The 119,682-nt window shown below is 40.7% G+C and overlaps 2 protein-coding genes across 3 annotated transcripts; one reads left to right on the top strand and one right to left on the bottom strand.

The window, feature by feature from the left end:
* Nucleotides 1–62,964: 62,964 nt before the first annotated feature.
* Nucleotides 62,965–92,659, top strand: LRRC31 (leucine rich repeat containing 31). Of its 2 annotated transcripts, XM_047786196.1 has the most exons (10): nt 62,965–63,076; nt 69,619–69,824; nt 70,857–70,982; nt 72,691–72,858; nt 75,626–75,793; nt 76,005–76,172; nt 76,952–77,116; nt 80,197–80,364; nt 86,539–86,706; nt 91,597–92,659. In XM_047786196.1, the coding sequence occupies exons 3-10, from the start codon at nt 70,859–70,861 to the stop codon at nt 91,926–91,928; spliced, it is 1,461 nt and encodes a 486-aa protein (XP_047642152.1). In that variant the 5' UTR covers nt 62,965–63,076; nt 69,619–69,824; nt 70,857–70,858; the 3' UTR covers nt 91,929–92,659. The 2 variants fall into 2 exon arrangements, with proteins under 2 accessions (XP_047642152.1, XP_047642141.1); XM_047786185.1 differs by lacking the exon at nt 69,619–69,824.
* A 1,494-nt stretch (nt 92,660–94,153) lies between these two features.
* Nucleotides 94,154–111,863, bottom strand: LRRIQ4 (leucine rich repeats and IQ motif containing 4). Its single transcript, XM_047752555.1, has 5 exons — nt 110,841–111,863; nt 102,333–102,506; nt 100,610–100,748; nt 99,386–99,582; nt 94,154–94,306 (listed from the first exon to the last, which is right to left on the bottom strand). The coding sequence occupies exons 1-5, from the start codon at nt 111,861–111,863 to the stop codon at nt 94,154–94,156; spliced, it is 1,686 nt and encodes a 561-aa protein (XP_047608511.1).
* Nucleotides 111,864–119,682: the final 7,819 nt, after the last annotated feature.

Genomic DNA, 119,682 nt, shown 5'->3' with positions numbered 1-119,682 from the left:
CCTACAGTAATTTTTAATGGCCATAAAATGCCAAGAACTGTGAGAATTGTATGCTGATTTTATGCTTAAATATGGTTCTTGTTTACTTATAATCTATACATATTTTTTTCTTAAAAAGATACTTGTTTCTGCTACATGAGTCCCCTGTTCCTTCCTCTTTACTACTGATATAGCACAAGAATAAGCACTAAACGTAATTGACAAGCTAATTGGAAAAATTAGACTAGGAAACAAAAAGAAATGACATTTTATCTTCAAAAAGGATAATTAATTTAAGAGGAAGTTAATTTTAAAGGATCATTAAATCAATTGCACTTGCTGCAGGAGAGATTACATTCTCCAGGACAGACTACATCTTGGGCCACAAATCATGCCTCAGTAAATTTAAGAAAACTGAATTCATATCAAGCATTTTTTTTTTTACTGCAACACTATGAGACTAAACATCAACTGTAAGAAAACAATCACACACACACACACACAAAAAAAAAACATATGGAGGCTAAATAATGTGTTACTAAACAACCATGTCACTAAAGAAATAAAAAAGGAAGTTTAAAAAAAATAACTAGAGACAAATGACAATGAAGATATCACCTGTGGGATGCAGTAAGAGCAGTTCTGAGAGGGAAGTTTATAGCAAAACAATCTCACCTCAGAAAACAAGAAAAGTCCAAAATAAACAACCTAATCTTATACCTGAAGTAACTAGAGAAAAAAGAACAAATGAAACCCAAAGTTAGTAGAAGGAAAGAAATCATAAAGATCAGAGCAGAAATAAGTGAGATAGAGATGAAGAAGATAATAGAAAAGATCAATTAAACTAAAATCTGGGGTTCTTTGGAAAACTAAACAAAATTGATAAACCTCTAGCCAGACTCGTCAAGAAAAAAGGGAGAGGGCATAAGACAATAATACTAAAAGTTAAATAGGGGAAATTACAACTGACACCACAGAAATATATATATATATATTTTGTCTTTTGTCTTTATAGGGCCACACCCACCACATATGGAGGTTCCCAGGCTAGGGATCTAATTGGAGCTGTAGCCACCAGCTTATGCCAGAGCCACAGCAATGCCAGATCCGAGCTGCATCTGTGAACTACACCACAGCTCATGGCAACACTGGATCCTTAACCCACTGATCAAGGCCAGGGATCGAACCCACAACTTCATGGTTCCTAGTTGGATTTGTTTCCCCTGCGCCACAACAGGAACTCCGATACCATAGAAATATGAAGGATCATAAGAGACTACTACAAGAAACCATATGCCAATAAAATGGACAACGTAGAAGAAACAGACAAATTCTTACAAAGATTTAAACTTCCAGGACTGAACCAGGAAGAAAGAGAAAATATGAATATCCCAGTCACAAGTACGGAAATTGAAAATGTGATTTAAAAACTTCCAAAAGAACATGGTGTTCCCATTGTGGCTCAATAGGTTAAGGACCCAATGTAGTCTCTGTGAGGATTCAGGGGTCAAACGCTGGCCTTGCTCAGTGAGTTAAGTATCCTGCATTGTGGCAAGCTGTAGTATGGGTCACAGATGCAGCTCAGATCTGGTGTTGCAATGGCTGTGGCATAGGCTGACTGCTATAGCTCCAATTCGACACCTAGCCCAGGAACTTCCATATGCCACAGGTGTGGCCTTTAAAAAAAATTAGAAAAAAAAAAAACCTTCCAAAACAAAAGTCCAAGACCTGATTGCTTCATAGGCAAATTCTATCAAACATTTAGAGAAGAGTTAACACCTATACTTCTGAAATTTTTCCAAAAAACTGAAGAGGAAAGAACACTCTCAAGAATATTCTATGCAGCCACCATCACCCTGATACCAATACCAGACAAAGATAACACAAAAAAAGAAAACTATGGGCCAATATGATTGATGTACATAGATACAAAAATCCTCAACAAAGCATTAGCAAACTGAATAAAATAGTACATTAAAAGGATCATATACCATGATCAAGTGGGATTTATCCCAGGGATGCAAGGATTTTTCAATATATGTAAACCAATCAATGTCATACACTACATCAACAAACTGAAGAATAAAAACCTTATATCTCAATAGATGCTAAAAAATTTTTGACAAAGTTCAATATATATTTATGATAAAAACTCTTCAGAAAGTGTGTACAGAGGGAACTTACCTCAGCATAATAAAGGCCATATATGACAAACCCACAGATAACATCATTTTCAGCAGTGAAAAGCTGAAAGAATTTCCTCTAAGATAAGGGACACAACAAGGATGTCCACTCTCACCACTTTCATTCAACATAGTTTTGGAAGTCTAGCCATGGCAGTCAGAGATAAAAAAGAAATTAAAGGAATCCAAATTATAATTGAAAAAGGGAAATTGTCACTATTTACAGATGACATGATACTATATATAGAAAATCCTAAAGATGCTACCAGAAAACTGTTAGAGCTTATTAATGATTTTGGTAAAGTTGCAGGCTACAAAATTAATACACAGAAATCTCTTACAGTCTTATATACTAACAACAAAAAATCAGAAAGAGTAATTAAGGAAATAATCCCACTTACCATCACATCAAAAAGAATAAAATCCCTAGAAATAAGCTTACCTAAGGAGGCAAAAGACCTGTACTCTGAAAACTGTAAGACACTGTTGGAAGAAATTGAAGATGACACAAACAAACGGAAAGTTACACCATGCTTTTGGATTGGAAGATTCAACATGTCAAAATGACTCTAATGCCCAAGGCAATCTACAGATCCAATGCAATCCCTATTAAGTTATGAATGGCATTTTTTCACAGAACTAGAGTAACTTTTTAAAAAATTTTTATGGATCACAAAAAACCTCAAATAGCCAAAGCAATCTTGACAAAGAAAAACAGAGCTGGAGGAAACAGGCACCAGGACCTCAGACTATACTTTAAAGCTACAGTCATCCAAACAGTATGGTACTGGCACAAAATGAGAAATATAGATCAGTGGAACAGGATGGAAAGCCTAGAAATAAACCCATGTACTATGGTCAATTACTCTATGACAAAGGAGGCAAGAATATACAGTGGAGAAAAGATAATCTCTTCAAAAAGCGGTGATGGGAAAACTACATGGATACATGTAAAAGAATGAAATTAGAACACTCTCTAACACCATACACAAAAATAAATTCAAAATAGATTTGACCTAAATGTTAGACCAGATATTTAAAATGCTTAGAGAGGAGTTCCTGTCGTGGCACAGTGGTTAACGAATCTGACTAGGAACCATGAGGTTGCAGGTTCAGTCCCTGCCCTTGCTCAGTGGGTTAACGATCCGGTGTTGCCATGAGCTGTGGTGTTGTGGTGTAGGTTGCAGACGCGGCTCGGATCCTGCGTTGCTGTGGCTCTGGCGTAGGCCAGTGGCTACAGCTCCGATTAGACCCCTAGCCTGGGAACCTCCATATGCCGTGGGAGCGGCCCAAAGAAATAGCAAAAAGACAAAAAAAAAATGCTTAGAGAAGAACATAGGCAGAGCATGCTGTAACTTAAACAGCAGCAATATCTTCTCAGATCCGCCTCCTAGAGTAATGAAAATTAAAACAAAAATAAACAAATGGGACCTAATTTAGCTTAAAAGCTTTTTCAGGAGTTCCTGCTGTGCGTCAGCAAGTTAAGAACCCAACCAGTATCCATAAGAATGAGGGTTCAATCCCTGGCCTCACTCAGTGGGTTAATGCTCTGGTGCTGCCATGAGCTGTGGTGTAGTTCACAGATGAGGCTCTGATCTGGCACTGCTGTGGCTGTGCAGTAGGCCAGCAGTTGCAGCTCCTATTCGACTCCTAGCCCAGAACTTCCATATACCACGGTGCAGCCCTAAAAAGAAAGAAAAAAAAAGCTTTTGCACAACAAAGGAAACCATTAACAAAACAAAAAGACAACCCACAGAATGGGAAAAAATCTTTGCAGACAAAGCAACCAACAAGGGATTAATCTCCAAAATATACAAACATCTCATATAGCTTTATATAAGAAAAAAATCAACCCAATTAAAAAATGGTCAGAAGATCTAAACAGATATTTCTCCAAAGAAGCCAGCCAGCCAAAAAGTACAAGAAAACATGCTCAACATCACTGATTATTACAGACATGCAAATCAAAACTATAATGACATATTACCTCATACTACTCAGAATGGCCATCATCAAAAAGTCTACAAACAATAGATGCTGGAGAGGGTGTGGAGAAAAGGGAACAACCCTGCTACACTGTTGGTGGGAATGTAAGCTGGGACAACCACTATGGAGAATAGTATGGAGGTTTTTTTTTTTTTTTTCCCACTGTACAGCAAGGGGGTCAGGTTATCCTTACATGTATACATTACAATTACATTTTTCCCCCAGCCTTTCTTCTGTTGCAACATGAGTATCTAGACAAAGTTCTCAATGCCATTCAGCAGGATCTCCTTATAGATCTATACTAAGTTGTGTCTGATAAGCCCAAGCTCCTGATCCCTCCCACTCCCTCCCCCTCCCATCAGGCAGCCACAAGTCTCTTCTCCAAGTCCATGATTTTCTTTTCTGAGGAGATGTTCATTTGTGCTGGATATCAGATTCCAGTTATAAGTGATATCATATGGTATTTGTCTTTGTCTTTCTGGCTCATTTCACTCAGTATGAGATTCTCTAGCTCCATCCATGTTGCTGCAAATGGCATTATGTCATTCTTTTTTATGGCTGAGTAGTATTCCATTGTGTATATATACCACCTCTTCCGAATCCAATCCTCTGTTGATGGACATTTGGGTTGTTTCCATGTCCTGGCTATTGTGAATAGTGCTACAATGAACATGCGGGTGCACGTGTCTCTTTTAAGTAGAGTTTTGTCCGGATAGATGCCCAAGAGTGGGATTGCGGGGTCATATGGAAGTTCTATGGATAGATTTCTAAGGTATCTCCAAACTGTTCTCCATAGTGGCTGTACCAGTTTACATTCCCACCAGCAGTGCAGGAGGGTTCCCTTTTCTCCACAGCCCCTCCAGCACTTGTTATTTGTGGATTTATTAATGATGGCCATTCTGACTGGTGTGAGGTGATATCTCATGGTAGTTTTGATTTGCATTTCTCTTATAATCAGCAATGCTAAGCATTTCTTCATGTGTTTGTTGGCCATCTGTATATCTTCTTTGGAGAAATGTCTATTCAGGTCTTTTGCCCATTTTTCCATTGATTGATTGGCTTTTTTGCTGTTGGGTTGTATAAGTTGTTTATATATTCTAGAGATTAAGCCCTTGTCCACTGCATCATTTGAAACTATTTTCTCCCCATTCTGTAAGTTGTCTTTTTGTTTTCTTTTGGGTTTCCTTTGCTGTGCAAAAGCTTTTCAGTTTGATGAGGTCCCATGGGTTTATTTTTGCTCTAATTCCTATTGCTTTGGGAGACTGACCTGAGAAAATATTCATGATGTTGATGTCAGAGAGTGTTTTGCCTATGTTTTCTTCTAGGAGTTTGATGGTGTCCTGTCGTATATTTAAGTCTTTCAGCCATTTGGAGTTTATTTTTGTGCATGGTGTGAGGGTGTGTTCCAGTTTCATTGCTTTGCATGCAGCTGTCCAGGTTTCCCAGCAATGCTTGCTGAATAGACTTTCTTTTTCCCATTTGATGTTCTTGCCTCCCTTGTCAAAGATTAATTGACCATAGGTGTCAGGGTTTATTTCCGGGTTCTCTATTCTGTTCCATTGGTCTGTCTGTCTGTTTTGATACCAGCACCACACTGTTTTGATGACTGTGGCTTTGTAGTATTTCTTGAAGTCTGGGAGAGTGATGCCTCCTGCTTGGTTTTTGTTTCTCAGGATTGCTTTGGCGATTCTGGGTCTTTTGTGGTTCCATAGAAATGTTTGGATTGTTTGTTCTAGTTCTGTGAAAAATGTCCTGGGTAATTTGATAGGGATTGCATTGAATCTGCAGATTGCTTTGGGTAGTATGGCCATTTTTACAATATTGATTTTCCCAGTCCAGGAACATGGACTATCTTTCCATTTCTTTACATCTTCTTTGATTTCTTTGATTAAAGTTTTATAGTTCTCGGCATATAGGTCCTTTACCTCCTTGGTCAGGTGTATTCCGAGGTATTTGATTTTGTGAGGTGCAATTTTAAAAGGTATGGTATTTTTGTATTCCTTTTCTAATATTTCATTGCTGGTATACAGAAATGCAACTGACTTCTGAATGTTAATCTTATATCCTGCTACTTTGCTGAATTTATGAATCAGTTCAAGGAGTTTTGGGGTTGAGTCCTTAGGGTTTTCTATGTATAGTATCATGTCATCTGCATACAGTGACAGTTTGATCTCTTCTCTTCCTATATGGATGCCTTTTATTTCTTTTGTTTGTCTAATTGCTGTGGCTAGGACTTCCAAAACTATGTTGAATAGCAGTGGTGAGAGTGGGCATCCCTGTCTTGTTCCAGATTGGAGTGAGAAGGCTTTCAGTTTTTCCCCATTGAGGATTATATTTGCTGTGGGTTTATCACAAATGGCTTTGATTATGTTCAGGAATGTTCCCTCTATACCCACTTTGGCGAGGGTCTTGATCATGAATGGATGTTGGACTTTGTCAAATGCTTTTTCTGCGTCTATTGAGATGATCATATGATTTTTGACTTTTTTTTTTTGTTAATGTGGTTTATGATGCTGATTGATTTGCGTATGTTGAACCATCCTTGTGAACCTGGGATGAACCCAACCTGGTCATTGTGTATAATTTTTTTGATATGTTGTTGGATTCGGTTGGCTAAGATTTTGTTGAGAATTTTTGCATCTCTATTCATCAATGATATTGGGCGATAGTTTTCTTTTTTGGTGGTATCTCTGTCTGGTTTTGGAATGAGGGTGATGGTGGCATCATAGAATGTCTTTGGGAGTGTTCCTTCTTCTTCCACCTTTTGAAAGAGTTTAAGGAGGATGGGCACCCGATCCTCTTTACATGTTTGATAGAATTCGCCTGTGAAGCCATCTGGTCCTGGACTTTTATTTGTAGGGAGTGATTTTATGACCTCTTCAATTTCATTTCTAGTGATCAGTCTGTTCAGTTGGTCTGTTTCTACTTGATTCAGTTTTGGCAGGCTGTAAGATTCTAGAAAATTGTCCATTTCTTCCAGATTGTCAAACGTGTTGCCATATAGTTGTTCATAGTATTCTCTTATGGTTTTTTGTATTTCTGCTGTATCCGTTGTGATTTCTCCTTTTTCATTTCTAATTTTGGTTATTTGGGTTCTTTCTCTCCTCTTTTTAGTGAGTCTGGCCAGGGGGTTGTCAATTTTGTTCACCTTTTCAAAGAACCAGCTCTTGGTTTTATTAATTTTCTCTATTGTTTTTTGAGTCTCTATTTTATTGATTTCTTCTTTGATCTTTATAATTTCCTTCCTTCTGCTAACTTTAGGCCTTTTTTGTTCTTCTTTTTCTAATTCCTTTAGGTGGAAGGTTAAGTTGTCAATTTGGGATCTTTCTTCTTTTTTGAGAAAGGCCTGTATTGCTATAAATTTCCCTCTGAGCACTGCTTTCGCAGCATCCCATCGATTTTGAGCGGTTGTGTCTTCATTATCATTTGTTTCAAGGTAGTTTTTAATTTCCTTCTTGATTTCCTCATTGACCCATTGGTTTTTTAGTAGCATGTTGTTTAGTCTCCATGCAGTCGGTTTTTTCTCTTTCCTTTTCCCATGGTTGATTTCTAATTTCATGGCATTGTGGTCAGAGAAGATACTTGAGATTATTTCTATGCTCCTAAATTTATAGAGATTAGCTTTGTGTCCCAATATGTGGTCGATTCTTGAGAATGTTCCATGAGCATTTGAGAAGAATGTGTATTCTGCTTTTTTTGGTTGTAGTGTCCTGAAGATATCAATGAAGTCTAACTTTTCTATGGTTTCCTTTAGGATCTCTGTTGCTTTATTGGTTTTCTGTCTAGAGGATCTGTCCATTGATGTGAGGGGGGTATTAAGGTCTCCTACTATGATTGTATTCTCATCAATCTCTCCCTTTATGTCTGTTAATATTTGTTGTATGTATCTGGGTGCTCCTGTATTTGGGGCATATATGTTGACGATAGTAACATCCTCTCCTTGGATGGATCCCTTAATCATTAAGTAGTGTCCTTTGTCTTTCTTTATGTCTTTTGTTTTAAAGTCTATTTTGTCTGATATGAGCGTTGCGACACCTGCTTTTCTGTCATGTCTATTGGCGTGAAATATTTTTCCCCACCCTTTCACTTTCAATCTATATGTATCCTTTGTCCTAAGGTGAGTTTCTTGTAGGCAGCATATTGAAGGTTTTTGCCTTTTTATCCACTCAGCCACTCTGTGTCTTTTGATTGGGGCATTCAGTCCATTGACATTTAAGGTGATAATTGATAGATGATTATTTATTGCCATTTTGAACCTCGTGTTCCAGTTGATTCTATGGTTCTCCATTCTCCCTTTTTTTTTTTTTTTTGTTTTTAGTTGGATGGTCTCCTGTTATTATCTGCTTGAGTGTATTTTTTTTCATTTTTTGCGAATGCAATATTTGGTTTTGGCTTGTGGTTGCCCTGTTTTTTAAGTATGCTAACCCCTTCCTATGATTGTGTGTTTTAGCCTGATGGTCCTGTAAGTTCAAACCCTTCATTACTATATTAAAATTAAGAAGAGAAACATACAAACAAACAAACAAAAAGGGTTATTTATTTCCTAACATCTCTTGCCACATTTTATGGTTTTGATGACTCTTTTTTATTTTTTTCTTTTTAATTTTATTTTGTTTGAAGCCTGTTCATGATTAAATCTGTATGCTGGCTTATTTGAGTGACTGCTCTCTGATTGCGGTTTCCTCAGTCCTAGTTCTTCCTCTTCTTCTTCTTCTTTTTTTTTTTTTCTTTTTTCTTCCCTTTCCTTCCTTTCTTTTTGGTTTAGAGAAGCCCTTTCAATATTTCCTTTAACCTGGGTTTTGTGTTGCAGTATTCTTTAAGTTTTTGTTTGTTGGAAAAAAATTTTATTTCCTCTTCTATTTTAAATGATATTCTTGCTGGATAGAGTATTCTAGGTTGCATATTTTTTCCTTTTAGCTCTTTAAATATCTCTTGCCCTTCCCTCCTGGCCTGTAGTGCTTCTGTAGAGAAGTCAGCTGATATTCTTATGGGGGTTCCCTTGTAGGTAACATTCTGTTTTTCTCTTGCTGCCTTTAGGATCCTCTCTTTATCACTAACTTTTGCCATTTTTATTATGATGTGTCTTGCTGTGGGTCTATTTGGGTTCAGTTTGTTTGGGGCCCTCTGTACTTCTTGTATCTTGAACCCAGTATCCTTTAGATTTGGGAAGTTTCCATCGATAATTTCTTCCAATATATTTTCCATCCCCTTATCTTTTTCTACTCCTTCTGGAATTCCTATTATGTGTAGATTGGCCCGCTTTATATTATCCCATAGGTCTCTTATATTGCTTTCCAGTTTTTTGATTCGGTTTTGTGTCTGTTGACCAGATTGAGTGATTTCCATTATTCTATCTTAGTATGGAGGTTTTTTAAGAAAATAAATATAGAACTAGAATTATCATATGACCCAACAATCCCACTACCGAGCATATATCCAGAAGAAGCCATAATTTGAAAGATACATGCACCCCAATGTTCACTGCAACATTATTGACAATAGTCAAGATAGGCAAGCAACCAAAAAGTCCATCATCAAGGGAATAGATAAAGAAGATGTGGTACATGTGCACAATGGAATACTACCCAGCCATAAACAAGAACAAAATAATACTATTTGCAGCAACATGGATGGACCTAGAATTTATCATACTAAGTGAAGTAAGTCAGAGAGAGACAAATACATAAAATCACTAATATGTGGAATCTAATAAAATTATACAAAAGAACTTATTCACAAGAGAGAAACAGACTCAAAGATTTTGTTACCAAATTTATGGTTACCAAAGAGGAAACATGGGGGTGGGGAGGGATAAATTAGGAGTTTGGGATTAACATATACACACTACTATATATAAAATAGATAAGTAACAAGGACCTACTGTATAGCAGAGGGAAATCTACTTAATACTGTGCAATAACCTGTTTAGGAAAAGAATCTGAAAAGGAATGGATATGTGTTTATGTATAATTGAATCACTTTGCTGTACACCTAAGCAAACACAACACTGTAAGTCAGCTATACTCCAATAAAATTTAATTTAAAAAATTTATTAAAACAAACAAAAACACTTTTTGCACTTTTTCACTCATGGTGATATTTTCTCTGGTACCAAGATCACAGGATACAAATTCCTCCAGGGAATTTGAATCTAGACTGCTTGGCTATATCACAAATACTTCTGGTATTGAACACATTTTTGTTATGTGGGTATTCATTGCAATGGAATTTGACCCCCTGATAATTATTTGCATTTCTTTAAATAATAAAAGTATTCCTGACAAAAAAAATGACCATGGAAAATGAGAACTACAGTTACCATGCTCTTATGTGCTATAAAACATTGAGCTCTTTGCTGAGTGTCACTGTGATTCATAGGTAATATGTTTTTACTGCCATTAGAACACTTGCAAGATTAAGCTAGAATTACCTCCATGGACTGCTATTAGCCAAAGCTCCAGGATCTGGTGTCAAAAATAAATCCTTGTAATGATAGACTTCAACAGTTGCACAAAGCAGGCTTTTAAAGATTGGTTTCTAGAAACTAAATATTACTTGCTGGGACAAAGGGCCTATCATTAATACATATCTAGCACAGAACAGTTATAAATGGACAGATTCTTTTTAAGAATGTAATACTGTTTACAGAATTTGCGTAATAACACTGATGATACTTTTCTCTTTTTTACTTAAAATCTTCTTTTTGGTAAAGAGCCTCTGTAGTTTTATAAATATTATTCCATTCATACCTAAAACATCTAGTTTTTTTAAGAAGGCACTAAGAAGCATATGATCAAATTCTCAAAAGGTGCAATAACCGTGCTCCACATATGGTGGATCGTTGATGAGACAATGTGGCCTAGTTCCCTGACTCCTCCAGAGCGTAGTGCTCTTACTCGATGTGAGCAGTATCATATTTCAAAGCAATCTCAAATATCAATATATTATGCCTAAATAATGATCACTTTTATGAATGCTACATGGCATGAAATATCTTTTTTTGAATTGTGCTTTAAGACACATAACATAAAATCTACCATCTTAATCATTTTTAGTGTCCAGTTCAGTAGCAAGTGTTGTGTAACCACTTTCCAGAACTCTTCATCTTGCAAGACTGGAAGTCTATACACCCATTAAACAACAACTCTCCATTCCCCACTTCCTCAACTGCTGGCAGTCACCATTCTACTTTCCATTTCCCTGATTTTGACCATCCTGGGTGCCTCATATAAGTGGAATCATATAGTATTTATTCTTTTGTGTCTGGCTTATTTAATTTAGCATAACATCCTCATGGTTCATCCATGTGTGGCATGGGCCAGAATTTCTTTCCTCTTTTAAGGTTGAATAAAATTCCATTGCATGTATATACCACCTCTTGTTTATTCATTCATCCACTGAGGGACATTTGGGTTGCCTTTATCCTTTGGCTATTGAGAATAATGCAGCTATGAAAATTGGTTTGCAAATATCTCTTCCATACCCTGCTTTCAATTCTTTGGGTATATACCTAGAAGTGGAATTTCTGGACCTTGTGGTTATTCCATTTTTACTTTTTTGGAGGAACTTCCATACTGTTTCTATAGTAGTTGAACAATTTTAGATTCCTACCAGTAGTGCACAAGGGTTCCAATATCTCCACATCTGTGCCAACACTTGTTATTTCTCTTTTGTTTTTGTTGATAATATCGGTTTCTCCAATTGTGAGGTAGTGTCTTATTATGGTTTTGATTTGCATTTCTCTAATGATTAGTGATGTTGAGCATCTTTTCATATGCTTATTGGCCATTTGTTTATCTTTGGAGAAATGTCTATTCAGGTCCATTGCCTGATTTTTAATTGGGTTTTCTTTTTTGTGGTAGAGTTGTAGGAGTTCTTTATCTATTCTGGATAGTAACCTTGTATCAGATATATATGATTTGCAAATATTTTCTCCATACTGCATAATATCATTTACATGTAGAATCTTTTTTTTTTGTCTTTTTTTTTTTTAGGGCCACACTCGTGGCATATGGAGGTTCCCAGGCTAGGGGTCTAATTGGAGCAGTAGGCCCCGGCCTATGCCACAGCCACAGCCATGACAGATCCAAGCTGCGTCTGCGACCTACACCACAGCTCATGGTAACAGCAACACTGGATCCTTAACCCACTGAGCGAGGCCAGGGATCAAACCCACAACCTCATGGTTCCTAGTTGGATTCACTTCCGCTGTGCCACGATGGGAACTCCTAGAGTCTTTTTTTTTTTTTTTTGTCTTTCTGCTATTTCTAGGGCTGCTCCTGTGGCATGTGGAGGTTCCCAGGCTAGGGGTCAAATTGGAGCTGTAGCCGCCGGCCTACGCCAGAGCCACAGCAACGCGGGATCTGAGCCATGTCTGCAACCTACCCCACAGCTCACGGCAACGCCGGATCCTTAACCCACTGAGCAAGGCCAGGAACCAAACCCGCAACCTTATGGTTCCTTGTTGGATTCGTTAACCACTGCACCATAACGGGAACTCCGGGAACTCCTAGAATCTTTTAAATAAAGTCAAACTTATGGAGAGAGAGAGTAGAAAAGAGGTTGCCAAGGGCTGGGAGGTGGGGGAAATAGGGAGAAATGGATAAAAAGGTACAAACTTTCCACTCTAAGATGAAAGGTCTGAGGATCTAATATAAAACGTGACTGGCTGATTACACTGCATTGTATAATTGAAATGTACTAAGAGAGTAAAACAAAATTTTTTTAAAAAGGTAAATATGTGAGTGCATATGTAATTAATTTGATGGGGGAATACTTTCACAATGTATATCTATGTCGAATCATCATGTTGTACACTTTAAATACCTTATGATTTTGTCAATTTTACCTCAATAAAGTTGAAAAATATTTATGCATACTGGAAGAATATTTCCTCAATTTTGTATGCTAGTCTCCAAGTCACGGCTTAGAGACATGACACACTTTTAAAGTTTTCATCTGGATTGTTAACATTTTGTCAATCACCTTCTTAAGTCTACAATCAATAAAACAATATATGAAGCACTGAACCATAGCACTTTCTGATTCCATGGTGTCCATACTTTCACTCCAAGTGATTTCAAGTCACCACCATCCCTGAAGAGACACACAGCCTTATACGTTCCTTCAACCATTCGGATAAGTAGATGTGAGAAAACTCAAAAGCACTGAAAATCATAAAATATGGTAAAATAATCACCAAGTGATAAATTGTGAGAATATATGACTTTTATTTTAATAAATTTGATTCAATCACATATGTATATAACTTGATTTTTTTTTTTTGAGTGGCTGGGTTTAACAATCAACTTGCAGAATTCCTACAAATTTAATGATCACTCTTGTACTGGAGTTGGTACAAGCTCGCTCCAGCACATCACTATTTAGACCACTTGTGCTCTCAGCCATGAAGCGTCCTCTCATCTTCCAACAATGTTAGCATTTTGCTTGGGTTTCTAAACTAGTGTATAACTTTGGCCTTTCCTCAAAATCTTTCAAATAAGTCTCAACTAATTAGTATTCAAAGTCCTTCTAAATCTGGGCTCTGCACCCCTAATGAACGATCCCATCCTTTGTTAATGTGAAACTTGCTGCCCTTCCCGCAGAGCTGGGCGCCTCCCAGCCCTGCTCCTCACACAGTCCTTGCACATTCTTGACTCTGGGCCCTGCATCCTCTCAGTTTCCCTGGAAAGCCTTCCCCTTGTCTCATCCAAGTTTCAACCCCTCCTTCAGTGCCCAGGTCCAATTCCATTGACTCTGCAGAACCTTCTCCTGGGTACCTCAGTAATTTCTTTCATTACTTTGCTTTACTTACAGCTTCTGTCATAAGATGCACCCCTTAATGAAGTATTATTTGGAGCTGATCTTTTATTGTTGTCGTATGTTCTTCTTAATTTCCCAATTAGAATGTATCAGATATGAATGACATCTTCAATTAGAATGTAAGGAAAAGACTTGACTATCCTCTCTACATGTATTCATACATACACTCAGAAATATTTATTGAGGAGTTCCCGTCGTGGCACAGTGGTTAACGAATCCGACTAGGAACCATGAGGTTGTGGGTTCGGTCCCTGCCCTTGCTCAGTGGGTTAACGATCCGGCGTTGCCGTGAGCTGTGGTGTAGGTTGCAGACGCGGCTCGGATCCTGCGTTGCTGTGGCTCTGGCGTAGGCCGGTGGCTACAGCTCCGATTCAACCCCTAGCCTGGGAACCTCCATAAGCCGCGGGAGCGGCCCAAGAAATAGCAACAACAACAACAACAACAAAGACAAAAGACAAAAAAAAAGAAATATTTATTGAGCATCTACTATGTATCGGGGCTATGCTAGGCATGTATTTTTTAAAGTTTATGTAAAAAAAAATTAAGGCATACATTTATCTTTGCTACCTCATTGCAAGGCACACATGAGGTGTTAAAAATAAATTAGATTAAGTTTGGGGTAAAGTATATAAACAGAACCACCCAATTTCTGAGCTAGCAGGAATCTCGGACTGGGGATTCTTGCTAGGGTCAACAGTGCCTCCTTAGGGGCTATTTGGAAACTGTAAAGGGTTTTGAGTTGTTAGGTTATATAGAGAATATTATGAGATTTATGAGTGGTTCTAGGGATGGCAACGCCCTGCAGTGTGTGGACAGTTCTGCTCAAAAAAGAATTACGGGAGTTCCCGTCGTGGCGCAGTAGTTAACGAATCCGACTAGGAACCATGAGGACAAAAAAGTTAATAATCAAATTATTATTTTTTTCTTTTGTCTTTTTAGGGCCGCACCCTTGGCTTATGGAGGTTCCCAGGCTAGGGGTCCAATCGGAGCTGTAGCCACTGGCCTGTGCCACAGCCATAGCAACGTGGGATCTGAGACACATCTGCGACCTACACCACAGCTCACTGCAAAGCCCAATCCTTAACCCACTGAGTGAGACCAGGGATGGAACATATGTCCTCATGGATGCTAGTCAGATTCGTTTCCGCTGAGCCATGACAGGAACTTCCCCAATATTTAACTAAACAAAATCACCATGGACATAACAGGAATAAATCCTGATCAAAGATAAATGCTTCATGCCACACCCTGGGGTCATAAACCCAGGTTCTCTTGATCGGAAGAAGAAATACACTTCAGGGGAAAACAAGTTTCAGCTGGTCACCATGTTTTAACCATGGAGCATGATTTCCTCCAGTCCGCCCATGTGGGGAGCGCCCAGAGTAGACTCTGGGCAATCCAGGAACAGCCAGAAAGCCAAAACCAGTCAGTCAAGAAGAAGAGAAGTCAACTGTAAATATAAGCAACCGCCAGTATGCCAAGTGGGGGATGACTTATGAGTTCTCTACATATAATAGAAAAATAAGTAACTTTGAAATTTTGTCCTCAGGATTAATGCATCAATTTTTCTCATCACTAATTTTTCCTACTTTCTATTCTCTGGCTGTTGCCCTTCTAGAGACACACTATGAGAAGCAAGGGTGAGATCTTATCTTTTCCATCTGTTAGTGCAAAACAGTATAGAAATACCATACTCTGTACTCTACTCTTGCCTCAGAAACCATGCCAACAGCCTTCGTACCTGGAAGTTAGAGTTTCACCCTTGTCACTCAGGATAAAAAGGCTGCCTCTGTCACTGTTCTCATTTAGAGAAAGCTCCTTGGGATTCAAGGAGCCATGATTTGGGGACATAATTTGAGACATGCATTTTGGGACATAACTCCAACTGCGTGGATGTTTTATTTGGTGAGGTTGATAAGCTGGCCATATTCCATTGAATTGTTGAAGGTGTAGAGGGTGACTGTGAAATGTAACATTGGTGAATGTACCTCCATCTTACAAAATGCCAAAGAAATTTGGCAGTTCTGCCTTGGTGTTTGTTTTTCAATAAAACATGTTTTTCAGAGGTGTTTTTACCTCAAGGTACTAATTTGAGTTTTGAGAGAGGGAATTCTTTGTCCATAAATGCAGGCAGGGAGGGGAAGCACAGAGCCTTAGGACATGAGGGCACCTTGGACTTGACACAATAAAGATGATGATCGCTAACATATATTGAGTGCTTATGCTGTATTAAGCCCTATGCCATGCTCTTCTTACATGATATCTCATATACCCACCACAACAGATCTGTGAGGCAAGTACTATTATTACTTTCATTTTACAGATGAAGATGCTGAGGCAACGACACAGTTAGGCTCCCATTGCTAGTAAGAGACAGAACTGGATTTGAACACAAGTCTGTCTGTCTTCACAAGCTTCTCACCCTCACACACAGCCAAAAGTGGGAGATGAGTGGCCTAAAGCAGAACTCACCCCCTTCTACTCTCTATCCTTGCCCCTAAGTTTGAGCCTTTGGAATTTCTGGGCCTTTTCTTTGTTCTCCAGTTCCTGGTCCTTTCTCAGGTTACTCATTTTTTTCATGCAGTTGTGGTCTCAGCATGCAGTTTTACTATTGTGTGATGACCTGGAGTATAATTGTCTGTTCACAGAAAACACAGGGTGAACATAAGTTTCTTGAAGTTTTATGTTAACATCGCTTGGCACTCTTTGGCTATGGGAATATGAGTCCACAGCTGTCATCTTTCTAGCTTTAATTTTGGAAGAACTGTAATTAAGAGTGCAGCCAATCAAAATCCTGCTCAGCCATTAAGAAAAAAAAAAAAGCCATTTGCAGCAACATGGACTCAAATAGAGATTCTCATACTAAGGAAGTAAGTTAGAAAGAGAAAGACAGATACCATATGATCACTTATATGTGGAATCTTTTCTACCCAATATTTTGTGATAATCTATATGGGAAAAGAATCTGAAAAAGAACAGATATGTGTATATGTGTAACTGAATCACTTTGCTATACAGCAGAAATGATCGCATTGTAAATCAACTATATTACAACAAAACTTTTAAAGACAGAATAAAATACTGCACAAATGAACCTATCTACAAAACAGAAACTGACTCACAGACATGGAGAACAAACTTGTGGTTGCCAAGATAGGGGAGGGAGTGGGATATTCCTGGAGTTTGGGGTTAGTAGATGCAAACTATATCATTTAGAATAGATAAGTTAGAGTTCCCATTGTGGTGCAACGGAAATGAATCTGACTAGGATCCATGAGGATGCAGGTTCAATCCCTGGTCTTACTTAGTGGGTTAAGGATCCAGCGTTGCTGTGAGCTATGGTGTAGGTCACAGATTCAGTTTGGATCTGGCATTGCTGTGACTGTGGTGCAGGCCTGCAGCTGTAGTTCTGCTTGGACCCCTAGCCTGGGAACCTCCATATGCTGTGGGTGTGGCCCTAAAAAAAGCAAAAACAAAAAAAAAGAAGAAGAAGAATAGATAAGCAATGAGATCCTACTGTATACAACAGGGAATTAACTATATACAATTGAACATAATGGAAGATAATATTAAAAAAGGAATGTAAATCAACTATAATAGAAAAAAATATTAAAAAAAAGAAAAGGAATGTATTTATACGTGTAACTGGGCCACTTTCCTGTGCAGCAGAAATTGGCACAACACTGTAAATCCATGATAATTTAAAAATGTAAAAAAAAAAAAGAATGCTGCTAATCTAACTGAAACTCTACATTACATATCTGAAAGGGTAAGGCTTTCCTTTGTTTGCTTGCTCTTGGCACAGATTCCAAACAGCAGGAATGATGATTATGTGAAGATGTTCTTCATGTTAAGAGCTTGATGGATGCACGGTTTGCACATTGGCCATAGGAAATCCTGAATATCCCAGCAGGTTACTTAGGACTCCCATGCATGACACCCTCCTAGAGCATCAAGAGGAATCTCAAACAAAGATGTGATGAAGGCTTCCCTTGACTTATGGGGACTGGGGTACCCTGAAAAACAGAGAATGCCCTGTGTCTTGAATGAAAAAGGGAAAAGCAATCCCTGGGAAAGAGTTCAAGAGCAATAGTGTAGAAGTACTCTATGATTTGCTCATATTTCTCTAGATCTGGGAAATATATCCCAAGTCCCCCAAAGAACAGCAGGCTCCCTTTTCAAGGGGACTCAAAGAATGTAACAGCCAGTGTAAGACTAGGCCACTGGAAGTTAGGTTAAAAAAGCTGTGTTTACTGGCAGGGGAGACACTCTTCTATAGTTGTCAGGATTACTTCAATGAAAGGAAAGAGCTGAAAATCATATTCCGGCAATAGGGGAGGTGTAGCCACAATGCCAGGCCACCAAGAGCCAGAACAGGCAACATGAACCACAGCTTCATGGGTGGAGAAAGCTCCCGAAGCAAGACTGGGAGGGCTGCCTTGGAGCCAAGAGCAAAAGGAGGAGAGCTTGCGGCCTTGGAACCCAGTGGCTTCCTTGGAAAACTCAGAATCCCAGGCAGTGCAGTCATTCCCAAGGACAGAGAGCCTGGGGAAATAAGGCTTACTGTGTGATATCCATTGAAATGTGTACCTCTAAAATTTATATATTGAAGGTCTAACCCCCTCAAAATGTAACATTACTGGAGAAAGGGCCTAGGAATCAAGTCAAGATGAGGTCGTTAGGATGGGCCTTAATCCAAAGACCTAGGTCTTGTAAAAAGGGAATTGGGGACACTGACATTCACACAAGGAGAATAGCATGTGAACATGAAGACAGAAATCAGAGTGATGCTCCTACAGCCAAAATACAATAAAGGTTGTTAGCTCACCACCATAGGTAGGGGAGAGGCATGGAACAAATTTGTCTTCACAGGCCTCAGAAGGAACCAGGCCTGGGAGTTCCCGTCATAGCTCAGTGGTTAACGAACCTGTCTAATGTCAATGAGGATGTTGGTTCAATTCCTGGCCTCACTCAGTAGGTTAAGGATCTGGCGTTGCCGTGAGCTATGGTGTAGGTCACAGAAGAGGCTCGGATCTGGCATTGTTGTGGCTGTAGTGCAGGCAGGCAGCTGTAGCTCCGATTTGACCCCTAGCCTGGGAAAATCCATATGCCATGGGTGCGGCCCTAAAAAGATGGAGGAAAAAAAAAAAAGAAGGAACCAAGCCTTGACCTTGGAATCAAGACTCCAGAACTGAGTTAATAAATTTCCTGGGGATTAAGATGGCGGAATAGAAGGACTGGAGCTCAACTTCTTTCCTAAAAACAACAAAATTTACAACGAAATGCTGAGCAATTTTCAACCAAAAGGACCAGAAACTATCAAAAAGATATCCTACTCCAGAAGACAAAGAGGAGGCCACATCAAGAGGTAGGGGGGTGATTACACGATATAAGCAACCTCATACCTCCCAGATGGGAAGCTCCACAGACTGGAAAGTAACTATCACAGAGACTCACCTACAGGAGTGAGAGTTCTGAGCGCCACATCAAACTCCAACCCGTGGAGATCTGAAACTGGGAGAAAGAGCCCCTGGAGTGTCTGGCATTGAAGGCCAGTGGGGCTTGTGCGCAGGAGCTCCATGGGACTAGGGGAAATGGAAACCACGTTCTTAAAAGGCACACACAGACTTTCACATGCACTGGGTCCCAGGTCAAAGCAAAGGCTCCATAGGATTCTGGGTTAGATCTGACTGCAGTTCTTAGAGGACCTCCTGGGAAAACAGGGGTGAATGTGGCTTGTTGTGAGGGAAGGACACTGGAAGCAAAGCTCTTGGGAATATTCAGCAGCTGCCTTTCTCTGGAGGTGGCCATTTTGGGAAAATCTGGCCCCACCCATCAGCACTGAGAAGCCCCAGGCCAAACAACAATCCAGGTGGGATCACAGCCCCACCCCTCAATAAAAAGGCTGCCTAAAGACTCCTCATGTACACAGCCACCTCTAATCTCACCCAGAGACAAAGACCCACCCACCAGAGGGATAGGAATCAGCTCCACCTACCAGTGGGCAGACATCAGTCCCTCCCACCAGGAAGCCTACAGCAAGCCCCCCATACCGACTTCAGCCACAAGGCAGGCAGACACTAGAAGTAACAGAGGCTACAACCCTATTATCTGTAAAAAGGTCACCACACCAAAAACCTATCAAAATGAAAAGACAGAGAACTATAACTCAGATGAGGGAGGAAGAAAAACCCCAGAAAATAAGCTAAGTGATCAGGAGATTCTCAGCCTCCAGGAAAAAGACTTTAGAGTGTCGATGCTGAAGATGATGCAAGACATTGGCAATAACCTGGAGGCAAAGATGGATAACTTACAGGAAACACTGAGCAAAGAGATACAGGACATCAAACTTAAGCAAGAAGAGATGCACAATACAATAACCAAAATAAAAAATTCACTAGAAGCAGCCAACAGCAGAATACAGGAGGCAGAAGAACGAATAAGTGAGGTGGAGGAGAGATCAGTGGAAATCACGGATGTGGAACAGAAAAGAGGGAAAAGATTGAAGACGAAGAGAGTCTCAGAGAACTCTGGGACAATGTTAAGTGCACCAACATCCGTCTTCTAGGGGGTGCCAGAAGGAGGAGAGAGAGAGAGAAAGGGACAGAAAAACTATTCCAAGAGATAAGAGCCAAAAACTTCCCTAACATGGGAAAGGAACCACTCACTCAAATCCAGGAAGTGCAATGAGTACCATATAAAATAAACCTGAGGAGGAACACCCCGAGACACATATTACTCAAATGGACCAGCATTAAAGACAAAGAGAAAATCTTGAAAGCAGCTAGGGAAAAGAAACAAATAACATCCAAGGGAATCCTGATAAGGTTATCAACAGATTTTTCAGCAGAAACTCTGCAGGCCAGAGGGAGTGGCATGATATATTTTTTAACGCAATGAAAGGAAAAACCCTCCAGCCAAGATTACTTTACCCAGCAAGGCTCTCATTCAGATTTGAAGGAGAAATCAAAAGCTTCACAGAGAAGCAAAAGCTAAGAGAATTCAACAACATGAAACAAGCTTTACAACAAGTACTAAAGGAACTTCTCTAGGCAGAAAAGAAAAGGCCACAACTAGAAACATAACTATCACAAATGACAAGGCTCACCAGTATAGGTATAGATACAGTAAAGATACGAAATCATCCATGCACAGTCATGCCACCAAAATCAGAAATCGTGAGAAGACGAGGATACAAACACAGGACACTGGCAATGCACTTGCAATTAAGAGACCAACAACTCAAAATAATCTCATATATATATATATATATATATATATATATATATACAGAGAGAGAGAGAGAGAGAGAGAGACTCTTTATTTTTTATATATTTTTTATATATAGGCTCTTATATCAAAACTTCAGAATACCTACAAACCAAAAGTCTACAACGGATAAACAAACAAATGAGAAAAATCAACTCAAATACAACACTAAAGATAGTCATCAAACCACAAGAGGAGAGAACAAGAGAAGAAGGGAAGGAAAAAGAGCATCAAAACCAAATCCAAAGCATTAGTAAAATGGCAATAAGAACATACATATCAATAATTACCTGAAATGTGAATGGACTAAACGCCCCAACCAAAAGACATAGACTGGCTGAATGGATACAAAAACAAGACCCATATAGACGCTGACTTCAAGAGACGCATTTCACTTCTAGGGACACATACAAATTGAAAGTGAGAGGATGGAAGAAAATAGTCCATGCAAATGGGAATCAGAAGAAAGCTGGAGTAGCAATACTCATTTCAGACAAAACAGACTTTAAAGTGAAGAATATTCTAAGGGACAAGGAAGGTTGCTACATAATAATCAAAAGATCAATCCAAGAAGAAGACATAACAATTTTAAATGTCTATGCACCCAACCTAGGTTCACCACAATATATAAGGCAACTGCTAACAACCTTAAAAGGACAAATCAACAATAACACAATAGTAGTGGGGGATGTTAACACCCCACTTACAGCAATGGACAGAACCTCCAGACAGAAAATCAATAAGGAAACACAGGCCCTGAATGAAGCATTAAACCAGATGGACTTAATAGATATTCATAGGACATTCCATCCAAAAGCAAAGGAATAGACATTCTTCTCAAGTGCACATGGAACATTCTCTAAGATTGATCACATCCTGGGCTACAAATCAAACCTCAGTAAATTTAAGAACAATGAAATCATATCAAGCATCTTTTCTGACCACAACACTGTATGACTGGAAATCCACAACAAGAAGAAAACTGCAAAAAATATAAACACATGGGAACTAAACAACATGCTAGTAAACAACCAATGGATCACTGAAGAAATCAAAGAGGAAATTTAAAAATACCTAGAAGCAAATGACAACAAAGATATGACACTCCAAAACCTATGGGTTTGTTCCAAGAGGAAAGTTTATAGCAATACAAGCCCACCTCGGGAAATAAGAAAAAAAGCTCAACTAAACAAGTTAACTTTACATTGAAAGTGGCTTGAGAGAGAAGAACAGACAAGACCTAAAGTTAGTAGAAGGAAAGAAATCATAAAGATCAGAGCAGAAATCAATGAAATAGAAATGAAGAAAACCATAGAAAAGATCAATGAAACGAAAAGCTGGTTCTTTGAAAACATCAACAAAATTGATAAACCCTTAGCCAGACTTAGGAAGAAAAAAAGAGAGAGGACTCAAATCGATAAAATTAGAAATGAAAAAGGAGAAGTAACAACGGACATCACAGAAATACAAAGGATCATAAGAGACTACTATATGCAACTATACGCCAATAAAATGGAAAACCTAGAAGAAATGGACAAATTCTTAGAAATTCCAAGACTAAACCAAGATGAAATAGAAAAGATAAATGGACCAGTCACAAGTACTGAAATTGAAGCGGTGATTAAAGAACTTCCAACAGGAGTTCCCGTCGTGGTGCAGTGGTTAACGAATCTGACTGGGAACCATGAGGTTGTAGGTTCGGTCCCTGGCCTTGTTCAGTGGCCTAAGGATCCAGCGTTGCTGTGAGCTTTGGTGTGGGTTGCAGACAAGGCTCGGATCCCGCGTTGCTGTTGCTCTGGCGTAGGCCAGTGGCTACAGCTCCGATTAGACCCCTAGCCAAGGAACCTCCATATGCTGCGGGAGCGGCCCAAGAAAAGGCGAAAGACAAAAAGTAAAAAAAAAAAATAAAAATAAAAAACTTCCAACAAACAAAAGTCCAGGACCAGATGGCTTCACAGGCAAATTCCATCAAACATTTACAGAATGTAACTATCCTTATGAAACTATTCCAAAAAATTGCAGAGAAAGGGACACTCCCAAACTCATTCTTTGAGGCCACCATCACCCTGATACCAAAACCAGACAAAGATATCTAAATTTGTGAAATTTTAGAAAAGGATTATAAAAATAGGATAGTTTTTAAAATCACACCCCCCAAAAAAATACTAGGAATAAGCCTGACCAAGGAGGTGAAAGACTTACATGCTGAGAACTATATAAATAATTAATCAAGGAAATTAAAGAGGACTGAAAGAAATGGAAAGACATGGAATGCTCCTGGATTGGAAGAATGAATATCATTAAAATGGCCCTACTACCCAAAGCAATCTACAGTTTCGATGCATTCCCTACAAAGTTACCCATGATGTTTTTCACAGAACTAGGAAAAAACAATCCAAAAATTAATATGGAATATAAATTAAAAGACCCAGTGTTGCTAAAGGGCCCAGAATTGATAAAGGAATGCTGAGGAACAAAACCCAAGCAGGAGGCATAAGTCTCCCAGACTTCAGACAGTATTACTAATTCACAGTAATCAAGACAGTGTCATACTGGTACAAAAACAGACACACAGACCAATGCAACAAAATGGAGGATCCAGAAATAAATTCAGACACCTATGGTCAACGAATCTTCAACAAAGGAAGCAAGAATGTAAAATGAGAAAGAGACAGTCTCTTCAGCAAGTGGTGCTGGGAAAACTGGACAGCTGGAGGTAAATCAGTGAACCTACAACATACCCTCACACCATGCACAAAAATAAACTTGAAATAGCTTAAAGACTTAAATATAAGAGAAGACACCATAAAACTCCTAGAGGAGAACATAGGTAAAAAATCCTCTGACATCAATCATACAAATGTGTTCTTAGATCAGTCCCCCAAGGCAATAGAAATAAAAACAAAAGTAAACCAATGGGACCTCATCAAACCTACAAGATTTTGCACAGCAAAGGAAACCATAAAAAAGAAGACATCCTACCAAATGTGAGAAAATATTTTCAAACCATGCAATCAACACGGGCTTAATCGCCGAAATACACAAACAACTCATACAATTCAGTGGCAAAAAAACCAATCAAATGGATAAATTGGCAGAAGACCTCAATAGGCATTTGTCCAAAGAAGACATATGGATGGCCACAGGCACGTGAAAAAAATGCTCAACATCACTAATTATTAGAGAAATGCAGATCAAAACCACGATAAAGTACCACCTCACCCCTGTCAGAAAGGATATCATTAAAAAGACTACGAATAACAAATGTTCAAGAGGGTGTGGAGAAAAGGGAACCCTCCTGTACTGTTGGTGGGAATGTAAATTTGTACAATCACTATGGAAAACAGTATGGAGGTTCCTCAGAAAACTCAGTATAGAACTACCACATGATCCAGCAATCCTACTCCTGGGTATATATCCCAACAAAACTTTCATTCAAAAAGATACACGCACCCTTATGTTCACTGCAATTTACAACTGCCAAACCTAGAAACCACCTAAATGTCCATTTCCAGAGGAATGGATTAAGAATATCTGGTGTGTATACACGTGGAATACTACTTAGCCATAAAAAAACCAAATAATGCCATTTGCAGTAACATGGATGGAACTAGAGATTCTCATACTAAGTCAGTCAGAAAGAGAAAGGCAAATACCGTATGATATCACTTATATCAGGAATCTAGTGTATACAGAAATGAACTTATCTACAGAATAAAAACAAACTCATGGACATAGAGAACAGACTTGTGGTTGCCGGGGGGAGGGGGAGGGAGTGGGGTCAACTGGGAGTTTGGGATTAGTAGTTGCAAACTATTGCATTTGGAGTGGATAAGTTATGAGGTCCTGTTGCTTAGCACAGGAAACTATATAATCCATTGTAATGGAATATGATGGAGAATATTGTGAGAAACAGAATATATGTATATATATATAACTGGGTCACTTTGCTGTGCAGCAGAAATTAGCAGGACATTGTAGATCAACTATAATAAAAAATTGAAAAAGAAGGAAAAAACTCAAACATACTTCTGAAAAAGATTAAAAATTAAAAAAAATGACTTAAAACATTTAAAAAAATTTCCTTTGTTTGAGCTACCCAGTTTATGAGTCTTTGTTATGGCAGCTCTAGGAAATTAATAGACCCAGTTAAGCCCTCAGAGCACCACGTATTGGAACATTTTAGCTGTAATATCAAGGCACCAAACGGACAGTAGTTCTTACTATCACAATGAGGTTATTAAATTGTATTAAATTGTGTTCTCCATCTAGGCTATGTTCTGGTGAATAACTAGAATGTCCCCTCCCCTGAAGAACAAGTTTAGATCATATAAAACACTATATGCACAAATATTCACTCAATGAACACTTACAGGCAATTACTATATGCCCAACAACCATGAAGAAAGGGAAATCCCATATGGAACAATGATCAAGATAACCATAGCCTCTTTTATTTGGCTTTTCTCCAGTCTCCAAGAGGTGAGACTGGAGCAGACATTTACAGGTCCTTTTCATGTGATTTTGTGGATTTCACTAGAGACTTTGAAATTCTTGTTTTTGAGGAACATTTTCTCTGGTATGCAGTTTGGGAATAGAAAGGAGGAGAATGGTTGGACATAAGCCCTTAAAAAGTCTTTTTATCATAGATAATTTCAAACATACACTAAAGGAGACAGACTAGAGCAATGACCCTGAGTGTGTCAATATGTCACTACAACAATTGCAAAACCGTGTCCACTCGTTTCAGTGATGCTGTCCTCTTCTCCTTCCCCACCCTGGGTTATATCGAAGCAAGTGCCAGCTCTGATATCATTCCATCCACAAATATTTCAGTCAAAGATCTTCCAAAAATTACCATGAACCCATAACCACGCCTAAAACATTACCATCTCTAAGTGGCATCTATTTTCCAGTCAACATTCAAGGTTCCCCAATGTCTCATCATCATATTTTGAAAAGTTGGTTGGAATGAGCATCCAAAAAATATCTACCTGTTACATTCAGTTTACATGACTTGAGTTTAAATTATAGGTTCTCCTCCCCCTTCTTTTCCCTTGAAATATATTTGTCTAAGGAAGCAAGTCATTTCTCCTGTTGAGTCTCCCACTGCCTGCTTTTGCTTATTGCATTACCCTGGTGTTGTGAATATGATCCACAGGCCTCTGTATTTCCTAAAACTTTGTCATGAGATTTTGATGCTTGATCCAATTCTGGTTTGATACTGTCAGGATCGCTTTATACAAAGATGGTGTTGAATTTCCCATCAGTAGATACATCATGTTCAGCTCTCTCTTCTTGTGAGGTTGGTGGCTGTTGATAAGTGGCCTAGATCTTATTTCATGTGAGAAATGCCAAATGATGATAGTCTAAGTCTACTATTCCTTGAGTGTGTGGATATAGTTCACACAGGAAAGGCAGGTTCAAGCTTGATTCTTTTCCAAATAATTAGTTGGTTCACTGACATCCTCCAAAGGTGACTATTGGCTTTTTTGAGGGCTGCACCTACAACATACGGAAGTTCCCAGGCTAGGGGTCAAATTGGAGCTGTAATTGCCGGCCTACACCACAGCCACAGCAACACTGGATCCAAGCTGTGTCTACGACCTACACCACAGCTAAACGCTGGATCCTTAACCCAACGAGTGAGGCCATGGATTGAACCCACTTCCTCATGGGATTCTAGTTGGATTCATTTCCGCTGCACCACTTTGGGAACTCTGAGATTTTTAACTCCTTTTGCGAAAAGGGCATTTTTTTTCCTTTTTTTAAAATTAAAGTATAGTTAATTTACAATGTTGTGCCAATTTCTATCATACCAGCAAAGTAACTCATTTATATTCATTTTTATATTATTTTCCATCATGGTCTATCCCAGGTGATTGTACATAGTTTCCTGTGCTATGCAGTAGTACCTTGTTATTTATCTATCCTAAATGTAATAGTTTGCATCTGTGAACCTGAAACTCCCAGTCCATCCCACTCCTTCCCCACCCCCCACCCCCACTTGGCAACCACAAGTCTGTTGTCCTTGTCTGTGAGTCTGTTTCTGTTTTGTGGATAGCTTCATTTGTGGCATATTTTCGATTCCACATATAAGTGATATCATATGGTATTTGCCTTTCTCTTTCTGATTTACTTCACTCAGTGTGATAATCTTTAGCTGCATCCATGTTGCTGCAATGGCATTGTTCTGTTTTTTTTTATGGCTAGGTAGCATTCCATTGTATTATGCAGCACATCTTCTTAATCCTGTCAGTGTATGCTTGGGTTGTTTCCATGTCTTGCCTATTGCGATTATTGCTGCTATGAACATATGGGTGCATATATCTTTTCAAATTACAGTTTTATCTGGATATATGCCCAGGAGTGGGATTGCTGGATCATATGGTAGTTCCATTTTTACTTTTCTGAGGAATCTCCATATTGTTTTCCATATTGGTTGCACCAGTTTACATTCCTGCTAACAGTATAGGAGACTTCCCTTCTCGCTACATTTTCTCTAGCATTTGCTATTTGTAGACTTATTAATTATGGCTGTTCTGGCTGGTGTAAGGTGGTACCTCATAATAGTTTTGATTAGCACTTCTCTAATAATTAGTGATGTGGAGCATCTTTTCATGTGCTTTTTGGCTATCTTTATGTCTTCTTTGGAGAAATGTCTATTTAGGTCTTCGGCCCAATTTTCAATTTGGTCATTTGTTTTCGTTGTTGTTGAATTGTATGAGGTGTTTGTATATTTTGAAGATTAAACATATAAATATGTTTATTTATAAATTATATGTATGTACTATTATTTAATGTACTATGTGCATAATAAATCAGAAATAGAAAGTTTAAATGATGAGATAAAGTTGAAATAAATAATGTTTTAAAAATGATGTGAGTTCCCGTCATGGCTCAGTGGAAATGAATCTGACTAGCATCCATGAGGATGCAGGCAGTTTTGATCCCTGGCTTTGCCCAGTGGATCAAGGATCTGGCATTGCTGTGGTATAGGTCACAGAGGCAGCTTGGATCCCCATTGCTGTGGCTGTGGTGTAGGCCAGCATCTACAGCTTTGATTTGACCCCTAGCCTGGGAACCTCCATATGCCTCAGGGGCGGCCCTTAAAAAAAAAAAAGATGGCCACCTAGGAGGTCACTGGATATAGCTCTCTTAGCCAACACAACAGCTCTGGGTAGGGAAGAACCTTGGCGATGGCAGAGAGCTCCACCTTTCCCTGGTGAGAAGCCAGGCTGCTGGCCTCCAATACTGGGGCCTGGAAAGCTCATCCCAGTTTCCTGCCAAGAGTTTGGCCATGAGCTTAGATTCCTAAAGTGTCCTGGCACCTCACCAGCCTCTGACAACGTCCAACAATCTGGTGAGCAGGCCTGAGCTAGGTAAATATTCAGAAGAGGAGACACACAGGCTGGCTTCTTAGATGTGGAAACAGAACCATATCCATCTCTCTGAAAAGGTAAAATTTGAAGTTAGAAAAGTGTGAGGTCCGTTAAGAAGGGAATAAGCTCTGATTGGAAAGAACTGATAAAGCAAATTACTGTAAAAGTACTTTTTCATTGCTTTCCTATGCTGATAAATAATCAAAAGCTAAATAAATATTTATGACTCAGGCTGTTAAACAAAGGACTTATTTAAGTAATCTGGTCAAGATAAACTCTCAAAGACACAAAGATTTTGCTCCATCACAAGCAGCATATTTCTTTGGTTGTGCTTTTATGGTATTCAGTGTATAAGGACTCCTTACTGCCAAATTGTTTTGCTATCCCTCTAAATTGCAAACTTTCATGCTTGTCAATAACTCTGCAATATCTTAGAAATTATGGAACATTGGAAAATAGGGTCGATGGTGGAAGTAACGGTAGTTTATGCAAGGAAACTGGTATATCGTCAGTGTAGCTGAACGTAAAATCAATTCTGTTATTTCCAACAGAAAAACAATCTTCTGTTCTCCAAAACAATTAAAAAAGTCAGAACAGCATCTGGCTTTTCACATGGTGGCCACATTCCCTGCCTCTCTTTTGTAAAATTTAAAAGTGAGTTTGGATAAAATAAAAATTTCTCCTCTGACAATGTCTAAATTTAAACATGGAATTTACTCTTAATTTGCAACTGTGGCAAAGAAAGTTAAGAGCTGGAAGGAGTTTAGAGAGTAAGATCATCTTTAAGAGGAAGCAGAAACTTCTAAATGGTTCATCATCTGAAATTTTACTCTAAGTAGTTCATTCCTATGAGTTAAATGTTGCCGACCCTAGAAGAATGTAAATATGCCTAGGAAGCAGAATATCATGTTGCTAACATTTTGTGTGAATCAGTCAGTTTTCCAACTGATGGGAGAGACCCAGGCAGAGATATTTTGCAAATTTTGTGTGACAATCTCTTCAAATAATGGGAAACTTCTCATCTACTAATTTTTTTTCTAACACAAAGCCCTGTTTTTGTAATGCCAACCAATCTTAATGAAAAATAAAATGTGATAAATTTTAGCATCTATGCTAGAGATTTATCCTGAATGTTCAGTTCTCAAAATTGGAGACAAAAGGTTTTTTTATTCGTCACGACCTTTTTTTTCTTTTTGGTCCAGTCTTCTTCACCATTAGGAAGGCTGCCTCTCTCTTCAGTTATGTGCTAGTAACTCAATACCCTTACTGCTTCATTTGTAAAATACCTAAATGGTTTTTCTGCAAATGCTCAGTATCACCTATTTATCCAAAAATGAGACAAATAGATTACATCATCATGGAAAAATCTTCCATTCTGTGTGATTTCTCAACTGGATTAAGTTCTTAGAGGCCCTAGCCAGGCAGGCAGGCATTGAAAAGACAACTGTGCTCTATTATATAAACAAGTAAAAAACAATTCCAACTGTAAAATACTTGTAGGAAATCCAGCAAAGCATTTGTATTTCCCATGGTGACTACTTCAATTTTTTTTTTCAAAAATAAAAGAGCAATTTTTTATTAAAAGTAGTTTTCAGTGCTTCTCTTTTTGCCGATCAGCATGTTCCTGATCTTCTTCACCTTGGCTGACTCAGCCCCACATGTTTTCATCACAAAAGACAACTTGCTACCCAAAGTTGGATTCGTGTCAGGATTTCTTGTGACCAGGCTTACCAGTTAATAAACAAGTCTTTATTAAGCATTTGCTAATGCCCTGTACTGTGCTGACTACTGCAGGGAACTTCAAGACTTAGAAGTATGAAGGTGGTATGTCATTCAAAGTATTTATAGTCTGGTAGAGAAAGACGAGTTACATGAAAAGTGAGGGCACAACCAAACATCAGTTGTTAAGCAACATGGATCTAGAATTGAGGATCTGGCAGGCACTTTGGAAAGAAGTTGGACCTGTGGGTTATTTTTTTGTTACTTAAATTTTATTTTATATTTTGAGTAAAAAAGTTCAAAATTTCAAAGTTCGAAATTCCAAAGATCTTCCTGTCTCCCCCTATGCTTCAACTCCAAGTTCCCTCCTCAAAGATAATCAATGTTACTGTCTGTTTATTTGCTCCGAGATATTTTATGCATATATAAATAAATATGAGTAGCTATTTTCTCCACCTTTAGAGTTACAACTGGTAGCTATGCCTTAAAACAGTGTGGTACAATGGTACGCCTAATAAAAGCTGAGGCTCTGGGTTGGGGGGAATGAGAGAAATGGATGAGGAGGTTTAGGGGTACAAACTTCCACCTATAAAATAAATGAGTCATGTGAATGAAATGTAGAGTGGGGAATAAAGTTAGTAATAAAGTAATATCTTTGTATAATGACAAATGGTAACTAGACTTATTGTGGTGATCATTTGGTAATGTATAGAAATACTGAATCACTATGTTATGCATCAGGAACTACCATAGTGTCGTAGGTCAGTTATACTGCAAGAAACAAACTTCATAGAAAAGTTCAGATTTATAATTACTAGAGGCAAGAGATGGGGGGGAGGAGAATTGGAGGAAGGTGGTCAAAACGTACAAAATTCCATTCATAAGAAAAATAAATCCTAGGGGTGTAATATATAACATAATTAATATGATTAATACTGCTCTATTACATGTAAAAGTTGTTAAGAGACTAAATTCTTAAATTGGTGCAACCACTGTGGAAAACAGTATGGAGATTCCTCAGAAAACTAAACATAGAATTACCATTTGATCCAGCAATCCCACTCCTGGTCATCTATCCAGAGAAAACCATGACTCGTAAAGACACATGGACTCCAATGTTCATTGCAGCACTACATGCAATAGCCAAGACATGGAAACAACCTAAATGTTTATCGACAGAGGAGTGGATAAAGACGATGTGGTACATCTACACAAAGGAATATTACTCAGCCATTAATAATTACTCAGGCATTTGCAGCAATATGGATGGACCTAGAAATTATCATGCTAAGTGAAGTCAGTCAGACAATGAAACACCAGCATCAAATGTTATCACTTACATGTGGAATCTAAAAAAAGGACACAATGAAATTCTTTGCAGAACAGATACTGACTCACAGACTGAAAAACTTATGTTTTCCAAAGGAGACAAGTTGGGGTGGTGGGGAGATGAGCTGGGGGTTTGAGATGGAAATGCTGTAAAATTGGGTTGTGATGATCATTGTACAACTGTGAATGTAATAAAATTCATTAAGTAGTAAAAAAATAAAAATAAAAAAATAAAAAACTCAAATCTTAAAAAAAAAAAGAGTAGGAGTTCCCATTGGGGAGCAGTGGAAATGAATTCGACTAGGAACCATGAGGTTGTGGGTTCCATCCCTGGCCTTGCTCAGTGGGTTAAGGATCTGGTGTTGCCGTGAGCTGTGGTATAGGTCACAGACGCGACACGGATTTGGCGTTGCTATGGCTGTGGTTGTGGCTGTGGCTAGGCCGGCGGCTGTAACTCTGATTAGACCCCTAGCCTGGGAACCTCCATATGCCATGAGTGCAGCCCTGAAAAGACAAAAGACCAAAAAAAAAAAAAAAAAGAGTAAATCTTAAGAGTTCACATCACAGAAAAAAGTTTTTTTCTTTTTCTTGTCTTTTGTAACTATATGAGATGATGACTATTCACTGAATTATTGCGATAATCATTTCATGATGTGTGTAAGTCAAATTATCATGCTATACACCTTAAACTTAAACAGTGCTATAAGTCATTTCTATCTCAATAAAACTGGAAGAAAAAAAAATAAGACGAGATTCTGGAATCTGTTCCAATCTTGGCTCTGCCATTTTTCTACCAGTGTGATCTTGGGCAAAAATCACTGAGACTGTTTCCTGATCCCTAAAGTAGAGGGAAGTCTAAATATCTCACTCTTAAGGTTAAGAACTAAACGAACTAAAGTATATGAAATGTTTAGAATAGTGTCTAACATGTAGAAAGCACTGTAATATGTTAGATATTACTATTTTCACTTAAAATATTTTGGAGATTGTTCTACATCAGCATAAATAGAGGACTCATTGATTTATTTATAATTGCTTAATATTTCTCTGAAGGACATACCATATTGTGCTTGGTCTTGATAATGAATAATATTTAGAAAATTAGAAAAACAGTGGTATTATAGGGCTTCAGGAGGGAAAGCAAAAATAACAAGTTATCTCTCTACACCTTCAATTGGCTAAAATTCAAAGACTGACCATACAACATTGACAAAGATGTGGAACAACTGGAACCCTCTCGCACACTGCTGATAGGTATGTAAAATGGTATAATCACTTTGGAAAACAGTTTGGCAATTTCTTATGAAGTTAAACACACATCTGTCGTAAGAGTTGACCATTGCACAGCTAAGTATTCACCCAAGAGAAATAAAAACATGTATTTGTCACTAGAAAAGCCCAATGGGTTCCCCAGGAGAAATAAGATAGAACCTAGGAGATAAGGTCTAACCTATTCTTTTGTGCTTTGTCTAGTTTCACTGGCCTATAGAAGGCTGTGTGCAGAAGCCTTGCATCTAACACATTGTAATAGAGTTCCAGTGCAGAACTTCTGCTACTGTCGCCCCAACTTGGCAGGCTATGTGCAGAAATGCTGTGCACGACCCCTCAATTCAAGATGGCGATTGTGTACCGTGTGCAGAGATGCCGCACCTGGTACTTCATTCTTGGTACCACGAGAACTCCACTCCTCCCTCCGCAGATGAGAAATCTATAATGCAACCCAGCCCAGGACCTACCGGAGTGGGCATACTTTAGAGCATGAATGCACACCTCTTCACCCTTTGATCAAAGACTAAAACTTTCCTTTGCTTCTGAGCCAAAGTTGGTCTCATTCTATTGGCCCGAGTGACATCAGGCAGGAGGGAAATTTTGGGGGCTCAACTCATAAGGGTCAGTAACAAATTTTGGTGACCATGAAGGGATGGACCATGGCCTTTTTACCTGTACATATCCACCAGGCTCCAGTGAGAGAATAGTGGATACTTTGGGAGGTTTCTGTGAGGATGACTTAGTCTGGTTTTCGAGTACACTCTGATGGGGTAGAATGGTAACAGCCTTTGGCCCATCTCAGAACAGCTCTGCCCAGCAACCTGATAAAGTGTTGTGTGCAGACAGTGTAGCCCCCAGAACCATTTGGACTATGCTGCCTTGAGGGAAACATTGGAAATCAGAGACTGAAACTCATGCATGCCTGCCACTGCCTCTCTGGCTTTCCTGCATCACTGGATGCCCAAGCATGAGGGGGAGCCAAGGTGGTCTCATGGTGTGTCTGGCTAGTGGTGCTGTCTTCTTGACCCCTGTACAGGGCAGATGCAGTCACACCAGGGCTTTTGCCTTCTTTGTCTACTGCCAGGGGTCAAAAGTAGCATTCTCCACCATCACTTTTGGTTTGGTAAAGGAAAGTGGTCTGCTCCAGAGTCAAGAGGCAAGATGGAGAAAGGGCCCAGATGATAAGGACTGCTTGAGAAAACTGAAGGATGCTCAATCTGGATCTGGAAAAGGCACCAGGGATGCCTGAGTATGAAAGTGTTCTAAGGTAGGTACTCAACCAATGACTTGACCTCTTCTAGTCAATGATAGTTTCTCTGAAGTAGGCTGGGGAGCCCTGTGAGCTGCATGTAATACCAGAAACACACTGTCGGGAAGCCCTGTGAGCTGCTGGCAAGAACAGGAAACACCTACCGCCTGACCTCTTCTCTGATCTCTTTTTCTTCTAATTTTCTTTTTTCTTGTCTTGTCTTGTCTTGTCTTGTCTTGTCTTTTGTCCTTTCTAGGGCCACACCCGCGGCATGTTCCCAGGCTAGGGGTCTAATTGAAGCTACAGCTGCCAGCCTACGCCACAGCCACAGCAATGCCAGATCCAAGCCACATCTGTGACCTACACCACAACTCACAGCAACACCAGATCCTTAACCCACTGAGCGAAGCCAGGGATCAAATCCACAACCTCATGGTTCCTAGTCGGATTTGTTTTTGCTGCTCCATGACCAGAAATCCTCCTTCTAATTTTCCAAGCTCTGACTACTCCTCTGCTTGTGAGGCAAACCTTGGGTGAGTCTTTATCAACTGAGGTTCCATGAACTCCCCTCCTGGCATCAGTCTCAGTGATCTAGTGAGTACCCTATAGGGACCCCCTCCTGCTTTTAGCTCTCACCTGGAGGGAAGTCTGAAAACTCTTCTTTTCCAGCTGAAAGGATGAAATAGAAGACCCCTTCCCTCAGATAAGCTGCTCTGGCCTGGGAGGTAGTCTCGGCTGAAATTCAAGGGGAAGCCCCGATTGTATCAGAGTCTACCCCTATTTGGGTCTCTAGAGGATTCCATTAACAGTTTGGTGCTGGTTCCAAATTTTATTTAGGCCCAACCTGTGGCATTTGTGTGCCAACAAATCATTCCAACCTCCCCCTTCCACAGTTGGAAAATAGTCATAGGAAATTTTGAGGGAAGATCCAGGGGGTTTCCTGAATTTGATTAGTGGAATCTTTTAGGCCCATGACCCCACCTTGCTGACATCCAGAGCCCCTTAATGTACTCCTAATGCGGAAAGAAAAGGCCATAGTCCTTTCAAAAGCCCAAGAGGAAGCAGACAAAGAGAATGGAAACAATGCAGATCATGCTATTTCCAGATCAGAGAATCAAGAAGTCCCAGATAATAAAGTCAACTGGGACCACCAAGACAATGGGAAGAGGGTGGAAGACAGAGGCTGACCCATTGTAAAATTAGATCCTGAAAAGAATCCAAGCAGCAGGAAAAGAAACATGTCAATTAGAATAAGATAAAGGAAATTAACCGGAGCTGATGGAAAACCCTTAGGCATTCTTAGAGCGCCTCAGGGAATGCCTTTGAATCAATACTACCACTGACCCTGAGTCACTGGAAGGGAATGCAATCCTGAGGTTAGGCTGTATTTCATTTCCCAAAGTGCTCCTCACATTAAGTACAAACTTCAAAAGCTGGAAATTGAACCAGATACCTATACCCTTTGCCTGGTCAAGGTTGCCTACTGGATATTTAATAACCAAGATACAGAGGAGAAAATATCAGGGGATAAAAAGACCCAGAGGCAAGCCCTCTTGCTGTCTGTTACCTTTCAAGGTCAACTGGTCAGCATGGGAATCTGGGCGAACTCTCCACGGAGGCTCCATAGAGACACCCAAAACCCCCACCCAGAGATAACAAGCCAAAGAAACTAGTACCGAATCAGTGCACCATATGTAAACACAAAGGACAGGAAAAGAGAGAATCCCCTTGCCCAAAGGGGACAGAAATGGCAGATCCTGGTCACGACCCTTGAAGGCAGATGGTCGAAATAGGTGAAGAATAGCGGGGCCAGGGGCTCTTAGGCTGGCACTCCAATTGGTCCTCAAGGAGCCTTGGCTGACATTGGACTTGGGGGAAAGCCTGGCAAATTCTGAGTCCACACCAGCGCCACAAAATGATACAAATGAACTTATTTGCAAAACAGAAATAGACTCACAGACATAGAAAACAAACTTATGGTTACCAAAAGGGAAAGGGAGAGGGAGGAATAAATTAGGAACTTGGTATAAATAAGTAGATACGCACCACTCTATATAAAATAAGTAAACAACAAGGATCTACTATATAGCACAGGGAAGTAATTCATATCTTATAATAACCTATAATGGAAAAGAATTTGAAAAATAATATATATATATTACCAAATATATATGAAAACAAACCATATATGTTTGTAGTACACCTCCAACATTTTATATCAACTATATTTTTTAAAAATTAGTTCATCTGGAGTTCCTGTCATGGCTCAGCGGTTAGTGAACCGAACTAGTTCCTTGAGGTTGCGGGTTCGATCCCTGGCCTTGCTCAGTGGGTTAAGGATCTGGCGTTGCCGTGAGCTGTGGTGTAGGTCACAGATGTGGCTCGGATCCCACATTGCTGTGGCTGGCGTAGGCTGGCGGCTACAGCTCCAATTGGACCCCTAGCCTGGGAACCTCCATATGCTGCGGTTGCGGCCCTAAAAAATCAAAAAGACCAAAAAAAAAAAAAAAAAGTTCATCTGGATGTAGAATTCTAGGCCAATAGGCCAACAGTTATTTTCCCCCAAAATCAATAAAATACAATAAAATTATCTTTAAAAAGAGTTGTAAAATTATGGGTGTAAAGGGAAGGCCCAAGAATGGGCATCATAGAGCCGTTGGACAACCCAGTGGTTACTATAAAAACCTGTTGCATACTAGATCCTGCCACCTTAGTACCTACAGAAACAGGGCCCTTGGAACATGATTGTATAGAAACAGTTGTCTATTCCAATCTCTTGACTTAGAGCATGAGCCTCCCTGAATGCTGAAGAGGACTGGTTCATGGACAGGAGTAGTTCTATGAGGGAGGGAAATAGGCTGGCAGGATACATGGTAACCTCCCTGACTCAGTAATAGAAAAAAGAAGTCTACCCCCAGGGACTCCTGCTCTAAAGGTTGTGCTAAAAACCCTCACCTGAGCCTTCGGGCAGAGATGATCTTATGAGCAAGGGCACCTGTTTCTTGTTTCCATGCCCTCAGGCATGAGCCCAATAAAGCTTTGCCTGAATTTCTTGTCTGGGCTCTTATCATTTTCTATTGATTAAAGAGTTCCCATCGTGGTGCAGTGGTTAACGAATCTGACTAGGAACCATGAGGTTGTGGGTTCAATCCCTGGCCTTGCTCAGTGGGTTAAGGATCTGGCATTGCCGTGAGCTGTGGTGTAGGTCGCAGATGCGGCTCGGATCCCACGTTGCTGTGGCTCTGGCGCAGGCCGGCGGCTACAGCTCTGATTAGACCCCCTAGCCTGGGAACCTCCATATGCCATGGGAAGCTGCCCTAGAAAAGGCAAAAAGACAAAAATAAATAAGTAAATAAAATAAAATAAGAGTCCAAGATCCCAGATCAGAAACAGAATCTATAAACTTCAAATGGTGGGTCGCTCAGGGATACGAAGAGTCAGGGCTAAGTTCTGGTGACAATCAAGCACATCAAAAGTAGCTGGTGAGAAGTTCTCCTCTACTCAGGGGTATGATGATGCCTGACATCCACGGGAAGCAGTTAGAGAAGCTGGACCAGCGCCCCTCAAAAACAAGGAGAAAGACAACAAACAGGAGGGATTTGTCAGCAGCAAAGCCCATTAATTCCCAGGAAATAAAAACAGAATCTGGTAATAAAGTCCAACCTTCTTTTCCCTTGTGCTTTATCTAGTTCCACTTGCTCATAGGGTGTAGCATGCAGAGGTCTAGCACCTGGCACTTCAGATCAGAGTTCCTGGTGTGAAACGACTGCACCCTGACATCTCAGCTCAGCAGGCTGCATGCAGAAGCACTGCACCCAAACTGCGATCTGGAGCCAGAGCTCTGAGCAGCAGAGCTGCACTAGTCCTGCAAGAACTCCGTACCCACACCACCACCATGAGATCTCTATAAAGCAGCCCCTCCCATGGCCTGTCAGGAAGAGCTAGTGCTTTAAGGTGAGAGTTCTTACCTCGCCTTTCTCTGATCAAAGAATAAAGCTTCCTTTTGCTTCTGTATGGAACTCAGTTTCATTCTATTGGCACTAGTGACACCAGGCAGGAGGATCCTTGTTGGGACCCAACTGGGGAAGGTGGGTAACACAAAGACTTGTACACAAATGGATACAGCATCTTTGTGTGCAATAGCCAAAACCTGGAAACGACCCAATGTCCATCAACTAATGAGTGAATAATCAGGTTTTGGTGAATCTATATAGTAGAATATTACTCAGCCATAAAAATGGACAAATGGATGATAAATTCAACATAGATAAATCTCAAAATAATTTTGCAAAATAGTATGTACTGTAATGAGTCATTTATATAAAACTCTAGAAAATTCAAACTAATCTATAATGAACAAAACAGATTAGTGTTTGAAGTGTGGAGGAAAGGGGGGGGATTACAAAAGGGCATGAGGAAACTTTGGGGAAGATGATGATATGTTTATTATCTTATTATAGTTTCACAGGTATATACATATATCAAAACTCATCAAATTCTATACTCCAAATTATGTACTCTATGTGCAGTTTATTGTGATAAAATACACCTCAATAAAATTGGGGAAGAAAAAAAATAAAATTGTATGTATTCAAAACACAAGGGTTAAGGCATTCATAATAAGCTAATTGAAAAACTAGGAGTTCCCTCTGTGGTGCAGTGGGTTAAGAACCTGACTGCAGTGGCTAAGGTTACTACAGAGACAAGGGTTCAATCCCCAGCCTGGCACAGTGCGTTAAAGGAGCTAAAGTTGCAGCTTGGATTCAGTCGCTGGCTTGGGAACTCCCTTATGCCACAGGTGTGGTCATAAAATAATAATAATAATAATAATAATAATAATAATAATAATAATAATAAACTTTTTTTTGGCCATGCATGTGGCATGAAGTTCCCCAGCTAAGGATTAAACCCATGTCACAGTGGTAACCAGAGCCTCAGCAGTATCTGGTCCTTAACCCACTGAGCTATGAGGGAACTCCAAAACTAAAATTTTTTGAATATCCAAATACAGTTAATCTGAGTATGCATGCAAATATAGCCTAATACCAAATAACAAATTATTTGCATTTGCTTATTTCACGCTTTCCCTTCCTTCCTCCCATATCCAAACTATTTTGTTGGGGAGGAAAAATCTTTCCTTCTACCTTTCTATGTTCTCAGCTGGGGCCCCTCTAACAAGGACAAATTAATAAGAGAAAAACCAGCAGATATTTGAATGGCAGCTATACTCAGCATTATAACACTAATGCACACCAAACAGACATTTGTTAACATGTGTATCTCTTATGTGCATGGGAAAAACTTGAGGAAAGAGAAAAGTAACTAGAAAAATGTGGTTTAGAACTCCTGCTTTCTATCCAGAGAAAACCATGACTCCAAAAGATGCATCTCCTCCAATGTTCATTGCAGCACTATATGCAATAGCCAAGACATGGAAACAACCTAAATGTTTATCGACAGAGGAGTGGATAAAGACGATGTGGTACCTATACACAATGGAGTATCACTCAGCCATTAAAAGGAAAGAAATTAATGTCATTTGCAGCAATATGGATGGACCTAGAAATTATCATGCTAAGTGAAATCAGTCAGACAATGAAACACCAACATCAAATGCTATCACTTACATGTGGAATCTAAAAAAAGGACACAATGAACTTCTTTGCAGAACAGATACTGACTCATAGACTTTGAAAAACTTGTGGTTTCCAAATGAGACAGGTTCGGCGGTGGGGGGATGCGCTGGGGGCTTGGGATGGAAATGCTGTAAAATTGGGTTGTGATGATCATTGTACGACTATAAATGTAATAAAATTCATTTGAAAAAAGAAAAAAGTGTTAAATTGCATTGGGCAAATTGAAAAAAAAAAAAAGAACTCCTCCTGCTTATATACCATCTTCAACAAAAAGCCAATAAATTTGTGGAGAAACAACAGGATGAAGAGAAGTAGTTTTAGGCTTCTAAGGGTGGCAAATTGTGGGAAGGTAAATATATGGGAAGAAACTAATAGAGTAAGGTTTGTTTTCAGAATCCTTGGGTGCAGTCACTGGCCTGATAAATGGACTAGAATCATCTCTAGTAAAGGGAAATTTATATCTTGCCTTTACACAGAAAAGATGGACAGAAGAGACAGCTTTTCCTTTTTGCTTCTTAATTGCCTTCAGCTCAAAATAACTTTATGTCAAAGAGGCATGTTTTGGGGTGACATATCCTGTTTTCCTCCTCCTTCATTACTCAGCTGGGGAATTTTTTTCTTTTAATTATTTTGTGGAGTCTCTTAATATTTACTTATTGAAAAACTATAAGAGGGCTTTTCATTGGCCCCAAATCTCTTCTCTAGGAGACACTGAGCCCAGATCAGTAGGACTACACTTAAGTTGCTGCATCCTGCTGAAACTATCCTGTTTTACAAAAGTACTATTGAAAAGGAGTTAACGATGTTTCTGGTTTTGCAAAATATTTACCAGATAAAACAGCTGGAGCCTCAGTAACATTGGGAAAAATGGATATGAAGCCAAAGATTACAAGAAATGTTTGTATATCTAATTAACCTTTGTCTCCAAAGCCTTAAAGAATGTATCTAAAGCTGGATTTAAAAAAAAAAAAAAACTATGTTATGGCCAAATTACTCTGGAAATAGACCCACTGAATAAAACACCTAAAGTTTCATTAGCAATCAAGGGAACAGTGCCCTGACCGCATTTTTAAAAAATGGCGCAGAGTTTCCTTGTTTTCCTAGACCACAACAGTTAGTCATGAAGGGTTCTCTTAGTGCAGAACATGGTCTTCCAGTCAATCATGCCCAAACCAGTGGGTTAATTTAACGTAATCATGTGCAGAAACCTGGTATTGTGTGTAAATGATACGGTTCTTTACCACAGATTTGGGAACCGGTGGTAATGTCGACTCTCCAAAACGTCTACTTTCATTTAATGTATAAATCACATAAAGCTTCTTTAAGGAACAAAAAAGTTGGTAGGTTTTGGCTGTGCGTTTGTTCTTGATGTCAATGATATACTTTCTCAGTGAGGAAAAAGAAAGATGTTAAAAAACCAGAGCAAAATCCCTCCTTTCCCACAGTCCAGGAGTTCTTTCAGATTGTTTCTGTTTCCATTCAATCATGTTTAATTTCATCCAGTCAGTGTGGTGCAGAAGACAGTGATTAATAGGTGTAGAATGTCAACCCTGAGGGCTTTACTAGAACCAGTGGCACAGTACTTTATAACCAAAGGATGGGGAGGGGAGGGTAAAGGAGCTTGTCTTCTAGATTTAGAGCAAAGTAACAATATGTAGTGTGGGAGTCAGAGAGATAAATATTGTGCAAATGAATCTACAAAAATATAAATCATGGAGTTCCCACCATGGCTCAGCTGAAACAAATCTGACTAGCATCCATGAGGACACAGGCTCCATCCCTGGCCTCGCTCAGTGGGTTAAGGATGCAGCATTGCCAAGAGCTGTGGTGTAGGTTGCAGACTCAGCTTGGATCCTGAGTTGCTGTGCCAGCTATAGCTCTGATTCGACCCCTAACCTGGGAACTTCCATATGCCATGGGTGCAGCCCATTCTATTGTCAACAAATGTCTATTGAACTTCCACTACATGCTCCATCAGCAGTTATAATCAAAGTGGGCTGTGCTGGGCAAGACGCAATATATACCAAGGTGTGAGGTGCCCTCCTACCCAGAGTTTTATACCCTGGTTGTAAAGATAAACACACAAGGTAACAATTAGATCAGAACAGAGATGAAGCAGATATGGTATTGTATTATTATTAGAGTATTGCATTATTATTATATTGGGTCAGAGCAGAGGTATGGCAAAACATTCAGAAGATTGAGAGGTCCCATTTGGTTTTTTTTTTTTTTTTTTTGCTTTTTAGGGTCACACTGGTGGCATATGGAGTTTCCCGGGCTAGGGGTCGAACTGGAGCTACAGCTGCTAGTTTACACCACAGCCACAGCAATGCAGGATCCAAGCTGAATTTGCAGCCTACACCACAGCTCATGGCAACACCAGATCCTTAACCCACTGAGTGAGGCCAGGGATCAAACCTGCATCCTCATGGATACTAGTCGGATTCGTTTCTACTATGCCGCCACAGGAACTCTGAGAGATCCTTTCTGTTACAGAAAATGTTTGTGTCTTCCCAGAATTCATATGTTGAACCTAATCCCCAGTGTAATGGCCTTTGGAGGTTGGGACTTTGGGAGGTGATTAGGTGGTGAGGGCAGAACTCTCAAAAATAGGGCTCATGGAGTTCCTGTTGTATTGTAGTGCTAATAAACCTGGCTAGTATCCATGAGGATGTGGGTTTGATCCCTGGCCTCGATCAGTGGGTTAAGGATTTGGTGTTGCTGTGAGCTGTGGTGTAGGTTGCAGATGCGGCTCAGATCCCGTATTACTGCGGCTGTGGGGTAGGCCGGCGGCTGCAGCTCCCATTCAACCCCTAGCCTGGGAACTTCCATATGCCATGGATTCAGCCCTAGAAAGCAAAATCAGTCAAAAAACAAAACGAAACAAAACAAAAATCGGGTTCATGTCCTAAAAGAGACCCCAAATAGCTCCCTGGGCCCCTTCTGTGATGTAAGAACACTGTGAGATCAAGACAGCTGTCTGTGAACCAGGCACTGAATCTCTAGTAACTTGATCTTAGATTTTCCAGCCTCTAGACCGTGAGAAATAAATTTCTGTGTTTATAAGCCACCCAGTCTTTTAGAGAAGCCTGAAGGGACTAAGACAACTCCTCCTTCCTGTACCCCAGAAGTCTTTGTGGATCTGGTGTGATTTGAGCCTATAAGCTCCAGAAGAATACAGTCATGTGGTATCCTTAACACCGACATTATTATTCATGATTTCCTGGCTTGAAACTAGGTTTGTGGTTATGTTAAATGTTTGGGACCCCCGCTGGTATAAACTTCTTTACTTCTTACAACTGCCTTACTCCTTTCCTACAACCGCCTCCCTCCCCCATCAAGGTTTAAAGAAAGAGAGAACCAAAGAATGTCCATTGCCAAATTTTTAAATGAGTTAAGTATAAATGATTGAGAAATATAAGGATTTTATTTCCCAGCCCACGGGGAAAATATGTGGCCAGTGCAGCTTGCTGTTTGCCATAGGAGGCACATTTGGGCAGGGAGTGAGGTGGAGGGAACATTTGACTAGGATCCTGGCATGGTCTTCTCTTTGCCACATGTTAAGCCAATTGCTGTCCAGGACACTTTCTGCTGTTGAATAAATTGATGGTCATTCCCACCTGCTTTGATTAAATAACTTTCTTGGGGGAAAAAATTAGACATTGTTAATTAGGTATTTCTCTAGAAAAATCTAGTGGAATCAATTCTGTTTTGGTGTTGTGTAGTAAAGAATCTACCTTCTAGTGCAAAAAAGAAAGTCTGGCCTTGGTCCTCACTTCCTGACAGGCAAATATTTGTTAGCCTGGGGGCCTTGGGTCAGGCATATGGTCGCAAAGTGATGTAGGGTGGGCGTATGAGGTGGCTTCAGTTGACCTCCTGAGGGCTGGAACCTGAAATTACCCACTGGATAAAGACTGGACACTGAGGCTTGGGTAAACTTCCTTGGTAGGTGATATTCAATGTATATTGTCACATATCGAGGCCAAGAAAGTGACAGTGTCATGACTCCATGGGGAGAAGAAAAACAAACTCTGCATTTTGTACTCTCTTGGACTCAGCCATGTGTACATCTTCCCTTACCTCATTCTAATCTGAATCCTATAGCTGTATTAAAGCATAACTGGTGAGATTTCAGTGAGTCCTGTGAGTTCTTCCAGCAAATTATCAAACCTAAGAGTTGTCTTAGGAACCCCAGAACTTGCAACTGGTGTCAGAAGTGAGGGTTGTCACTTGTGTGGACTGTTTCTTCTAACCTCTCAGTTGGCTAAATTTTCACAGATATAAAAGCATTATATGTATTGCCGAAGAGGGTGTGGAGAAAAGGGAACCCTCCTATACTGTTAGTGGGAATATAAATTGATGCAACCAATATGGAGAACAGTATAGAGGGTCCTCAGAAAATTAAAACTAGAACTACCATATGACCCAGCAATCCCACTCCTGGGCATCACTCCAGTGAAAACCATAATTTTAAAAGATACATGTACCCAAAAATTCATTGCAGCACTATTTACAATAGTCAAGACATGGAAGCTAAATGTCCATTAACAGAGGAAAGGATAAAGAAGATATGGTACATATATACAATGGAATATTACTCATCCATAAAAAAGAATGAAATAATGCCATTGGCAGTAACATGGATGGACTTTGAGATTATCGTACTGAGTGAAGTAAGTCAGCCTGAGAAAGACAAATATCATATGACATCACCTATATGTGGAATCTAATAAGAATGACACAAAGAAGTTATAAAACAGAAACAAAGCCAATTTTATGGTAATGTAGGGGAAACTGCTAGGCGGGAGGAGGATTTGGGAGGATGGGGATAACATATACACACTACTGTATAGAGTAGATGATTAACAAGAACCTACTGTATGGCACCAGCAAATCTGCTCAATAGTTTGTAATAACCTATATGGGAAAAAAAGAATGGGAATATATATGTGTGTGTGTATAAAAGCATAAAACTACATACTGTTATATAGCTACTATATAGTTATATATAGGTATATATAGTTATATATAATTAGGTATATAGTTAGAGATATATACAGGAGATAGCTGTACACCTGAAACTATTACAACATTTTAGGTCAACTATATGCCAAGAAAATTTTTTTAAAAAAGCACATTTGTATGGCTCGCAAAAATCCCAACCAGCTCAGCTTTCCTGCCTAAGGTCTATTAATCCTGATCTCTCCTAATGAAGAACAGGCTAGGATATTTCTTTCAATATTTTGGTCAGGAAAAATCACATAATAATGAAGATTAAGGGCAATTTGGAAAAAGAGGACACATACACACATAAGGATGTCCATCAAAGTATTTACAGAAAGAGTGAATAGAGAACTGATTACTTAAATTATGATATTCCATAAAGTGAGTACCATTTGAAAAATCACACAGGTATTTATGTCCCAACATGAAAAGATCTCCAAAATAGTTTATTAAGTTATAAGAGCAAGTGCAAAATTAGAACTTCTTGAATTAAAAAAAAAAAAATTAGGAATAACCCTGAAGCAAAAGGGTCAGTGCTCTAGTGAAGAAGTAAATAAGTTTAAAGCATTTTCTGGGGGCGGGGGGGCGGCAATGTATATTTCCTAACTTGGGCATGAAGACTTGCTTATTCGGGGACTTCCTTCCAGAGAAGGAAGAAAAGCCAGTCCAGAGTGTGTTACAAAGGAGGTTACTTCTCTTGTCAATGGTAGTTCTCTCCCCTCTGGAGACCCCCTGAGAAAATGCGTGAAATGGTTCACAATCATCAGCTCAAGGGACAAAAGAGGGGAATGTGTTTCCACTGCATGACCCCCCAAGCTTCCCTGGGCCAAGGTTTGTCCAGGGAATGTGAATTCCTGGCACTTCCAGGCTTGCACCCACGGTAGAATGTCTGGGCAGCTCCCTCCAGCATCCCTCAAGGTGGGAGCAGAGATGTTCCAGGGCAGAGAACCAGAGCTCCTGGGTTCAGCCAAGGTGGTGCTGTCCCGTTAGGCCTGCACACCCCTGGCTGTCCCAGCAATGCTTGTAGCAAACCATGGACTGAGAGGATGTTAGATGGGACATGAAGATCCCTGACATGGAGTAAGATTCTGATATGAATCCAAATGCTAGCCCCCCCAGAATAAGTAGGATTTCTGCAATCCCAGATGCAGTCATGACCCAGGAAGACTAGAAGTCAGAATGGAGATGACTAAATCAAGTCATCATTAGGCCAGTATTGGGCTAAGTGTCGGGCTTTCAGCTTCAGCATCCCCTCCACAGCTCTTGCTGAGCTTGTTCCTCCCCTTTGTCCCTCATAGTCCTGCCCAGAGAAGCCCAGGCCCAGGAGGGAGATCCACACTCCACCCCCTAGGGTGGGCCACCATCCAAGGCCAGCCTACCTTCCATATCCCCCCAGAGACCCTGACTACCCCACCACTTCAGCAGAGATCTCTTGCCTCTGAAATTCTTTCATTGTCCAACCACCAATTCTGTATTTAAACATATAGTAGAAAATTGACAGAACACTATAAACCCACTATAATGGAAAAAATAAAAACCATTTAAAAAAAATACATGGCCATACATCTAGGTAATATTTAAGGGTTCACATCTTGTTTCCTCAGCTGGAGGGTTAGTTTCCTGAGAACAAGAGTTATGAACTGTGTTTCTTTATTCCTATCTATACCTGGCAAAGGAATTATGGATAACAGATGTTCAATAAACACGTGGTTGATTGTGGATGCCGGCCCCATGCTGCAAAGCTCCAAGAGCAGCTAATTTTAAGGCAAACAAATGAGAACAACAGCACAGCCAGGGTTCGTGTGTAACAAAGGGACTAAATCTGCTTGTCCTCATTAAGGCAGTGAATAGGTGATGAGCCAGCTTGGGTAAGCAAATTCTGCTAGTGACCTAAAGTTCATTTTCACAGGGAATTTCTGGTAAAGCTCTGAGCTTAGGACCTCCAAGATAAGAATGCACATTAGCCAGTAGTGAACATGACAATAAAAGTGAAATGGGGAAAACGTGCCTAAGAACAAAGACTGCAATGACTTGTTTTGGGAAGTTAAAACTCAAGTCACAAGTTATAGAAAAATCAGTACCTTCCCCAACCTAACCTAAACGTTTAGGTCAATGTCTTGGGTAGGGAGTTGTAGCAGACCAGTATTTACAGTCCTCCTTTCCTTCCTAGATCACCTCTTTAGTGCAGGTGGCCTTGTGACTTGCTTTGGCCAATGATATGGTCATGGAAGTGAGGCATGTCATTCCCCAACAGGTATATTTAAGAACCAATGGCAGAGTCTCCAAGCTGTCTTCCTTTGTTGCAATAATCATGGCAGCAGGTATCAGATAGAAATGCAGCGAAAATGGAGCAGGAAGACAGAGTGTCTTCACTCAAGCTGTACTTAACACCGGATGTGAGCAAAGCACTATTAGACACTGGGGCTATGCTAGTGTATATGACAGTCTCTGCTCTCATGGACTTTCCTGTCTGCAGGGCAGACGTGTATTTTCTACTTACATAAATCAGTATTTATCTCTGACTGTGACTCATATTATGAAGGGAAGTAGAACAGGTCAAGAGAGCACATTTCACAGATATCCTGATGTCTAGTGGGAGGGTTGATTTAACAATGGATAGGAGTTATTAGTTAAAGAATATCCCTGACTGGGGTTCTGAGGCAGAGAAGGGAGTCATGAATCTGAAAAAGAAAAGGCCAGCATGGCTGGACAAGAGTAAGTGGGGGTGCAGTCCAGCAGACTCATGAAACACATAGAAACCACATCATATGGATTTGAAGTCTTTGTTAAAGATTTCAGTCTCTTATTCTAAAACTTATTTGAGTATTCTTGAAACATTAATGGTCATCTCTCACCCTCCCATCATACTTTTCTTTACTCCAGCAGCTCTTCTGGAGTGGCACTGGGTTCCTTCTTGAATTTGCTACAGGTACTAAATCACAATGGAATCGTGGAGAAATGGATTCTGAGTTGTGTTTCCAGGAAGACCCCAAAGTCACCCCATATTACTGAGCCACCAGGAAAACTGCTGCCCTGTCACAATGAGGCCACTGTCTGGAAGCAGCTGCTGCAGCTGCTACTCTAAACCTCATGCATCAGGAAATTGGATGTCACATGACCTGCCCCTTTCCCCAAATACCTCAGTTGCAAATTCAAGGCTTGCACAAATGTCCTGGATCAGCAGAACCTAAATCACATCCAGAACCTAGTTTTGGGGGAGGCTGGGAAAAGGCATTGTAAGTCTGTAGTCCCTGCAGTAGGGAAAACCTTCTGGAAGGGGATTGAAAGAGATTTTGAGTGTATAATTCATGGTGTACATCCCTCCACATATCAAAAGAATCAAAGTGAGAATTTGGAAAGAATCAAATGCCCAATTTGGAAAGTCATCCAACTCTCTCTTTAACTCTTTAAAACCCCATACTGGTCTGGTGCCACTTTCCTTGTCTTTATATTATCTTTTCCCTTATCAAGAATAAAACCACTGTGAGGAACCCATCATGGCACAGTAGAAACGAATCCAACTAGGAACCATGAGGTTGCGGGTTTGATCCCTGGCCTTGCTCCATGGGTTAAGGATCTAGCATTGCTGTGATCTGTGGTGTAGGTTGCAGACATGGCTCAGATCTGGCATTGCTGTGGCTGTGGCATAGGCCGGCAGCTGTAGCTCGGATTAGACCCCTAGCCTGGGAACCTCCATATGCTGCAGGTGTGGCCCTAAAAAGCAGCAACAACAAAAAGAATAAAACCGCTGTAAAAAATGTGAATTTCTCCATTTCTTTTGCACTTGGCTAAAGCATGTGCCTTTCTATTTCTTGCTTTAGGAACAGTAAAAGCTGTAAGAGGGCAGGTTCTTTGTCATAGATGAGCTTTGTCAGAACCCAGCACTGTGCAAGGTACATATATATATATTATTATACAAGTGTTGTTTCATTAAGTTCCTCTATAAGGAAGCTGCTCCAGACTGTTTGGAGAACATTTAAGAGGGAGCCTAAGTATTGCAATTGGGACAAGCTACATTGACCAGAGAAGGGTAAATACTTCAAATCTCTCTGGGCCTATATTGTTTTCTGTGACTAACTGGACAGACATGTTTTTAACTCTGCATTTCCTTTATCTTAGGCTGTTTTTGTGATCAGGATATGTCCAAATAGCCCTTCAATGCTCAGAATTTTATATGAGTCTTGATGTTCTCCTGGTGCTGGCCACAGAGGAGGTGTTATCTCAGTTAGGAAATTGTTGGGAGAATCTAAACCCATTTGAGGACTTTTTGAGCTCAGATGGATACATTCCTTATGCTGCAATTTGCCAATAAGGAGACAAATTCACTGCAGGAAACAACTGAGGAGCAACAACCTCCAAATGGGAGTGAAGATCCTTGCGGGCAGGCTTGTTACTACAACCTTCGATGACCACTCACTACATAATGAGATGCACGGGTGTGTGATGATAAGGGACTAAGTATTAGGGGTTGTGGAGAGGCTAGGAAGCTACTGGCTGCACTTGAGATCCTGCACTCAAGACTGGTCTCTGTCCTCTCTGTCCCCTGGGGACCCCAGAGAGGCCTTAGGCACAAGCCGAGGGCCCCACAGCAAAGAGCAACCATCCTTTCTACTCCCTGGCAGTCATATCTAGATCTTCCCATGAACATCCAATTGGCCATAAAGTTAGGAAATGATGCAGTAAATGGCAGCAACCTCATAGTCCTGATGGTTGATGATGATTATGATCATGATGACATCAGAATCTAACATTTATTGAAGGCTTGATATGTCACAGATGTTATAAGCATCTGACATGCATCATCTCATCTAATCATCACAAACACCCTGCTCTTTGTATTTATATTATTATAACTTCTATTTATAGAAGACATTGAGTGAGACTTACAGGTTATAGATGTCCAGAATCACATGAAAAAGTAGCTGAGAAAAACCTAAATGCTGTAAGTAAGGTTTTGTTCAAGCAACATATTTCAACTCTTTTTATTCTTTTCTTAAAAATAAAGTATAGTAGATTTACAATACTGTGCCAATTTCTGCTGTACAGCCAAGTGACCTAGTCGTACATATGGATGTATACATTCCCTTTCTATTATCTTCCATCATGGTCTATCCCAAGCCATCTCTTTTATTCTTTGGTCTAGTATTTACCCTGCATTCCTAAATAATACACTTACAATTTTAGATATTATCTATTGTGTTCCTGTTGTGTTGGGCAAATGAGAATTTATTTTTGTAAACCTCTACAAATTTCCCCTTTCTACAGCCCTTCAATATGATTATTCCAGAGTTTAATATAACACTTACTGTTACATTATTATGGCTATGCAAAATCTGCTCCGTGGAGTTCCATGGTAACTCAGCAGGTTAAGAATTCAGCATTGTCACTACAGCAGCTTGGTCACTGCTGTGGTGCCAGTTTGATCCCTGGCCTGGGAATTCCACATGCCATAGGCATAGCCAAAACAAAACAGAAACTTATTACTTTTTACCTATCACCTTCCCATCACCCCCACTTTCCTATGCTTCTCTAATCCTTAAGCAATTAATAGTCTACTTTGTTTGTCTCTATATTTGCCTATTCTAGATATTTAATATAATTGGAATCTTATGTGTAGAGTTTTATGTCTGGCCTCTTTCACTCAGCGTAATGTTTTCAATGTTCATCCATATTCAAGCCTATATCAGTACTTCATTACTGTTTTAGGACCAAACGACATTCCATTGTATGAAATCATATTTTGTTTACCATTCATCAGTTGATGGACATTTGGATTGTATTTACCTTTTGGTGGTCTGGAGATTCCTCAGAACTACTGACAAACAAATGTTGGTTTGTCTTTGTCTATCTTCTATTCATAGGTCTAATTTTCTCTCTTGTCCTTTTTATATCACAGAACAGGTATTTGTTTTTGTTGTTGTTTGCTTTTTAGGGCCACATGGCCACACATGGAGGATCCCAGGTTAGGGGTGGAATTGGAACTATAGTCACCAGCCTACGCCACAGCCACAACAATGCCAAATCTGAGCTGCATCCACGACCTACACCACAGCTCACAGCAACACCTGATCCTTAACCCGCTGAGCAAGGCCAGGGATCGAACCCACAACCTCATGGTTACTAGTCAGGTTCGTTTCTGCTGTGCCATAATGGGAACTTCTCATAGAATAGTTTTTAAACATCTGCAAATTCTTTGATACTCCTTCCTTCAAAGAGCAGAACTCTATCCTCACCAAGAGGACAGGCTGAAATTTCCCTCACCGCGAGTATGGGCTGGACTTTGAGGATCACTCCTAATGATGAGAATGTGGTGGAAGGGATGGCGTGTGATCAGCTCTTCACAGCTATCACAGCTTTCTCCTTCTCTCACTTATGAATCCTGGACTCCGACAAATCCAGTGGCATTTCATGAGAATGGAACAGGCAGCCCTAGGAAGAGGCCCACATGGTGTAGCCAGGAAGAGGAGGCTTTGCTGTGGTCATGATGGAGAGTGAAATGATACTGCCTCATGCTTTTTGAAACCACATTTTCTGCCCCTTCCCCTCTTTACCTGAATCACCTCTTGCCTTTGCTTGTAATGTCTCTGTGCTGCTCAATTTAGATTTCACTGCCAGCAGATCCTTCTCTGGAGGGACTTTGTCCTAGAAAAGAGAGTCAATTGATTACTTCTGAGATTTAATAGGGCCCACACTGTTCCACACAGTCTAATCTTTCCTTTACCTTCACCCTTAGAACCCCCTTCCAGCTCTGGCACTGCTTCCCAGAAAGATCAATTAGCTTTCTATGCTGAGTGGGGATGTTTAGATTTTAGGGTTAAGCACATTTGGTGGCTGAGTTATCAGTTTGCTGGTGTTCCATGCCACCAGAAAAACTTGTCTCCCGCCAGCTTGCTGATAATATGTGGACTTGTTGTTTGCTGATAATATGTGGACTTGTTGCTGTCAGTGAATCAGCCCTTTTCCTTGTATTTTGGAGTAGTATACCTTACTACTTTTATAGTAGATAATTGCTGTGCATTTGTTGTGGTTGTGGTTAATCTTGGGGGATTAGATTCAAAACCACTCGATTGCCACTTTAATCTTGCACAGAAACTATCACATTTTTAATTTCTAGAAATTAAATTCTAGAATTAAATTTCCTTTGTTCTCTGGATTTCCCTTTTCTCGCTTCTTCCTCTTTTTTTCATTTTTTCAAGTTTTATTGAAGTGTAGTTGATTTACAATGTTGTGATCACTTCTGCTGTACAACAAAATGAGTCAGTTATACAAATACAAACATCCATTCTTTTTCAGATTATTTTCCCATATAGATTATCAAAGACTATTGGGTAGATTCCCTGTGCTGTACAGCAGGTCCACACTGGCCAGTCATTCCATATACCTCATTGTGCATATGCCAACCACAACCCCCCGTCTATCCCTCCCTCTCCACCTGTCCCCTTTGGTAACCATAAGTTTTTCAGTCTGCGAGTCTGTTCCTGTTCTGCAAATAAGTTCATTTCTACCCTTTCTTTAGATTCCACATATAAATGATATCATGTTTGTCTTTCACTATCTGACTAACTTTACTTAGTATGATAAAGTCTAGGTCCATCCATGTTATCTTTTCTTACATCTCTGATTCTTGGTTTATGAGCCTAGGAGCTCTCTAAGTATAATAGTGATTTTAAAAATTCTCTTCTTCTCCTTACATCATCCAAGTTCCCTTTTTCTTATTGTTTCTCCATCTCATTTTCATGTCAGAGGGTTTCCTCAACTATCTTGAGGTCTTTGGCCCTCTAAGCACATGTACAATGAGACATCGCGTTGGGAGTTCTGTGTATATGTGTAGGACTTGCCAATCAGTGGGCTTCGCTGTAAATGCTCAGGCAGCAACAGATTCATTTAGTTGAGGAACTCTACACAATCAATGTCTATAGGGTTTTTCTCTTTGGCTGGTCAGTTTCCCAGATAAGTGTCCTCCCACATACCTCAATGGGGAGGGCAGGGCAGGGCAGGGTGGGGGCGGGGAGAGGGCAATTTAGCTTGGTTTCCTGTGTATTCTTAGAGGAGCTAAAGGAGGAATAGGGATGGATGGTTCCATACATAGACTTTATGCAACCTTCCTATTTAGCAAGATACTTAAAACATGACCAGTGTCAGAGTTCCTGTTGTGGCTCAGCAGTAATGAACCTGACTAGTATCCATGAGGATATGGGTTCAATTCCTGGCCCTGCTCAGTTGGTTGAGGATCCAGCATTGCTGTGGGCTGTGGTTTTTGTAGGTCACAGATGCAGCTCAGATCTGGTGTTCCTGTGGCTGTGGCATAGGCCGGCGGCTGCAGCTTGGATTCAACCCCCAGCCTGGGAACTTTCATATGCTGTGGCTTTTTTTAGGGTGCAGCCCTAAAAAGCAAAGCAAAATAAAACAAAAACACGACTGGTGTCTCTGAATCCAGATCCTCTATGTTTCAACCTGTTCTGAGAAATAATCTCTCTAGTTTTTCCAAGGTGGGGTCAAGGACAGTCTCCTGTCAGCCCTGGGGTGAGAAATGGAATTTAATGGTTTACCTTCTTATACTTTAAAACTAATCATCCTGTTCCTACCTACACCCACATATTCCTTCAGAGCTACCTGGTACAATTACTGGTTCACTTACTGAAACTTTAGGATTCTGAAATTTGAAAAATTTGTTACCCCAACCATTACAGGCAATTAACCATAGTGTCAAGCAAACCAACCCACATGCTCTCTAGATTCCAAAATTTGGTTGGCATCTATCCAGTTCTCTTTATCCTTACAGATTTGTAACATGGTTGTGTGTGTTTTTTAATTCCTTAACTGTTTAAATGGGGTTCAAAAAGGAATGAAGGTAAACATATATTTATCTTTTAAAATTTTTTTTTAGGGCTGCACCTACAGCAAATGGAAGTTCCCAGGCTAGGGGTCAGATTGGAGTTACAGCTGCCAGCCTATGACACAGCCTCAGCAATGCGGGAATGGGCTGCATCTGTGACCTACACCACAGCTCATGGCTGGATCCTTAACCCACTGAGCAAGGCCAGGGATCAAACCTGCATCCTCACTGATAGAAGTCAGATTATTAATCCACTGAGCCACAACAGGAACTTCCCTTTGCCATCTTTTTAATAGTTTTGTCATCCTTTTAATAAATCCCATTTCTGCATAAATTAACTGATAATAGTAATATTAACTACAATTACAGAAATATCTCTACAATAACATGTTTTCAAGGTTCTCGGTAGGGCTGAGGTAAGCCCATCAGACTTGTAAAACACAAGACATTGCATGCCACTCAGTGACTAAAGTAAGTTTAAAAAAATTACCTAGGGGAGGTGGGATTAAGATGGTGGAATTAAGGACTGGAGCTGAACTTCTCTCCTAAAAACAACAAAATTTACAACCAAATGCTGAGCAATTTTCAACCAAATGGACCAGAAACTATCAAAAAGATATTCTACTCCAGAAGACAAAGAGGAGGCCACATCAAGAGGTAGGAGGGGTGATTACACAATGTAAGCAACCTCATACCTCCCCAGTGGGAAGCCCCACAGACTGGAAAGTAACTATCACAGAGACTCACCAACAGGAGTGAGATTTCTGAGCGCCACATCAAACCCCCACCCATGGGGACCTGGCACTGGGAGAAAGAGCCCCTGGAGTGTCTGGCATTGAAGGCCAGTGGGGCTTGTGTGCAGAAGCTCAATAGGACTGGGGGAAATGGAGACCATATTCTTAAAAGGCACACACAGACTTTCATGTGCACTGAGTCCCAGGGCAAATCAGTCTCCATACGAATCTAGGTCAAACTTGACTGCAGTTCTTGGAGGACCTCCTGGGAAAGTAGGGGTGAATGTAGCTTGTTGTGAGGGAAGGACACTGGAAGCAAAGCTCTTGGAATTATTCAGCAGCATGCCTTTCTCTGGAGGTGGCCATTTTGGGAAAATCTGGCCCCACCCATCAGCACTGAGAAGCCCCAGGCCAAACAACAATCCAGGTAGGATCACAGCCCCACCCCTCAATAAAAAGGCTGCCTAAAGACTCCTCAGGCACACAGCCACCTCTAATCTCACCCAGAGACAAAGACCCACCCACCAGAGGGATAGGAATCAGCTCCACCTACCAGTGGGCAGACATCAGTCCCTCCCACCAGGAAGCCTACAGCAAGCCCCCCATACCGACTTCAGCCACAAGGCAGGCAGACACTAGAAGTAACAGAGGCTACAACCCTATTATCTGTAAAAAGGTCACCACACCAAAAACCTATCAAAATGAAAAGACAGAGAACTATAACTCAGATGAGGGAGGAAGAAAAACCCCAGAAAATCAGCTAAGTGATCAGGAGATTCTCAGCCTCCAGGAAAAAGACTTTAGAGTGTCGATGCTGAAGATGATGCAAGACATTGGCAATAACCTGGAGGCAAAGATGGATAACTTACAGGAAACACTGAGCAAAGAGATACAGGACATCAAACTTAAGCAAGAAGAGATGCACAATACAATAACCAAAATAAAAAATTCACTAGAAGCAGCCAACAGCAGAATACAGGAGGCAGAAGAACGAATAAGTGAGGTGGAGGAGAGATCAGTGGAAATCACAAATGTGGAACAGAAAAGAGGGAAAAGATTGAAGACGAAGAGAGTCTCAGAGAACTCTGGGACAATGTTAAGTGCACCAACATCCGTCTTCTAGGGGGTGCCAGAAGGAGGAGAGAGAGAGAGAAAGGGACAGAAAAACTATTCCAAGAGATAAGAGCCAAAAACTTCCCTAACATGGGAAAGGAACCACTCACTCAAATCCAGGAAGTGCAATGAGTACCATATAAAATAAACCTGAGGAGGAACACCCCGAGACACATATTACTCAAATGGACCAGCATTAAAGACAAAGAGAAAATCTTGAAAGCAGCTAGGGAAAAGAAACAAATAACATCCAAGGGAATCCTGATAAGGTTATCAACAGATTTTTCAGCAGAAACTCTGCAGGCCAGAGGGAGTGGCATGATATATTTTTTAACGCAATGAAAGGAAAAACCCTCCAGCCAAGATTACTTTACCCAGCAAGGCTCTCATTCAGATTTGAAGGAGAAATCAAAAGCTTCACAGAGAAGCAAAAGCTAAGAGAATTCAACAACACGAAACAAGCTTTACAACAAGTACTAAAGGAACTTCTCTAGGCAGAAAAGAAAAGGCCACAACTAGAAACATAACTATCACAAATGACAAGGCTCACCAGTATAGGTATAGATACAGTAAAGATACGAAATCATCCATGCACAGTCATGCCACCAAAATCAGAAATCGTGAGAAGACGAGGATACAAACACAGGACACTGGCAATGCACTTGCAATTAAGAGACCAACAACTCAAAATAATCTCGTATATATATATATATATATAGACTTTTTATTTATTTTTTATATATAGGCTCTTATATCAAAACTTCAGAATACCTACAAACCAAAAGTCTACAACGGATAAACAAACAAATGAGAAAAATCAACTCAAATACAACACTAAAGATAGTCATCAAACCACAAGAGGAGAGAACAAGAGAAGAAGGGAAGGAAAAAGAGCATCAAAACCAAATCCAAAGCATTAGTAAAATGGCAATAAGAACATACATATCAATAATTACGTGAAATGTGAATGGACTAAACGCCCCAACCAAAAGACATAGACTGGCTGAATGGATACAAAAACAAGACCCATATAGACGCTGACTTCAAGAGACGCATTTCACTTCTAGGGACACATACAAATTGAAAGTGAGAGGATGGAAGAAAATAGTCCATGCAAATGGGAATCAGAAGAAAGCTGGAGTAGCAATACTCATTTCAGACAAAACAGACTTTAAAGTGAAGAATATTCTAAGGGACAAGGAAGGTTGCTACATAATAATCAAAAGATCAATCCAAGAAGAAGACATAACAATTTTAAATATCTATGCACCCAACCTAGGTTCACCACAATATATAAGGCAACTGCTAACAACCTTAAAAGGACAAATCAACAATAACACAATAGTAGTGGGGGATGTTAACACCCCACTTACAGCAATGGACAGAACCTCCAGACAGAAAATCAATAAGGAAACACAGGCCCTGAATGAAGCATTAAACCAGATGGACTTAATAGATATTCATAGGACATTCCATCCAAAAGCAAAGGAATAGACATTCTTCTCAAGTGCACATGGAACATTCTCTAAGATTGATCACATCCTGGGCTACCAATCAAACCTCGGTAAGTTTAAGACAACTGAAATCACGTGAAGCATCTTTTCTGACCACAACACTGTATGACTGGAAATCCACAACAAGAAGAAAACTGCAAAAAATATAAACACATGGAGACTAAACAACACGCTAGTAAACAACCAATGGATCACTGAAGAAATCAAAGAGGAAATTTAAAAATACCTAGAAGCAAATGTCAATGAAGACACAACACTCCAAAACCTATGGGATGCAGAAAAAGTTGTTCTAAGTGGAAAGTTTCTATAAACTTTCCAGAAACACAAGCCCACCTCAGGAAACAAGAAAAAGCCCAAATAAACAAGCTAACTTTACATCTAAAGCAGCTCAAGAGAGAACAGACAAGACCTAAAGTTAGTAGAAGGAAAGAAATCATAAAGATCAGAGTCGAAATCAATGAAATAGAAATGAAGAAAACCATAGAAAAGATCAATGAAGCGAAAAGCTGGTTCTTTGAAAAGATCAGCAAAATTGATAAACCCTTAGCCAGACTTATCAAGCAAAAAAGAGAGAGGACTCTAATCAATAAAATTAGAAATGAAAAAGGAGAAGTAACACGGACATCACAGAAATACAAAGGAGCATAAGAGACTACTATTGCAGCTATATGCCAATAAAATGGAAAACCTAGAAGAAATGGACAAATTCTTAGAAAAGTACAATCTTCCATGACTAAACCAAGATGAAATAGAAAAGATGAATGGACCAGTCACAAGATCTGAAATTGAAACTGTGATCAAAAAACTTCCAACAAACAAAAGTCCAGGACAGGATGGCTTCCCAGGCGAATTCTATCAAACATTTAGAGAAGAGCTAACACCTATCCTTCTGAAACTATTTCAAAAAATTGCAGAGGAAGGGATACTCCCAAACTCATTCTATGAGGCCACCATCACCCTGGTACCAAAACCAGACAAAGATACCACAAGAAAAGAAAACCACAGGCCAATTTCACTGATGAACATCGATGCAAAAATCCTCAACAAAATCCTAGCAAACCACATCCAACAATACATTAAAAGGATTGTACATCATGATCAAGTGGGATTTATCCCAGGGATGCAAGGGTTCTTCAATATCCGCAAATCCATCAGTGTGATACATCACATTAACAAACTGAAAAATAAAAATCATATGGTCCTCTTAATAGACACAGAAAAAGCCTTTGACAAAATCCAACACCCACTTCTGATAAAAACCCTTCAGAAAGTGGGCATAACGGGAACCTATCTCAACATGATAAAGGCCATATATGACAAACCCACAGCAAACATCATTCTCAATGGTGAAAAGCTGAAAGAATTCCCACTGAGATCAGGAACAAGACAAGGATGTCTGCTCTTGCCACTACTCTTCAACATAGTTTTGGAAGTCCTAGCCACAGCAATCAGAGGAGAAAAAGAAATAAAAGGAATCCAGATTGGAAAGGAAGAAGTAAAACTATCCCTATTTGCAGATGACATGATACTATACCTAGAAAATCCTAAAGACTCTACCAGAAAGCTGCTGGAGTTTATCAATGAATTTGGCAAAGTTGCAGGATACAAAATTAATACACAGAAATCAATGGCATTTCTATACACGAACAATGAAAGATCAGAAAGAAAAATTAGGGAAGCAATCCTGTTTACCATCATTTACCATCCAAAAGAATAAAATACCTAGGAGTAAAACTACCTAAAGAGACAAAAGACCTGTACTCTGAAAACTATAAGACACTGATGAAAGAAATCAAAGATGACACAAATAGATGGAAAGACATACCATGCTCTTGGAATGGAAGAGTCAATATTATCAAAATGACTATACCACCTAAGGCAATCTACAGATTCAATGCAATCCCTATCAAATTACCAAGGACATTTTTCACAGAACTCGAACAAAATATTTTAAAGTTTGTTAGGAAGCACAAAAGACCCAGAATAGCCAAAGACATCCTGAACAAGAAAAATGGAGCTGGAGGAATCAGGCTCTCAGACTTCAGACTATACTACAAAGCAACAATCATCAAAACCACATGGTACTGGCACAAAGACAGAACTATAGATCAGTGGAACAGGATAGAAAGCCCAGAATTCAACCCACGCACCTAGAGCCAACTAATCTATGACAATGGAGGCAAGAATATACAATGGAGAAAAGACAGCCTGTTCAATAAGTTGTGCTGGGAAAACTGGACAGCCACATGTAAAAGAATGAAATTAGAACATTCCCTAACACCATACACAAAAATAATCTCAAAATGGATTAAAGATCTATATGCAAGACCAGATAGTATAAAACTCTTAGGGGAAAACACAGGCCAAACACTCTCTGACATAAATGACAGCAACATCTTCTCAGATCTACTACTTAGAGGAATGACAGTAAAAACAAAAATAAACAAATGGCACTTAATTAAACTTAAAAGTTTCTGCACAGCAAAACAAATTGAAAAGACAACCCACAGAATGGGAGAAAATCTTTGCAAATGAAGCAACTGACAAGGGATTAATCTCCAAAATTTATAAACAGCTTCTGCAGCTCAATACCAAAAAATAAACATCCCCAATCCAAAAATGGGCAGGAGATCTAAACAGACAATTCTCCAAAGAAGAAATGGATGGCCAAAAAACACAAGAAAAGATGTTCAACATCACTTATAATTAGAGAAATGCAAATCAAAACAACGATGTGGTACCACCTTACACCAGCCAGAATGGCCAGCATCAAAAAGTCTACAAATAGTAAGTGCTGGAGAGGGTGTGGAGGAAAAGGAACCCTAGCACACTGTTGGTGGGATTGTAAATTGGTGCAACCACTGTGGAAAGCAGTATGGAGATGCCTCAGAAAACTAAACATAGAACTATTGTTTGATCCAGCAATCCCACTCCTGGGCAACTATCCAGAGAAAACCATGACTCGCAAAGACACATGGACTCTGATGTTCATTGCAGCACTATTTTCAATAGCCAAGACATGGGTACAACTTAAATGTCCATTGACAGAGGAGTGGATCAAGAAGAGGTGGTACATATACACAATGGAATATTACTCAGCCATCAAAAAGAACGAAATACCGGAATTTTTAGCAACATGGATGGACCTAGAAATTATGCTCAGTGAAGTCATTCATACAATGAGACACCAACATCAAATGCTTTCACTGACATGTGGAATCTGAAAAAAGGACAGACTGAACTTCTTTGCAGAACAGATTCTGACTCACAGACATTGAAAAACTTATGGTTTCCAAAGGAGACAGTTCAGGGGGTGGGGGTCATGTGCTGGGGGTGTGGGACAGAAATCCTATAAAATTGGATTGTGATGATCATTGTACAACTATAAATGTAATAAATTCATTGACTAATAAAAATATAAATAAATAATACACAGGGATTATAGCCAACATTTTATAATAACTATAAATGGAGCATAACCTTTAAAAATTGTGAATCACAATGTCGTACTTCTCAAGCTTACTCTGTAAATCAGCTGTGCCTCAATAAAAAGTGTGTTTAAAGAATAGTAAATAATAAATGGAATCCACATTCAAAAAAAAATTACCTAGGATTTTTACTTTATATGTATTAAAACCCATTTAGCCATTTAGGTATGGATTTTTAAATCCATACTTGTACATATATAAATAGAAAAATAAAAGTAAACGTTGGATGATGTATTCCTAAAATTCTTTACATTTAGAGTCTTAGCCTTCTGAACATTTAAAAATATTGTATACACACACATAATATTTGTGGTAAAAAATAAAATAAAATTTGGAGTTCCTGTAGCGGCGCAGTGGTTAACGAATCCGACAAGAAACCATGAGGTTGCGGGTTCGATCCCTGGCCTTGCTCAGTGGGTTAAGGATCCGGTGTTGCCGTGAGCTGTGGTGTAGGTTGCAGACGTGGCTCGGATCCCGCGTTGCTGTGGCTCTGGTGTAGGCCAGTGGCTACAGCTCCAATTCGACCCCTAGCCTGGGAACCTCCATATGCTGCGGGATCTGCCCAATAAATTGCAAAAAGACAAAAATTATTTAATTAATTAAAATAAAATTTACCATCCTAACCATTTCTAAATGTGCAGTTCAGTAGTGTTAAATGTATTCACATTGTTTTGCAATGAATCTCCAGAACTTTTTCATCTTTCAAAACTACACTCTTACAAAACTCCCTGCTTCCCCCTTCCTCAAGTCCTGGCAGCCACAGTTCTACTCTCTAATTCCATGAATTTGACTCCTATATATACACCTGATACTGTAAGTGGAATCATACAGTACTTGCCTTTTTGTGACGGGCTTTTTTTCTCTTATGTTCTCGTTTCATTTATGTTGTAGCACGTATCATGCTTTTTAATGAAGTGACTTTTGTGGAGAAAGAATAATGCCTTGCGCTTTAACAAGCAACACCTAAAACATGATTCACTCTGAAACACTGAATCAAAAATGCCATTGAAAGCATTCCTCAGAAATTTTAAATATATGTTAAGCCCAACCTAAGTATGGAAAAGGGGAAAAAAAAAATGGATTCCTCGCTTTTGCAAAAATAAATAAAAATCACTTAACTGCCTGAGAAATAATTTGTCAAGCATATATTACCCTTAGGGTTTCATGGCAAATGAACTTACTTACTGATAATACAGTAAATATTGACAGTAAATACTCAAGTAAATGCCAGCCATTAGCTTTTCCAAAGGGCTCTTAAGTGAATGCCTCTGATTCTAGGAAAAGAGGCAAACCTGTTTTCAGCTGCTGTCGTCTGGTTGCTATGTTGTGATCTGGAAATATCCTCAAATTCAGTTTCCAGGGTTTACCTTCACAAAGTAAAACCTAATGCAGATACAAGAGAAAGCTGGTCTGAAATATTGAGTTGGTGTGGGAAGCCTGAGTACTTGTTCAAGTTTGTATATAAAGAGGAATTTCTCAAACATGCTCTGAAAAAAATGATTGTTTTTCTAAGTGTGAGCCTGGTAACCTGTTGCTTGGACCACTGTAGTATTAAGAAACTCATGGACTAAGAGAATAGATTTGTGGTTGCCAAGGGGGAGGGGGAGGAAGTGGGATGGATTGGGAGCTTGGGGATGATTGATGCAGACTATTGCCTTTGGAATAGATTAACAATGAGATCCTGCTGTGTAGCACTGGGAACTAGGTTTGGTCACTTTTTTTTTTTTTTGGTCTTTTTGCGATTTCTTGGGCCACTCCTGCGGCACATGGAGGATCCCAGGCTAGGGGTCCAATGGGAGCTGCAGCCGCCGGCCTACACCAGAGCCACAGAAACACAGGATCCAAGCTGCATCTGCAACCTACACCACAGCTCATGGCAATGCTGGATCCTTAACCCACTGAGCAAGGCCAGGGATCGAACCCACAACCTCATGGTTCCTAGTCAGATTCGTTAACCACTGAGCCACGATGGGAACTTCTGTTTGGTCACTTATGATGGAGCATGATAATGTGAGAAAAAAGAATGTATACATGTATGTGTAACTGGGTCATCATGCTGTACTGTAGAAAAAAATAATAATAAAAGGTAAAAATTAAAAAAAAAAAAAGTATGCAGTTCCTTCCCCTTCTCTCCCAAGGCTGCCTTCCTCATGTTCCTCCATTTGATTCCCTGTCAGCCTCTCAGTTGCTTCCTTCTCCTGCCTTGACCTCCTTTCTGCCTTTCTCACTCCCTACCGTGTTTCATTTCCTCTTCTGTTCTCTTGAGTCCTGCATGGTTTCTTACCTCCCCCCCCCCCCGCCCCACCCACTCCCAGGCCCTTCTGCTCTGTAGTGGATGCGTCTGCACAGAAAACCTGGCAGGGCCTTGCTAGCTGGGTGGGGTTTCACTTGTGTAAATTACCACATCCTGGAACATCATCCAGCCATGTTTTCTTATGACTTGGGAGTTGGAGTCACAGCAGTTAAGGAGGGGGAAAAATGAAACCATTTCCTGGGATGGCTCTCCAGAGAACAGTTGTGCATAAATCTCCAAAAGGTAAAAATGAGTGAAAATGACCATGGAGGTAAGTCTTGGGTGGGGGCTAGAGGACTAGTGGAAGGAAAAGGGCCCCTGGGGTGATGGTGGAATCAGGATGGCACAGCCAGGGCTGCAGGTTGTGGCTGGATTCACAAACCAAAATTCTCCCTTTCCCACCTAACCTACTGAGGCTTGGTCAGCTGAGGGGCTGTGGCTGGGACAACTGTCTGTTTTCATTGCTGTCTGTTCCTGTGTAAATCTGGGCCAGATCCTGCTCTAGCTTGAAAAGAAAAAAAAGAAAGAAAGAAAAAAGAAAGAAAGAAAGAAAGAAAGAAAGAAAGAAAGAAAGAAAGAAAGAAAGAAAGAAAGAAAGAAAGAAAGAAAAAGAAAGAAAAGGATGCCCAGTTGTGACTTCTAAAATGATACTCCAGGTATACCGAACATTCCATCCCCCAAGCGTGAAGGTGGGCTCTGCAGGGTCATTTTGAGGATCCCCTGTGTACAAAGTATTTCTTGAACCCTTCTAGAACATGGTAGTACAGAAAGACCTATTTTATAGGGAGGAAGAAAAGAACATAATAATTTCAAGAATATCTATTCAGCCCTGGCCTAAGGAAGGAATCTAAATTGGATTAACAGAAGCTAAAATTTCATTTACAGTTTATCCCTTTAGTTTAAGTCTTAAACGCTCCCATAAAATGTAAGCAAACCTTGAGAAAGATAACAGCTTGACCCTTATGAATCTTGGATCTCAACTCACCTACCTCTAACCTCATACATCTTTGCTCCAGACAAACCATAATTCACTTCTTAAGGCAACCCCAGGCTCTTTTAGGCCTTCATGCCTGGAACCTTTTGAGCCTGTTTTTTTTCTGCCTGGGACACTTTCCTCTCTCCTCTCTTTTTAGCTGTCTCAATTCTCTAATACACATGCAAGGTCACTCACTGCTCAAAGGCTGTGCTCCAAGCCAGGCTTAGTCCAGCTGAGGCTCCTTAACTAAGTAGGTCTTTCCTCCCTGGTGGCCTTTGACCCAGTGTCATCACTAGTATACAGGGCCAACTTTCCACCAGATTAAGACTGCAAAGTCATGAGCTCTGTCTTGTTCATCATTGACTCTCTTGTTTCGAGAACAGTATCTGGCTCACAGTAAATTTTGTTTATGGAGTGAATTAATTCTTTACTGCCAATGTGTTTTTCATGGGGTTGGGGTGCAGGGCTAGAATAGAGAAGGTGAAAATGCCAAGAGAAAAAGAAACGGAATGCAAAGAGATGAGGCTGGGATCACTGGAGGCAAACTCCTTTGAGTGACGGTTTTGTAAAGGACCCAGATAGCTTAGTAGCATGCCAAGGCTCTTAAACTATCTCTCTTAGAAGGTAATGCTAATTGGCTGATGAAATTTAAAAGGTATTGACATATTTAATGCCCTTGCCAAAGTGGTGTTTAATAAACTGTATCTCATACAATAAAATAGGGCAAAGTTTAAAACTCAAATTTGCTTCGGATTTATATCTGCTACCATCTGTTCCCGGATCCTGGGTTACATCATTCTTATTTTTATGTTAAACATTACCAGCAATAAAAACTGAGGAGGGGAATAAAAATTCTTGTAGGTGAGTTAGGATTTACTCAGGCTTGACAGAGTTTTATCTTCTCTGAAATCCTAGAAAACAAACCCACAGGAAGATGTCATTGAGAAAGACCCCTTTCAACTTGACTATGAGTCAAATAGGGAAGAAAAGTTCCTAGGAGGAGAAATTAAACCCCAGACTTCATTTTTCAAGAAATTCATCAGAGACTCAAAACTCAAACTCAGGTCCCCCAAAACTGAAAGAAAAATGACCTTAAAATAACTGATTTCCAACCCAGTGACGAGAAACTGAGGCCAATCCCCTTAGACACTGGTACATTTCTGACTGCTGTAATTTCTTTATTATTTAGAGAAATGTTCTCCCCTAAAGCGTTCACATGGGTCAAATGAAACCTAATCTGAAACCTAATCTGGTGAATTTCTGTTATAAATATTTTGTTAAATGATTTAAATAATTAGCTCATTTTACTTTTAAATTATCAAAAGAAACTATCCTATTTCCCTTCATTCTAACACAAATGGTCATTTCTTCTATCCTTTTCAGGTTTTTATTCATATGTTTGCATTTGTGGTCAACCAACCAGTCAACAAACATTGAGTACCTATTATGTGCCAGCTACTGTTGTGTTAGAAATAAAGCCATGAAAGACACCTTCTGAGAGTTCCCTGATGGCTCAGAGTTAAGGACTTGGCATTGTCGCTGCTGTGGCTTGGGTCACTGGTGTGGCATGAGTTCAAGCCCTGACCCAAGAACTTCCAGATGTCACAGGTGCCCTCCCCCCAAGAAAGAGGAACTTCTTTACCAAAAAAGAACCAAAAGAACCAAAAGCAGACATAATTTCAGTGTGATAAGTTGTATGAAGGAAAACAAAGCAGGCCAAAGAAATAAGAGAATGATGGGAGAGGTGTATTATTTTAGATGCAGTTGGAAGGAAGGTGTTTGATTTGGTAGCATCTGTGCAGAGCTGTAAATAAAGTCAGTCATGTAGAATGAGTGAATGAAGCCAGCCATATAGATATGTATGGTAGTAACTTTCCAGGCAAATGGATCTGTAAATGCCAAGGCCCAAGATGAGAGGGAGCCAGAAAGTTAGGGATGCTGAAGTGGGCCAAGAGATGGAGAGAGGATGAGAAAAGCAGACTAGCAAGAGAGGGAGCTGGGGCCAGAATGGACATCCTTTGCATGGTTATAATAGCTGAGACAGCCCTCTTGAGCTTCCATGGAGCTGTGATCCTACTTCTGGGACATATTATCACACCGCGCAATTCTCACATTGCTGCATGCTGTTCACATGCCTAATTTTAACAACTGCATACTATTCCATTGCATGCATATGTCATAATTAAGTTCCCTTTTTTGCACTTTAGGGAATATCTTTAGCTTTCCCTCTCCCCTATGTTCTGCTTCACTGTATTTCAGCTATTTTTTAAGTATAAATTCCCAGAACAGAGATTACAAGTTCAAGAGTTATGAAAATAAATATTGCCAAATCTCTCGAAAGTTATGCATCACCTACAATACCATAAATATATTATCTATTATATTAAATGTAATTTTGAAACATTTTAAGGTTTTTATGTGAACATACACAAAAAAGAACAGTATGAAGTTCCCTGCCTCTAACAATTATCAACCTGTGGCCAATCTTGTTTTCTTTATATCTACCCTCATTTCCATCAGAGTATTTGCACCAAACACCAAAACTATTTTACCTGTAAGCAGATTGAATATATTTGTGGAAATAGAAAGTTTAAAGATTCACCTCTAAAAGAAGGCAATCAGAAAGTTGTTGATATTTGTTCTAAAGTATGATTTGGAGGTTCAGGAACATGGTTAATGAATACCCATAACCATGATAAAATTAACAGTGCAAGACCAGCCAGCTGGATAGCCTGGCTGGGCAACATCAGACCCTTGGGCTGTGTGTGGCTCCTCCATTTCCATTTCTTCCCAAATTCAGTGGCTCCTGGAGTCATGCTAATTCTGTCCCCCAAATGGCTCTGGGACCTGGCTCCTCCTCCCCATTGCTGTCCTGGATTTCCTTACCTCTTGCCTGGACCACTGCCACAGCTTCCTAACTGCTTTCGTGGCTCCTGGTCTTGCTCTCTCACCAGCCTGCCCTCCACACTGCCACCCTGGGGGGCTTTTCCTAAGCCACACATAACAATGGTGTTTCTCACTTGCTCAAAATCCTTCCCTGAGTCTTTCTTGCCTTGAAGAGAAAATCTACACTCCCAAGCATGGTCTTCAAGGTGTTTTTGGTCAGTTGGATATCTCTTCATGACCTCTGCTTTCCCCCAACTTCATGTTCATCCTCTACTCCTGACATTCTGACTTATTTGCAGTTTCCTGAACTGGCCACATTCCCCCAAAGTGCTGCCCTCTGCCTGACAAGGCTTTCCTTTGTGTCACCTTTCTCCCTCGGCACCTCCCTGTTTTTTCCTCCTTCATGTCTACCCATCTGGCTCCCACCAACTTATCCTGTCAGGTGCAATTTATCCACTGCTTCTGCTTGGAAGCTTGCCAAGACCCACCCACCAGACCTGAGGTACTGTTGCTGCCACAGGCCACCATGCACCCCTTGCATCCCCCACCATTGTACTTCTCCTCTTACTGTGACTGTGGCTCTCTCGTCTGTCTCTGCCATTTGACAGGTAGCTCCTTGACAAGAGGAACTTATCTTGGTCCCCTGTATGGCACCATCCATGTTACAAACATATAACAATATTTTACGAATGCATTGGGATTCTTGCTCATGAACAATGGAAATAAAGCCCTACATAATTAGCTCGGAAAGGAAGCTAATGAGAAGACACTGCTTAGCTCACAGAATCACCTGGAGAAGCAAGAGCTTGGTTGAGCCGTAAAGCAGCCAGAAAAGGCCTCAAATTTCTCCATGGATCTGCTCATGTGTGATCACTTTGCACCCTCCCCAGAGCACCAGCCCTCCCATCTCAGCCAATCTGTAGCAGCTCTCATTCATCTGTTTTGGATATTGAGCTGTGATTTAAGCTCAATAGAAAGAAAGTTTCATAGGTTAAAAAAAGAAAGAAATACATGGCTTGTAAGATTCCAGGGGCCTTATAAATCGGTACTCTTATTTAACTTTTAGCATAATTTTGAGAAAGATTTATCATGTTGCTTTTGATAATTGAATAACTATAAAACTAATATTCATTCACTCATTCATTCATTGCTTTTTGTTCATTCAACAAATGTTTACAAAGTACCTCCCATGTAAAACACATGGCAGGAGTTTTCATCATGGCTCAGCAGAAACAAATCTGACTAGATCCATGAGGACACAGATTCAATCCCTGGCCTTGCTCATTGGGTCAAGGATCCGGCATTGCCATGAACTGTGGTGTAGTAGGTTGCATATGCAACTTGGATCTGGCATTGCTGTGGCATAGGCCAGCAGCTACATCTCCAATTCGACCCCTAGCCTGGGAACCTCCTTGGCTCTAAAAAGACAAAAAAAAAAAAAAAAAAAGGTATAGCAGAGTCCCATCTTCCTGGAAGGCCTCAGTAACTTGAAGTCACTATTCTTCTGAGAAATGAACCAGACAGGAATTACAGTTTCCATTTATAGATGAGTAAACCAAGGCTTAGAGAAGTTACATGACTTGCTTACCCAACAGGCCCATGATTTGAACCAGGTTTTCCAGTTGTGCTGTCCTGGACTTGCCAATCATATCAAATACTATGAGTATTTGTACATACATCCAAGTAGGATGTATTCTGAGATTTCCGAATCTGTTGGTAGGTTGTTGGGCTGCACCCACTGGCCTGCAAGCCTTGTTGTTGTCCAGCCCTGAGACCAAAGAAAGAGCCTGGAGACAGTGACACTAATGGTTTGTTGGCTGGGGGAGTCTCACACAAAGGTCCTGGAGCGACACCCCACCATGTGCAGCAGATGGCAGACAGGTCATGACATCAATCGGGCTACTTAGGGAAGGAGGTTACTATTTATAGTCAATTAAGCCCCATAATTAAGAGCGTTGGGTAGTCATGTGAGTGAAATAGGGCCTGGTTGAGCAGAGTATGTACAGAGAACAAGAGAACAGCCATCTTGAATGGCCTCACCATACACAGATCATTGGTGGTGACCTTTTAGAAACAATTTATTTGGCTAGGTGAGTGTGGCAACCAGAATGTAGAGGGTTAATTGGTAACTGTGGTAAAAAAATACAATTTTTTTCAAACAGCAAGTATACACTACAAACATTTAACAGTAAAGGAAATGATTGACACAATAGTGGCTTGAGCAGAAAACAAAAAAAAAGTTTGGGGAGGCTGGAATTTGAGCATGATTATAGGTTGAGCCTATGGAGGTAAAAAGCGCAGAAACAGGAGTTCGGTCATGGCTCAGCGGTAACGAACCCAACTAGTATCCGTGAGGACTTGGGTTTGATCCCTGGCCTCACTGAGTGGGTTAAGGATCTGGCGTTGCCATGAGCTGTGGTGTAGGTCACAAACATGACTCAGGTCCTGCGTTGCTGTGGCTGTGGTGTAGGCTCAGCAGCTGTAGCTCCAATTCAACCCATAGCCTGGGAACTACCATACGCCTCAAGTGTGGCCCCCGCCTCCCCAAAAGACAAAAAGCTCAGAAGCAAAAAAGATAACAATAAGATACAATGCAGAGAAATTTTTTAAGCATGAAAAATTTAAAAAGCACACACACATAATGGGCTTTGGAATAGACTTCTGCATTCATATTCTGGCTCTGCTGCTTACTAAGTAAGTCTTTCTGAGTCTCAGTTTCTATGAAATAGTGTAATTGTGACTCCCTGCACTAAGTTTACACAAAACATCCTGTACTCACTGGCATGTAAGAGGCAGTGCCTCCACATCCCCCAACCACAACAATCCTCGGCTCCACCGCAAGTGAGGGCTGCCAGAAAAAAAATACATGCAATATTTGCGATATGCTTTTACTAAACAATGATTCCTTGTTTACTTTGTTTAATGGGATGTGCTAATTTTGTTTTTCTCAGCCTGGTAACCCCACCCAAAATAAAATGCCTTGTATCTAACGTACCATAATAAACATCGAAGACCAGAGTGAAGAAATAAATGGTGGGTGGATAATGCTGCCTCCTACTGGTGAAATGTGGCAACACCAACCACCCCAGCAGAGACCTTCAACCTATAGGCGATTCTCTTGAAAATAACAAGCCACCAGACACACTGTGGAGGAGAGGTGGAGTTTTTATTATCCTACCAATATTTTAGCCTAGATTTACTACTACTGTAATGCCACTATATTTTCATTTTCAATGGTACTGATATATTTCTTTTCTGCTGTATGGTTGTATAATTTTTTTGTCAGGGTTAGTAGAGTATTACCACATATTCAGAACTTATGCTTTCCTTTTGGATTCCGGATACTCTGTGTTTTAAATTGTACCTTTTCACTTACAAAACCTCTTTAAAGTCACTGTCAGCACATGTCTTTTCATTTTTCCTTACAAAAATCTGATGGGTTTCACATGTGTCTTAAATGTTGACATATACGGTAGGTAAAGCGCTGGTACATAATTGGCATTCCATAAAAGTATAGCTTTATGTTTTTATTATTTGATTTGTTAAGTTTTATCAATAGCATGTGGTGTTATTACAGAGGAACTTGAGGGTGCCACATAACAGGTCCCTAATAACAAGGACAAAAGAGGCTTCCTGGGTGTATTCTCTGACAGGAGTGGAGAAAATACACTACTCTCTCTGGATTTGTCAACTGCAGGGTCTAGGAAATGAGGAGAGGAGTGTTTCACTGTAACCATTTGAGGCTCTTGGGTGGTGATTGACACGTTTCTTCTCCTCCCGCCACTGCCCCCTCTAGTTAAGAGGCCAGTACCTGTGTGCCCCCTCAGCTCCAGTGTCCCATTCACCAAAGATGTCTGCATATCCTTCCAGCAGCACCATCTTAAACTCTGTGCTAACAAGTTCCTCTTTGTCCAGGAACACAAATCTATCTACAGTCAAGAGGCCCAGGTCAACATGAAAGAAAAGCCACTAAGTTCCTCAGGCCCCTTTGCAGGAAAAGGGTCACTGGAGCAGCCAGAGTTGAGCAGAGACAGGAACAGAAGTCAGTTCTGTCCCCTTCTGAGCTGAGTTTTCACAAGGGACAGGTTCATGGCTGTTGTCCCTCTTCTCACTTGTCTTATTGTGATCACTGTGCATCTTTAATACTGTCGTTCACAGCAAACACTTTATTCTAAGTCTCTCGCTTTAGAAATGGAATTGGAATCCAGGATGGAGGAAAATGAGCAGTTCCTGCAGAAGTGGGGCAAAAAGGCTGTCGACAAGTGTCTAGACCTGAACAACTGCAGACTGACAACAGCAGACGTGAGAGAAACGGGTCTGTATGCACTTGACCTCACAGGCAAAGCGCTTGGCGCTCTTGGTAGCCAAGGTCTGCAGGATGGCCCAGACCATTTAGGAAGGACAGCAACACTGCTATTTAAAAACAACAACAACAACAAACAGTTAATAGGTTCTTCCTTGAGCTTCAAAGATTTGAGCCGAGTTTAAGATGGAGGTTTATTTGTTTTCCTGAGCAATTTTACCTCTCTACTGATTACCTCCAGCTCCCTCAAAAAACATGTTCCCACATATGATGTGAAGTCATCCATAAAATTGAGCCCTACTGAGAATTCAAGGGTCATCGTGTTGTTATCTGTGGAATGAAAAGGTGCTCACATCTTTTGTACACAGAAGTGCAACTGCTGTTCGTGACTCCTCCGCAGGACTTTGGTTGTGAAGAACCCTCTTCCCAACACCACCTATCACCACCTTTTCAAAAATTCTCTTTTTCTCAGATATCTTAGATCAAATCTTCAATCAAATTAGATGTGTCTGCCAATAGAAGCATCAAAAGAACTGCATTTTGAGTGAGGGGTCCTTGACTATTTTAATTAGAATCCATGCCTTTATATCAGAGACCGATTGCTTAAGAGAGAGCTTAATCACGCCTGTGGTTCTCAAATGCCTATATACATGTCAGAATCTATTGTAGGACTTGTGGAAAGGTAGGCACTTGAGTCCAACCCAAAGCACTGAATTGAAATTTTTGAGAGTGGGCTCCAGGAATCCTCTTTTTCTCTTTTTCTTTCTTTCTTTCTTTCTTTTTCCGCCTTCTTCACATATTCAATAGATTTTCATACTTTGTAAAGTTAGGATCATGGTGAACAAGATGAAATTGCTAAAGTCATACAGTAAAAAGAAAACTTTCTTTGTTTTGCTCCCAATCATGTCTTCAGAATTGTGGAAGATCGGGAATTTCTGTTCCTATAACTCTAGATGCTCACCATGAAGCTTCTGACTGTTAAAATGTTGCAACCATTTTAACATTCAAAACAAGTGTTCAAAAGCAAGCAAACAAAGATGCTTTACCCCCTTGACTTTGACATTTCCACTTTCAAGCCTTGTTGCTGCAGGAGATAAGAATTTTTTCATAGAAGTTAACTTCACTTTTAGTGAGCAATGGTAGAGACTCAGAGAGGGTTCTGGTCAAGCTTGGTGCATGTCTAAACTTCCATGTGTTGGTCCATGAAGGTATAGCAGGGGATTTGTAAGGTGGTGATACCCAGCTGATCAAGATAAAACAGAAAATGTAACGGGTATCCTCCATCTCAGTGGTCCTGGCCACTCCAGTTGTCCTGGAGTGTTCCCCAGGCCTTCAGCCTGAAGACCCAATAGGATGACAGGGTGACGGATGTCAGAGGGGTTTGCAAAATAAAAGGACCAGTATACACTTATAGTGACAGTGGTATAACAGTCATAGCAGAATTACCAATTCTTCTGCAATAAAGGAGGTTGTATGAAATCTTACAGAAACTGCTGCATTTTCAAAGTGCAGTTATTTGGCAGAAACAGAATGTCCCAAGAAATAGGAAATGTAAATGTCATGATGCCTCCAACCGCATGGCTGAGAGATCCCTGCTTTGTGGAAAGTCAGCACGTCCATCCTCCTTCTATCCTCTTACAGAGCAACAGGCAGTGGATCCTATTTACTACAAATCATAAGTGACATGTGCAAATCTGTCTTTTCTTGTGTTCATTTCCAGTTGCTTTGCTGCCTTCTCTCCCAGACTTGGAAAAATTGGATCTTTCCTGGAATGATTTCATAGGTGGAACCCTGCATTTACTCACCCAGCAAATGCATCTTGTCAGCAAGTTAAAAATCCTGAGGCTGGGTAGTTGCAGACTTACAGTTGATGATGTTCGAGCACTGGGTATGATGAATGCTTCCTTTAAAAGAGGGTTTTGCTGGAAGGACCTCTGCAACCCTAACCCTCAAGGGCAAACTCTTGGGTCCCCATGGACAGGATGAGAGAACTGTCTGTACATGATGTGTAGAGCACTTGCATACCTTCTAAAGAACTACGTAGCCTTCATCTAGCATCAGACTAAGGCCTGAGGTAGAGAAGGGAACAGGCTGACCAAGCATCTGCTCTCATGGAGTTCGAATGGAGATAGTAATTGTAAAATTTGAGGTCTATTCCCTCATCTGTAAAATAGAGGAGTTGGGATAGATAATAATGAAGTGATTCCAAAATCCTACTTCTATCTTCGGTTTTCCCATTCCCATTTTTAAAAAATTGATCAAGGGAGTTCCCTAAGTGGCTCATCCATTAGCAAAACTAGGATCCATAAGGATACAGGTTTGATCCCTGGCCTTGCTCACTGGGTTAAGGATCTGGCGTTGCCATGAGCTATGGTGTAGGTCACAGACATGGTTCAGATCCCAAGTTGCTCTGGCTGTGGTGTAGGCCAGTAGCTGTATCTCCAATCTGACCCCTATTCTGGGAACTTCCATATAGTATAGGTATGGCCCTAAAAGCCAAAAAAAAAAAAAATCAAGATTTTTTTCCATTAAAATAATGATTTAAATAGAACTAGAACCTCAATTCAGTTGGTTTATATACTGAACATTTACCAACATAGAACACAGGATAAAATTTGTCATGCTGATAACCCAACTGCTTTATTAGCATGCTTGCTGATTTCAGATGTCATTAATACTTTTTAAGCCTTCTTTTTGTCTGAAGTTTATGATTTTGATCATTTACATCCCTGCAAAGATTTCCATAAAAACAACACAGTTTATACCAAAGTCTTCTCTCTAACCCCTCCCTAGAAGATGGGGGCCAGCTGATGTCCTGCGACTCACCTTTCCTATAACTGAGGAAAAACATTATACATCTCAGAGCTGGCCAGATCCTAGTTCAAATCCTAATCCTACTTCTGTCTTTGTGACCATGGACAAAATTCTTAACCTTTCTGAGCCTCAGTATTATTAGTTCTGAAACAAGAATGATATCTACCTCAAAAAATTATTGTGAGGATTTAATAATTTCTTTCTTTTTCCTTTTCTTTTTAAATTTTATTTATTTGTTGTCTTTTTAGGGCTGCACCTGCAGCATATGGAGGTTCCCAGGCTAGGGATCGAATTGCAGCTGTAGCCACTGGCCTACACCAAAGCCATAGCAACGCCAGATCCAAGCCGCACCTGCGACTTACACCACAGCTCACAGCAGTGCCAGGACATTAACCCACTGAGCAATGCCAGGGATTGAACCTGTGTCCTCATGGATCCTAGCCAGATTTGTTTCTGCTGAGCCATGATGGGAACTCCCTCTTTTTTCTTTTCTTTTTATGGCTGCACCTGCAGCATATGGAAGTTCCCAGGCTAGGGGTCGAATCGGAGCTACAGCTACTGGCCTATACCACAGCCACAGCAACGCCAGATCCTAGCCATGTCTGTGACCTACACCATGGCTCATGGCAACGCTAGATCCTTAACCCTCTGAGGGAGGCCAGGGATGGAACCTGTGTCCTCATGGATGCTAGTCGAGTTCATTAACCACCGAGCCATGACGGGAACTCCACCTGGCAACATTCTTAACTGGTGTTACAATTGACTCCCAACAGTGAGAAAGCACATTTTCCATGTGTGTGGTTCCCACTCTGTTCTACTCTAAGGCAATGAAAATCATTCTACCCATCAATTCCCGTGTAGTCCTCAGGGGCTTTCCTGTATCAAACACTGTCAGAAATGTCAAGCTCCACCCTCAAGCCTGGGTCACTGTTAGGAGCTGCTAGTGCCTGATGTTCTCTTGCCAGTTCCTCCTTGCAGTGGCTGGTTTCAGTTGTAAGTGATATTCTCGATGTCAAAGTGAGCTCTTCCTCTGTGGAGGCCAGTGCCCTGCTTTGCTTCTACCTCTGGCCAAGCTTCCTCTAGCCAAAATATAAAGAGTGCCTATGTTGATAAATAAGATTATGGGTGATTTAAATCTTCACGTTTTATGTATTTTCCAAGTATTTTACACTTTGACCTCTGGCCAAGAAGCAATGCTGACTCCTGGAGAAGGTGGATAAGAGAAAGTAGATGGCCTTGTAGAAATATTTACTACCATGGAGTTCCCGTCGTGGCGCAGTGGTTAACGAATCTGACTAGGAACCATGAGGTTGCGGGTTCGATCCCTGCCCTTGCTCGGTGGGTCAAGGTTCCGGCGTTGCCGTGAGCTGTGGTGTAGGTCGCAGACGCGGCTCGGATCCTGCTGTGGCTCTGGCGTAGGCTGGCAGCTACAGCTCCGATTCGACCCCTAGCCTGGGAACCTCCATGTGCCGCAGGAGCGGCCCAAGAAATGGCAAAAAGACAAAAAAAAAAAGAAAGAAAAAGAAAAAGAAATATTTACTACCACAAAACAATTTGATAAATCTGATAAATCTACTGACAGGTGGATTTGTTCACAGCTTTTGCTTATGAGTATGGCTTCAGAATTCAAAAGGGGCTAGACTTGCTGTTTCTGTACATATAGAAGCTCTCCTGCTGGGAGTGGGCAGGAACTGGATTCTTTTCTCTTCTCTGCTGCTTAGCATCTAGCCAGTACCTGGCCCGCCTTCAATACTCTGTAAATAGTGGCTGAATTTTTTTGAAATGAATTCCCCACTTGGCAGACTGGAGAGCAACCTGATCTTTGGGCCATTTTGTAATAGGAGAAGCACTTAAAGCGCTGCCTGAACTTGAAGAGTTGAATTTATCCTGGAACAGTAAAGTGGGAGGAAATTTGCCTCTGATCCTCCAGATGTTCCAAGAAGGGAGCAAGATACAAACGCTTGAGCTTGTGGACTGTGCCCTCACACCCGAAGATGGGGCGTTCGTGGGTAAGTGGACTTTCTAGGGAAAAAAAATGTGAAGATGCCCATGATTGGATAGTTGGGAGTTAACATCGGTTGTGTTCTCCCTCACTTCAAATTGAAAGGGTGGCTCACTATATCGCACATCTCATAAAGCTGTACTTCCCTTCCTGCCTGCCCCAACTTTCACACCCTGTATCTCTACTGAGTTGTTCTTCTTCGGATTCCTCCTTTCCAGGTCAGTCGCTGCCTATGCTGCCAAACCTTGAAGTACTTGATCTTTCTATGAATAGAAACATCGCTGGCAGTCTCAACAGTATTGCTCAGGGATTAAAACGTACCTCAGAGCTGAAAGTCTTGAAGTTACATTCATGTGGATTATCACAGAAGAGCGTCAGACTACTGGGTGAGTTAGCAATGGTTGACGTTTTTGTATAATTTTATTTTATATGTAATTTCTTATGCTGTTAGGAAATGCAATACAATATAAACAGCAGTTACATTGGGGAATAAGATTATGGGTGATTTAAATCTTCATGATTTATTTTCTAAATCTTTTACAGTGAACATATACTTTCATGATTATAAGAATAACCTTTTAAAATCGCCATCTCTGAAAAGGCCAGGATATTTTAGGTTTGAGAGAGATAACTAGGCAAAATAAAAGTTTCTGTGCTACTGGAAACTCTCCATTTGTCTCTTACTTTGGGAAACATCAGCATTATTTAATGCTCAGTAGAAGAAAGGAATTGGTCCTGGTGAAAAGAACAGCTTCAGTGGCATCTCTCATTCCAAATTGAAAGGGTGAATTAAATTTTACTCTGATATACAAAATCTCCACATTAAGGAGGAATATGAAATGAAATGGTTTTTATCCCTTCAACTTCTATAGCCTGAATATCCTTCTTCCTGGCAGTCTGAGTAAGTCTAGGGTACTGTGAAAGCACCCATGCTCAAGCATGGTAGGGGAAGAACCATTAGCCTGAAGTTTTTGATCAAAACCATTAGCAATCAAGGCAGATCACACGAGTGTGTATTTGAAGACGGTAACAAGTGGACCGTTATCCCTCCATCTGGGCTTTTGTCAACATGGTGTACATATTTTCTGTCTCCCTTTTCCACACCTGCCCCTCTCCTGGGACTACCTTGTAATATGTCTGAATGGGCTTCTGACCTTCTTTGTAGATGCTGCTTTTAGACACTTGTGTGAGCTGAGGACACTAGATCTTTCCTGCAACAAGGAGCTGGGTGGAGGGTTTGAGGATGCCCCAGGGCTGGCCACGCTGGAGCACCTGGAGGTGCTGGATCTTCACCAGTGCTCACTGACGGCCCACGACGTGGTGTCACTGAGTGAGTAGGTGCTGCAGAGTCCCAGAAGGATGTTTGGAACTTCGGCATGTGTTTGGAAACCTGCAAATTTGACATGTGTTGCTGAAGTTACTGGGAGGATCACATCATAAAAGTTCTGTTAATGTCCCAATATAGTATCTGGCAAATATTAAGTGCCTAGTTAATGTTCATGAATCGAAACTCCTCCTGTACACATCTGTAAAGGATAGATGTGGCACTTGAAGGAGACAAAAACTAAATTTATGTGGCTGTTTAGAAATGACTCTGTTAATAGATGTCACAAAGTATATTACCAACAGGGATAAGGAGAGAAAGCTGGAATGATGGGTGTCGAGACTTTCTGACCAGTGAGTGGTTGTGCCACTTAGATACAAAAGAGGTTCCAGAAAACAAGGGGGTTGTGTGTAATGGGTGTACATTACAACTTTAAATCACTAGGCTTACTTTCCTACCACAGACATAGTCTTGTGATGTACAGATGAAGTTCCCCCTAAGAAACAGTAAGCATTGCCTTGAGGGTTTTATTCCATCTGCAGCCACAGTAAACCTTCAAAATACATCCACACTCTGACCATGGCTCACTGTCCAGACTTCTACTACCCTGGTCCAGGCCACTGTCACCTGTCAGGTTATGGCAAGAGTTCAAATGATTTTCTCGCTCCTCTGTCACTCTGAAGGCATTTTCTTTTCCTCCCTGCCTCATTGGCAACTCTAGCCACACCAGCTGTGGTTCCTCACACACACCAGCCATGCTCTGCTCTCTCTCCAGATCTCGGGCTCCTCCTGGGTGGGGGTATGGTTTCCTCCAGCATCTCTCCATTGCTCAAGCACAGGGTCTAGCACATAGTTGGTATCCAGTAAATGTGATTGATTGGATGAATCAATCAACACAAAACAAGAAAAAAATATTTTTTTAAGTTGTTTTTGAACAATTTGGGGAGGAAAACAGTAAAATAAGTCTTTAAGTCTAAAAACAATCTTTAAGGCATGCAAAATTATTTCTTAGACTCTTATCCCTCAATTTGGGAAAATGAGAAAAGTTCAAGGATTTCCTGAAGATTTTAAAATAGCAAAATGATCCCTTTTGGAGCTCCAGGTGGAGATGATGAGGTATCACTGTCCCTTTTACTTATGAGTGTCATACCTCAGGAGACCTTCCTGTCTTATCAGCTGACCAGATTCCAAATGATGAATTTCCCTTGCTACAACTAAATAACACAAACACCACACCTTGTCTTGTTACTCAGAGGAAGTTTAAAGTGCTAGACTGAACTGTCACCACTGGTACAACAGAGGGATTAGCTTCTTATCTAGATTTGCAGCCACCAAAATGGCCCCGGAAAGGTAGTGGTTCTTTAATAGCTATAGTGAAGTACGTTGATCTCCTGCTTAATTTTGAAAAGATGGAAATGAAAATACATCTTGTTCATACCTGATGTTGTTAAATAGTTGAACTTTCTTTTATCTGATCAGCCTCAGTAACTCCAAAGAAATGGAATTACAGGTCATCTAACCAACAACTTTTTTTTCTTTTTAGGGCCGCATCTGCAGCATATGGAAGTTCCCAGACTGGTGGTTGAATTGGAGCTGCAGCTGCCAGCCTGTACGATATCCACAGTAATGCCAGATCTGAGCCACATCTACGCCACAGCTCATGGCAGCGCCGGATCCTTAACCCATTGAGGGCGGCCAGGGAACGAACTTGTATCCTTAAGGATACTAGTCTGGAGTTCCCGCAGTGGCGCAGAAGAAACGAATCCGACTAGGAACCATGAGGTTGTGGGTTCAATCTCGGGCCTCGCTCAGTGGGTTGAGGATCTGGCATTGTTGTGAGCTGTGGTGTAGTTTGCAGATGTGACTCGGAACCCTGTGTTGCTGTGGCTGTGGTGTAGGCCAGCGGCTATAGCTCCAATTAGACCCCTAGCCTGGGACCTCCATATGCTACAGGTGCGGCCCTGAAAAGCCAAAAAAAAAAAAAAAAAAGGATACTGGTCAGATTCTTAACCCACTGAGCCCTGATGGGAACTCCTAGTCAACAACTTTTGATTAGTTATCCAATTGTTTGAGGCACGGTGCTATGGGCCAAGGGAAATTCACAGTCAGGAGCTTCCATCTGGTGGGACAAGAATAAACCAAATATAGGGTGGAAAACAAGGTTCTGGGTTAGAAGAGGAATCTGTTGGGATTACAAGTGCCTGCCCTCCTTGTCTTCCCTCCCCCTCCCTTTCTTCTGGTCCTTTCCTCCTTCCACGGATGCTTTCTGATTTCCAGGCTCTGGTGCACACTTTGGGCATAACACAGCTCCTACACACAGAGCTCACCTTCAGGGAGGAAGGGCAGAAAACAAACACATGCACAAATCCTGTAATGAGGGTGCTGGGAGGAAAATACCATAGGGTGGCGTGACTGTGACCAAGGGGTTACTGTGGCTTCAGTGGCCCTGCAAGGCTCTGAGGAGGTTAGCCAGCCCCCGAGAGATCCCAGGACATGGCATTTCCCACACCACAAAGAACTAAGACAAAGGCCTGGAAACAGGAAAAGCAGCAGAAAGATAGTGAAGCAGGATGACTCCTGGCACAGCAGGGGCCTTCGGGACTCCACTCCAGAGCTGTTACCAATGGACATGTGTTCCCATTGCTTGGTTTCACTGTCTTTCTAGTACTTCTGACTTATGTTCTGAGAAAAGAACAATATCAAACATTAATTAAGATTTAATGTACGCCAGGCACTGTTCCAGGCACTTTACATATATCAAGTCGTCTTATCTTCCCATTATCCCTGTGAGATAGTATTGTTATTACTGAGAAAATTGAGCTTCAGGGAAATGAGCTTGTCCAAAATCACACCACAAATCCAGGGTTAGAACCTAGTTCTCTGCCTCCAAAGCCTTTGCTCTTTACTCTTAGCCCAAGCTGCACATGAGAAAGAGTGGCTGGTGTGTGTGGTGTGAATGGTTGGGTAAGGGATGGCAGGGGTCACACTGCAGAGAGCTGTGCTTGCCGATCAAGAAGACTGGGAACCCAACACCCAGCAGACTCTGAGATGCTGCCTAAAACATGTACCTGTTGATATTTGAACAGCCCAGGTTATCCCTATACTCTCGAACCTTCAAGAATTGAATTTATCTGCCAACAAAAGGATGGGAAGCTCTTCTGAAAACCTACTCGGCAGACTCCGATTCTTACCAGCACTGAGGTCATTACTGATCAACAACTGTGCCTTGGAAAGTGAGACTTTCACTGCGCTGGGTAAGAGCCTTCCCCAGGTCCCTGCAGGCAGGTACAATTACACCTGAGAGGGGGTCCCTCTCTTTCCCTCTAAATGAATTCCACTCCAAGACTCAGCCATGGGCCAAGTTGTGAAGTATCAATTTGTCTTCTTTTCAGGAAATATGCTTTCTTAAAAGTGACCTTCCGAAGGGCCACATGAATGACTCTGGTATTTGTAAGTTGAACGTTTAAAATTCAAGGTGTATACAGTTGGCCCTTCATATCCATGGCCAAATCCGTGGATTCAACCAACCACAGACTGAAAATATGCAAAAACTTTTTTAAATTCCAGAAATTTCCAAAAAAGCAAGATTTGAATTTATCTCATAGAGGCAGCTATTTATATAGCATTTAAACTGTATTAATATTATAAGTAATCTAGAGATGATTTAAAATATATAGGAGGATGTATATTATATGCAAATACTATGCCATTTTATATAAGGAACTTGAGCATCTGCAGATTTTGGCATCTCAAACCCAATTCCCCCACAGATACCGAGGGATGACTATATAACCAACCTTGGAGGTCCACATCCATAGTAACTTATAATTTCATTGAGGTCAATATAATTTGGGATTGCTATGAGTCTCAGGGAAAAAGGGAGGCAATTACTGTGAGCCTAGCTGACTGCCTAGCAGACTTCCCAATAGGATTTGCTGTCCTCTTCAGGACTCTGGGTGTACCTAAAGGTCATGGATACAGCCCAGCCTACCTCAAGGGTTTACTAAGTCTGACGTTTCTACCTGTTCTGGGGCAAGAGCATTGTAGGAAGTAGAGGGAGATATTTTGAGGAAGCTGACTTTGCCCAGTTTTCTTAAATATCCCACCCAGGCATCCAACAGTTTGAGCATATGGTGCTGGGAGTCCTCAGCCCCCTCTAAGTTCACTAGAAAGACTCACGTATACAAAAGAACACAAAACAAGAGTTCCCGTTGTGGCTCAGTGGAAACAAATCCAACTAGTAACCATGAGGTTGCCGGTTCAATCCCTGGCCTTGCTCAGTGGATTAAGGATCCAGCATTGCTGTGAGGTGTGGTGTAGGTTGCAGATGAGGCTCGGATCTTGTGTTGATGTGGCTGTGGTGTAGACCAGCCTTACAGCTCTGATTTGACCCCTGCCTGAGAACCTCCATATACCATGGGTACGGCCCTCAAAAAAAAAAAAAAAAAAAAAAGCCAAAGGACACAAAACAAAATCAGCAAAAGGAAAGGGGCAAGGGGCAAAGGCCAGAGGAAGCCAAGCACAGGCTTCCAAAAATCCTCTTCCAGTAGGGTCACATAGGATGTGCTTCATTCCTGCAGCACCCTGTGATGATGCATCTGAATTGTTTACCAGGAAGACTCGCCTGAATATTTAAGTCCAGGGTTTTTAGTAGAGACTTAGGACCACCCTCTCCTAAGCAGATACCAAAATTCTAGACTCACAAAGGGAAAGCTAGTGTTCAGCATAAATTATATTATTGGTACACAAACACTGTAGGCACAGTAAATCCCCCTTATCAGTTAAGGAATGGTGGCAACACTTCCAAATTCCAAGTTTCCAAATATCAGCCAAGGGCCAACAACTCTCTGTTGCATACAAGCACAAGACCAGAGTGGTCAGATTCTGGTGCTTCATGGATAATGAGGAAAACAGTTCTTCTCTCTCATGTTCTCCCAAGGGTTATGTCTCCTGACACTCCCTTAAAAATGAATCGTGGCTTGGGTTGCTGTTGTAGCACAGGTTTGGTCCCTGGTCCAGGAACTTCCTCATGCTGTGGGCGTGGCAAAAAAAAAAAAAAAAAAAAGGATTGTACTGTGGTTGTTCTATGAACCAGACAGGACTGTTATTAATAAAAATTACAAGTAGCTATTTATTGATATCTGTTAATAAAAATAAGCACACATAATTTACCCCAAATTCTAAGAACTCTGTATTTAGGGTTCTCTTGTCTTCCTTTTCAGCCCAAGTGTTCTGTTCAACCCACATGGACTTGGTCCTTGCTATGTACTGCTCCTAGCCCTTCCCCAGCACTGCTCATCTCATTGGCTACATGTCTGGATGGGGGAAAGTAGCAGGAAATGTACCTTTAAGACCTGGAGATCTCAATCTGGGGTACCTGGCACCTCCCTTAAGAGAGTCAGTCTATAGTTATGTTTGAGCGCAGGGGCTGTGAACTTCCTAAAACTGATTCCAGTTATTTTGTTGGTGGGGAATGTATGGTATGTTTTCTGGCTCCAGAGCACCTGGAATCAGACATCTGAAAGCAAATCCTGGCTCTGGCTCTTGTGACCTAAGGTACCTAATATTAATATCTCTGTGCTTTAATTTCCTTGTCTGTAAAATGGAATAATAATATCTCATCTCATGGGTTTTTTCCTTTTTCTTTTTTTTAAGTTTATCTTTTAAAAATTAATTATTGGGAGTTCTCTGATGGCCTAGTGGGTTGAGGCTCCTGCGTTCTCACCGCTGTGGCTCTGGTTGCTGCTGTGTGGTGTAGGTTCAATCCCTGGCCCAGGAATTCCCACATACTGCCTGTGTGGCAAAAAAGAAAAAAAAATACAAAAAAAAAAAACAAGAGAGAACCTGAAATAAACGTTGCAACGCTCATTTAAGAAAAATTTTTTTTAAATAAAAATTATTTATTTTTATTACTCAATGAATTTATTACATTTATAGTTGAACAATGATCATCACAATCCAGTTTTATAGTATTTCCATCCCACACTCCCTTGCGCATCCCCCCACCCCCAACATCTCTCCTTTGGAAACCATAAGTTTTTCAAAGTCTGTGAGTCAGTATCTGTTCTGCAAAGAAGTTTATTGTGTCCTTTTTTTCAGATTCCACATGTAAGTGATAGCATTTGATGTTGGTCTCTCATTGGGTTTTAAGAATCAAATGGGTTAGGAGTTCCTGTTGTGGCTCAGTGGTTAACGAATCCAATTAGGAACCATGAGATTGCAGGTTCGATCCCTGGCCTTGCTCAGTGGGTTAAGGATCCGTCGTTGCTGTGAGCTGTGGTCGCAGACACGGTTCGGATCCCACATTGCTGTGGCAGCTACAGCTCCGATGAGACCCCTAGCCTGGGAACCTCCATATGCCATGGGAGTGGCCCGAGAAATGGCAAAAAGACAAAAAAAAAAAAAAAGAATCAAATGCGTTAATACATGTAAAGATTTTGGAAAGGTACCTGGCTCATAGTAAATGCTCAGTAAATGTTAGTTGTTAATGTTACGGGAAGTCTATAAATTTTATTTAAAAAGCAAATTTTATCACTATCCAGTTTTTAAAAAGCCAGTGGCTGCTTGAAGCACCTCTGGTAAAATTCAGATTCCTTCATGGGGTCTAACAGGCCCCCGTACCCTCATTTGCTCTCTCCCTTGCTCCCTAATCCCAGCCTCAGCCCCTTCTATTCCTTCCTATCCCCGGGCTCTCTCCTGCCTTTGACCTTCCAGTTCTCTAGATTTTCCTACCCCCCAAGACTTTCTTGGGTAGCTCTGACTGAAAGTCTCTGCAGGTCTCAAGTGTGAATGTCCCCTTTTAAGACAACCCCTCACTATTTAAATTAGAAGTATTTGTATCTTCTTTACAGCCTTTAGCAGAATTTATAATTATGTATTTATTTGTATTTTTTTTACTTTTTTTTTTCTTTTTTGGCATACCCATGGCATGCAGAAGTTCCTGGGCCAGGGATCAAATCCACGCTGCAGTTTCAAACTATGGCCACAGCTGCAACACTGGCTTCTTAACCCACTGTGCTGGACTGGGGATTGAACCTGCACCAACACAGAGACAACCCCAGATCATTAACCCACAGAACCACAGCAGGAACTCCTGTGTGGTTTTTTTATGTCCATATTTCTCCCAGATTGTAACCTCCTTGAGGAGAGGGATTGTGTTTATTCTTTACTGCATATTCAAAGCACATTTTAGGTATTTCTACATATTAATTATAAGAAGAGATAGGCAAGTAGGTAGGTAGATAGATAAATAAACAGATAAACTCATACAAACTTCTCAAAGGAGTCTGGAATCCCCAAAATGGTTAGGTAAATGCGCATTCATGTGCGTGCGCGCACACGCACGCGCGCGCAAACACACACACACACACACACACACACACACACACACCACATTCCCCTGCTCTGGCTAATGTTCAGTTAGGAAAATTCCACAAGGAATAAATTTGGCAACAACATGATATTTCATAAATATACCTCCTAAATGAAAACTGCTGAATATTTTGAAAGAAGACGGTTTTTGATTTTGTCTTCTGCCATCAGAAGATGCAATCCTTTTCAATTACAGCCTCGCAATCAATAAATCAAGTAGATATTAAATTACATTTGGAGTTCCTGTTGTGGTGCAGTGGTTAACGAATCCGACTAGGAACCATGAGGTTGCGGGTTCGGTCCCTGCCCTTGCTCAGTGGGTTAAAGATCCGGCGTTGCCGTGAGCTGTGGTGTAGGTTGCAGACGCGGCTCGGATCCTGTGTTGCTGTGGCTCTGGTGTAGGCCAGTGGCTACAGCTCCGATTCGACCCCTAGCCTGGGAACCTCCATATGCCATGGGAGTGGCCCAAAGATAGCAAAAAGACAAAAATAAATAAATAAATAAATAAAAATAAATTACATCAGCTGACAAATCTACAGTCCCTGATTAATGATGGTTTGTTTGACTTGAGAGTTTTTGATGGTATAGAGTAATATACATTCGGTAGAAACCTATATTTGAATTTTGATCTTCTCCCAGGCTAGTGATATACACGTGGTATGATGTTCTCTCAGGCCTTCCTAGGGGTAAACTTAACAACCATTCTGTAGCCAGACAACCATTCCGGTTTTCACTCTCAGCATAGAATTCAATAAATTACATGAGAATTCAATAAATTACATGAGATATTCAACACTCTATTATAAAACAGGTTTTGTGTCAAATGACTTTGTCCAACTGTGGGCTAATATAATTGTTCTGAGAACATTTAAGTAGGTTAGGCAAAGCTGTGATGATTGGAAGTTTAGGTGTATTAAATGCATTTTTTACTTAAGACATTTTCAACTTATTGGGACATAACCCCACAAGTCAAAGATCTGTTTAACTCAATTTGAATTAAGAAGTAAATCAAGAACTGAAAAAAAGAAGCAAGTTGCATATATATTTATCAACATTACTTTTAGAAGAAAAAGTTCAGTTTCTTATTGATGGGGCTCTGTACCATATGAGGAGAAGTGTTCTTATTAGATATTATAAAAATAATATATGGAGTTCCCGTCGTGGCGCAGTAGTTAACGAATCCGACTAGGAACCATGAGGTTGCGGGTTCGGTCCCTGGCCTTGCTCAGTGGGTTAACGATCCGGCGTTGCCGTGAGCTGTGGTGTAGGTTGCAGACGCGGCTCGGATCCTGTGTTGCTGTGGCTCTGGTGTAGGCCAGTGGCTACAGCTCCGATTCAACCCCTAGCCTGGGAACCTCCATATGCCGCGGGAGCGGCCCAAGAAATAGCAACAACAACAACAACAACAACAACAAAAAAGACAAAAGACCAAAAAAAATAATAATAATATATATTTACTCCTTAAAGATAATATTCTTTAGAAAGAAGGCAGAACGGTTTAAAATGTAATTAACGACTATGGCTTGTGCAAAAGTTTGATGTTTAATTTTAATATTACAGGAAACTGGGAACTAAGCAGAAAATCTTTGAATTTCCTTTAAAACTCTTTCCAAAAATACATTATTTCCCTTCTTTGTCTCTGGCACAGCAGTTTAAGCAAACACAACTACATTTTGGTGTTTCAGAGCTCTCAGGAGGTTTGACTTTGTCTCTGAATTTCAACAGTTCCTGAACCAGGACACTCTCTGGAAATCTTGACTAGGTGTTAAAACCGTCCATCTTTTTCTCCCTCTTAAATGTGAAGTGAAGGAAAGAAATCCCATTTGATAATGAATTCTACCTCATCAAGTTTGACTTTTCTAAAGTTCCAGCATTTCTCCCAAATAAAAATAGACAACATAATTGGAGGCCATGAATGTTAGACAGGAGAAACAGTCTCTACCACTTTCTCCACCTCAGTGATGGTTATGTTTCCCTAGTCTAGGTTCCTTAAATTCCAGGCTTATGTCCTCTTAGGAACCCTAAATTGTTACTATTCTCATCGCTCTCAATTTCAGCTGAAGCATCCATTCACCTCCCTGCTCTGGAAATACTCAACCTTTCTTGGAATAAGTGCATTGGTGGCAGCCTGAAGCTGCTCCTGGAAACACTGAAGGTTTCAACGTTCCTTCAAGAGCTGAGGCTGAGCAGCTGTTCCCTGGTGACGGAGGACGTGGCTCTCCTGGGTTTGTATCTATTGGACCCAAAGTGGCCCTGGCACTCAGAGCCCCATGTGCCTGCCCTGCCAGCCCAGGGCCAGGGAAGAGGGGTGGAGAGGCAACTTCCGGGAGAGCTGGCCAAGACAGATGAGGGCAATTCTAAAACCAAAGGATGGGAATTACCGTTGTGGCTCAGTGGGTTATGAACCCGACTAGTATCCATGAGGATTCAGATTCGATCCCTGGCCCTGCTCAGTGGGTTAAGAATCCGTGTTGCCATGAGCTGTGGTATAGGTTGCAGATGCGGCTCAAATCTGGCAGCTGTGGCCATGGCTGTGTGTGCACCAGCAACTCTGATTCGACCTCTAGCCTGGGAACTTTTGTATGCTGCAGGTATGGCCCTAAAAAGAAAAAACAAAGGAGATGGATGTGGATGGGGTGGGAGTCTCCTCCTGTTCCCCCAACCCACCCCATGTTTATCAGGTAAAGGAATCCTAATCTGGCAAGACTTACAATGAATTAAAAATGGGATTCTCTTAAATGCCTTTTCTGTGTCTATTACAATGAGCGCACATTTATTTTCCCTTGAGTTTGTTAATGTGGTGATTAATAGTAATTAATTTTCAAATATTAAACTGGCCTTACATTCCCAGGATAAACCCCACTTGGTGGTAACATATTATCCTTTTTATATATTTGCTAATATTTTGTAGAGGATGTATGTGACTATGTTCATGAGAGAACAAAGTCTAATAGTTTTTCTGTGATGTCTTTGTCTGGCTTTGGCATCAGGGTAATAATGACCTTATAAATCACTTGGCAGGTGTTCCTGCCTCTTCTATTTCCTGGAAGGATTGCGTAGACTTGGCATTCTTTTTTCCTTAACTGCTTCCTAGAATTTACCATAGAACCTAGGTCTAAGCTTAAAGTTTTCTTTGTGGGAAGATTTCGATTACAAATTCAATTTTAAAAACAAATATAGGAGTTCCGTCATGGCACAGTGGTTAACGAATCCGACTAGGAACCATGAGGTTGCGGGTTCGATCCCTGCCCTTGCTCAGTGGGTTAAGGACCTGGCGTTGTCGTGAGCTGTGGTGTAGGTTGAAGATGCAGCTCAGATCCCTCATTGCTGTGGCTCTGGCATAGGCCAGTGGCTACAACTCTGATTAGACCCCTAGCCTGGGAACCTCCATATGCCATAAGATCGGCCCTAGAAAAGGCAAAAAGAAAATAAATAAATAAATAAATAAATAAATAAATAAATAAAAACAAATATAGGACTATTCGGGTTCTCTCTTTCTTCTTGGGTTTTGGCACATTGTGTCTTCCACAGCATCGGCTCATCTCACCTAGGTTGTTGAATTTGTGGAAATAAAGTTTTTCCCTTAAATCCTTTTCATGTCTGCAGTGACACCCCCCTCTCTCATTCTTGATATTGGTAATTTGTATTTCTATCTTTTTTCCCTTGGCTAGTCTGACTAAAAGTATATTCATTTTCTATTGGTATGTAACAAAGTAACGTATGGCTTCAAACAATAACTCTTTATTTGCTTACGGTTCTGTAGGTCAGAAGTCCGAATCAGCTTGTCTGGGTTCTACACTTCCGGTATCACCGGGCTGAATCAAGGTGTCAGCTGGGCTGAGTTCCCACCAGAAGCCCTGGGGATAAATGCACTTTCAAACCCATTCTTGTTTGCAGAATTCAGCTTCTTGCAGCTGTAGGGCTGAGGTTCCTGTTTTCCTGCCAGCTCTGTAACTGGGGGCTGCTCTAACTCCACCAGTGCCACCAGAGGCTGCTCACATTTCTTGATACCTGGCCCCTCCTCTTCTTCAAGTAGCAACCAGGTGTCAGTGCTTCTCACACTTACGGTGCTAATCACCCTGACTTCCTCTTTCCTCTTCTACCACCAGCTGCAACAAACTCTCTGTGTTTAAAGGGCTCCTGTGAGTAGATTAACCCCACCAGGGGAGTCTGGGTTTCTTGCTTTTTCTTTTTAGGGCCGCAAGTGTGGCATATGGAGGTTCCCAGGCCAGGGGTCAAATCAGAGCTGCAGCTGCCGGTCTGCACCACAGCCACAGCAACGTGGGATCCAAGCTGCATCTGTGACCTAGGCAGCAGCTCTCAGCAACCCCAGAACCTTAACCCACTGAGAAGGGCCCCAGATCAAACCTACATCCTAGTCAGGTTTTAACCCGCTGAGCCACAACGGAAACTCCCAATCTGTGTTTCTTAAACTCAGCTGTGCCACATAATAGAATGCAATCATGGGAACTCATCATATACACAGCACTAGGAATTAGGCTGGAAATCTTGGGGCGACCTTAGAATTCTAACGATCACAAGAGGCTTATCAATATTATCAATCTTCTCAAAGAATCAGCCTTTCATGTATTTTGTTTTCCAGAATTGGACATCTTTAAAAATATTTAAATTATTTTATTTAAAGTCACTAAAATTTGCTTCTTCAGCTGTTTTATTTTGGTCTGCATCAAATTTTATTAATGATAGTTTCAGCTGTTATATAGGGTTTTTTTTAATTTTTACTGCCATGTTTTTTTTTCCCCCTCAGGCCAAATTTATACTTTTACTTTTTTTTTTGTCTTTTTGCCTCTTCTAGGGCCACTCCTGTGGCACATGGAGGTTCCCAGGCTAGGGGTTGAATCGGAGCTGTAGCCGCCAGCCTATGCCACAGGCACAGCAATGCGGGATCCTAGCCGAATCTACGACCTACACCACAGCTCACAGCAATGCCACATCCTTAACCCACTGAGCAAGGCCAGGGATTGAACCTGCAACCTCATGGTTCCTAGTCGGATTCATTAACCACTGAGCCACAACAGGAACTCCTATACGTTAACATTTTGTCAAGGTTATTTTTTCCTTCTTTCAGATTTTAGTCAATAACAAGTATTACTATGTGTGGTTTTAAGCATTGCCACTTTGATTTTTTTTATTATTTCTAACAGAAACTTTAAGAATTTGTTAGTCACTAGTAGTTTGTGTTTTATTCTTTCACAAATAACAGCATCAATTTTTTTCATATAATAAACTATAAAAAATAGTATTTCCATGGCCTGTGAGACTATTACCCAGATTAAAAATATATAATGAATATAAATACTACAATATAATAGACTACCCACATAAATGGAAAATTCAAACAGTATAGGAAAGGTGAAGCAGTGTCTGGGATTTGCTTTAAAATACTGAAAAACAGGAATTCCCTGGTAGCCTAGCGGGTTAAGGATTGTCACTGCTGTGGCACAGGTTTGATCCCTGGCTTGGGAACTTCCACATGCCCCAGGTTCTCAGCCAAAACAAATCAAAAAAACAAAAAAAATAAAAAATAAAAAACTGAAACACAAACAAAAAGTAGGGGGAAGAGACTGGATGAGACTGCAATGAAAACAGTGTTCAAGCTGAATAATGGGAAAAGGAGGGTTCACACTCTTGTCTATTTTTTTTATATGTTTTAAAATGCCTGTAATAGGAAACTTTCTAAAGAGAAAAGGCTAAGTTTTGAGCATATGGTAAGTAATGTTTACATACTGAAAGACAGAAAAGACAGGAATGAAAGACATGCACGTGGTGGGACCAAATGCAGCTTTGGAGTTCTGACTGGGATGATGAAAATGATAGGGACAAGCATCTGGATGTGTGAGCAGTGAAAGACCTGGGCACATTTAGTCCTAAAGGGGGAACATTTGAGGGGACCTGACCTTTGCCCAACCCTGCAGGACTGGCACATGGAAGGAGCAGAGGTTTCCAGCAGGTGGAGGTGCACAGTGCAGTAAAGTCAGATGGAGCCCTGAGGCACGGCTCCCTCCCCTGCGGGGGCAGCCTGAAAGGGGCTTCCTGCAGAATCCTGCTAGTCCCCAGTAGAAAAGTTGTGAAAGCGATTCTTCTCAATCATCCATCTGGAGGATGAATGAGGAAACCTCCAAATTCCCTTCCAACTTTGAGACTACTCATCTCATCTCTGTAATCCATTCCTATTTTTGGTTAAAAAGGGAAGCACCTCCTGTCTGCTTTGGCTGTGTCTGCTTTGGCTGTCTCTCCCAGCTCCTTTTCTTAGTTGCATCATTAACTGTTATTTATTAAGAAACATTTTAGTCCTGTGATATGTGATATTCAAAGGGGAAATTGACTCATGTATTAGAGGTGCATTAGAAATTATCCAAGGAGTTCCCGTCGTGGCGCAGTGGTTAACGAATCCGACTAGGAACCATGAGGTTGTGGGTTCGGTCCCTGCCCTTGCTCAGTGGGTTAATGATCCGGCGTTGCTGTGAGCTGTGGTGTGGGCCACAGACGCGGCTCGGATCCCGCGTTGCTGTGGCTCTGGCGTAGGCCGGTGGCTACAGCTCCAATTCAACCCCTAGCCTGGGAACCTTCATATGCCGCGGGAGCGGCCCAAGAAATAGCAACAACAACAACAACAACAAAAAGAAATTATCCAAGTATATTTTGCCCATGGAAAGTGTTCAATTGCCTAACTGTTGAATGAAAAATGACTGAATAAGCAATGAATAATTAAACAGTGAGAAGACTATTTACAAATGAATGGTCCTGGGTCAAAGCTAGTGAGCTCATATTTGATTAGAGAAAGTCTGCGATAAAAGCTGGGAATCCAGTGGAACAGAGAGCAGGAGCTTACCAAAAAAAGATATTCTTTGGGTTGGGATTTTGAAAGAGGAAAAAAAAAAATCAATTTTTCAAGCTGTATGTGGGATGCAGAGAGGAAATTTGTTGCTATTTTCAGATATCCTGAATAAAACTGCTAGCTAACATTTTATTACAAAGTACCAATCTTGTCATTACTAATCCTGGAGCTACTGTCCTATATTATGGGAAGTGGGACACAGTCACGTTAGAAAATATTCTTAGATTTTAGCATTTAGAGTGATTTTGTTTTTCAGCATCAGTAATCCAGGCAGGTCACCTGGCCAAGCTGCAGAACCTCGACCTGAGCTATAATGACAGCATCTGTGATGCAGGATGGGCCACCCTCTGCCAAAACCTGTGGCTCCTCAAAGAGCTAACAGAACTGGATGTTAGCCTTCGGCCATCAACTTTTCGGGATTGCAGACAATGGTTTAGACACTTGTTATGTGCTGTGACCAAACTTCCCAAGATCACTGAGATAGGAATGAGGAGGTGGGTCCTCCCAGCTTCACAGGAAGAAGAACTCGAATGCTTTGGCCAAAATCACAGAAACAGCATTCACTTTGACCACAGTGGGTTTCAGTAAAATGACTTCCTGAGGCTAGCTAAGCTACACTCCATCCTAAAGGGTGGCAAAGAACATGAATGACTCCCGGTGCAGGCAAGGGACTACCAACTTCTGAGCTGTTTAATGAGATTTATGTTACAAGAGTTTGGTAAATATATGTACACAATAAACTAATAAGAGCATGTCTGAATTCTCCATCTTATGAAACAAGGATGACATTTTTGGATAGATTTTCATTTGTTTTGGTATAGTTAGTTCACTTACTGTTTAGAAGACCTGACAAAAATGTTTAGATTCTGGTGAGGCATCTCCTTTTTTTTCCCCTGGAATTTTCTGCCTCTCTTTTCCTAAATGCTAAATGTTTTAAATATAAGGGTGTTTATGAATGTGTGTGAAATTCTAATGTGAAAAGCACTAACTGTTTGAATATTTTCTTGTTATCTTTATTATTATATGTATCTTAATGTGGTCTACTTACATTTTTGTCAGAAAGTATTCCCTTCAGTAGTTTATTATGTTATGTTCTCTTGTCTTTTATCTCAATATAAACCATACTAATAATAGTCATGGACATATAATTCTTAATTAAATGTGGTCAAAAATTCAAAACCCAGTTTCAAAAACATAGCTTATTAAAATATTTTATCACTAAAATAAATTAACATATTACCCCTGAGCATTTCTCTGGCATGAAATTTGCCACATAAACCCTATTTAATTCAATAATTAAAGTTTTCGTGTTTCTCTAAGAGATTTTTGGATTTTTTTTTTGTTTTATCTTATTAAAGCATAAAATTCATTGCATGGCAAGCGTCTGCTAACACATTCCTGTTCTGATATGCTCTAGTCACATTATATTTTACTTTTTTCTTGCTATACTAATAATTCACATTGCAATCATTGCTTAAAAGATATGTAGAATTTGAAATCAATATGTCTCCTAAAGAAAGAGTCATCAGGAGATCCTGTCATGGCTCAGTGGTTAACGAATCCGACTAGGAACCATGAGGTTGCAGGTTCGATCCCTGGCCTTGCTCAGTGGGTTAAGGATGTGGCATTGCTGTGAGCTGTGGTGTAGGTCGCAGACATGGCTCAGATCCCAAGTTGCTGTGACTCTGGCATCGGCCGGCGGCTGCAGCTCCTATTCGACCCCTAGCCTGGGAACCTCCATTTGCCTCGGGGGCGGCCCTAGAAAAGGCAAAAAGACCAAAAAAAAAAAAAAAAAGAAAGAAAAAAAGAAAGAGTCATCAGAAGAGGAGCTCTTGAGTGGTGTACATGGGGATGTTTTAGAAAAAGATTCTTCACTTCTCTGGGTGTTCCCATGAATTTCATGAACACCTATGCTCATGCAAAAACCCGTGAACAAATGTTCATACCACCTTTATTCATATTAGCCAAAAAAACTGGAAACAGAGCAATACCTTCCAATGGGTATTAGAAAGTGAATAGTGAAACAAACTATGCTATACGACTCAACAACTAGAAAGGAATGAACTATTGATAGATGTTCCACTTGGATGGGCTGCAAGTGAATCACGCAGAATAAAAAGGCCAGTCCCCAAAGGCGACATACTATGTGATTGCATTTATATGATATTTTTGAGAATACAAAATTAGAGAGATGGAGAACAGTTAGGAATTGGGAGAGAGGTAGGTAGGTGGTAGGTGTGACTAAAGGTAATAGCACAAAGGAGATTGGTGGTGATGGAACAACTCTTTATCTTGATTGTGGTAGCTACACAAACTTGCGACTGGACACACACACATGAATGTATAGCAGATGGAATCTGAATAAGCTCTGTCGATGGTACTGATGTCCATTTCTGGTTTTGATACTGCACTATAGTTATGTAAGATGTCAACACTGAGGGAGGGTGAAGGGTGCAAGGACCTCCCAGTACATTTCTTTGGAACTTCCTGTGGATTCAAAATTAAACGTTTTAAGAGTAGACATGAGAGTACAATGAAACTCCATGTACCTATCACATGCTTCTACAATTACCAATTTATGGCCAATCTTGTTTCATTTGGGTCCTCCACACTTCTCTGTCCCTTATACTATTCTGAAGCAATTCCCAGGCATCATAGAATTTTTATTTATAAACATTTCAGTAAAAGAATATTTATTTTTATATATAACCATATCTCTATGAGTAATTTTAGTGTGGGAGGCATCTAATTCCTGGAGATTTTGTCCTCTTAATCATCAGGTTTCATTACTCCAATTCATACACATAAAACATTTATTTGTTATTTTTCTTTACAGGTTGTCTTTTTACATCCTTCTTTCCTTTCTTATCTTTTGGAGAACTCTTTCCCTTCTTTTGCAACTTTAGCAGGTCTTCAAATTTCCCAAATCCCTTCCGTACCATTACTCCACGCCACCATGCCTGAATCTGAAAACAGGACAAACCAGAAAAGCATCAGCTGGTATTTCAATGGACTGGGCATGGTTACAGCTCTTTGGTCTGGGGTGTGGGTTTCAAGATGTGGAGAATGGAATACGATTAGAATTCTAAACCTTGTTTTCTCTTTTTCTCAACTGGCTCATCATCTGGGCAAAAGCTTTTAAAAGTATTTAGTGCTTTTACATGTGAGGCACCGTTCTAGACATTTGGGAATCAGCAGTTAAATACCCATGGCACTGACTTTGTGGAGCTCAAAATCCAGTGAGGGGAAAAGACATGACTGTATAATTTGACAGATGGTAAGAAGTGCCACAGAGGTGACAGTGCGGAGCAAGGGGAAGCGCCTGTGGCTGCCTTCCCTCTTGTTGCCAGACATCTGTGCTCCCATCCAGGGCCAGCTCTCACTCATTCTTGAGATCCTATCCCTTGTGCCAACTCAGGAACATCCCTTCTCTAGTAGAGTCTTCAAACCTGCCGGTGACTCCCCACTTCTCTCAGAATAAAAACTCAAGTCCTTGTGATGGCTTACACAGTCCTATCTGATCTCCCTCCTGCTCAGCAGCTCTACCCTTGCAGGCCTCCTCTCTGCTCAGACACACCCAGGCTCCACCCCAGCCAGGGCCTTTGCCTTTGCTGCTTCTGCTGCCTGGAAAACCCTTATATTCAGAGATATCACCCCTCAACTGCTTCAAGAATTTGCTCATTTGTCATTGCTATGGACTGGATTATGTCCCTCGTCCCACCCCTCTCCCCAGTTCATATGTTGAAGCCCTAACTCTCAATGTGGTGGTATTTGGAGATGGGGCCTTGGGAGGTAATTAGGTTTAGATAAGATCATGAGGATGGGGCTCTCATGATGGAATTAGTGCCCTTATCAGAAGAGTTATCACTAAGGTTGCTCTCCCTCTCTCCTTCCATTCTCCCCCTCCCCCCATCATATAAGGACACAGTGAGAAGGCAGCTGTCTGCAAAGCAGGAAGGGAGCTCTCACCACAAACCAACCATGCTGGCTTGCATCATGATCCCAGACTTCTAGCCTTGAGAACTGAGAGAAAATAATTTTCTTTCCAACTGTACAACACGGGGAACTATAACCAGTCTCTTGGGATAGACAATAATGGAAGATATAAGAAAAAGAATGTATATACATGTGTGATTGGGTCACTATGCTATACAGCAGAAATTGACTCAAATCTGTAAATCAACTACACACTAATAAAAAATAAAATTTGATTTAAAAAGTTTTTTTGTTGTTCAAGCCATCCAGTTTATGATATATCATAATGGCCACCTGAGCTAGGACAGTCATTTTTCCATTGAGGCCTCCCCTGACCATCTCACTAAATTGAAATCCCTGTCTCACACACACACACACACACACACACACACACACACACCCCATAACACATACGCAACACACACTACTTGTGGCAATATCAGTTTTCCTTAGCTTGAACTTTTTTTCCAATACCACTTAATCACTTCCTAACATAGTATATGAAGTGATATTTTATGTTTTATATTCCATGTTCTTATTCCTATCATACTAGGTTAAAGCAATATGAGGACAGAAATATTTGTCCATTTTGTTCACTGGTGTTTTTCCAGTGCCTAGAATAGTATAAATATTTGTTGGATGAATGAATGAATGTGGTGGGTGAAGGTACGCTGTTTTATATTAGGTGAGTCAAGGGCTGTGAGGATATTTAAGCAGAGACTGAACTAAGTGGGGTCCAGTGTCTTTTCCACTTCTGGGAGCAGCACCTCTGGGCCGAGGCAGGTGCCAGTGTTGTGGCTCTGAGGCAGGAGAATGCATGGGCCCTGGAAAAACAGCAAGGATGCTGTTTGTGACTGAAGTAAAGTGAAAATGGTAAGGATGAGAATGGGAGTGAAAACAGCAGGTCGGTTAGGGTGATTGTCCAGGAGAGGCATCCTGGAAATTTACAGGGCTTTTTATTAAGATTTAACAGACTTCAGAGTTCCTGCCATGGTGCAGCAGAAAAGAATCCGACCAGGAACCATGAGGTTGAGGGTTTGATCCCTGGCCTTGCTCAATGGGTTAGGGATCCAACATTACCATGAGCTATGGTATAGGCTTGCAACTGTAGCTCTGATTCGACCCCTAGCCTGGGAACCTCCATATGCCACAGGTACAGACCTAAAAAGAAAAAAAGAAAAACAAAAAAAGATTTAACAGACTTCAATCATGTTACATGCACCCTGGTCTATTTTCCAGGGTGTGTAGGCTTGGAAAAGTGGGAAGCAACTAATTTCCAGAGCTTCAACTTCCATATGTACCCGCCTCCCCTCCCCCAAATGTGTCTGCCTGGAAAGTCAACTGCTGATCCTCTCATCCCACCTCCCCTTCGCAATTGCCTGGCAGCCTCTCGTCCACCTGAGTCTGACTAGGGGAGTTTCCCTGGGCTCCAAAAATCTCTGGGACACCAAAAAAAGGGACAATTCAAAATATTGGTATAGGAGTTCCCTGGTGGCTCAGCAGATTAAGGATCTGATATTGTCACTGCTGTGGCTCTGGTTGCTGCTGTGGTGTGGGCTTGATCCCTGGCCTGGGAACTTTCTCATGCCACAGGTGCAGCTGAAACCAAAAACAAAATGTTAGTATTGATGTCAGCTCTGAGGGCTGGGTAACGGATCCTTTAATAAGACAAGTGGCTTTGCTTTCAAGAAAAATGAAGATTTGTCACCTAAGAGCTATCTGATTTGGGGGCGGAATATATTTGGGAGAAATTCAGAGAGGCACTGATATTTAAAACAAGGTAATATAGGGAAAAAAAATTTCTTCCATTCTTGTCAACTTATGAATTTGAACAAGATTTCTCAGTGTTTCATCTATAAAATAACAAAAATTGGAATAGAACTGATGCCAAACCCTGTCTCACACTAGCAACAAGTAATATTTATGCAAGGATATATAGACTATGTGAAAAAGCCTTTCTCATTTGTACATGTATTTTACAAAAATCCTATAGGTCGAATAATTAAACCTCAAAATTTTTAATAGATTTTATATTGTTTCGGTCAATTTTATTTTATTTTGTTTTACTTATTTATTTATTTACTTTTGTCTTTTTGCCATTTCTTGGACCGCTCCTGTGGCATACAGAGGTTCCCAGTCTAGAGGTCTAATCAGAGCCATAGCCACCGGCCTACGCCAGAGGCACAGCGACGCGGGATCCAAGCCGCATCTGCGACCTCCACCACAGCTCACAGCAACACCGGATCCTTAACCCACTCAGCAAGGGCATGGATTGAACCCTCAATCTCATGGTTCCTAGTCGGATTCGTTAACCACTGAGCCACGACGGGAACTCCTCGGTCAATTTTATATTTCTAATAATTGTATAAGACTCAATCCAGAACATTAAAGCTCTATGGTCATAGAAAAAATTTTTTATTTTAAAATGTAATTTATATAAATTTTTTGTAGCCCAGAAGTATGAAAGATGATCTATAAATGACTTAAAATTATATATAATATATAGAAATTTTTATATATAATATACATATATATATAGAGAGAGAATGAGAGAGGAACATTAAGATCAATTCTGAGAGGAAGTGGAATGGAAATACATGTTCAAGAAGAAAAAGAAATGATAAGATTTCTGCAGGCAAAATAAGAGATTATTTAAGTATTTTGTAAACTGATATCTACCTGACTTATCAAATCATAATAGTATTTATATTCCAATGGATACATTTAAAATATTGATCTAACAACTCTCTCTTAAGATGTCAGTATGTAAAATTCATTGGCAGTAAATCTTTTGCAATGATTTAAACTTAGTGAAAAAAAATTTAAAATATCAATTTTAAAATGTGCAAAAGAGTATGTTGTTTTTCAAAGTGCTTTTAGGAAGTATCCCAAAAGTATTAGTTTCATTCGTCCAGCGTAGTCATTCCTGAGTATGTGTATATTAAAAGTAATATTTAATATAAACTACTTTCCTTATTCCTTTATGTTACAGTCCAGGCATTATTTTTGATTTATTAAAATTATGTGTCTGTAGTAGTTTATATTATCTATGAGCTTAATTTCAGAAGAGTTAAGGAGGTATTACGTAATATTTATTAGAAAAGGGAGGGTGTTATATCAGATGTGGTCAAGGGCCACTGATAGAGGGTATTACAGACCAAAGACTAACTCTTATTTCGGGTAAAATGGAGAATCGTTCATTTCAGCAGAGAAGTGGCAAGATCTGAGCTATGAGAGCTTTTTTTTTTTTTTTTCCTGCCTTTTTAGGGCCACACCCATGGTACATGGAGGTTCCAAGCCGCATCTTCGACCTACACCACAGCTCATAGCAATGCCTGATCCTTAGCAAGCCCCAAGGATCGAACCTGCGTCCTCATGGATACTAGTCAGATACATTTCCACAGAGGCATGATGGGAACTCCCTGAGCTATGTTTAAATAGCATAAGTCTGACTGCTGAGTGGAAAGTATATTGCAGGGGAAGGACTAATTGGTGGACTAATGTAGTCATCTTGTTGTGAGGCGATGGGGCGTGGACCAGCTGAATGGAGAATACTGAATACTGACTGAAGTGGACATGTTCTTGCTCTGTCTGGGGTGTCCTGATGTCTCCATGGGTTTGGTGGATAAGGAGGAGAGTGACAAGGCACTTAGCCCTTGACGTTGAGTTAGTGGCTGGGCAGAACCGTGGTCTCTAGGACCTCTGCTCCACAAATGCTTTCATTTCTAATTTTTAAGCTTTATCTTTCTGACTTTGATAATAAAATCTTTTCACTCCAGCAAATAGTCCAATAGTTTTAGGTCATTTGGGATTTGAAGTTTTGGCTTCTTTTGCCTCTTTGTTGGCTTCTTATCTGACAAGGAGAAAAGGAAAAGACAAAAAATGCTGGGATGATGTTCAAAAATCTCTCATGTAGTGCTGGAGATGTAACAGTAAATGAGAATCTCTATTCTCAAGAAGGACAGGGTATAGATGGGTAAGGAGCAGCTCCATAGGATAATGTGTAATGTTTAACACTAAATCCACTCCAAGCAACTGTGAGTGTTATCGGGAATTTTTGCTGATTTTACCTTTGTTGCCATTATGTTCATATTTCTTCTTTTTTTAAGGTGGATCCATACAGTCTCAGGGCCCTTGGTACACACTGTCATTGGGGGTTCTTCTATGGGATTGTTCATCAGTGTCAGAACCTTTAGATTCACTAGACTATCCAAATTCTCTGGAAGAGAAGTGATCAAGTTGTCCTCGAGCCGTAATTCTTTCAAAGCTGAAACAATTAAAAAATAATAATAATGGATTTGTCTTAAAAACAACCAAAATTAAAGCATGCGTTCTTTAGTCCAATCACTTTGAAATGTTTCTTTCCTGCTGGGCCAAGGTAACAGAAGATAGCACATTTAATGAGGAAAACCAAGTTCTCTTTTTCATAACAACTCGAAGTTGTTGCAGCCAGTGTAAATAAGGATTAGAGACAGGAAAATAGTAAATACTAAAAAATGTTGAGAATGTCCTATTCCTCCAGGGACCACAGACAGGATTCGAATGCGTAGTCAGGAGCATGACTAAGGAGGGAGCGTACCCACCCCTGCCTCTAATCTTTGAATGTCCTGTGGGTAGGCAACAGCTTTCACTCACATTCTTTCATCTTCCTTTCATTAAAGAATAGTCATAGTTGGAAAACATCTATAAACCTGAAGATTCAGAACACTGTGGCCAAAAAACCATCTTTTAATCTGGCTCCAGTAGGAGCTAGGAAAAGCCTATTATTTGGATGAATGGATTTATAAATAACAATTTAGTCTAGTGGAAAATGTTTGTGAGTTTAAGTATAAATCATGTATGATTTGTCGTGTCAATCACATGGCTCCAAATGTCCCCTCCCCCTTGCTAATTTCAGTGCCCTGAGTCAATACTTTCCCTTTTATTCACATAACTTGGTGACCTAATGCAAACTTACTAAAGGACCCCCAACTCCAAATTCTGGCAGGTAGTAGGTATTCAGTAAATTCTTGTTCGTGGTATACTGGCTTTATAGATGAATGCTAATTTTCCTAGCAGTTGCTATTTTCTTTTCAATTCCAAATAAACCATCTAACCACCTTTGTAAGGCTCTTAGTTGTATTAATCAGGCACCTGGCCTTCCCCACATCACTAGGAAGCCCTTCAAGGAGGTGAAGAGATAAATCTATGCTCTCAACTCTTAGACTGGTCTTTAGTAGTGCAAGGAAGCCCTCAATAATGGGGAATGTTCGTCTCAAACTCTACTGGGCTGCAGATCTACAAAGATTCTATACCTTGTGCTTGGCAAATGGCATCTGGAAGTTGCTTAATCAGATTATGGCGGCAATCAAGAATTTCCAGGTTAGGCATTGAACCCAAGGATACAGGCAGGTGCTCAAGATGATTGTTTTCTATGTACAGCTCTTTAAGACTCTGAAAGAACACAAGAGTGTACCATAATGATCTTAACATTGGTAAAGGAATTATGACAACCAGAAGTACCTGTGAGTTCCCATGTTCTTTCAATGGGGATATTATGCATTGGGATAAAGGGGAAAACATATTTAAAGAACCATCATCAAAAAATACAACTATTTTTGAATAAAGCCACTAGTCATGATTCCCATTTATGCAGAGAAGAGAAAACATGGGAATCTAATGTTTATTTGTTTCCTGAGAATTTTCTGAAAAAACAATATGGATCATTTAACTACAAATATCATTTGTTTCCTTTCAATAGCTAATTATCTGTGGCAGTTGTTATGCAATTGCCTCAATTATCAATCCAACATCACCCAAGAGGAAGTAGCCAAGAGGTGTAGAGCATAGGTTAACTATTTTCAAACTCATTGGGCAAAAATGTAATATTTGCAGTTCACCCTAAGAATCTGAAGAGTGTGGCATGACATATCTAAGAAGCAAGTTGGTGAAAGGAGTTCTATGAGCACAGGGCAAAAGAATGGAGAATTATGAATAGGTGATGTACACATCATTGCTTAATTCCACGACCAGGAGTTATGTAGTGGCTTATACCTACTTTAGCATTAGTAAGAGTATAGCACTATGGAGTTCCCTGGTGGCTCAGCAGATTAAGGATCTAGTGTTATTGCTGTGGCGTGGATTTGATCCCTGGCCTGGGAACTTCCACATGTCGTGGGCACGGCCAAAACAGCAACAACAAAAATCACTCTTTAAAGTATGTATACATAAAGACACATTGGTCTGGCTACTTGGGATGATGTTATCTTGTTGCTTTGCTAGGATTTAGCAGTGCTCTGGACCTATCTTCAGCATGAACCTGGTGCAACAGTTAAATAAACCATGATATGCCTTCTACCATGCAGGTAGAAAAATCAGACTGTCCCATACAAAATGCAAACTCTGGAGTTCCTGTCATGGCTCAGTAGTAAATGAACCCGACTAGTATCCATGAGGACGCAGGTTCGATCCTGGGCCTCACTCAGTGGGTTAAGGATCCTGCGTTGCTGTGAGCTGTGGTATAGGTCACAGACGCAGCTCAGATCTGACATTGCTGTGGCTGTGGTGTGGGCCAGCAGCTACAGCCCTGATTTGACTCCCTAGCCTGGGTCAAATGTGCCACAGGTATGACCCTAAAAAGACAAAAAAAAAAAAAAAAAAAAGCCATGTCATCTGTTTGATATTTAACTTCAAAATAGTACAATTTTCAGGGGATTCTTTTAAAAAGTGGAAATTAATTGGAAGTGGTATAGCTCAATTTCTATAAATAAAACAGGCCAAACCATACAGTAGAAATGATATGGCATGGCATATCCAAGAATAATCACAATAGAATGCTCTTTGAGTATGGAACCTAGGGTTGTTCAGGAAGACAGTGGAAGCCTCAGAGTATAATAATGACAGTTGTTGGGAGCTGAAAATATAATATGAATAATTCTGCATGCCACCATGAGAATACCATCATATTTTCTCAATACCAGCCAACTCAAGGAATTAGTGGGTATATGCTTCTTTGCCTGCTCATTTGGGGAGGCTTACCTGTAGCTTCCTAATGCATTCTGGCAAATGGGTAAGTTTGGCTCCCTGATCTTGACCAATGTATAATTTCTCTAAAGACTCTAAAGAAAGAATTTCTTCTGGAAATGAAGAGAACTGATTTCCAGTTAGTCCAAGCATCTTCAGTTTTGAAAGTGAACCAAAGTCTGAAGGCAACTGGAAGTATTCCAAAAAGACGAGTTTCAGGTCAAGATTAATTTTAACAGTAAGCAAATAAATTGGATTTTAGTTTAGAGACAGATAGTTTAAAAAAAAAAAGGAGAGCATATTAGCGTCTTCTATTGATGAAAAGTTGGCACATATGTTTGCATGTATAGTATTTATACTTGTAGATCTGAAGTCTGGAGTTCTACTTTTTCCCCAGACTCTCTGCTCTTTACTTTCATGCCCTGTTTTAATTTAGAGCAATTTTTAACCTACTTTATTGTAAATTTTTAAACTATAGTTTAAAAATGCTTGACACTACTGAAAGAAAAGGTGCTAAGCTTATTAGTATAATATTCATAATTATTCAGTTATTGGAACTGATCAGTTTAGTGACGTGACCTCTCACCCCAAAATTGCTCAGAAGTTTCAAAATCAAAGTCGAAATTTCAGTTAGACACAAACAACAAACTATTATGATTAGATCCTCTGGCCTCAAGTGGATCCCAAAGTTATGTGCCCTGGTGTTAGGCAGGCATGCCACAGACACCCAGACTTTTTCTGAGTTGGAAGGCATTAAAAAGGTCCCTACTCTAACCCACTAATAAGTTTTTTTTGTTTTTTTTTTTTTGGTCTTTTTGCCTTTTCCAGGGCCACTCCCATGGCATACGGAGGTTCCCAGGCTAGGGGCCTACACCAGAACCACAACATCGCAGGATCCGAGCCACATTTGTGACCTACGCCATAGTTCAGGGCAATGCCAGATCCCAACCCACTGAACAAGGCCAGGGATCAAACCCGAAACCTCATGGTTCCTAGTCAGATTCATTTCTGCTGTGTCACGACGGGAACTCCTCTTTGAATATGTTCCATAACTAGCCGTCCAGCACACATTTAAACAGCACCCCCTGGGATGAAAAGCTTATTGAATGAAGACCACTGCTGATCAGATTTCCTTCTCCTATGGAGCCAAAATCTGTGTCACTATCATATTCACTTATTGGTCTCTTTCTGGCCCTTTGGAACCACATGGACAAAATCTCATTCTTAAAATATGCAACGCAATTCTCCTATTGATTATGTTACAGAGATGCCTGTTTTCTCATCGGAAAAAGGGCCCAGCTCTGTATCTTGATAGCTTCTTAACTCGTTCTGAAACACATTTCCCTCATCTGGCTTTATTCCGCCCTGGGAAATCCTTCCTCACAGGGCCCTGCTTTAGCCCTGGGACTTTCCTTCCACCCAGTCCCTAATCTTCACTCTACTTTTCAGGAGAAAGGTTAGTAGAGTTCAGCTCAGCCCAACCTCTCTATTGGTGGGTGGAATAGATACATAATTAGAAAATAGATTAGCCCTAGAGTGGGCTTGCTTTTTGACTTATCACGTACCTGGAGTCTGCCATAAGACATTTCTCTCTCTCTCTCTCTCTTTTGGGGGCTGCACCAGTGGCAAATGGAAGTTCCTGGGCTGGGGGCTGAGTAAGAGCTGCAGCTGCCGGCCTACACCACAGCCACAGCAACAGCAACGCCAGATCTGAACTGCATCTGTGACCAACGCTGCAGCTTACAGCAACACTGGATCCTTAACCCATGAGCAAGGCCAGGGATGGAACCCCTATCCTTACCAATACTATATTGGGTTCTTAACCCACTGAACCAAAACGGGAACTCCAGGACATTTTTTTTTTTTCTTTATTGAGTAGGGTCAGGGCCTATTTTCTTTAAAATGTTATAAGATGTTTACAGTTTTGTTTATTTATTTACAGTAAAAAAAAAAAAATCTCAGAACAAGTCAATCTCCAAAGAAACTGATATTTAAGCTTTCCTTCTGGCTGTTTTGAAATTCTTCATCAGGCCCTTAGATCCCTTCAATGCAAAGCATCTGCATTCAATGCAGTCTGAAATAATGGGCAAATATTTTTCAATCTAACCACTTCATTATAACCTAGTCATTTCACTCTTAGTGCTGTTTGCTTAGCTCAGAAGTTTAGCTTTTCTTTTTCAAAAGCCATTGAAAATTTAAAGATTTTTTTCAGGATATTCAAGATCCAAAAATTAATCCCATCATAGTCATATTAAAATACAGTGGAGGAGTTCCCATTGTGGCTCAGGGGTAATGAACCCAAGTAGTATCCATGAGGATGTGGGTTTGGTTCTGGGCCTTGCTCAGTGGGTTAAGGATCTGGTATTGCTGTGAGCTGTGGTATGGGTCACAGACATGGCTTGGATCCCAAGTTGCTGTGGCTGTGGTGTAGGCAGACAGCTGCAGCTCCAACTTGACCCCTAGCCTGGGAACCTCCATGTGACGCAGGTGCAGCCCTAAAACAAAACAAAACAAATTACAGTTGAAATAAATCTGGATGTACAGGATACCTTTGAAGAGTTAAATGAGAACAATTACTACTGACACTATAACTGAGCTGTAGCCACTTTGAAGTTGAATTTTCCTCCCTTAAAGGAAATGTATCGTATAAATAAAATTCATCTAAATGCATACTGAAAGTCAACTATTTTTGGTTCCACCTAGGCAAGAAGAAGCTACTGGCCAGGCTTTAAGCCCCATGAGGTAAACTTTGGGGGTGGGAGAAATAAGGAGCTGGCTGAAAGGCCATGTATCATGGAGAGAAATGCACTGGGAGGCTCCTGGAGGGGTTGGCATAATAGGAAATTGAGAAAGGAAGATAAAAACACTGACATGCCATCATAAGAACTGAAAAATAATAAGCACTGGTACATAGAGATTCTCATATACAATATAACTTTGAACATTTCTAAATGTTGGTGCAGTTTGACTTGCAGTAAAACTTGGTATTGGATGAGGCTTAACTTTGCAAAGAAGTCATCTGTGTGACTCTCCTTCTCCCTGATCTCTTAGAATGTCTCACAGGAAGGGACTAGGTGTCATTCATGACTCAACAGGACTTAAGTGAATCCAGGGCACTTTATATTTTGAGGCTTTCACTCCTGCTGTGGAATGACATTTTGTTCACTATAAAAGAAAGCTCTTACATCAGTGGCAGAATAGTTGGGAGATGAGCAGAGGGTTTCTCATAGAACCTTGAAAATCCTTCAAGGTGAGTTGCTATTTAAGTAGAGATTAAGTTATAGATTACCTTCCTAAATCTTAAAGTCATCATCAAAATGTTTACTTCCTGAAAGGTAGTTTTAAAATTGGATAGCAATGAAGAAAACCAGAATCTCCTCCCTCCCCAAAGTTCTAGAAACTGAAAACAAAGTCAAAGGTTAAAAAAGAACAAAAAACATACGCAAATCAATCAGCATCATACACCACATTAACAAAAAAAAGTCAAAAATCGTATCATCATCTCAATAGACGCAGAAAAAGCATTTGACAAAGTCCAACATCCATTCATGATCAAGACCCTCGCCAAAGTGGGTATAGAGGGAACATTCCTGAACATAATCAAAGCCATTTGTGATAAACCCACAGCAAATATAATCCTCAATGGGGAAAAACTGAAAGCCTTCTCACTCAAATCTGGAACAAGACAGGGATGCCCACTCTCACCACTGCTCTTCAACATAGTTTTGGAAGTCCTAGCCACAGCAATTAGACAAACCAAAGAAAGAAAAGGCATCCATATAGGAAGAGAAGAGATCAAACTGTCACTGTATGCAGATGACATGATACTATACATAGAAAACCCTAAGGACTCAACCCCAAAACTCCTTGAACTGATTCATAAATTCAGCAAAGTAGCAGGATATAAGATTAACATTCAGAAGTCAGTTGCATTTCTGTATACCAGCAATGAAATATTAGAAAAGGAATACAAAAATACCATACCTTTTAAAATTGCACCTCACAAAATCAAATACCTCGGAATACACCTGACCAAGGAGGTAAAGGACCTATATGCCGAGAACTATAAAACTTTAATCAAAGAAATCAAAGAAGATGTAAAGAAATGGAAAGATAGTCCATGTTCCTGGATTGGAAAAATCAATATTGTAAAAATGGCCATACTACCCAAAGCAATCTGCAGATTCAATGCAATCCCTATCAAATTACCCAGGACATTTTTCACAGAACTAGAACAAACAATCCAAACATTTCTATGGAACCACAAAAGACCCAGAATCGCCAAAGCAATCCTGAGAAACAAAAACCAAGCAGGAGGCATCACTCTCCCAGACTTCAAGAAATACTACAAAGCCACAGTCATCAAAACAGTGTGGTGCTGGTATCAAAACAGACAGACAGACCAATGGAACAGAATAGAGAACCCGGAAATAAACCCTCACACCTATGGTCAATTAATCTTTGACAAGGGAGGCAAGAACATCAAATGGGAAAAAGAAAGTCTATTCAGCAAGCATTGCTGGGAAACCTGGACGGCTGCATGCAAAGCAATGAAACTAGAACACACCCTCACACCATGCACAAAAATAAACTCCAAATGGCTGAAAGACTTAAATCTACGACAGGACACCATCAAACTCCTAGAAGAGAACATCGGCAAAACACTCTCTGACACCAACATCATGAATATTTTCTCAGGTCAGTCTCCCAAAGCAATAGGAATTAGAGCAAAAATAAACCCATGGGACCTCATCAAACTGGAAAGCTTTTGCACAGCAAAGGAAACCCAAAAGAAAACAAAAAGACAACTTACAGAATGGGAGAAAATAGTTTCAAATGATGCAGTGGACAAGGGCTTAATCTCTAGAATATATAAGCAACTTATACAACCCAACAGCAGAAAAGCCAATCAACCAATGGAAAAATGGGCAAAAGACCTGAATAGACATTTCTCCAAAGAAGATATACAGATGGCCAACAAACACATGAAGAAATGCTTAGCATTGCTGATTGTAAGAGAAATGCAAATCAAAACTACCATGAGATACCACCTCACACCAGTCAGAATGGCCATCATTAATAAATCCACAAATAACAAGTGCTGGAGGGGCTGTGGAGAAAAGGGAACCCTTCTGCACTGCTGGTGGGAATGTAAACTGGTACAGCCACTATGGAGAACAGTTTGGAGATACCTTAGAAATCTATCCATAGAACTTCCATATGACCCCGCAATCCCACTCTTGGGCATCTATCCGGACAAAACTCTACTTAAAAGAGACACATGCACCCACATGTCCATTGCAGCACTATTTACAAGAGCCAGGACATGGAAACAACCCAAATGTCCATCGACAGATGATTGGATTCGGAAGAGGTGGTATATATACACAATGGAATACTACTCAGCCATAAAAAAGAATGACATAATGCCATTTGCAGCAACATGGATGGACCTAGAGAATCTCATACTGAGTGAAATGAGCCAGAAAGACAAAGACAAATACCATATGATATCGCTTATAACTGGAATCTGATATCCAGCACAAATGAACATCTCCTTAGAAAAGAAAATCATGGACTTGGAGAAGAGACTTGTGGCTGCCTGATGGGAGGGGGAGGGAGTGGGAGGGATCGGGAGCTTGGGCTTCTCAGACACAACTTAGAATAGATTTACAAGGAGATCCTGCTGAATAGCATTGAGAACTTTGTCTAGATACTCATGTTGCAACAGAACAAAGGGTGGGGGAAAAATGTAATTGTAATGTATACATGTAAGGATAACTTGATCCCCTTGCTGTACAGTGGGAAAATTAAAAATTAAAAAAAAAAGCCTTTAAGTAATTTTGAGTTTATTATTATGTGTGGTGCAAGGATGTGTTCCAGTTTCATTGATTTACATGTGGATGTCCAGTTTTCTCAGCACCAGTTGCTGAAAAGACTGTCTTTTCCCCATTTAATATTCTTGCTTCCTTTGTCGAAGATTAATTGACCATAGGTGTCTGGGTTTATTTCTAGGTTCTCTATTCTATTCCATTGGTTTGTATGAAGTAAGTCAGAAAGAGAAAGACAAATACCATATGATTTCGCTTATATCTGGAATCTAATATATGGCACAAATGAATGTTTCCACAGAAAAGAAAATCATGGACTTGGAGAACAGACTTGTGGTTGCCAAGAGGGTGGGGAGGGAGTGGGAGGGACTGGGAATTTGGGGTTAATAGATGCAAACTATTGCCTTTAGAATGGATTAGCAATGAGATCCTGCTCTATGTCACTGGGAACTATGTTTGGTCACTTGTGATGAAGCGTGATAATGTGAGAAAAAAGAGTGTATACGTGTATGTGTGACTGGTTCACCTTGCTGTGCCTTAGAAAATTGGTGGAACACTGTAAATCAGCTATAATGGGAAAAATAAAAATCATTGTTAAAAAAAGTCCCAGCCTTAAAGTTGTCTTCTGTTTTTTGTTCTTTTTTTTTATTTTTTTATTTTCTATTTATTTTTATTTATTTATTTATTTTTTTATTTTTTTTATTTTCCCACTGTACAGCAAGGGACATGGTATATATACACAATGGAATACTACTCAGCCATTAAAAAAAAAAGGCTGGGACTTGTATTACGTATGAGGTACACCTGAGAGTGGTGTTCATGGCCAGGAAAAACAGACCTATTATTGGTTACTGTTGTTGATTTCTAGACCTCCCTTTCTCTTTCCAGTTGTCTTATGCTTTTAACAGGACTCTGTTCCTTTAAATTTTCAAATGTTAAAAAAAAAAAGAATATCGGAGCTCCCGATGTGGCGCAGAAGAAACGAATCCGACTAGGAACCATGAGGTTTCAGGTTTGATCCCTCACCTTGCTCAGTAGATTAAGGATCCAGCATTGCCGTGAGCTGTGGTGTAGGTTGCAGCTGTGGCTCAGATCTGGCATTACTGTGGCTGTGGTATAGGCTGGCAGCTACAGCTCTGATTAGACCCCTAGCCTGGGAACCTCTATATGCCTCGAGTGTGGCCCTAAAAGGACAAAAGACAAAAAGAAAAGAAAAAAAAAAAGAAAAAACAAGCACCTGTACCCACCTTCCAAAACTTTGTTAATAAACAAAGTGAAATACTGCAATTAAAGTTGAGTTCTCCTTATGTCCCTGCTTCCTTGACTTCCTCCTTCTTCCCAGAGGCAGCTACTATTAGGAATTTCATGGGGTTTTCCCCCAGTATATATTTTTATACTTTTATTACATATAGAAATAGCCAAAAAAAAGTGTTGTCTGTGTTGTGTATTTGTAATTTTGTGCGATTAAAGATTATGTGTGGTTTAAGGTTCTGTAATTAGGTGCTTTACCTTTTTTTTTTTTTTTTTGGTCTTTTTCCTAGGGCCACACCTGAGGCATATGGAGGTTCCCAGGCTAGGGGTCTAATCGGAGCTGTTGCCCCAGGCTACGTCACAGCCACAGCCACAGCCACGCCATATCTGAGTTGCATCTGTGACCTGCACCACAGCTCACAGCAATGCCAGATCCTTAACCCACTGAGTGAGGCCAGTGATCGAACCTGCAATCTCATGGTTCCTAGTCGGATTGGTTAACCACTGACTCATGATGGGAACTCCTAGGTGTTTTTAATAAACATTCCGGTTTTGAGACCTATCCATTTTGGCACATATATCTCCAGTTCACTTAAATTGTTGTGCAGTAGTCCACTTTATGACTATATCACAATTTACTTTTGAATTCCTCTACCAACTGACACTTAGATCATCTTCCACACTTTGTGATTATCATCAATGCTGTGATAGGCATTTTGGAACACACCACCCTGCACCCAGGCAGGGAAGTTTCTATAGGGACAAATCCAGTTTTGCAATTTCCCATGAATGGAACATTAAAGGTCTAAGGTTGAGAGCTCCCTCCTAGTGCAGCAGGTTAAGAACCTGATATTGTCACTACTGTGGCTCTGGTTATAGCTATAGTTTGGGTTTGATCCCTGGACGAGGAACTTCCACTTGCTGAGGGTATGGGAAAAAAAAAAAAAAAAAAAGAAGCCCAAGTTTGTGTGTGTCAGAAAACTCTGCTATTTTAGGAAGCCCTGTTAGGAGATGGTCTTTGTTCAGAAAATGAACCTGCAGCCCAGCCTGTGGGTTGGAATCCTGGCTTTATCACAGTACAGGTATGTAGCCTATGCAAGTTAGTTAAGCGTCTCATGCCTCATTTTCCTCAAAGATCACTGAGGATAAAACCCACATCAAAAAGTCCTTGTGAGGATTAAATGAGATAATACAGGTAAAACATTTAGCCCAGGGACTGGCACATATATATTGTAACTAAACATCAGCTACTATTTATGATTACTGTTGCTATTGGGCAGGGGAAGTATCATAAATTATGCCCTTGTTGGATATATTTGTTAACCCCAGATTTTTGGCCATAAACTCAGTCTAAATTTTCTGAAGTCACAGAACCATATCAATTAAGGGCCAGAAGGGCCCTGGATGGAAGCATAGTGACAGCCAGGAAGGGAATCAGTACCTGGTATATTTTATTATCATCCAGCGCCAGGATTTCCAGGTTCCTGAGGGCACAGATCTGCAGCGGACAACATTCCAGACAGTTCTGGCTGAGATCAAGGAAGCGCAGGTTGACCAGGCGCCGCAAGTTGTGGCGCAGCACCCGCAGGCCTGTGTTGCGCAGGTAGAGCAGGTGCAGCGAGGTCCACTTGCAGATGACACGTGGCACCTTCTCCAGGTGGTTCCCGCTCAGCCCCACCTCGGTCATCTCTGTGAGCTCCGTCAGAGTGTGCGGGATGGAGTGGAGGCGGTTGTAGGATAGATCCAGCACCGACAGCTTGGTACACTGGCACAGCGCCTCGGGGAGAACCGGCAAGCTGTTGTAAGCCACGTAGAACTTCCTCAGTTTCCTCAGGTTCCCAATCTCTTCTGGGATGACAGTCAGCTTGTTCTCATCCAGGTCGATGATCTCCAGGTTGTCAAGAAGACACAGCTCCAGGGGGAAAACTTCAAATTGGTTTTGCTTCAGGTGGATCTCCCTCAGTTTGGTCTGGTTCGCGATTTCCTTGGGCAGAGATTTCAGGTGGTTTCCAGCCAATCCAAGCAGCTCGAGGTGGTGGAGGAGTTTACAGAGCACGATGGGGATCTCCTCCAGGTCAGTGTGGTAGAGGCGGAGCTCACGTAGCTTGCGGTTGCTGCTGAGCACTGGAAGGGATGAGGCCAGGAGCGGGTTGTCACTCAGGTCCAGGCCCTCCAGTCTGCTCAGCTCCCCCAGCTCAGGGCACAGGTCCCTTAACTTGTTCTTGTTCAGGTAGAGGATCCTGACATTCCTTAGGTACTTAATATCCTTGGGGATTTCTGTAATTTGGTTGTTTTCCAGATGCAGTTCCTCTAATTCTCTTAATTCTAAAATCGCCGCTGGAATGGCAGGCAAGCTCTGATTAGAAGCGTCAATGAAAAATGTCCTATCAGAGGCCTGCTGTGGATGATGTTTCTGATGAATTCTAGATGAATATTCTCCTGAGTTTGTCATGTCATTTGACATTATTCTGATGGAAAGTTCAAATATTCAAAATCTGAAATACTGGGAAAGAAAGAAAAAAAAAAGCATCATTTACCTGCCACCAGACTTGATATCCTTAGGAGAAATGAAATTAAAATTTAATTGATTAAATTTAGTGCTATGACACAACATAATGTAGGTTTTTTTGTTTCATGTGGAGAGAAGAATTAGTGTAGACTCCTATTTCTCCTAACAGGTTGACTACTATTTTTTTTTTAAAAAGTTGTCTAATTTCAGTTTTTAGAAATGCCTATTTTGATTCTCTTTTCAGGTTGGATATGGAAGATTGCAAAAGAGGGAGTTCCCTGGTGGCTCAGTGGATTAAGGATCTGGCATGGTCACTACTGTGGTGAGGGTTCCAGCTGTGGCGAAGTTTCCAGCTATGGTGAGGGTTCCACCCTGGCCTGGGAAATTCCAAATGCCATGGATGCAGCAAAAAAAAAAAAAAGAAAAAAGAAAGAAAGAAATATGTGGCCTTCGTCTTTGTTCCTAGGTTCCTGACACAAGAGCTTCTTAAACTCTTGGAATTTTCTTAGAAATAGGAGGGAGAGGAGAGGAGTGGAGCAGGGCATCTTTTTTTCTTCAAAATAAACCTCTTTCAGCTACACCTGAGTTTATACATGCAGTCTCCATGAGCCACAAGATAGCTTCAGGATGGAGGCTGGTTGCCAGAAAAAGCAACACAGGATAAGAGGGGTGGAACTTTTAGGCCCAGCCCCCAACTTCAGGGAAGGGAGGAGGTGCTTGAGATTGCATTAAATCAGTTAAATCACTAATGGCCAATGATTTAATCAATCATGCCAATGTAATAAAACCTCCATAAAAGGTTTTTTTGGTGTGTGTGGGGATGTTTGGAGAGCTTCCAGGTTGGTGAACAAATGGCGTGTGGGAGGGTGTCCTGCCTGGAGAGGGCCTGGAAGCTCCATGTCTCTTCCTACATGGTGCCCTGTGCACCTGTTCCATTTAGGTATTCCTGAGTTGTATCCTTTATAATAAACTGCTAATGGTAATGTAGGGAAGCAAAACTTGCCATCCCAAAATGTCTCTTTGGAGTTCAGATTATTACAAGATGAAAACAATTAAGGCCCAAAAGACTCAAGAAGAGACTTTAACCTTTCTCCTTAACCACCTAAAAGAATGTAGACAGCAGGCTTGTTCCCAGAACACATCTGTCACCAGAGACATCTGCACAGAATATGAGCTAAGTGTAGTGGGAAAAACTCTAGACAAGGCTTAAGGGTCAGAGTCCACTCTGTGTCCCATTGTCTCTGCAGGGGCTCAGCAAATACTTATTTACCAAACATTTGCTTTTCCACCTCCATGTGAATTACTTTCCCTACATTTGATGTCCCAAGGTGCTACCTGCAACGTCCTCTTTCGTCTTTAGTTGATGATGGTGTTTAAGGTGAGGGTTTGGCCATTCAGGTGAGCTATTCGATTTTCCTGGGTCTTTCCCATGTATACATGTTATTAAACTTTTGTTTGACTTTATTATCTTAATCTGTCTCAGGTCAATTGAATTCTTAGACTAGCCAAAGGAACTTAGAAGGCTTGATGAAATTTTCTTCTTCCCAATCAGTAGATAAAGTAAATAAAGGGTTTCCTTGAGTTCTGTGAACCATTAAAGCAAATTATTGGATCTGAGGAAACATGGAAACTGTCAGTGGTATACAGGTGACAAACTGGGACTTTCCACTAGTATCTGAAGTAGGGAGCAGTCTTGTGGGACTGAGACCCAAATCTGTGGAGTCTGTGCTAACTCTGGGTAGTTAGTGTCAGCATTAAATTATGAGACACCTGGTTGGTATCCAGGGAGAACTGGAGATTTGTTTGTTGTGTAAAACCCACACATTTGATATTAAAAGTGTTCTGTGAATAGGAACCGGTGGTAGTTAATACTGGGACATCAAGATTCTTGATATTTTTCTTCTTTAGAGAAATGGTGGGAATTCCTGCCATGGCACACTGGGTTAAGAATCTGACTGCAGTGGCTGGAGTCACTGTGGAGGTGTAAGTTTGATCCCTAGCCCAGTGCAGGGGGTTAAAGAAACTGGCGTTGCTGCACTTGCAGCCTGGGTTGCAACTGCAACTCAATTTGGTTCCTATTGGCCTGGGAACTTCCATACCCTGAGAGTACAGCCATTAAAAAATAAAAGAGGAGTTCTCGTTGTGGTAATGAACCCAACCCCAATCCATGAGGACTCAGTTTTGATCCCTGGCCCTGCTTAGTGTGTTAAGGAACCGGCATTTCCATGAGCTGTGGTGTAGGTCTCAGATACTTCTTGGATCCTGCGTTGCTGTGGCTGTGGTCTAGGTCGGCAGCTGGAGCTCTGATTCGACCCCTAGCCTGGGAACTTCCATATGCCACATGTGTGGCCCTAAAAAAAAAGCAAAAAAAAAGGGGGGGGGGAAATGCAGGTGGAGGGTGCGGTGGGGGGTGGTCTATAATCTGATAATGGGCTCTGAAAGGTTTGTAGAGTGAGGAGTTATACCAAACTGGGATCTAGCAACCCTGTTCTTTTAGCATCTGATCAGTCACCCGAAGATGAAAAAGGCCTTAGTGGAATATTCTTCTGCCAGAATTGTTAGCTTATGCTGAGCAATGTGCCCTCATCCTCATTGTTGCCAAATTGCTGATCTAAAATAGCTTCTCAGGACTTGTTTCCTTGTAATAGACTCAAAGTGGAATTTTATCCATTTTCATAAATATTCCTAGCCCTCATTCACCTACCCATACCACAAAGTTATAGACCTAGCTTCATAAACAAAATATTTTATTTTCTAAAATGTAGTTTTTGAAACTGTTATTTTGCAGAATGAATGAGCAAGAAGGTGTTGGGCTCTATTCCATTACAAACCACAGATTCATTTTCTCATCTCTTGAGGAAAGAAGAAGGTAATCTTCATACAACTCACGCTGCTTTTATCCATGGGCTAAATCATTTTTCCCTCTTTTTTTAGCCTCTCTGTGGCATATGGAGTTCCCTTGCTAGGAATCAGATCCAAGACATGGATCCTTTTAACCCTCTGGGCAAAGCTGGGATCGAATCTGTGACCTGGTACTGCAGAGACACTGCCAATCCTGCTGTGTCACAGGCAGATCTCCCATAGACCAAGTCATTTTTAAATAACAGAACACTAATTTTTCCATCTGCATATTCAGTACCCAAATTACATGCATGCATGAACCACACCAGAAGGCAAAAATTCAGATACTTAAAATAGCTAATGGATGGAGTTCCCTATCCATGAGGATGAGAGTTTGATCCCTGGCCCTGCTCAGTGGGTTAAGGATCCAGTGTTGCCGTGAGCTGTGGTGTAGGTCGAAGATTCGGCTCAGATCCCACATTACTACAGCTGTGGTGTAGGCTGGCAGCTGAAGCTCCATTTCGACCCTAGCCTGGGAACTTCCATGTGCCTCCAGTGAGGCCCTAAAAAGAAAAAAAAAAAAAAGCAAGCTATTGGATACATTTTGGTTTTTTGTTTGTTTCAGCCACATCTGGTGCTTGCAGAAGTTCTGAAGTCAGGGTTCAAACCCTCGCCACAGCTGTGACAATGCTGGATCTTTAACCCACTGAGCCACCAGGGAACTCCTGCTAATGAATATGTTAAATATTAATTCCCCCAGATCCTTCAGGTTCTATCCCCATACTACCAGGAAATAACTTACTAGACTGTATTATCTGTGTTTCCTCAAGGAGTGACTTCCAAGTCATAATTAAATACCATGCTGCTGGCTTTTTAAATAAAATAATAATAAAAGAAAGAATCGTTTCAAAAATAGTCCTGGATCTTCTACAAACCTATAGTCAAAGACATGTCTATTGAGCTTCTTACATAAAAATACACCTACTAGCCTTCCTATTATAAGTAAGGTGAGAGAAATGTAAATGCCACCTTCCCTTTTTTTTTTTAGGGTCACAGGCTAGTGGTCAAATTGGAGTTATAGCCACCACTGCCAGCCTACACCACAGCCACAGCAACGACAGACAGCAACACCAGAACCTTAACCCACTGAGCAAGGCCAGGGATCTAACCTTCATCCTTACGGGATACTAATCAGATTCGATTCCATTGAGCCAGGACAGGAACTCCAGTGCTGCCTTTCACTGAAGCATGAGGACTACACACATTCAGCCCTCTGTATCTGAAGGTTCCATATTCATGGATTCAACCAACCTTGGATCAAAAGTATTCAGTTTTGAAGTTCCTGTGTGGAGCAGTGGAAACGAATCTGACTAGGAACCATGAGGTTTCGGTTTGATCCCTGGCCTCTCTCAGTGGGTTAAGGATCCACCATTGCCATGAGCGTTGTCGTGAGCTGTGGTGTTGTAGGTCGAAGAGGCAGCTCAGATCTGATGCTGCTGTGGCTGTGGGGTAGGCTGGCAGCTGTAGCTCTGATTGGACCACTAGCTTGGGATCTTCCATATGCCGGGAGTGCGGCCCTAAAAGGCAAAAAAAAAAAAGTTCAGTTTTTAAAAATCCTGAAATTTCCAAAAAGCAAAACTTGAATTTGCGGAGGGGATTAAGATGGGGGAATACAAGGACTGGAGCTCAACTTCTCTCCTAAAAACAACAAAATTCACAACTAAAGACTGACCACACTTCACCAAAATGGACCGGAAACTGTAAAAAACATACCCTACTCCAGAAAAAAAAGAGGAGACCACATCAAGAGGTAGGAGGGGCGATTTCGCAATATAAACAACCCCATACCTCCTGGGTGGGAAGCTCCACAGACTGGAAACTAACTGGTTCACAGAGACTCACCTACAGGAGTGAGAGTTCTGAGCCACACATCAAACTCTCACGTGTGGGGATCTGGCACGGGGAGAAAGAGCCCCTGGAGCATCTGGCATTGAAGGCCAGTGTGGCTTGTGCCCAAGAGCTCCACGGGACTGGGGGAAACGGAGACCCCATTCTTAAAAGGCGCACACAGACTTTCACCTGCACTGAGTCCCAGGGCAAAGCAAAGTCTCCAAGGGAATCTGGGTCAAACCTGACCACAGTTCTTGGAGGACCTCCTGGGAAAATGGGGGTAAACATGGCTTGTTGTGATGGAAGGACATTGAATGCAAAGCTCTCGGGAATATTCAGCAGCCTTGCCTTTCTCTGGAGGTGGCCATTTTGGGAAAAATCTGGCCCCACCCGTCAGCCAGCCACTGAGAAGCCCCAGGGCAAACAACAACCCAGGTGGGATCACAGCCACACCTCTCAGTAAACAGGCTACCTAAAGACCCCTCAGGCACACAGCTGCCTCTAATCCCATCCAGAGACTAAGCCCCACCCACCAGAGGGATTAGAATCGGCTCCTCCTACCAGGGGGCAGGCATCAGCCCCTCCCACAAGGAAGCCTACACCAAGCCCCCATACTGACTTCAGCCACAGGGGGGCAGACATCAGAAGTAAGAGAGGCTACAACTCTATTACCTGTAAGAAGGTCACCACACCAAAAACCTATCAAAATGAAAAGACAGAGAACTATAACTCAGATGAGGGAGAAAGGAAAAACCCCAGAAAATCAGGTAAGCATGGAGGAGATTCTCAGCCTCCAGGAAAAAGACTTTAGACTGTTGATGCTGAAGATGATGCAAGACATTGGAAATAAACTGGAGGCAAAGATGGATAACTTACAGGCAACACTGACCAAAGAGATACAAGATATCAAACTTAAACAAGAAGAGATGCAAAATACAATAACTGAAATAAAAAATTCACTAGAAGCAGCTAACAGCAGAATACAGGAGGCAGAAGAACGAATAAGCGAGATGGAGGACAGATTAGTGGAAATTACGGATGCAGAAGAGAAAAGAGAAAAAAGATTGAAAACAAATGAAGAGAGTCTCAGAGAACTCTAGGATAACGTGAAACACACAAACATCCGTATTATAGGGGTGCCAGAAGGAGAAGAGAGAGAGAAGGAGACAGAAAAAATATTCCAAGAGATAAAAGCCAAAAATTTCCCTAACATGGGGAAGGAATCACTCACTCAAATCCAGGAAGCACAACGAGTACCATATAAATAAACCCAAGGAGGAACACCCCGAGACACATACTAATCCAACTGACCAAAATTAAAGACAAAGAGAAAATCTTGAAAGCAGCTAGGGAAAAGAAACAAATAACATAGAAGGGAAGGCTATCGGCAGATTTTTCAACAGAAACTCTGCAGGCCAGAAGGGAGTGGCATGATATACTCAATGTGATGAAAGGAAAAAGCCTCCAACCAAGATTACTCTACCCAGCAAGGCTCTCATTCAGATTTGAAGGAGAAATCAAAACCTTCACAGATAAGCAAAAGCTGAGAGAATTCAGCAACACTAAACCAGCCTCACAACAAATACTAATGGAACTTCTATAGGCAGAAATGAACAAGAGAAGAAGGAAAGGAAAAAGAGCAGCAAAACCAAATCCAAAGCAATTAATAAAATGGCAATAAGAACATACATATCAATAATTACCTTAAATGTGAATGGACTAAACACCCCAACCAAAAGATATAGACTGGCTGAATGGTCACAAAAATAAGAACCACATAGATGCTGTCTTCAAGAGACCCACTTCACTTCTAGGGACACATCCAAATTGAAAGTGAGAGGATAGAAGGAAATAGTCCATGCAAATTGGGATCAAAAGAAAGCTGGAGTAGCAATACTCATATCAGACAAAAGAGACTTTAAAATGAAGAATATTTTCAGGGACAAAGAAGGACATTACATAATGATCAAAGGATCAATCCAAGAAGAAGATACAACAATTTTAAATATCTATGCACCCAACACAGGTTCACCACAATATATAAGGCAACTGCTAACAACCTTAAAAGGAGAAATCGACAATAACACAATCATAGTGGGGGACTTTAATGCCCAACTTATAGCAATGAACAGATCATCCAGACAGAAAATAAATAAGGAAACACAGACCCTGAATGAAGCTTTAGACCAGATGGACTTAATAGATATTTATAGGACATTTCATCCAAAAGTAACAGAATACACATTCTTCTCAAGTGCACATGGAACATTCTCTAAGATTGACCATATCCTGGGCTACAAATCCATCCTCAGTAACTTTAAGAAAATTGAAATTATATCAAGCATCTTTTCCGACCACAATGCTATACGACTGGAAATCAACAACAAGAAAAAAACTGCCAAAAACACAAACACGTGGAGACTTAACAACATGCTACTAAACGACCAATGGATCACTGAAAAAATCAAAGAGGAAATTAAAAAATACCTAGAAGCAAATGACAACAAAGACACGACACTCCAAAACCTATGGGATGCAGCCAAAGCTGTTCTAAGAGGAAAGTTTATAGCAATACCAGCCCACCTCAGGAAACAAGAAAAAGCCCAAATAAACAAGCTAACTTTACATCTAAAGCAGCTCAAGAGAGAACAGACAAGACCTAAAGTTAGTAGAAGGGAAGAAATCATAAAGATCAGAGCTGAAATCAATTAAAGAGAAACAAAGAAAACCATGGAAAAGATCAATGAAACGAAAAGCTGGTTCTTTGAAAAGATCAACAAAATTGATAAACCCCTAGCCAGCCTTATCCAGCAAAAAAGAGAGAGGACTCTAATCAATAAAATTAGAAATGAAAAAGGAGAAGTAACAACGGACACCACAGAAATACAAAGGATCATAAGAGACTACTATATGCAACTATACGCCAATAAAATGGAAAACCTAGAAGAAATGGACAAATTCTTAAAGTACGATCTTCCAAGACTAAACCAAGATGAAATAGAAAAGATGAATGGACCAGTCACAATATCTGAAATTGAAACTG

Source organism: Phacochoerus africanus, chromosome 1 (genome assembly GCF_016906955.1).
Source record: "Phacochoerus africanus isolate WHEZ1 chromosome 1, ROS_Pafr_v1, whole genome shotgun sequence".
NCBI lineage: Eukaryota > Metazoa > Chordata > Mammalia > Artiodactyla > Suidae > Phacochoerus > Phacochoerus africanus.
This window is presented reverse-complemented; position numbering and strand designations above follow the sequence as displayed.

Excerpts from the sequence above, each read along its gene's own strand:
- LRRC31 (XM_047786185.1), top strand. The coding sequence starts at position 63,055 with ATGAGTGAAAATGACCATGGAG. Across the intron at positions 75,794-76,004 it reads CGAAGATGGGGCGTTCGTGG|GTCAGTCGCTGCCTATGCTG; the intron begins GTAAGTGGACTT and ends CCTCCTTTCCAG. Across the intron at positions 76,173-76,951 it reads GAAGAGCGTCAGACTACTGG|ATGCTGCTTTTAGACACTTG; the intron begins GTGAGTTAGCAA and ends CCTTCTTTGTAG.
- LRRIQ4 (XM_047752555.1), bottom strand. The coding sequence starts at position 111,863 with ATGTCAAATGACATGACAAACTCAGGAGAATATTCATCTAGAATTCAT. Across the intron at positions 102,507-110,840 it reads ATGATAATAAAATATACCAG|TTGCCTTCAGACTTTGGTTC; the intron begins GTACTGATTCCC and ends GAATACTTCCAG. Across the intron at positions 100,749-102,332 it reads AATGCATTAGGAAGCTACAG|AGTCTTAAAGAGCTGTACAT; the intron begins GTAAGCCTCCCC and ends GTGTTCTTTCAG.